The 144,179-nt window shown below is 40.2% G+C and overlaps 3 protein-coding genes and 1 long non-coding RNA gene across 8 annotated transcripts; 3 read left to right on the top strand and 1 right to left on the bottom strand.

Annotated features, from left to right (window-relative positions):
* Positions 1–7,999: 7,999 nt before the first annotated feature.
* LOC309849468 (zinc finger BED domain-containing protein 6) lies at positions 8,000–22,887 on the top strand (the record flags this gene model as incomplete). Of its 4 annotated transcripts, none has more annotated exons than XM_082702083.1 (3): positions 8,000–13,064; positions 14,448–14,507; positions 22,689–22,887. In XM_082702083.1, the coding sequence occupies one exon, from the start codon at positions 8,909–8,911 to the stop codon at positions 11,849–11,851; it is 2,943 nt and encodes a 980-aa protein (XP_082558209.1). In that variant the 3' UTR covers positions 11,852–13,064; positions 14,448–14,507; positions 22,689–22,887. The 4 variants fall into 4 exon arrangements, with proteins under 4 accessions (XP_082558209.1, XP_082558207.1, XP_082558208.1 ...); XM_082702081.1 differs by having other exon boundaries at positions 8,000–13,053; positions 14,041–14,507; XM_082702082.1 differs by having other exon boundaries at positions 8,000–13,053.
* On the top strand, positions 22,689–49,578 carry ZC3H11A (zinc finger CCCH-type containing 11A). 2 transcript variants are annotated; one of them, XM_082702085.1, is made up of 16 exons: positions 22,689–22,887; positions 24,216–24,335; positions 30,806–30,929; positions 32,021–32,224; positions 32,346–32,462; positions 32,919–32,999; positions 33,794–33,904; positions 34,631–34,693; positions 36,027–36,125; positions 37,797–37,865; positions 42,814–43,317; positions 43,657–43,736; positions 45,032–45,362; positions 46,575–46,741; positions 47,113–47,180; positions 47,593–49,578. In XM_082702085.1, the coding sequence occupies exons 1-16, from the start codon at positions 22,834–22,836 to the stop codon at positions 47,849–47,851; spliced, it is 2,451 nt and encodes an 816-aa protein (XP_082558211.1). In that variant the 5' UTR covers positions 22,689–22,833; the 3' UTR covers positions 47,852–49,578. The 2 variants fall into 2 exon arrangements, with proteins under 2 accessions (XP_082558211.1, XP_082558212.1); XM_082702086.1 differs by lacking the exon at positions 33,794–33,904.
* Positions 49,579–53,538: 3,960 nt separating this feature from the next.
* On the bottom strand, positions 53,539–58,688 carry LOC309849471. The gene is made up of 2 exons (XR_014303711.1): positions 58,347–58,688; positions 53,539–54,051 (listed from the first exon to the last, which is right to left on the bottom strand). It is a non-coding gene; the product is annotated as an uncharacterized lncRNA (long non-coding RNA).
* Positions 58,689–58,848: 160 nt separating this feature from the next.
* On the top strand, positions 58,849–63,991 carry SNRPE (small nuclear ribonucleoprotein polypeptide E). Its single transcript, XM_082702087.1, has 5 exons — positions 58,849–59,007; positions 59,519–59,545; positions 61,046–61,108; positions 62,285–62,363; positions 63,768–63,991. Exons 1-5 carry the CDS (start codon positions 58,954–58,956, stop codon positions 63,821–63,823), a joined length of 279 nt encoding a protein of 92 aa, XP_082558213.1. The 5' UTR covers positions 58,849–58,953; the 3' UTR covers positions 63,824–63,991.
* Positions 63,992–144,179: the final 80,188 nt, after the last annotated feature.

The raw sequence follows: 144,179 nt of genomic DNA on the forward strand, positions 1-144,179 counted from the left end.
GGGCCTGGGTGGCTCCGTCATCAATTAAGTGTCTACTTTCATCTCAGGTCATGATACCCAGGTCCTGGGATTGAGTCCCAGGCGGGGCTTCCTGTCCAGAGGGGAGTCTACTTCTCCCTTTCCGTCTGATGCTCCCCCTGCTTGTCCTTTCTCTTGCTCGCTCTCTCTTTCAAATAAGTAAATAAATATTTTAAAAAACTAAAATAAAATTGTTTTAAGGATCTTACAATACAGAGAGATTGGTATTTGTGAACACAGAAGGAACGCTAAGAGGAGTGACCAGTATAGTTTTCATTATACCGCATGAATCAGAGTTTGTCCTATAAAAACAGTAATTAGGCAGTCCATCAGGGAATGCAAAATTAGTCATTACTGGCATAATCGCCCTTCATTTTGCATAATACTGTGTATCTGCCAAGAATCAGTATTAATTCATTCATCACAGTGATAGGCAAGTTTGAAGAAGCAGCTTCCAAATAGTGTAGGACAATACAAGAGATCTCTGCCTCCTCTCATGGGATGGATTAGATTACCTATTCAAATTATATGCATTGAAAAAATGTGAGTAGATGGATGGATTAGATTACCTATTCAAATTATATGCATTCAAAAAATGTGAGTAGATTAATACATAAACACAGTGTAAAACTCAAACACCAAAAGCCAGTGAAAAGTAAGCTTCACCCCATGCCACCTAGTAAGTTCCTCGCCCCCTTGATCTTCCCCAGAGGCAACTACTCTTGTAAATTCTTCTGAAGATCATTCTATAACACGCAAATAGTAAAACTTTATAATGGTCCTTTGCGTATTTATACACATTAATACAGGTGCACAGCTCAAAGCACATCCTTGCTCTTCATGACAGCATAGAACTTCATTGTACAGCTGCACTACTTTGAATCTAGTCATTATCATATTTATAGGTTAAATCACAGCCATGTACGTATGTCATTTCTGCTTGTGTGTGAGTTCAAGTACAGGACAAACTTCTAGATGTAGAATTGCTGGGTCAAAGTATAGAGATATCCATTTTTTAACTAGTTTTAATAACAAAAGTAACACATATATAGTAAAACAAGATTCAAACCAGTACCAAAAAGTACAGTGAGAAGTTTCCTTTCTACCTCCCATATCCAGCTCCACTTTCCTCCGCTTTTAATAGATTCTCCAGAAAGTATTCCTTGCACAAGCGTGTGGGTGTGTGAGTGAGTGTGAGTGTGTGATGTTTAGATTATACTTGCATTTTATTTTTTACTTTTTGAATTTTATTTATTTGAAGATATTGCCACACCCAGTGTGGGCCTTGAACTCAAGCCCGAGATCAAGAGTTGCGTGCTCTTCCAACCGAGCCCGCCGGGCGCCCTTGTACTTGCATTTTGGAAGAGAAATTCTGTGGTTCTTTGCAAGATGAGACAGGGCAAGGTGGAGAGGCAGCAAAACCAATGAAAAGGTATGGCAGCAATCCCGAAAAATGAGCAAAGAATGTTATCATTCTACAAGCAGAAGTAATGGGGATGGAAAAGGAAAATGCAGATTCAAGAGATATTTAGGAGGCCAAGTCCATAAGGTTCTTAAGCATTTGGACAGGGGAGGTGAGGAAAAGGGAGGCATTCTGGTTCACTCCCAGATTTCTAACCTCAGTAACTGGGTGGAGGGTGGGTGGTGCCCTCCACTAAGACAAAGACGTCAGGAAGAGGAGGAGATGTAGGAGACATGAGGTGATGATTTCGTTTGGGTAAGCTGAATTTAAAATGACTCTGAAACATGCAAATGAAGATTCCTGTAGGCAGCTGGACGGCGATCTGGGTCAGAGATACAGGTCTGAGTCACCATAAAATTAATTCATAGTTGAAACCAAAGAAAGGGATGGATAACCCAGAGACAGAATGCAGTGTGAGAAAAGATGAGGGCTGAGGACTGAATCCTGGAAAACACCAACGATTAAGTGAGAGACAGAGAGAGAGGAACATGCAAAAAGACTAGAGAACAGGCAGCCAGAGAATCTGGAAGGAAACCAAGGTCCAATTTTGTTCTTTAAACTATGGGAGGGGGAGTTTAAAGAAAGAAAAAAGAGCGGTGCCTGGGTGGCACAGTCCATTAAGCATCCGACTCCTGATTTTGGCTCTGGTCATGATCTCAGGGTCTTGAGATCAGTTCTACTATCAGTGTGCTTGGGATTCTCTCCCTCTCTCCCCCTCTTCCCCTCCCCTGACCTCCTGGCATTGGCATGCGTACACTCTCTGTCTAAAAAAAAAAAAAAAAGAAAAGAAAAGAAAAATGGTGACTGAGTGTCAAATGATTGTATAATGATTTGGAGTTGGACAGACGTGGGTGTGAAGCCTGACTTTGCTATTCACTAGCAATGACCCTTGGAGTCATCGCTAGAACTTTGTGTTTGTAAAAGAAGGTTAATGATAATTACTTATCCAATAGTAATAGATAATAGTAGTCATCTAACAGTAATTTTGAGGATTCAATTGAATGATGTATATAAAGAAACTGTGACACATGATAAACTGTCAGTATAAGCTGGTTACTAAGAAGAAGAAGAAAAACAGGCCCTGAGAAGGAGCCATTCAATATAAAACTTGACCCCACTGTAGTAATTTCAGAGAAGCCATGAGACTGTAAATCTGAATGAAATACACTGAATAGTGTCTGTGGAGGTGAAAAAGTAGCCAAGAATGTTGGCAATTAAAATAAGATGAGAGGGGGCGCCTGGGTGGCTCAGTGGGTTAAGCCTCTGCCTTCAGCTCAGGTCATGATCCCAGGATCCTGGGATCGAGCCCCACATCGGGCTCTCAGCTCAGCGGGAAGCCTGCTTCCTCCTCTCTCTCTCTGCCTGCCTCTCTGCCTACTGCCTACTTGTGATCTCTCTCTCTGTCAAATAAATAAATAAAATCTTAAAAAAAAATAAAAAATAAAATAAAATAAGATGAGAGGGGTGCCTGGGTGACTCAGTGGGTTGGGCCTCTTCCTTCGGCTCAGGTCATGATCTCGGGGTCCTGGGATCGAGCCCTGCGTCAGGCTCTCTGCTTGGCAGGGAGCCTGCTTCCTACTACCCCCTCTCTGCTTACCTCTTTGTCTACTTGTGATCTCTCTCTCTCTGTGTCAAATAAATAAATAAAATCTTTTAAAAAAAAGATATGATGAGAAATTAGGTGTGCCAGTGAAATATAAGGAATTGAGCATGAGACTTCCTCACCATCCAATTTCTCTTTTTATTTACTTATTTTTTAAACATTTTGTTTATTGGGGTGCCAGTGGGTTAAGCCTCTACCTTCAGCTCAGGTCATGATCTCAGGGTCCTGGGATCGAGCCCCGCATCGGGCTCTCTGCTCAGCAGGGAGCCTGCTTCCCTGCCCTCTCTCTCTGCCTGCCTCTCTGCCTGCTTATGATCTCTGTCTGTCAAATAAATAAATAAAATCTTTTTTAAAAAATAAACATTTTGTTTATTCATTCATCTGACAGAGAGAGAGATAGATCACAAGCAGGCAGAGAGAGAGGGGGAAGAAGGCTCCCTGATGAGCAGAGAGCCTGATGGGGGCTTGATCCCAGGACCCTGAGATCATGACCAGAACCAAAGGCGGAGGCATAACCCACTGAGCCAGCCAGGTGCCCCCAATTTTTCTTTTTAAATAGAAGGGGGGGTCTTGTATGTTTCTAGGCTTTGGGGAATAATTATAGAGAGACAAGTTTAAAATACAAGGGACTGAACATCACTATTTCAGTCTTCCTGAGACACAGCTTTGCACACTTTCTACCTTTCTACAAACTTTCTACCATTTTGTTCCTGTTCCAAACCTTTGAAGAACCCCTATTGTCTAAAGAATATTATTCAAATGCCTTCCCAACATTCAAGGTCTTCCAAATTCTTACTCCCACCTACTTTTACAACATTCTCTCTTTCTCTAACCTGGGGACACCTCCAGTTGAATTACTTTTTTTTTTTTAAGATTTTTTAATTTATTTGACAAACAGAGATCACAAAAAGGCAGAAAGGCAGGCAGAGAGGGAGAGCATGGGAAGCAGGCTGCCTGTGGAGCAGAGAGCCCGATGCAGAGCTTGATCCCAGGACTCTGGGATCATGACCTGAGCCGAAGGCAGAGGCTTTAACCCACTGAGCCACCCAGGCGCCCCTCCAGTTGAATTTCCTTCCTCACCCCTTCAAGGCGTTTCCTTACATAGCTTCTTTCCTTGTCTTCACCTACCTCTCACTTCTGGTCTATGTTCAGGCAACTCAAGTCTTACTCCCTCCAGAAAGCATGTCCTGAAACACTGTACTTTTCCATGGCCACCTTCTCCTTTCTCAGACCAGCCCACAAAGTGATTTCTGTTGTTGCTGTTTTGTTTGGATTAGCTCCCAAGTTGAAGAAATTTTCACATAAAACTCTGAATTTCCAGTTTCTCTTTAAAAGCATGAAGATGTGGTGACAGTGAGTCTGCATCCCCCCTGGCAAGAATGGGCTGTAGTTCATGGTAACAGCTGGCCCTTTGGCTAGGGCACGGACTCCAAGTTTTTCCTTGCAGCTGCTCACCATACCCATATACAGATGTGCCTGGCTCGTCTAAGTATTTGAGTTTACAACGCCAAGTCTAAACCATGGCTGGACACTTGGTCTGTTATACTTGGTGGTTATTTAGCTTTATATTTATCACATCTTCCAGAAACTTCCAGATGGACATTTCCACACCTTAGGCCCATTTGCGATCCCCCACAAAGCCTACCACAGCAACCTAAACATAGGAGTATAGTTAGTGTAAGGTAATTGAGGATGATGAGGATGAATACTGGTCTGTCTTTTCTTAAATAACCCATCACCCAGTAAAACCAGTTACCCCATTCCAAAATTAAATACCAAGGAAAAAAGTTCCATATAAGTAAATAAAACCACCTAAGAACACACTGGGGGTGAAGGGGGGAAGGCAGTCTACGACGGTTGATTTCAGTGAAACCAGTTGTGGTCTTGTAGCTAGAGCAAGATGCTGAAATTTATGTGTTTAAGGTTTCTTGCTACAAGGCTCTGTTGGTCCCTATTTTCTCCCTCATGACAGACAGCCGAGCCCCAAAGGCAGGAAGGAGAAGAGGAGGAATGATGGATACTGGTAATCTACACTGAGTTGGAGACATGTAGGTGTAGAACTGGCTTTCAAGAATACTCCTGTTATCCACTGTGTGGACTCATCTGGCATTATGACCCAAAGTCATAGGGCCAGAGGTCAGATCTTGATGTAAGGGCATATAGATTATGGAGGAGAGACAAGGTTTGAAATGTATGGAGGCAGAAGCTAGTCTGTGGAAAATTCTTTCAATCACCACACTTATAAAGTTGTCAGTGGAAGACTCAGTTATCACTAATACCCGCTATGGTAGCAAGCATCCAAGATAGGCCCCAGTGATCACTACCTCACATTATTCATACCTTGCTGAAACAAACTCAGAACAGCCTTACAGTGGAATGAGAACTGTTAAAAATAATAAGGTAGGCCTCTAACCCCTGATGACCACTAAAAGATATTCAAGATACACTGTACAGTGGGGGAAAAAAAGCAAACTGCAAAACAATATGGATAGTATGGATAGTTTAACTCGTTCATATCTTTAAAATACTGTATTTCCTTCATTCTAAAGCATGTAACCTTTCAACTTTTAATACCTCTGATTAATGAATGTCCCATCAGAGTTTAATTGGCTGGGGGTGTTTTTTGTTTTTGTTTTGTCTTAGAGTTCTATAAAATAAGATGTGTCTTACTGCTTTAGATTTGATGAAATATGATGAACTATAGTATGTCTATCAGAACAGAACTGCAGCTCCCAAAGCCCTGGGCTGAAAAACCCTTCAGCTGTTTGGCTAGCCTTCTGCTAAACTGAAAAACCCTAGGTTTTGTGGCACAGACAGAAACTGGTTATCAGGAACCTGTTTGTTAGGCCTGGTTGACATGGCAATCACAGAGTATTGTCCTATAAGTCAGAGACTGGGGCTAGGATTCTAATGTGTCCTCTCACTTTGAAAGAAGGTAAAAGCCCACCTGTGAGGAGACCCCAGACTGCTCTGAGTGGTACTGGCTGAGGCTCCCACACCGAGCTGGTATCTGGCAGAACAAGCCTTGGGAGGAAATAAAAGGTGCCTGGAGTCCCACCTGCTTTACTGTCAACTGTATGCTTTCTTAGTGACAGAACTGTATCCTTTATCCATGTTGGGTACCATGTTGTCACACAAGCAAGTTTTTTTGAGCCACTAACCCAGCAGGGATCTTAGGCTCCTACTGGATCAGAGTAGTAGATTTAGGCATATTTGCATACAAAAACGTTAGAAAGAATATATGCTAAATTAGTGAGAGATCATTTTGCAGGAATGAAATCAATGGAGAGTTAAATGTTCTATGGTTGCGTATTAAAAAATTTAAAAAACACATGTATTACTTTTATAAGCAGAGGAAAAAAAGGTAAACACATTCAAATTGTAAAGTACAGAACAATGTTAATAATGAAGGAGGCAGGCGACGACTGGTTTTTTTCCCTTTTCCTACTCCAACACCCACGAACCTTGTAATGAGCATGAATTATTTTTTCAATACAAAAATTTGTTTTAGTAAATAAAAGAAATTCCCCCAAGCCCAATTTTGCCTCTTCAAATAAAAATAAAGGCACAAATCCTTCAACATTGCATGGGAAAAGTAGTTTATATCTAAATGAAAATTATATATGATTCAAGTGATTTATTCATGAACCAAATTCTACAGGGGCTTACTGTCTGGTAGACACTGTTCCCGCGGCTTTCTTGCTTATCGCCTCATTTGATTAAAAAACTTTTAAAACCAAAGACAGTTACAAGAAACCCGTAAATTTCTAAAAACGCGTTCTCCCCAAAACGAAGACACCCTACGTCGTAACGCCTCCCCTCTCACGTGACCCTATGACCCAGGGAAGCCATCTTAAGCATCGCCTCATAGAGGAAACTACAATTCCCAGAATCCTCTCGCATTGCGTCGTGCTGGCACTTTTACTGGCCGGGTCTTAGAGCTGAGCCCGTAGCCAGGCGCCATCTTTGACGCTGGCAGTCTTGGATTTCTGCTGGTGTTGCTGCTGTGAGGACGGCGGGCGGCAGCGGCTAAGAAAGAAGAAAGACGTGGCAGCAAGCGGGAGTCGGGGACAGTGTCGGCGGTTCGGTAAAGTTTCTGTTCTCTGGTAACTAGACCCGTTTTTTGATTCCCGGTGGCTCGGGGCAAGGGAGGTGGGGGAGAGGGCGAGGGGAGTGGCCGCGGCCTCCCCTCGCCCCTGGGTTGCGGCCTAGCCCGGGAAGTCTGAGCGGGTCCTTAGGCCCAGCGGTAACGACCCTCCTCCCCCACCTCCCGCCCGCAGCCCTCGCCGGGGCGAGCTGGGAGCCCGGGGCTCCCGCTCCCACTTCTATCCACCCCACCCCCACCCCCTGCACCCCACCCCCACGGCGCCTGCTCCTTTCCCAACAACCTTCTTCCCCTCCCCCACATCCGGTGTTGGCGAAACCGTAGGAGCCGGGAGCAGCCCCGGAAAGCCGACTTGTTCCCCGTCTCCCGGAGAGAGAACTGACACTAGATTGCTTTCTTCGCGACACTTTCCCTAGTTTAGCGGACCCCCACTGCCTAAATCAAACTGAGTGCCAGGAGCTGAATTTACCTACTCTCATTCCTCTCCAGGGTCCCACTACTTGGGAGATACTCTCAAACTCCACATACTGAAAGCCACCGACCTAAATCCGGTATCCTACACCCCTTCCCTACCTTAATTAACTCCCACCCCAGCCCTCCGCTTCGGAGTCAAGAACAACAGGGACACTTCCGTTCTCCTTGTAGGATTGATGAAATCGTAATGAAGAACACCCCCTAAAGTCCCATAATCGGTGCGGATTCCTATGGGGAAGGCCCATGTTGTTGACATCTTGCAGGCCTTGGTTCTGGACCTTGAGAAGGAGGCTGTGGAACTAGTGATAGCGATGCTTTTTAGGGTAAATGTATGTAGGTATTGGGGGAAGGGGAGGGATAACCGAAAAGGAATGAAAGTGGTTTAAAGCTCAAATTTCAGTTTTTGCTGTTTATATAGAGTTCAACTCATAAGTTACTCATTTACAGGCAGTAAAGGTTCTCCAGTTTAAAAATGTCTGAAAACTAAATTTGGATTAACTCTTGATACAAACAGTAAATTGAAAATGCAGCTTGTGACCCAAATTTTTATTCTCAAAACACTTTTTTTTTAGCCATCCACATTTTTAAAAATTGTGTTATTTTTATTTAGAGCTGAAAGGGCTCAACTAGCATTTGCTGTTAATGACCAGTATGTGGAGTCTGCTTTATATTCCCAGAATTGATTTTTTGGGTTGTATTGTCAAATCACAGTCCTAAATGATGAATGTTGAATGATGCACTATGTTTTTGTTTAAGTGAAATTTCCTGAAAATAATTTCAGAATTAAGGGAAATTGATGTTGCTACCATGACGCATCATTAAAATATATATTTTTAAAGCTGAAGGCATTTCAAGGAGATGTAGTTCTTGATGAAGCAGAAAGAACGTGGGCCTGGGATTTGGAAGACCTGGCTTCTAGCTGCTACTAACTCTGACTCTGGGAAAGTGCACCTCAAGTTGTTGTTTTCTATAACATGAAGAGATTGGACTATTTGAAATCAGATTCAGAACTCAGAAGTTGGAAGGGATCATAAAGCCCTCTAAGAAAAAAGTTTGGGAATGTTCTCCATTGCTGTCACTTTTCCTCCAAAAATAACCTGGCTTGGAAGTCATTGTTTCAAAGGGAATTTGATTCCCCATAGAAATTGGAGACGAGGTAATGCAATTAGAGAGGAACAGCTGTATTTCTACTTGAGTAATAAACCCACTAACAGATTCTGGTACGAATTTTGGAGACACAAAGAGAATGAGTGTATGTACCTTAAGTGTACCAGTTTCCTCACTCTCTTCTGGAAGACGATGCAGCACTTTTAGTGGTGCTGGGATTCTGGGATGTGTTCCTATTAATTCTAATACAGATGAAGAAGATGTGTTAGAGGGAAAGATGGTGGCAGAAGGAATGGATAAAGAGGCAAAATTGCCTGCTAAAAAGAAAAGAAAGAAGGGCTTACGGATTAAGGGGAAAAGGCGAAGAAAAAAACTGCTTCTCGCGAAAAAGTTCAGTAAAGATTTGGGATCTGGGAGGCCTGTTGCAGATGCCCCTGCTTTATTAACTTCCAGTGCCCATGAGCAGGATGAAGAAAGTCTTTTTGAGAACAATATAGAAAAACAGATCTATCTACCTAGTACCAGAGCCAAGACCTCCATTGTATGGCACTTCTTTCATGTCGACCCCCAGTATACCTGGAGGGCTATTTGTAACCTCTGTGAAAAAAGTGTTAGCAGGGGTAAACCAGGCAGCCATCTGGGGACATCTACGCTACAACGACATCTGCAGGCAAGGCATTCACCTCACTGGACCAGGGCCAACAAATATGGAGTCACTAGTGGGGAAGAGGATTTTACTTTGGATGTGCCTTTATCTCCCTCTTCTGCTGGAAGCAATGGAAGCTTTGAATATATGTCTACTGATCCATTAGATGAAAACAGAATGGGTAAGAAACGTGATAAATCAGTGTCTGATGCCCTGAGGGCAGAAAGAGGGAGATTTCTCATCAAAAGTAATATTGTCAAGCATGCCTTAATTCCTGGAACAAGAGCCAAGACATCTGCAGTTTGGAATTTTTTTTATACTGATCCTCAGCACATCTCAAGAGCTGTGTGTAATATATGTAAAAGAAGTGTGAGCCGGGGTAGGCCAGGTTCTCACTTAGGAACTTCAACACTTCAACGTCACCTGCAGGCCACACATCCCATCCATTGGGCTGTTGCCAACAAAGACAGTGGTGCAGTTGGAAATGGATTAGATGAGGGAGAGACTGAGAGAAATGATCTCTTAAGAGATCCCCTGCATGGAGAGAAGTCTACAGGCAGCCACGATTTAACAGCTGAGGACCTTAGTGACTCAGATTCAGATGAACCTCCTGTGTTAGAGGTTGAAAATAGTAGAAGATCTGAGAGTCCTATTCCTGTTGCAGAGCAAGATACTCTGACACATGCACAGGAGAGAGAAACGACATATTCTGAAAATTCAGTCTCAAGTCAAATAAGTCAGGCAATTATTCAGATGATCGTGGAGGATATGCATCCTTACAACTACTTCTCAACCCCAGCCTTTCAGAGGTTCATGCAGATTGTGGCCCCAGACTATAGGTTACCATCTGAGACTTACTTTTTCACAAAGGCTGTACCTCAATTATACGATTGGGTCAGAGAAAAAATTTTCTTAACTTTGGAGAATGTTCAAAGCCAAAAGATCCACCTGACTGTGGACATATGGACCCATGACCCATCCACTGACTATTTCATCGTGACTGTGCACTGGGTCTCTTTGGAAACTGCACCTTCCAGTAATGGCAGGATCCCTAATTTCAGAAAGTGGGCAGTACTTTGTGTAACAGGGTTGGCCAAAGACTGCTTGATAACCAACATTTTACAAGAACTAAATGACCAGATTGGTTTGTGGCTTTCTCCTAATTTCCTCATTCCTAGCTTTATTGTTTCCGATAATTCCTCTAACGTGGTACATGCAATCAAAGATGGAGGTTTTACCCATGTGCCGTGCTTCCTGCATTGTTTAAATATAGTCATTCAGGACTTTTTTTGTGAGCACAAAAGCATTGAGAATATGTTAGTAGCTGCTAGGAAAACCTGTCATCATTTTAGTCATTCAGTCAAGGCCCGTCAGATTCTGCAGGAGTTTCAAAATGATCATCAGCTTCCGTGGAAGAATTTGAAGCAGGATGAAACTGGCCATTGGATTTCTACCTTTTATATGTTAAAATGGCTCTTGGAGCATTGCTACTCAGTTCATCATAGTCTGGGTAGAGCTAGTGGGGTTGTGCTCACCTCACTTCAGTGGACTTTAATGACTTATGTTTGTGATATTCTTAAACCATTTGAGGAAGCCACCCAGAAAGTGAGTGTCAAGACCACAGGATTGAACCAGGTGCTCCCCCTAATCCATCATCTGCTCCTTTCTCTGCAGAAACTCAGAGAAGATTTTCAAATAAGAGGTATTACCCAGGCACTCAATCTGGTGGACAGTTTATCTCTGAAACTTGAAACTGATACCCTACTGAGTGCCATGCTTAAATCCAAGCCCTGTATCTTGGCTGCTTTGTTAGATCCTTGCTTTAAAAACAGTTTGGAAGACTTTTTCCCTCAAGGTGCTGATTTAGAAACTTATAAGCAGATCCTTGCAGAAGAAGTTTGCAATTACATGGAATCTTCAGAGGTGTGCCATATTGCAACGTCAGATGCTTCTGGTCCCCCAGCCATTGTAGGAGCTGATTCGTTTACCTCATCTATAAGAGAAGGCACCTCCAGTTCAGGGTCTTTTGATAGCTCAGCTGTAGATAATGTTGCCATTGGAAGCAAAAGCTTCATGTTTCCTTCCGCCATAGCAGTAGTGGATGAATACTTCAAAGAGAAGTATTCAGATATCTCAGGAGGTGGTGACCCTTTGATTTACTGGCAGAGGAAGGTGAGCATATGGCCAGCTTTGACCCAAGTTGCCATTCAATATCTAAGCTGCCCCATGTGTAGTTGGCAGTCCGAATGTATCTTTACTGCAAATAGCCAGTTTCATCCAAAACAGATCGTGAGCCTGGACTTTGACAATATAGAACAGCTGATGTTTTTGAAAATGAACTTGAAAAATGTTAACTATGATTATTCTACATTGGTTCTGAGCTGGGATCCTGGGAATGAAGTTATTCAAAGCAATGAAAAAGAAATATTACCTTAATTTCTTTTTCCGTTTTCCATTTGAAATGGGCAACTTGTTCCTATGTTACTGTATCTGAATTGCTATAGTTGTTATATATAGTTATACTAATTATTCTTCATACACAAATCTGGGGAAACCTGAAAACACAAAACGTGCTGAAAATTCCTCAGTGGTAATAGTAATGCTGGCAAAGTGAAGATTAAAAATTCCACAGTTGTAACTCAGTGTAGCTGTCTCTTGAAATTTTGTTTATACCAATTAAGAGAGAAAAGATATTTTTTGACCTAAAAAAATATAGTGCAGCATTGAAAGGCTTTAGGCTATTTCTGGCTGGTAGATTAAACTTGTAATTGGTTTTAAGTAAAAATTTCTCCCATCATGAGAAGTTTGATTGCTCTGAAACCAATGAAATTGAGGGAAAAAAGTATCCTAAGCTGTTTATTCCTCCCCCTTACTCCCATTTTTCTGTTTCTTTAAAATCCCTGATCCATACTTACAGCTTGGCAAAAACAAAGTGAAATTTGGAAATTTCTGATTGCCTCCTCATACTGGTCAGCTTTATCATTTCAACTTACTGAGTGTGATAGAGTTACCCTTTATATTTAGGATTGGATCTGTGCAAAAGGAAAACATTAGAAAACAGTAAAAAAAAATTACTTTTAGTTTTTGAATTGCCTTTTTTAACCTTTAGAAAATAGTATAAAAACAACAAAAGATTGTATGGGAACTTTTTACAAATGTATGGGCAAATAACATTAAAAAAGTTTACAAAAATTGAAATTGGAGTAAAAGCCCCAGGAGCATACTTTTGACAAATACCATGTCCATTTCCCAAAGAATGTTTCTCTAATTTTAAGTGATCTTAAATGTCTTTAAATATATATGCTGAATAATCCATAATGCTGTATTCTTAACTGTGAGATTGTTTTTTGGCTTTTAATCTTAGCTAAACATAAGCACTCAATATTTTCAGATTTTAGGATTTACCTCACTGGTAAAATGAGAGAATTGATCTCAGTGATCTTTAAAGTCCCTTTCCACTCTTAAAGTATGTTTCTGTGGTTGAGTGGGAGGCCAGAAAATGATGACTTTTAGTAAAAGTCTATTACAAGTTTCAGACTGAATAACTAATGTGAGATCCCAATTTTTCCTTTTTTTCATTTTAGATTTGGGGATATTCCCTGCCCAAAAATTTCCTGGAAAATTGACTAGTATTAAGTGTGAGTAAAAGGTGTCCACTTTTTTTTAAGTTTCGATTTTAGTTTTGTCTTGGATAGTATTTGGCAAGATTTAGCCTAGAAATTATGTAGTATTTATTACATGAGAATCAAAATTGCTTTGTTACGGGGCTGGTTTCAAAATTTAGAACTCATTTCTATGTATCAAAATCGTTTTTTTGTTTTTGTTTTTTGGGTTTTTTGTTTTTTGGTTTTTTTTTTTTTTTTTTAATTCTTAAATGGTAAATGTACCATTGTGAAATGAAATTTCAACTCCAAAAGTTTACCCTTTTACTAACTGGAGTAAATGAATAATTACAAAGTCTTTAGTTGAGCCATCACTTGTGGGGAAAAAAAAAAAAGAAAAAAAGAAAAAGAAACCAGGCTGCATAAGCAAGCCATTTGCAGGGCCAATATTGAATGTCATGCCAGTGACACTGGAAGAAAAAGTCTTCCCTTAGATAGAAGCTTTCTGTATTTTGACAGCGCCAGTTCAGGATGGCTATAATGCTGCTCTGCCTTCTACAGCTTGCTGCACCACTCTGTAGTTACTCGATAACTATACGTTTCTATCTTTTTTGGTTAAACACTCCCTGAGATGATAAATATGATAATGATGTACATACATCCGTATTATACACATTGATTCATGTGTAAGGCTTTCCCTTCATGTTTCTTCTATGGGCTGGGCAAAATTTAGTGTAACCTACCGATACACGTCATGATACTTTGGTATAAGAGTAAGTTCACTATTTTTATAATGAACCCAAATCTGAAGGCTTTTGTAGTGTGTTTTAAAAGGGAAAACTTACCCAGATGTTTTATTTCTACACATTTGTGTATATGTGTGTGTGTGTGTATAAGCCAGTTAGTATATATGTATATGTATATTATATACATAAAACACTTTATATTTTTTCATACAAGTATGTATGCTTTTATTATACAGATAATAAAGATGGGGGAAGGTTTCTGTTTTTTTCTTAATAGGTGAAGAAATCTTGAAGACCAGAAATTGGATCTTATTGAATTTTGGTGTTCTTTTTCTTTTTTCTTTTTCTTCTTTCTTTTTAAATTCTATTGTTCGGCTATGGAAGATGGATTTTTTTTTTTTTTTTCCCAATAATCCTTTGACTCTGAAGTTCATCTTTAAATGAACTCTGTTTTTGTTGGTTTTTATTTTTGTTTTTGTTTTTGAGGAGATAACTAAGCCTAGCTGTCTCCAGTCTGACAAAGGTTATTCGAATGGACTTAATCTCCCAGTAGTTGGGAGATGTTTTAAAAACACGCCCTGTGTTTGAATTGTGGCTGAGAGGTTTCCTTGGCAATGTGAGGAGGAAAATTCTTTCTGCCCCATTATTATTAATTCATGGATTGAGTGTTGGTTCGACCTACAGGCGTAATAGATTGGAACTCAGTGAAGACACAGAGGTTCCTGTTGAGAGCAACCAGCTAATGTAAGTGCGGGAATGGGTTTTTTTCTCATTAAAGGAGTGAATATTTTTGTAATTTTAAGGTATAATTTTCCTGAATCAAGGAAAGGAATCATTGTCAAGCTCTTTTTTTCTTGTAATTACTTACAAGCTTTTGGTTTAGGGATGGAAGCATTTCCTTCCCCTCCCCCTTTTTTTGATAGTACATGCACAAAAAAGGGAAAAGCAGTATACCAAGATGGAATCTCCCTGTGATTGCATTTCTTCCTAGGAGAGCAGTGTCTGTGTCATGGCATAGTTCCATATCCGTGCACAGAGTTGTGCCTCATTTGTTTTGTTTAATGACAAGATGTTACTGCTTTGTATGGAAGTGCTATCGTTTAATATATCTCTCATTGATAGACATTTGGGGTTTGCCATTAAAAATAAAAATAGCACATATTCAGTAACAGCCCTTTGTGAGCGGTTTCCCTAGAACCAGTTCTCAGATGTAAATTTGTAGAATTACAGTTCTGTAAAGAGGTGTACCAGTTTACTAATTGATGATGTCTTTTTTGATTTGTAAAAGTCCTTGATATATCCTTTTTAGTAAAAATACTAATATTTGGTCATGTTGCTTATCCTTTGCTATATAACTTTTTCGTTTTATGTCAGAATCTATTATTACGATTCTTAACTATGGTTTCATGATAGGAAAAGTTTTTTTTCAATCTGAGCTTATTAAAAAAAAACCTATATAATGTTTTTTGCAGTACTTGGATGGTTATATTTTTTATATTAAAAATGCAGGCTAGGACTACCCTATGACCCATCATTCATGCTACTATCCAAAGAACACACATATACTAATTCAAAGGGTTACGGGCACCCGATGTTCATTGCAGTATTGTCTATAATCGCCAAATTATGGAAACAGCCCAAGTGTTTTATATATGTGTGTGTGTGTGTGTGTGTGTGTGTGTGTGTGTATACACACACACAAACAGTATACAATTAGCTGTAAGAAAGAATTAAATCTTGCCATTTGCAATGACATGGATGGAGCTAGAGTATAATACTAAGCAAAGAGTCAGAGAAAGATACCATATGATTTCACTCATAACATGGAATTTAAGAAGCAGAACAAGCAAAGGGGAAAACGAGAGAGAGAGAAGCAAACCAAGAAACAGACTAAACTCTAGAGAACAAGCTGATGGTTACCAGAGGGGAGGTGGGTGGGATGATGAATGAAATAAGTGATGGGGATTAAGGAGTGGGGGAGTGCACTTGTGTTGAGCACTTGGTGTGGTATGGAAATGTGGAATCACTCTTGTACACCTGAAACTTAATACTAAACTGTTTGTTAACTAACTGGAATTTAAATAAAAACTTTAAAAGGTAATCTAGGTATTGTAGTTAGATGGCATTGCCTGTTGCCTCTCCTTCCCATGAGTATGTATGGTAATAAAGGTGTCAGATACTGCTTTCCTTTTTGCTGAGCACAGTTATTCAGAATCTTTTTTTTTTTTTTTTTTAAGAAAGAGAGAGAGAGAAAACATGAGTGGGGTGGAGGGAAGGGAGAAGCAGACTCCCCGCTGAGCAGGACTTGATTCCAAAACCCTGGGATCATGACCTGAGACGAAGGCAGATGCTTAACCTACTGAGCCACCTTATGTACTCCCAGAATCTTAGTATAGTGCTTTGGTTAGTGAGCTAAAAAGCCTCTTTGCCATCTTTGCTTTTATTCCCTTGGAACCTCTTTGTATGAAGTAAAAAAATTTTTTTTTCAAATGGGAGGCCAGTTTTTTGGTGTTAATTTCAGATGCTACTTTTTTCACAAATCACATTTGTGGGCTTGCTTAAATTCTGTGGCTCTTACACTCATTTGAAAATACTACACTTAAATGATATATTTCACATCCCTTATAATATCAAGGAGAGTGAGGTCCTTCTAAATTTTTTTTTTTAAGATTTTGTTTATTTATTTGGCAGATCACTAATAGGCAGAAAGGCAGGTAGAGGCTTGGGGTGGGGAGCAGGCTCCCTGCTGAGGCTCGATCCCAGGGCCCTGAGACTATGACCTGAGCTGAAGGCATAGGCTTAACACATTGAGCCATCCAGGTGCCTCACTTATAAAATTTTTCCTTATCTTTCTTGGTTATTCAAGATGATTTTACAGTTTATCTGGTTCCAATAATAACCTGTTATCACTTGATGTGATTATTTGGAGAAGTAAACTGCTTTAAGCCTCTGCTCCATTCTTTCTTCATTATCCAGATCTTCAGTGCCTTAGTAGTGTCATTGTTTTTCAGTTTGTTTTTTAGTATAGGTTTGTATACTTCGTTTTCTTCCTATATATTTTATAGCTTTATTGTGAATGGGACTTTGTTACCAAGCTAGCACATAGGAAATTTACCAATTTTTAAAAATACCTTATTTTATTTTATTTTTTAGATTTTATTTACTTGATAGACAGAGATCACAAGTGGGCAGAGAGAGAAGGAGCAGGCTCCCCACAGAGCAGAGAGCCCGATGCAGAGCTCAATCCCAGGACCCCAGGACCATGACCTGAGCTGAAGGCAGAGGTTTTAACCCACTGAGCCACCCAGGCGCCCCCAAAATGCCTTATTTTAATTATGTTTTGTTGATTGCTGGATTTGCTAGTTTGCAAGCATATAATCTGCAGATACTAAATTTTTTTTGCCGCCTTCTTTCTAGTCTTTATACATTTCCTTAACTCATGTACTAGACTCTGAATGTTGGGTAATGGAGACAACAAGGGCTCCTTTTTTGTCCAGAATGAGGTCACTTCCATTGTTTACCATATTGCTTGTGCTCATGTTTTCTTTCTTTCTTTCTTTCTTTTTTTTTCCTGTGTGTGTGTGTGTGTGCGCTCATGTTTTCTGATGATTGAGTGCATGTATGCCAGGGAGGTCACTTGTAATTTACTGAGTTTTTATCAGAACTGTATGCTGCATTTTTACCTTTTTTAAATGCTATTTTTAAATCCTTTTTTAAAATCATGTCTTTTTGGCTCCATAGCTCAGGGGTGAGAGCACTGGTTTTGTAAAACCATGTTTTCTTTTTTGGAACTTTAAGATACCTGGGGAATCTGGGTTGCTCAGTTGGTTAACATCTGCCTTCGACTTAGGTCATGATCTTGAGGTCCTGGGATGGAGCCCCATGTCACGTTCAATGTGGAGTCTGTTTCTCCATCTCCCTATACCCCTCCCCCTGCTCATGCTTGCTGTCTCTGTCTCTATCACATAAATAAAATCCTTAAAAAAAAAAGAAATTTTAAGATACCAGAGTTTTTTTTTTTATCCCCCTTTACTCATTACATTTATGAATAATGAATTTTTTTTTAATGTTAAATCCCTCTTAGTCCTGGAATAAATGTTTTTTGATTATGTGATCTGATTTTTTTTTTTTAAATATAGTGTGGTTTGATTTATCAGCTGTGTCCCAAATAAGATATCCAAAGCAGTGGTTTTAAAACTTTTTAAAAAGCAGTGAAATAGTGGAAGTGAAGTTCTTTTTCTCAACCTAGTATACTCCCTTAAGTAGTTTTTATGTGAAGTATATATGGAGTATAGATGATAGACTTTTTGAGACTTTATGTCTAAAACTTCTTGCAAATCCTGAGATACTGAAATGTAATTTGAAAGGCCAAATCTAAGGGCATAATCTTCCCTTTAAATTCTGGTATGTAGCATTTTGTCTTTTGGCATGTAGAGAGTCAGGTGATGTTAGATGTCAAGTCCGATTTTCTGTTAGTCTACTTTTTCCTAGAAATCTGTATGATTCTTTCTTTATGCATTAGAATTCAAAATTCTCAGCATATCTCTGGTATAGTAAAGATGTCTTTATTTTATTTTTTAAAGCAATCTGTACACCCAACATGGGACTTGAACTGACAACCCTGAAATCAGGAGTTGCATGCTCGACTGACTAAGCCAGCCAGGCACCCCAGCAGAGATGTCTTACAAGAGATTTCCTGCCTGGCATTTAATGAACTCCTTTTGTTTTTGTATTTTAAGATTTTATTTATTTATTTGTCTGAGACAACAGGCAGAGGGAGAAAGAGTCTCCCTGCTGAGCAAGGAGCCGGATGCAGGACTCCGTCCCAGGACTCTGGGATCATGACCCAAATGAAGGCAGGTGCTTAACCCACTGAGCCACCCAAGCGTCCCTGATGAACCCCCTTTTAATTTAATGACTAAAGTTTATTCAGTTTAGGGAAATTCTGTTATTTTATTATTATCTCTATCAATTTCATTCCTTTTAGAATTTCCATTGTATAGAAATTAAGTCTCCTGAAATCATTTCCATCTTCTATACCTTTTCTTTGTGTTGGTATCTTTCAGCATTCTGAGAGATATCCTGACAGTATCTTAAAATTCAGTTTTAGTGTTTTCCATCAGTTTATTGTGCTTTTACTTGTATTGAAATCTCTCTTGGGTGGCTTAGTCAGTTAAGCAACTGACTCTTGATTTCAGCTCAGGTCATGATCTCAGAATCCTGGGATCCAGCCCTGCGTTGGGCTTACCGCCCAGCAGGGCATCTGCTTTTTTTCTCTCCCCATCTTCCTCTGCCCCTCCCACTGCACACACACGCATGCTCTATCTCTCAAGTAATTTAAAAAAAAAAAAAAAATCTCTTGGGGGAAGCAAGAAATTTGAGTTTTCTTGTTTTTTGAACTTTCTTTTGTTTCCAGTCTTTTTCGTAATGATATATTCATTTGTATCAAGCTGTATTCTTTTGGGGTGGGGAAGGGCAGAGGAAGAGGGAGAGAAAATCTTAAGCAGGCTCCACACCCGGTGTGGTACCCAATATCGAGCTTGATCTCACAACCCTGAGATCCTGACCTGAACTGAAATTGAGTCATAGGCTTAACCAACTGAACCACTCAGGACCCCTCAAGCTGTATCCTTTAAAGCTTACTGAGAACATGACAGTTTAAAGGAATTTCTCCTTTTTCCTACATTAATTTAGGGGTGGGATTGGAGAGGGCCAGTTGCTCATCTTGGCTTCCCTACTTTTGCTATTGAAAAGTATTCATATTTTCTTGGCATCATGAATACTTTTGTTTTAACTTTTAAAGCTTAAGAAATTTATCAGTATGGGGTGCACCTGGGTGGCTCAGTCAGTTAAGCAGCTAGCTGCCATTGGCTCAGACTGTGATCTCGGCGTCCTGGGATCAAGCTCTGCATTGGGCTCCCTGCTCAGCTGTGAGCCGGCTTCTCCCTCTTCTCCTCCTTCTCTCTCTGTCTCAAATAAAGTCCTTTAAAAAACATCTATCAGGGGTCACCTGGGTGGCTCAGTGGGTTAAAGCCTCTGCCTTCAGCTCAGGTCGTGATCCCAGGGTCCTGGGATCAAGCCCCGCATTGGGCTCTCTGCTCAGCAGGGAGTCTGCTTTCTCCTCTCTCTGCTTGCCTCTCTGCCTACTTGTGATCTCTGTCTGTCAAATAAATAAATAAAATCTTAAAAAAAAAAATCTATCAGTATGCATCTAGTTTTGAGTTGTAAACTTAAGGTAGTAGTATTACTGTCAACTTTTTTCCTTTTTTAAAAAATCTCAGGAAAGGTATTTTGGCCATTTTCATGAATAGCAGTTACATTCTCTCCCCCACCCCAAAAGAAAGATAACAGAAGTTCAGTGTTTAAAACAGATACATGAAGTAACTTCTGTTGAAACATTAGTAAGGCAGTGTCCATCTGCTCAGCATTCAGTTTTCATGTTCTACTTCTGAGGGATTTTTTCAGAGCCTAATTTTTTTTAAGGCAAAACAACAACAAACCCTAATATGCAATTCATACTGTTTTATTGCTGTTTCATAAGTAACATTTTGATTAGTAGGTTGGGGGTGCCTGAAACAGCGAGGATTTGATAGTCTTTGGGATATTGTTTTCAAGGTTGAAATTGATCAGGCCACCTGAGTGACTCAGTTGGTTATACAACTGCCTTTGGCCCAGTCTTGATCCCGGGGTCCTGGGATCAATCCCTACATAGGGCTCCCTGCTAGCAGGGGGCCTGCTTCTCCCTCTCCCTCTGCTGCTCCTGCTTGCTCTCTGTCAAATAAATAAATAAAAGAAACTGATCCCTAACCTTTTTTTTGTATGTCTTTTCTAAAATATTTTTCTATTTTAAAACTTTTTCATTCTCCTCTCAATAATACTTTTACTTTTTTGCGTATGTGTCATTGTAATTATTTGAATATCCTTTAGAGACTTGAGGCAATTTTTACATTTGGGGGGGCATTTTGGGTCTTTTTTTGTTTTTTGTTTTTTTGAGGCAGTTTATTTAATTACCTTTTGGTGTACCCACCATTACAGAACACATTCCTTGTGTTTGGGGTCAGAGAAATCCTATTTGTGGATCAGTGGCGTGCTATTAAAGGTCCAGTCATTGTCCCATTCTGTAGTGGATCAGTGATTGGCAAGCCAGTTAAGGCAGACTTAAATTCTTTATTATATATATGTTGCCTTGTATTAGAAAATCAAATGCTTAGCCAAGCATAAAACAAAATAATAAATAGCCACCTACAATCCTACCAACCACTCAATTAGTAACTGTTGCTAACATTTTGGTCTTATTCTTCCACACCCTCTTGCTTCATTTTTACCAGCATTTAGTGGTGCCATTGGTCAGGATTTTGGCTATTCTAAAAGGAATTTGCAATTCCCTAATGACATAAGATGTTGAGTATCTTTTAATACGTTCATTTACCATCTGTGTGTCATCTTAGATGAGATGTCTATGTCTATCTTCTGCCTATTCTTTGAGTTGTTTTCTTGTTGAGTTTTAAGTGTTCTTTGTATATTTTGGATACCAGTCCTTTATGAATTATGTATTTTGCAAAGATTTTCCCCCAGTCTGTGACTTGTCTTTTAATTCTCTTAATAATGCTTCCACAGAAACCTTACCAGAAGCTCCTTTAGTGTCAGATTTTCTGGTAGTAGTTTTTTTTAGGCTTTTTCTGTTGAGTGCCTCAGAAGTCTTCTAGCCTCTACTGGTGACCTGATTTCAAAGCTGCTTCCACATTTTTAGATATTTTTTTCAGCCACACCTCATTTCCTGGTACCAAAATTTGTAAGACGCTGCATATTATCACATCGCTTGGGTGTACTATAATTTTTTAAAACATACCCCAGTTTCTGAACGTTTAGATGTCTAGATGTGCTTTCATTATTAGAAGCGAAGTGGTAGTGAACTTTATGTGTATTACTACCTTGCATATTGGTTGAGTATTTACCTCAAAATAAGTTCTAGAAATAAAATTGTATGTCAGAGGGTATTGCAGATTTTAAAGGTTGTAGTATGTGTTTAATGGCAGACTCTTAATTCCTAACCTAGGTTGCTGACTTCAAGGCTGGTTTTTATTGTGGCCGCCTTTTCTTGGATTCAGATTATTAATTCGTGGGAGATATGTTTGACTTTGATTTAATTGATTTCAAGTTGTAGATCAGGGTTTCTGAAACCTGGTCTTCTGATCTATGAGTCTGCAGAAACCCTTTCCACATTCTGATACGGGCTCTTATCTTGTGTTTTTACTTTCCTAGAAGCTTTCTGGAATGCTTCAGTGTGGGGCCTGGGTGTGGCAAGGGCTGAGGGTGGGGTCAGTTTGTTTTTTGTAAGCACTGCCTTACTGGAAGAATCCAGTGACCACTTCTCCTTGTTGTGATTGGTGTGCAATTACATACCTTGGCCATCTTCATTACATAGGCTAATTCTAGGGTAATTGTTTCAGTTACTCTAGTGAGGCCGTTTTTCCCACCTACTTGTAATTACATACTTTCGGAATAAAAATGCTTGTGAAAATATTGGGACTTCTGTCAGATGAAAAATATCTAAGTTTGTGTGGATTGTAGATTTAGCAAATACCCTTTGTAAAACAATGCTTAAGTCCCATTCGTGATCTAAAATGTAGATCGTTTATGGAATTAGGGCTTATTTAATCTTATGCTGAAGCCATGTAACAAGCTCCATAGAGAATACAAAAGAAGGGCATAGGTGTCCTTAACAAAAGTTTTACATTATAAATGAGAATGTGTAATGTTCACATAAGAATAAAATGTTAATCAGGGTTCATAAAAGCTCTAAGTAGGCAAGCATAATACAATTAAAATTTGGTTTTAACAGTGTGCTCTTAAGTTGAGATGATTTAGAGGAAGAAGTTGAAAGAATTTATCTGAAATACTTTAATTCGTGTCTCCTTATTTTAGGATTGCATTTTAAAGACGATTTCTCTGATTGAGTTGTCTTTTGGAAGACTAAACCCATTTCAAGAGGACTTGGAGCTGGTCCTCGCCTTGAGGAAGCAGTGGCTTGTTTTCAAGAAGCCATTTCTTATATAAGGATCTACTCAGCATGCCTAATCAAGGAGAAGACTGCTATTTTTTTTTCTATTCTACATGTACCAAAGTAAGAATTGGCATCTTTAAAATCAGTTCTTTCCAGGGGCGCCTGGGTGACTCAGTGGGTTAAAGCCTCTGCCTTCGGCTCAGGTCATGATCCCAGGGCCCTGGGATCAAGCCCCGCATCGGGCTCTCTGCTCGGCGGGGAGCCTGCTTCCTCCTCTCTCTGCCTGCCTCTCTCTCTACCTGTGATCTCTGTCTGTCAAATAAATAAATAAAATCTTAAAAAAAAAAAAAATCAGTTCTTTCTGTAATTTCTCTAATAAGATCTGATAATATTTTCCCAGTATACTAAGTGTTCATGTTTTGTTTTGTTCAGCCATTTATTATCTGCTGCAGTTTTCTTAGTAGAGAATAGTACTCCTAGGAGAATTCATTATTCATCTTTTTTTCCTCTTCATTTATGTTCTTCATGTTCTATAAAAGTGAGAAAGTCCACAGTATATAGTCATCATTCACTGTTCTCTTACTGGTAATAATCATCTATTCATAATTAATAATTACCTATTAATAATTGCCCCTGTTCAGGGTGCATTTGATTTGAATTAGGAGTACTTTGGCCTGGCTTGTAAACTTTGGTTTTATTTACTTGTATTAAATGAATGGGTGGGTTGTATTGTACTTCTAGAAACTGTCGTGGGTTGAATTTGACTTTTTTCTTCAGATTTCCTGCTAAATGATAAAGCCATTCTTCTAAATATGCTTTTGTAGCATTTTTGCTTTTTCTGTCAAAACTTCCTGTTTTTCTGCTTGATTCTTTTGCAGCTCCATTCAGATCTATCCACTCTTCTGTTCCTTTGTGACTAATTCTACATGTTTATATATTGTTAGAAAAACTTCAGAAATAACTCAGGGCTGTGTTTAAAATGATCAGTTTTGAGCAAAGCTTTGAACATATATAGCATTGTGTTTCAGATACTGCTGTTGTAGAAGTACATAATGAAGCATGGAATTATTCTTAAAGCCTCATCTCTTTGTGATTTTCCATCAAAAGCTAGTTACACAAGTCAAGATGTATGAAATGGTTTTGAACTATAAATACATTTTTAAAGAGTACCACTTAAAATACTCCCACTTATCTTTTTCAGCCCCATTTCTGCTCATGTCACTTTATGTTGTGAAATCAAATAAAGGAAACTGTCAAGGAATAGATCATAGGAAATTATAAATTTGTTGACCTCAGATTGTTCTTGTCTTCCATCTCTGTTTTCTACCTTGCCTGTCTTTCCTTACTCCTTTTTGTTTGTCTGGATTCCAGGACACTGTTAGGGTGCACACTTTACCTAGGATCTGTTTTGGTACCACATTTCTTTTCTGTATTCTTTCCATTTACAGGGTGACAGCTGTCCCTTCCGTCACTGTGAAGCTGCGCTAGGAAATGAAACTGTTTGCACATTATGGCAAGAGGGGCGCTGTTTTCGACAGGTGTGCAGGTTCCGGCACATGGAGATTGACGTAAGTTTTCAGTTTGTGTTATAATAAGCAGCCTGGTATTGTGATGGGCCAATAAAAAATATAGGGAGAAAGGGGCACCTGGGTGGCTCAGTCGGTTAAGATCTGGCTCTTGATTTTGGCTTAGGTCATGATCTCAGGGTTGTGAGATCAGTCCCCATGTCGTGCTCTGCACTGGGCATGGAGCCTGCTTAAGGAATGACACCTCATATATAATGTACAGATTAAAATTTTTTAATGATGTAATGAAATTTTTGTTATGCTCACTTAATATCTTGATATTTTGGAATATGAGTTGGTATCATTCTGGGAGCCAGTTCGGTAATATATCTGAAGTGTAAAAATGATATGTGTGTCTTTGGGGAATATTTCTGTTTCTCCATTTATTTTATTTTTTTTTAAGATTTTACTTATTTATATGATAGAGATCACAAGTAGGCAGAGAGGCAGGGAGAGAGACAGGGGGGTGGGAAGCAGGCTCCCTGCTGAGCAGAGAGCTGGATGTAGGGCTCAATCCCAGGACCCTGGGATCATGACCTGAGCCGAAGGCAGAGGCTTTAACCCACTGAGCCACCCACGCGCCCCTCTCCATTTATTTTAAACATTCTCAGAGAAAACCTGCAAGTACATTATAAAACATTTTTCTAAGCCACTTGGGAGTAAACTGACATTCCCTGTCACTCCCAAATATGTTCATGAGTATTTCCTACAAGCAAGGACATTCTCCTGGATAACTGTAATATAGCCATCAAAATTAGGAAGTTAACACGGATAGTTTCCCTTCATGTAAACCTCAGAACCCGTTCAAGTTTTGCCACTGTACCAGTTAAGTCCTTTACTGCAGATGGAGCAGGTCCGGAATGGAGTGTCAAATACAGTTGGCATTGCTCTCTCATTCTCCTTCATTCTTAAACAGTTGCTTTTCATTCGCCTTGACACTTCTGGTAGTTCTAGGCCAGTTATTTTGTAGGCTGTCCTTCAATTTGGGTTTCTCTGGTATTTCCTTATTACTCAGCTCAAGTTATGTACCACTGGAAGGAATAGCATAATTCCTCTCAGTGCACACTATTAGGTTGCACAGACATACAATTTCATTATCCCATTACTGGTGGTGGTAACTTGGATCACTTTTTTAAGGTGGTTTGTACCAAATTAGTTGTCTGTAAAGGTTTTTTCTTTGTAACTAATATGTATTTTGTGGAGAGGTACTTTGAGACCTTACTCTCTCATTTCTCACCAGATTTTCAGTTTTTTGCCCACTTATTTGTGTTTGTGAACTCATGGTTTCCTCTTTTATTCAGTGTGTTGTACTCCGTTACTATCATTTTTAATCCATATTTGCCCACATTTGCCCAGTAACAGCTGTTCAAGCTGATTTTGTGTCTTTCTGATGTTTTCTTCATTTCTTGAACACCTTAGTGCATTCTGGCCTGACAAGATTTTTCAGGCTCATCCTATATTTTTCCTCCTCCTGTCCTGGGATTAGTCATTTCTCTAAGGAGCCCTGGATCCTTTTAGTAAAGAATGGTACATATAGAAATAAGATTTGGGCAGCTCCTGGAGTCTCATTGCTTCCAGGCCTGCGGTGGACAGAACAAGAATGTATAAATGGATTTACATACACATATTTCCATCAGCATTTATTCTTTATGTCTGTGTATTGAAAGTCATGAGTTCATATAGATGGCACTGCAGGTTTTAGTCTAGGCTTCTCTTTTTTCTATGCTTGTACCTTTCTTCTCCAAAAGTGAGAAACTTGTCCTTAAGAACACTGGTTTTATTGGTCCCCTTGTTGGGTAAGCCAGTACCGTTCCCAGCCTCTTCCTTCCCCTCAGGCTTGACATCACACACGAGGCTGCTGTCCTACAGGGACATCTTTCTCACCTTGTTTTGGTCCAGTGACCCTGTACTAGGCCTCTGTCCTTGCTCCACCGTAAGCACCTCGTCCTCACCATGTGAGGACAAACATCCTTCTTGACTCCTCTCCACATGAATGCCCTTTTCACACCTTTGGATGCCGTTACTGTGTGCGTGGCAGCCCTCCCACATGAGATGCTTACTTTCCTCACCCTGCTTTATGTTCCAGCTCTGTGCCAGGTCCCCACTTGGGAAGACCCTGCCTGCCTTAACGCCGCTTAGTCATTGTTGTCCATTCTAGGCTCACCCTCCATAAATACACACTCCTCATCCTAAATGGGGATTTCTTCTGCACAGAAGCCTTCCTCGCCCTGCTCAGGCTCCAGCACACTCCTACGCAGGTGCCTTCCCAAGCCCTCCTTAATTCTGATGCTCTAGGCCACCTCAGCCTTGTCACATGGTGCCTTCCTCATTCAGTCAGGCTCTAACACTCTGGTCTGGGCCATGTGCCCTTCCCTCTCCCAGCAAGAGCCTACCTCTCATTCTCAGCCTCACCTAATGCCCTCGGACTAAATTGAGGGAAGCGGGGAAGGAAGGAAGAGACTCACTCTGTAGTTTTAGGCTTGGGCTCGTAGAGCTACTCCATGTGGGCTCCAGATTTATGGCCTTTTAGCTGCATTCTGTGCTGCCTGTCTTCCAAAGAGCAGGGAATTCACTGAATAAATTCAGAGAAATACTGTGCAGCTTTTTTTTTTTTTTTTAAGAAATTTTAGATGTTTTAGCAGCTTTTTTTTTTTTTTAAAGATTTTATTTATTTATTTGACAGAGAGAAATCACAAGTAGATGGAGAGGCAGGCAGAGTGAGAGAGAGGGAAGCAGGCTCCCTGCTGAGCAGAGAGCCTGATGCGGGACTCGATCCCAGGACCCCTAGATCATGACCCGAGCCGAAGGCAGCAGCTTAACCCACTGAGCCACCCAGGCACCCTACTGTGCAGCTTTTGAAAATGCACACTGTTATACTGCCAGCAGAATCTAAATTAATAGCTCCCTAAAGGGTATGTCAGAGTCTTTGAGAACATCCACATTGAGAGATTCCTTGGAATCTCCTGGGACTCAGCATATAGTTACGTTCATGGCTAAGCTTTATTACAGTGAGGGGCTCCCGGGTGGCACAGTTGGTTGAGCATCTGACTCTTGATTTTGGGTCATGTCGTGATCTCAGGGTCAGTCTGGCTCCAAGCTCAGCAGGGAGTCTGCTTGAAATTCTCTCTCCCTCTCCCACTTGTACTCTCTCTCTCCCTCTCTCTAAAATAAATCTTCAAAAATTTTATTACAGTGATGAGGAGATAACACTGATCATAAGAGAGAAAAAGACGTAGAGTCTGAAGGAATCCATGTGTGCATTGCTTTTGTGATCTCCCTCCCATGAACAGAGCACAAACACTTCCCCCAGGGATAAAAATGCAGCACTATGTGTGGGATGTTTCTGCCTAAGGAAGCCCAGTAGAGACTCAGACATCCAAGGTTTTTAATGGGGCTTGTCACGTAAGCACCCTCTACCTATCACATAGTGAAACTAGACTCGCAGAAGGATGGCACGTGTTCAGCATAAGACATCTTCTTTGCACAGTCTAGGCACTGTAATCAGCTGACTGACTAGGAACATCTTAAGGGTCGACTTTGCAAGCAAGGTATCTAAGGGAGCAGTCTTAGGGCTGCTGGGTTCACTCTTTTTTGCAGACTTACTTGGCTACATTTTTCAAAATACTGTATGCTTTCCCTACCTTTGTCTCATCTCTGTTCCTGTGTGCAGAAGGAGATATATACAGAATTACTCATTAGAGCATAATTTGTAATAATAAAATATGCAAAATACATTCATTTAAAACAAATTTGCTACATTCATAAGGGAAGTGCTGGGCAGCTATTAAACATTTTTTAAAGGGAAACTTAATTGGTATGGAAAGATAAGGATATATTGTCAGTGAAAAAGTGAGGGGCAGAATAAGGTGCATAATATGCTGTCATTTGTGTAAATAAGGGAGAAGAAAGTGTTTTTGATTCACATGTGTATTTTTAAATCTCTGTGAGCATAAAGGAGAAATTTGACAACAGTAGCTGTCAGGGAGTGGGGACAGGAATGGGAAAGAGCTTTTTTACTGTAACCCATCCCTATGCAGTTGATTTTCATTATTCATGAGTTCCATGTTTGCAAATTTGCCTACTTGCTAAAATTTACTTGTAACCCCCCAAATCAGTACTTGCTGTGCTTTCATGGGCCATCTGCAAACATGTACAGAGCACTGAGAAATTGGAGTCACCTGACTTACACACTGCCGGCTGAGATAGATAGATAAATATTCTTTTAAGTGTACATGTAAACATTTAAATCAGTCTTCTTTCCTTCCTTCCTCTCTCTCTCTCTCTTTCTCTTTCTTTCAGTAGTAAGTTCTATGCCCAATGTGAAGCTTGATCTCATGACCCCGAGATCAAGAGTCACATGCTCTGCCAATCGAGCCAGCCAGGCGCACCTATAATTTCTTTTTTATGTCTGAGAATTCTATACTCAAGTGGTTCTCTTTGGGTAATAGCATGGCAGGCATTTACTAATCATTTTCCAAGTGGTTTTCATTATTTGTATGTTACTTTTCATTTAGAACCAAAATCCAGTAAGTACATTTTTAAAAGGGAAACTATTGATACGGAAGGATTAGGAGATTTTGTCAGTTGAAATACGACACTGACAATAAATGTCAGGTGACCTGTATAAAGAGGGTACATTACAGAAGTCCTTCAGTAATTTGAAAACTGCTTCCAGGAAAGAAAAACTTAAGCAAAGACAGACCCAGGAGCAAGAAAGATTGGCATTAGGTTCTGCCTTGAGGAGGGAGTAATTGAGTAATTGAAGTTTCTATTTAAAAAACAGTGGTAGCTGTTGTATTTAACTTTTTGGGTGTGCCAGGAGAATGATAAATCCTGTCCAAATTTTTGAAAGGTAAAGGAATTTGCTGTACTTTTTAAAAATGGGCAGTCCACATGTGGCATTAATTTAGGACATAAATCTTGTGAATACTTTTTTTTAGCAAACTGCATTTCAGAGATGTTGAGCTAATTTATGTTTGTATTAGCAGTACCGTTGGACTGTGTGGTTCTGCATCCCCACTGACACGGTGTACTGTCAAATTTTCAGTCTCTCCCTATAATAGATTTTCATCTTTGCTCTTTCCTGGTACATTTGAGGATCTCTTTGTGATGGTCATTATTTCTGTTTCTCTTGTTATATTTTCAGCTTCTGAAGTAATGCTGCTGTGCTTTCCTAGAATTTTAAACCTTAGCTTGCTTATGATGAGAGCTCCATCATAATCCAACAGATTCAAATCTGTCTTCGTCCTTTGTCCCTTGGTTGTCACTAACCACTTCCTCTAAGCTTATCACTATCTTGAATACTCTACCATAGAGAAATTTTGCCTGCTTTGATATCCCCATCAGTGGAATCACAGAGTGTGCACTGTTGTGCCTGGCTTCTTCCTTCTGCACTGTCCTGTGTTCAATGTAGGGACGGTTTATTCCTTCTCAGTACTGGGTAGCATGCTATTGTGCGAATAAACTACAGTGTATTTATCTGTGCTGGTAATAGTGTACATTTGAGTTTCCATTTTGGAGCTATTATAAATAGTATTATTCTGAACCATTCTTTATACATGTCTTTTTTTTTTTTTTTTTTTTTTTAGTTTATTTATTTATTTATTTATTTGAGAGAGGGATAGATCGATCACAAGTACGCAGAGAGGCAGGCAGAGAGAGGGGGAAGCAGACTCCCCACTGAGCAGAGAGCCTGATGTGGGGCTTGATCCCAGGACCCTGGGATCATGACCTGAGCAGAAGGCAGAGGCTTAACCCACTGAGCCACCCAGGCCCCCCTCTTCGTACACATCTAATGTATATCTGAGAATTAATGTATCTATTTTGGCTGGACATATGCCCTATGATCCAACAGTTTATTCTAGGTATGAAGGTGTCTTTTTCCTCATTCCCCTTCATAAGAGTGAGGTAACTTAGGAAGGAAAAGTACCATCCTTAGTGTGTTATTTGTACCTTACTTTGAGAAGTCACGAAAGTGAAAATTTTTCTCAAAGCTGTGAGCTCTCAGTTTTAAATAAACTCCAGTGTATTGGGTCCTTTCTCTGTGCTAAGTGTTTCCTATACATTATTTCATTTTATCCTCCTAAGAAGCCAAGTAGATAGCTCTTGTTTACTGCCATTTTTATGACTGAGGAAACTAAGGCTGAGAGGCATTAAATTATTTGTCCAACATCACACGGCCAGTATGTAGCATAATGTTATCTTTGGTTCCATAATCTTAACTAATATATTGTCCCTCTTCTCTAAATTAAACATAGGCACCTTAGGGGTTCCACCAGCAGGAGATGAGCTACTTTCCTACTCCCTTCATCTCTCCCTCGAGCATGGAGGGCCCCTTTCAGCAACCCCTCTTCTTCTGCTCACCATCTGTTCACATGCCTCAGAGTTTTGAAGCCTGAATGAACTTTATTCAGAAAATAAATGACCACACACCTCATTTTTTATTTGAAAACAATGTATTTTTCTTCCTATAGAAAAAACGTAGTGAGATTCCTTGTTACTGGGAAAATCAGCCAATGGGATGTCAAAAACTAAACTGCGCTTTCCATCACAACAGAGGACGTTATGTTGATGGCCTTTTCCTACCTCCAAGCAAAAGTAAGATGTGTTTTTAATTTTTAAAAGAATAATTACTATTTAATGAACACCTGCTTATGTACATTGGACAGAGTATTTTACAACATTGCCTTTTAGTCTTGGTAGAGAACAGTTTTATTTCCACTTTACAGATGAAGGAACTGAACTTTTAATTGAGGTTAAATGACTTGTATATAGCCATAGTCATAAACAAATTAAGTATCACAGTTAGGATTAAAACTTCATTACCAAAAGTCATGCTGCCTCCCAAATGTTTCTTGGCATGACAGTTTAGGTTACTATACCTTCATTTCCCATTTTCTTATAAGACCCAGTGTGTTTTCCAAAAGAAACCGGATTCTCCAGGCCAGGGTTTGGCAAATCTGGTCCTTCACCCATTTTATAAAATAAAGGTTTATTGGAAGGAAGCCATGCCTGTTCATTCACATATTTTCTATGGCCAGATTTTGTGCTCCTTCTCCACAGAGTTGAGACACAGAGGTCTACAAAGCCTAAAATACTTAATATCTAGCTCTTCACAGGAAAAGTTTGCCAGCCCAACTCTAGGCTATAATCTAAAATAAAACTTATATTCCCCCCAAAACTAGTTTTTACTTGCCGTATCTCCTTTAACATTTCCTACTGGAATGATCAGCCATTTAAAAGCCACATCTTATGCGATTAAAATTTGATGGCTACATGTTGTTCCTTCTATTTAAGAGAAAAAAGTGGGCTTGCTCCTCTTTGGTTTAGTTCAGAAGTATTATCTACCATGTCTTTTAACAGCTCCTTTTTTGCTGAGCAGAAAGCTTCGAATTTCAATATTAAAATTAAATGTCTAGAATTTGTAAAGTTTTATGCACCTGGTGTCCAGATTATTCTGTCTTTTGAACACATACTTTGAACATTGTGTACAGTGAAGAGTTACTAGCTAAAAGCCATTTTTTCCCTCCCTGGGAGTTGAGAACCTAATTGTGAGAATGGAGAAATCAGGTAAAAAGACTTAAGTGGTTGAGGGAAAAGCACCAAACTTAGCATATGTGGTTGGAGATTTTTGATGAATTGGGACTTTATCTTCTATTTTTAATTTATGACTGATGTTGTATGTTCAGCTGTGTTGCCTACTGTGCCTGAGTCACCCGAAGAGGAAGTGAAGGCTAACCAGCTCACAGTTCAGCAGAACAAATTGTCTGTCCAGTCTAATCCCTCCCCTCAGCTGCGAAGTGTTATGAAAGTAGAAAGTTCAGAAAATGTTCCTAGCCCCACCCATCCACCAGTTGTAATCAATGCTGCTGATGATGACGAAGATGATGATGGTAAGTTTTAGCTCTTTCTTTAAGGCAAATAACTGATCAGGGTCACTCAGTGAATTGGAATCAAGATTAAAACTTGAGGCCCTCTGTTAATTGTAAATTTGCCTCACCTGTCGATATATAGATCAGTTTTCCGAGGAAGGTGATGAAACCAAAACACCCATCCTGCAACCGCCTCCTGAAGCTCATAATGGATTACGGACAGCCTCTGCCCGGAAACCTGGAGTCAATTTGAAGCAAGGTAAGAAGAGGCTGCTTTGATCTGCTTCCTGCTCATAAATCTAAAAGCACTGTTGAATGTGCCCAAACTACTTTAAATACATTTGAAATTTAGATCATGGGGGCACCTAGCTGGCTTAGTCGGTTAAGCTGCTGCCTTCAGCTCAGGTCAAGATCCCAGCGTTCTGCGATCGAGCCCTGCATGGGGCTCACTGCTCGATGGAGGGCCTGCTTCTCCTCCTCCCTCTGCTGTTCTCCTGCTTGTGTGCTTTTTCTGTCAAATAAATAAATAAAATCTTAAAAAAAAAAATTTAGATCATGATCACTACCACCTCTCTGTCCCTGACTCCACAGTACACACACCCATACTGACACTTGCTTTCTCTTACTCATTCAGAAAACATTTGCTTGTGCACAAATACAATGCAAAGGGCATGAGATGTTAGTTCCTCATGTGATTTCTGTTTGGGTTTCTCAGGTGAATGTTTGAATTTTGGAATCAAAACTCTTGAGGAGATTAAGTCAAAGAAAATGAAGGAAAAATCCAAGAAGCAAGGTGGTAAGTCATCAGTTATGACACAGACAGTTGAATTTTGCTGGAGAAGAGTAATAAGGAGACTTCTGATAACAAGGACACTGGCAAGAGCCAAAATGATCACATAGATTTTGACTTCTGTGGCTTGTTTGAAGTAAAACACAGACTTATTTAAATCAGGGCTGCTTTTTTAGTACTTGAAAGAACTGCTCTATCTTCAGAAATACAACTCCAAAGAACTACATATAAAAATCATATTGAGAGGAAGACCTTTATTTTGTAGTAGATGAATTCTTCTTAGGGGCTGCTGGAATTTACTAAGGTTGACTTAGCCTGGTCAGTCTATATTTCCAACCCTAAAAATTATAGATAGAGTGTGAAATGTAGAGTTAAAAAGGATCACATGGTTGGTTTTAAGTATTGGCTTGCCAAAGCTTGTTCTGTAGGAACCTTGGAGTTGTGTTTTGCAGGTGATTGAATATAGATTTTAAAAGGTCAAATTGGCTTGGTGGCGGTGTGCTTCAGGTTAACCTTACAATGTTAGCCTTTTCGGTAAATAAAAGTAGATTGAGGGCCTAAGTCACTGAAAATTTTGTATTTTATTTTTACCTTGTGCCCAAAGTAGATAAGAGATAGGGATGATCTCCTTTCCCCCACCCTACCCCAATTCACTGTAGGCAAATAGGAACAGAAAAACTGGCTTATAGTCATCCAGTGGTCAGTATTGAACTTAACTGATCACAGAAGCAAAATTTCTTGGCTTATAATAGCTTTATTTTCCATAAATTATTTGCTGTTCTTTGACTTGCTTTATTCAGAAGGTTCTTCCGGAGTTCCCAGTCTTTTACTCCAACCTCAGCCCATTCCAGGTCCTGAAAAAGAGAATGTCCGGACTGTAGTGAGGACAGTAACTCTTTCCAGCAAACAAGGTGAGGTATAGGTAGGTCTAGGTTGAGAGTTGTCAGGCTGCCACTTTTTAATTGAGCGAGCCAAGTCCTTGAGTGTAGTGTGCCTTTGATGGGTTTGCAGGAAGACCTTAGTTCTGTTGGTCAGATAGAAGAAAAATCAGTGCATTTGACTCTTTAAAGGTTGAAATTCTTGCTCAAGCAGCTCTCATATTTAGGTATATTTAATTTTAAATACTCTGTATCTGTTCAGCAAATTTATTGACTGCCCATTATGGGTAAAGAACTATAGTAAACTTTATAAATTCTAGAAAAATGTAGGACTTTTCCCTTAAGAGTTTTAAACCTGGTAAGAAATATGACACAAGTAATTGTAGTATACAGATATATTTAAATGTGCTGTTCAAACAACAAAGAACTAGAGGAAAGAGAGCTCACTTGCAAAAGTATAGCTTAGGTTTGGTAAGCAATTCAATTGATTATAACACACCTGTTTTCATGTACTTGGCTGCTGTTAATAATTAGGACTGTATTACCGATTCCCTTTGGGCTGTGCATTTGGCTATTTAAATTACTATTTAATAGATTAAATCTTTTTTTACACCATATGACAGTCTTAATACTGAGATCTGACTTTCAAGAGACTTTCTGGGTGGGCTTAAGACATCAGAACATATTTTGTACCCATTATTATTACTGAATACAGAAAAATTAGCTAATTTAGAGAAATTCTGTTTTTTGCCATTTCAGGAGAAGAACCCTTGGTAAGATTGAGTCTCACTGAAAGACTGGGAAAACGAAAATTTTCAGTAGGTGAGATGAATTTTGTGCAGATCCTTTGTTTTCTTCTGTTCATGCATTAACATGATAATGTTCCCCCAAACTGCCTTTATACAATGTCCTGTCGATATTAATTTATTTGCTGGTCCCTCTGAATGCTTGGCTGAAAGAACTTAGAAAATTCTTTGTTTTTCACACGTGCATTATACCTATTACTGATTTACAGAAATTTAGAGTGTTAGAATTTAAGTAGATTATAACCAGCTTTTTAGAAGGTACTCTGTTGAAAAAACAGTAAAGAAGATACCTCTTTGTTTCTTTGGACAAATGAAATTTGAGTTTTTTAGAGGGGAAAAAAGTGTCCCTTTAATATAATTTGGTCCCTGAGTTTACTGATGCTATTTTATGTTTAGGGAAGTGTTTTATCATATTATTGAATTGTTATGTATATACTCTAATGTATCTGTCTCAAAAGAATTTTGAAAATTTTGTCTGATTTAAGCTATTTCTTCATATTTTCCTTAAAGTATGGTTACAAACATGAAATATTACCTATTTTGTGTTATCTTTGATACCATTTTCACTGCCTAAGAAGTTTTAGGTAAAAAATAACAGCTTTTTAAATTCCACATACATATAAACTTTGTTATTTTTTGGTCTCACATTTAAATTATAAATAGAGTAGAGAGAAAATCATACCCTGTGTAGGGTCTTTCGAATTTTTAATGGGATGCCGCAAAGATTATCTTCAGTTGAGCAATGTGAAAAACAATTTTTAACTTGTGACATTTAATCAACTCATATTGAACAGTATAATATAATAAACCACGAGTCAGGAAACTTGGTAAGGTCTTGGCTCTGTCACTAACTGGTGACGAGTTTTTTATAACCTTAGATGTCTTATCTATAAGTGAAGAATGGGGGCTATTTGGTCTTCCCATTTATCATGTCATGGAAAAATACAAAAATTCCTTTGCTGTCTACCAGGAACATCCGAGGTGCATTTAAGCACAGATATGTCTGGAATTGAGCCAAGTGGCCATTTAAGATGGTTTTTGTATGTGAAGTTTTTCTCACATATTACTAATGCTGAATTTTTGCCTTAATCAGGGCTTATCATTCTCCATTTGTAGTTTTAGTCCATTATTTGATAGATGTTGATATGTGCTTCTACTCTTTGTCCCTTTACTCATTTCTTCCTACTGGTACATTTTTATTCTCTAACATTGAGTTTTCTGAGCACACTAGTGAATGAACACACCATATCAATGCAGAAAACTGACAGACTTATTCTGCATTGTCTCTTTTGCTTGTATTTCTTGACCTTGTTGAAGATTGATTTGAACTAAGTTCTCTCCGTTTGTAGGGGGTGACAGCGATCCTCCGTTAAAGCGTAGCCTTGCACAGAGGTTAGGGAAGAAAGTGGAAGCTACAGAAACGAACACTGACAAAGCACCAAAGAAAGGTACCTTTGTTCTAATACACTGTGTGTGTGTGTTCATGATGCTTGTTCTTTGTAATGTTAACAGACGTTGTTCATCATTCTTTTTTGCTCAGGTAAATTAGATTATCTTGTGTCTGCATTATTCTGCAAACATTTGAGTATTTACTCTGCTGGATTCTAGGGAGATGCCACTGGATAGAATAAATACCATCACAGTCTTCAGGAACTTACAGTATAATGGCAGATAGGAATATTTATATATATTGTGATAAATTTCGTGATGGAAAAAGTACACAGTGTTATGGGAGCACACAGGAAGGGCATCTCTTACCATCTGTCAGGAAAGGGTCCCCAAGGCAAATTATATTGAAACCTAGACCAGAAACATGAGTTAGGAATAGGCAGGTAATGTTGAAGGACCAGAGCCTATGCTGAGGCAGAGAGAAAAATATATGCAAAGGCACAGAGCTAAGAAAGCAGGTTGTACTCAAGGGACTGAGTGTGGTTGAAACATAGAACTGGGGTAAAGAGCATGTTGACTGGAGAGGAGAAGGACATAGATCATTTGGAGCCTTTTAAACCAGGGTAGAGAGTTTGGGCTTAGTAGCAAACCATGGATGGGAAGGTTATGAACAAAATCAGAAGCTCAGATTTGCCTTTTAGAACCATTGGCCTGCCTAAAATATGGAGAAAGGTTAGAAGGACAAAAATCCTATCTAGGATATGAGTTAGCAGCCTGTTATAAAATAATGTAGACAAGAGGAGTTAGTGGCATAGAATTTAGTGTTCTTAAAAGTTGGTATGGAGAGATGTGGACTAAATTGAGAGATATTTGGGAGTTAGAATGATTACGTGGTTGAAGTTCTATTTATAGAAAGAAGTCAAGGTTGGAATTTGTTTTCCTTTTATGACTTGGCAGTGAAACATGGTGTTAATTACTAAAAGAATAGGTGGTGTTTTTCCCCTTTTATTGTGTTTAGTTTTAACTTGTCTTGAAACTTTTTTCCACTGTTCCTATAGCCCAAGAGGCTTTGATGAGTAGATGTTTTCATCTAGGGCCTTTCTTTGGATTCTCAGAGAACAACTTTTTCTTTGCAGTCATAACCTTTTCCTCCTTGCCTATTGATTATACTAAAAATTTTCATAACTAAAAATTACATTTTAAATAGATTGAGGGAGCCTTTTGATGCCATTAAGAGTATAAAAGTTTGTATAGTAATAAAAAAATTATTTCCCTGAGGGGTGCCTGGGTGGCTCAGTCGTTAAGCATCTGCCTTCTGCTCAGGTCATGATCCCAGCGTCCTGGGATTGAGCCCCGCATTCTGCTCCCTGCTCAGCGGGGAGCCTACTTCTCCCCCTCCCACTTCCCCTGCTTGTGTTCCCTCTCTCACTGGGTCTGTCTCTCTCAAATAAATAAGGAAAATCTTAAAAAAAAAAAATTTTTTTCCCTGAATTCAATAGTTTTTGCTTTTCAAATCTAAAAAAAGATTTTATTTTTTTAAGCCTTCCCAAGTGCTCTAGGGAATCCATGATTCACAGAGGTCTTGTTCTGTGGAAAAGAAAAATTTTAAGACCTTAAGAGATTTTTTTTTTAAGTATTTGCATTAGAAAACAAACATAAGCCTAATTTGTGAACTTTGAAAAAAAGGTCTCTGTTCAACTTTTGGTTTTTTTAAATGTGTTTTTTTACAGTTCACGTTTCCAAGTCTCTGAAGGAGCGATTAGGCATGTCAGCTGGTCCCAACAGTGAGGAGGCAGCAGGTAAGTAAACCCTAAGACCAGCTTCTGATATTTTTTTCCTTCCTGTAACAATATTTACTTTTTCTCCGATTTATTTTCTTGTTAGGTTAGGACTTGTGGTTAGGTTAAGGCTTGTGATTTTTGTGGTTTTATATATACGTTTTTTTTAAGTAATTGACAACTCACTAGTATTAATTCTTTTTTTAAGATCTTATTTATTGGCGAGAGAGAGAGAGAGAGAGAGAATGAGTAGTGGTGAGGGGTGGGGGGTGGGGAGGAAGAGAAAGAGAGAAGCAGACTCCCTGCTGAGCAGGAAGTCTGCCCAGGGACTCGATCCTAGGATCTGGAAATCATGACCTGCACCAAAGGTAGATGTTTGACTGAGCCACCGAGGTGCCCCATGAATCCTCTTCTTTAAAGATGGTGAAATGATGACTTCACCACAGCATTAGTAGCTAGAAACTAGAAACCACCTAAACACCCAACAAAAATTCAACTAAGGTGCTTATGTACAAAAATAATTATTGTCACAAGTCATATTTTGAACAATAATGATTTGAAAAACTTCTCACCTCGTATTGAATGAAGAAAGGTTACAAAAGAACACATACTGCTTTTGACCTTTGGATTTAGAGTAAGAATCTTATTTTGTGGGGGTGATGAAGCTTATTTTCTCATTGTAAAAACTTATTCTCAGAAATAACATCCTTATGTATGAGATGATTCCAGTTTTGTAAAGATAAAAATACATGCCTGGGGAAAACACTGCAAAAATACACCAAAATAATTTTCTTCTCTATATTCTATACTCTTCCTGTACTCTTGATTTTTAATGCTTTTAAATCATAAGATCTAACCACTTAGTGTTTATATGTATATAGTTTAAAGAACAGTAAAATGAACCTGTACCCCAGCCATCCTGTTCTTTTGTACCTCACTCTTCTGATTGAGCCAGGCTGGCGCCCCTCAGTTTGCTGCTTTTTCATTTTTATTTCTATGTTTATGAATGGTGTTAGCCTGTGTTTCTGTTTTTTCATCCTATCCTTATCTGGTTTATATATTAAGATTTTTACCAGCATCATAAAAGGAGAATCTGATGTCAGACATTCCTACCCCCTTTTTTTTTTTTAAGATTTTTATTTATTCATTTGACAGAGATCACAAGCAAGCAGAGAGGGAGAAGCAGGCTCCTCGCTGAGCAGAGAGCCCGATGTGGGGCTCGATCCCAGGACCCTGAGATCATGACCTGAGCTGAAGGCAGAGGCCCAACCCTCTGAACCACCCAGGCGCCCAGACATTCCTACCTTTTTGTAAAGAACCTGGGTTTATTCTTCAGAAACTTTTAGAATTTTCTCTGTATTCTTCCCTACTGTGTTGGAATTTTAGTACAGTAGGTCTAAACATGGCACTTTTGGTTTATTCAGCCCAGTGTTCAGTAGGCCTTCCAGATCTGAGGACTTAGTTCTAGAAAACATTGCTCTCATTTCTGAGTATGTCTTCCCACACTTCCTTTGGTTTTTCTGTGCATTCTTACCAAACAGAAGCTGAAATGGCAGGACATAGGCTTCATGTCTCTTTTAACTTTGCCGTCATGCTCTCCACTCCTTGGCTTTTTGTTTGTCTCTTTGTTTGGTTTTGATTTTTGCCTCACCTCTGGTCTTTGCTTGGCTTTATTATCTAGGTCAGGAATTGACAGACTTTTTCTATGGAAGGTCAGATAGCAAATGTTTTCGGTTTTGGTGTTGCAATCTCCTCACAGCTACTGCACCATGCCATCGTCATGCAAAAGCAGTCCTGTGCAGTATGTCTGTCCATCCGTTTGTCCGCGCGGCTGCGTCCTAATCAAGCTGTGTTACACAATGGAGGCAGAAGCCCATCTGCTGTAGTCTGCCAGGCCTCTTCTAGATGGCTGATTTTTGACCAGCCTTGTCTCTTTGATGCTTTTCAGTTCCTTTGGTAGGGTTTATTTGTGCATCTGTGTCTTGTTTGTTTTTGAAGACTTACTGGTTTGACAGAGAGATAGCAAGAAGAAACACAAGCAGGGGGAGTGAGAGAGGGAGAAGCAGGCTCCCTACTGAGCAGGGAGCCCAATGCTGGTATTGATCCCAGGGTCCTGAGCCAAAGGCAGACACTTAACAACCGAGCCACCCAGGTACCCCAAGTGCTCCTGTGCATTTATCTTCCAAAGACCTTTTTTTTCTTGTCTCTGTTTTTCTCCTGGTTTTATAGCCTGATTTCGGGCTCCCCTAGAGTTTCTACTTGGAATCATTTAAAAAGAGGGAAAAAAAAGTGTGTATTATTTTGTCGTCTTCATCACTTCTTTGTTTTGATCCACTTTTAATGTTGTTGTTTCATAGCACTTGGGTTTCCTGTGGCGGTTCTAAAGGTCTTACTCCCAAGTGGTCCTCTCTCCTAACTGGGAGGCACAAGTGAGGGCTGCCTGCATTGGGGAGGGCATGCTAAAAGGCAGCTTGCGGGGGCACCTGGGTGGCTTATTCGGTTAAGTGTCTGCCTTCTGCTCAGGTCATGATCCCAGAGCTCTGGGATCGAGGCCCGCATCAGGCTCTCTGCTCAGTGGGGAGTCTGCTTCTACTTCTCCCTCTGCCTGCCTCTCTGCCTACTTGTGCTATGTCTGTCAAATAAATAAAATCTTAAAAAAACTAAAAATAAATAAAAGGCAGCTTGTGTGGGTTGCAGGCTAGAAGTTTGGGGGCCCATACCATTGCCACAGTAAGAAAGATTCTTTCCTTCCCTGGCTTTCCTTTTGCCTCTTCTCCCCTGTTGTTTTTCTGCTTGGCATTTGTTCATCTTCTCCAGCCCCACCTCCTAACTCGCTCCCCTTCCCAGCAGATTCTCCTCTTTTCCAGGAGCAGTTCCCAGAAGGTGGTCATGACTGGTCCACGTGTGCTGTACGGCATCCTTATATTTCTACCCACGGTCGCTTTTCTTACTAGTTAGGCGGTTTTCTTTGACTACTGGGAAGAACAGATCTCAATCCTACAGTTTCATTTGTTCTTTTTCTCTTTTTCTGTAAATTCATATAGCTGCTGTCTTCTCTCAGAAATCCCTCAAGATTTATGCTGTCAATGGCAGCTTATTCTCCACTGCTATTGTGGATTTATTCTATTTTTAATGTCTTCTCTGTTGTTTTGATAAAATTTTGGTAGAGTGGGGAAATAAAATCTTCAACCATTCACACAATTCCTTGGAGTGGTAATTTTGAGATCAATCCACCATCTTTAAGTGGGGAAAAAAAATTTTTTTAAAGCCTAACGAAATAATTCAGTATCTGTTTGAGTGCTTCCTATGTACCATTATACTAAAATATTTCCAGTAATTACATTTAGTCAGTTTTCATGAAGTATCTAGTATGGCTGGAAATGCAGGACATTGCAGTACTGTGGGAGCAGTGCTGTGATCACAGAAATAAACTAGATTGAAATAAACTACATAGAAATAAACAGAGATTGGTGGGTGGTTCTAAATCGAACTTAGTTAAAACTAGGCAGCAAGAGAATGAGACCAATAGGGCACATTCTCTGTAGAAGGCACAGCATGTTCAAAAGATCAGAAGGTGAAACCAAACATGATATGTTTAAGGTTGTTAAAGGATATTTTTTGTTTTGGATCTTTCACTAAAAGCTATTAATCAGGGGCGCCTGGGTGGCTCAGTTGGTTAAGTCTGCCTTTCAGCTCAGGTCACGATCTCATGGTCCTGGGATCAAGCCCTTGGACAGGCTCCCTGCTCAGTAGGGAGTTTGCTTCTCCTTCTCCCTCTGCCCCTTTCCCCTCCTCGTGCTCTCTCCCTCTCAAAAAATAAAAAAATAAAATCTTTAAAAAAAAAAAAAAAAAGCTGTCCTTTAGTTAACAAATGCGTGTGTACGAACGATCTCCATTATTTTTCTGGTTTTTCCCACATCACTTCATTATTTCTTTGAGCCCTCAGTAAAGATGAGCATATCTGTCAAGTGTGAAAGTTGCTCTTTAAACAGATGTAGCATGACTAACATATCATTAAAAATAGCTCTTCAGTAGCATGCCTGTGTCTCGGCCTTCCCCATTTTTCTTCTGTCTTGTTACCTGTTTTACTTCTATTCATCCTTCAAATGTCACTTAAACATTACTTCCTCTGAAAAGATTGCCTCGACTAATTCTTAGACAAAGGCTGGGGTTCTTGCTTTTATAGTATTCTACTTCTTGTATGAAAGTTGTCATTATTGGGGTTCCTGGCTGGCTCAGGCCATAGTGCATGCAGTGCAGCTCTTGATGGCAGGATCATGAGTTCAAGCCCCATTGGGCTTAGAGCTTACTTTAAAAAAAAAAAAACCCACAAATTTAGTATTATCATATTGTAAACTACATTTGGTCAGAGACTGTGTCTTATCGTTGTATTTCTAGCACAGTGTCCCGCACATGTTTATAATGAATGGAAGAATTAATTCATTGCCATTTTGTTAAGATTTACAATGACGAGGTGCCTGGGTGGCTCAGTGGGTTTGGGGCCTCTGCCTTCAGCTTAGGTCATGATCCCAGGGTCCTGGGATCGAGCCCTGCCTCCATCAGGCTCTCTGCTCTGCAGGGAGTCTGCTTCCTTCTCTCTGCCTGCCTCTTTGCCTACTTGTGATTTCTGTCTGTCAAATAAATAAATAAAATCTTTTAAAAAAACCAAAAGATTTACAATGACAACCATCTCCAACTAATACATGGCTTTGAGATTCTTCAGGGATAAGCTTTTGTCTAGAACCCCAACAAATTTTTGCCACCTAAGAGTTTTCTTTGAGGTCCACTACCTGAAATGTGCAGTATTTTAAAACTGAAATTGAAACTAATATGCTTTGATCATTTTAATTACCTGTCTACAAGATAGCGCTCTATTAGGACTCTGCCCTGTTCTAAGAATAGACAGCATAAGTTGTTAAGCGGTGAGCTCTAAATACAGTGACTTGTTTCTCCCTCCCCGTAAAAACAGAGCGAGGCACTAAAGTTGGTGAAATCCATGTGAAGACATTAGAAGAAATTCTTCTTGAAAAAGCTAGTCAGAAACGTGGAGAATTGCAACCTAAACTGAAGACCGAAGGACCTTCAAAAGTTGATGATACTACTTTAGGAACAAGAAGCCCCTCCACCATCAGAATCAAAACCTTCTCTGAGGTCCTGGCTGAAAAGAAACATCGGCAGCAGGAAGCAGAGAGACAAAAAAGCAAAAAGGATGTAACTTGCATCAAGCTAAAGACAGATAGTGAAATTAAAAAAACAGTGGTTTTGCCACCTGTAGTTACCAGCAAAGGACAATCAGAGGAGCCAGCAGGTAGAGCGAAGTCCATGCAGGAGGTGCACATCAAGACGCTGGAGGAAATTAAACAGGAGAAGGCACTGCGGGTACAGCAGAGCTCTGAGGGCAGCACCAGCTCCCAGCCTCAGCCTGAGGCCACCCCAGGGGCAAGGCGGCTTCTCCGAATCACAAAAAAAACAGGTAACACCACAGTTGGTCTGTAGTACCATTTCCCCAGATCATATTTCAAAGTGCAGTATTGCTCAGGATTTTCCTAGGCGTTCTGTGAGAACTTGACTCAGATAACTTTGAAGACCACTGGGTCAAATGCAGTTAAGCTCTTTCTTTGCAGGAGCGCTATTATATACACCTTTGATATTTTAAGGTGTTTTTTGAAACTTTATGAGGACGAATGGGCTTCATCTACAATTTTATTTGTTCTATCTTACCTTTATTTTCATTAAGAAAAGTTTTGCTTTCATCTGTTCTGAAGTTGCAACCTAAATGAAATAATTAATGGTGGTTTTAATGTGAATATAGGTATAAAAGAAGAGAAGAAACTACAAGAAGGGAGTGAAGTTGCTTCCCAGAGCGGGGTTAATAGAACAGAAGCTAAAGAGGTGAGTTTATTTAAGATCATTTCATGGTTTTGTTCATGGCGGGCAAAGGCCAGGTGGATGATAAAATGTGCCTTTTAGTTTTAGCTAATAAATTTCTTTTTAATGCTTTAATAATAAACTAGGTAAACAGTTATACTTTTTTTAATAAAAATTTCATCTTTTTTTTTTTTTTAAGATTTTATTTATTTGACAGAGAGCACGCACAAGTAGGGGGAACAGCAGGCAGAGGGAGAGGGAGAAACAGGCTCCCTGCAATGTGGGCTCGATCCCAGGACTGTAGGATCATGACCTGGGCCAAAAGCAGATGGCCAATGATTGAGCCACCCAGGCACCCCTATGCTTACACTTTTCTATGAGAATTTTGTGTACTTGTGTTTTTATTTGTTGTCTGCCCCTTAAAATTGTTGTTGTTGTTTTTTAACTAAGCATAATGGCACTTAACTGTACAAAAATTGGGAACTTTTATCTTTTAAAAGAATTAAAACCCCATAATTCCGCAACCCAGATACAACACCCTATAGCTTTTTTTTTTTTCAGGTATTTTTCTCAAGTCTTTTATTTATGTACATATGTATGTGAACTTGTTCATTGTCTAACTCATGTTTAGAAAGTAATTGATACCTTCATAGTGTAACACTTAGCAGCCTGCTTTGTTTTTGCTGTATTCATAGTTCTTTGGGATGTCCATTTTTACTGACCACATAATGTTCTATTATGTCAGTGTAGTCTGCTTCTGGACATTAAGATTTTGCTTTACACAATTAATGAACATCATTGTATATAAATCTTGGTGCAAGTGTCTGATTATTTGGGAGGCATTTGTATCTGACTTAGGGTCATGATTGTCTGTGCCTACAAAATCAGGGTTTTCATTGTTTCATACATCTTTAACTTTCATCTTCAGCTAGGTATTTTCTATTTAATATCAAAGAGCAAAAGCTCTTGTGTTTTAGATCATGTTAAACTTTGCTTGACATGGATGTCAGCTCAGTAAATTATAAACAAGATTTTCTTAATTGAGATAAAATTGACATATTTTTTCTTTTAAACAAATTTTTGTTTTGTTTTGTTTTGTTTTTAAGATTTTATTTTTTAAGTAACCTGTACACCCAGCGTGGCGCTCGAACTCACAACCTCGAGATCAAGAGTCACTTGCTCTGCCGAGTCAGCCAGGGACCCCAAGTTTTTTTTCGGTTGTTTTAATTGAGCTATAAAGCCTGGTAACTTACAAATAATTATCATACAGATTGTTAGAAGTATCGAATTTTAAATCTTTCATATAAATTTACGCTCAGGTTTCAGAAGAGGCCACAGGAGTTGGCATTACTAAAATTCAAGTCAAGAGATGTGAGACCATGAGAGAGAAGCACATGCAGAAACAGCTGGAGAGGGGAACCTCACAGAAGGAGAAATCAGTTCTGACACCTCTCCGGGGAGACGTAGACTCTTGCAATACTCAGATAGGAGAGAAGCCGGTGCTCACTCCTGTGCCGGGCCTCACACGGCACCTGGCAAAGCGGCCTTCCACAAAGTCATCCCCAAAAGCAGAGGTGGAAACCTCAGGGAGTGGGGACTCGATATTGAATGTGAAGTGTGCAGCACAGAGCTTGGAAAAACGGAGTAAAGGTAAGTCGTTTTTCTAGTGTGTCTTGCTTTAGGATTTGAAAATTACCAAGTTTCTAATAACTCCCTAGCAGTAAGTTAAATTCCATTTGTGTTGTATACTTGTCACATAGGTGAAAAGTAGTATTTCTGATAATTGTACTTAAAAGGACAAATCTTCTTTCTCAGAATTTAAAATTGCTGTTTAAAAAGCTTTGTCGGGGCGCCTGGGTGGCTCAGTGGGTTAAGCTTCTACCTTCGGCTCAGGTCATGATCCCAGGGGCCTGGGATCGAGTCCCGCATTGGGCTCTCTGCTCAGCAGGGAGCCTGCTTCTCCTCATCTCTCTCTCTGTCTGTCTCTCTGCCTATTTGTGATCTCTCTCTCTGTCAAATAAATAAATAAAATCTTTAAAAAAAAAAAGCTTTGTCTAAGGGCACCTGGTGGCTTGGTCTATTAAGCCTTGGGCTCATGTCATGATCCCAAGGTCCAGCGATTGAGTCCCGCATCGGGCTCCGTGTTTAGTGGGGAGTCTATGCCTGCCCCCCCTTCCCCTGCTCGCCCACTCTCTAAAATTAAAATATTTTTAAAAAAATAAAAGCTTTGTTTAAAGCTCACTTTGGCAGCACATATACTAAAATTGGAATGCCCCAGAGAAGATTAGGATGGCCCCCTTTGCAAGAATGATACACAAATTCATGAAGCATTCCATATTTTTAAGTAAGTCATGGGGACGTAACATAGCATGGTGACTATAGTTAAGAATACTGTATTGCATATTCAAAAGTTGCTAGGAGAGTAGATCTTAAAAGTGCTCACACAAAAAAATTGTAACTGTATGGTTATGGATTAACTAGACTTATTGTGACGATCATGTAGTCATGATATATACAAATATTAAATCATGATGTTGTATTCCCAAAACTAATACCATGTTATATGTCAACTATACCTCAGTGGGGGGATAAAAACTCTCTGTGGTGCATCTTTCCTCTGGTTTTGAAGAAGAAAAACACCAGGGAACAGAAGAACAGTAGCGAAGTCAAGAGCCAGTGAAAAGAATTATTTGAGTATACACTTTATGGCCACATTGTAGTGCACGTTGTTTATGGATTATTTTCAGTTTAGGGGTGTGTGTGGTATTTCTAGTATTGCGAAGGAATTTAGCTATTCTTAAGTTATTCTCCGTGTGAAAGAAATTATTTTAGCTATTAATCAGATATTTTTCTCCCTTGCAGCTAAACCCAAAGTCAATGTGAAGCCATCTGTGGTTAAAGTTGTCTCATCCCCCAAATTGGCCCCCAAACGCAAGGCAGTGGAGGCGCACCCTGCTGTCATTGCAGCTGTGAAGCCGCTCAGCTCCAGCAGCGTCCTGCAGGAAAGCCCCACCAAAAAAGCAGCTGTGGTAAGTAGTAGGTCTGGCTGGGTGGTATTTTGCACAGTGTGGTAGGAAAGCAGGGAGCAGTCACTGTGCTAGCTCTCTCTGTCCGTGTGCTACTTCTGCCATTTCCAAAGCATCTTAGTTATTTAGGTTGCTACTGTATTTTATATTCACAGACATTTGTGGAGTGGCAGAATGGAATTTTTTTTTTAACTAATTCTTAAGGGGGGCAAGATACTTGGCTTATTTCTATACTCAACCTTTAGATGACTTATTCTTGGATTTCCGAGCTTACGGAATGATAACCATGATTCTAAGAAAGTGCCAAAGTAAATGAATATGCTCAAATAAGAAAAGCCCGACTCCCACTGAATTACCTTCCTTTTACTTTTTAGGCAGTTGTCCCACTCCTTTCTGAGGACAAATCAGTCACTGTGCCTGAGATGGAAAAACCTAGAGACAGGTAATACCTTGCAGTTCTTCTTAACCAAACTTTAGGTTACTATATGCACTAGAGAATGACAGTGCTTAAATAAATCTTCAAACATGTCCAGCTTAGCCACTCACACCAACTTAATAGCCAACTTAAATAAATCTGCTAAACTTCCAATTAATTACAAGAAAACATGCACGCAGGGTTGCCGTTCTCCTTAGGTGCTGCTGTTTATATATTGACTGTATTATTTTTACAGTGTTTTAAATATCTGTTTGAATGGATCTTTAAAAAGTTGAAAGTGCCTTATCTCAAATCAGTATCTGTATTTTATTATCAGAGATGACTCTTTGCTAACTGTTCCTGAGACCACGCAGGACCATTCAGTCAATCATCAACAAAGGGCAGGTTTCTAATAATCTTTTGGGTTTTTCCCTTGCAGTCTTATGTTGCCTCCAACCCAGTCCTCTTCAGATTCCTCCCCACCAGAAGTATCTGGCCCTTCTTCTTCTCAGATGGCCACGAAAACTCGCCGACTCAGTTCCACCTCAACAGGAAAGCCCCCGCTTTCTGTGGAGGATGATTTTGAGAAACTAATATGGGAGATTTCAGGAGGCAAATTAGAAGCTGAGATCGACTTGGATCCTGGGAAAGATGAAGACGACCTTCTGCTTGAGCTGTCAGAGATGATTGATAGCTGAAGGCGGTAGAACATTTTTTAAAAAAAAAAAACTGGACTTAGTTTCATCTATTATAACATTTACCCAAGATGATCGTTTCTTTAGTCTAGCATTTACCCCAAATCAGAAGTATACCTCTGAATTACCTGTATGTGTCCTGAATTCCTTGGGGTCAGATTTTTAAAGTCCCCTCGATAACCCATTTTGTCCATTCGATGCCATGGTTTAGCATCTGTGAGAAAAATGTTCTGTCTTATACCTCTCCACAAAAAAACTGAGAGGGAGATCCAAGTCGAAGGGTGCAAGAGAACTTAGTGACTCCTTGAGGTGTTTGTCAGTTTGGGCCCCCCCCCCTTTGCTGTAGTATTTCTTTTATGTATTGTCTTAATGTACTTATTAATGTAACCTGAGTTTGAAAAGGATGAAGACCAGCTGCTGCCAGTAAGGACCAAATTTCACTCTATCACTAAACAAAAGATCCACTCCGTCTGCGTTAAATTGTATGTCTTTTTAAAAGTATTTGGAGATTCAACTAAGCTTTAGAGAAGGCTGAGCAACTCTGGAAGCTCATAATCTGGACATAACTTTTTCGACCTGATTTCCATGCTTCTGCTGCTCTGTAAGCCTCTGAAGAGCAATAGCTAATTTTATTATTACTGTAATTTTTTTAAGGCTTTAAAGTGCCTCAGGGGTCCTCTGAAACTAATTTTCTATTTCTGGGATTCCCTGGATTCTTAATAAGAGATGGTGACATAATGATTAGAGGAATTCTTTTTTTTAGCATGAAAGTTGTCCCTTCTCTTCTTCAGTACTTGCCTCCAACTGGCATTGAATTATCACAGGGATTAAAATCAGTTTAATTTTTTATTCTAACTCTCCCAGCTAACTCCTCTTGCCCAGTATTTATTTGGTGCCCGTTAACCACCAGAGGGAAAAAAAAAAAATGAACTCCTCCAAGCTGCCAGTATTTGTCTCTGGACTGTAGCAGTACACTGAACTGTACTGAAGCGGGGGTGATTGAGATGCTCTGGGGGTGTATTGTATACCTTCCAGTTTTCTTCATTTCTGAATTGAATTTTCTTTTCTTGATGTCAGTCTCCTTCATACCACCTCAAGGTTTAGACTTGTGAAGGAACAAGTATGATGGGGATAAGAGTCTTGAAAGGAGACATATTGTACATAATCAGAAGGAAGAGGAAAGAAGGACTTGTCTGACTTGCAATTTTGCTGTAGGTGGCCAGTTCTGTTTCTCATAGGGAAATCTGGTCCACCTGTCGCGTTGGCTCCTAAGGAACTGCTGTTGTAAGCGGCTCATCAAGAGTTGCACCTCACGTAGCCTTGTTGGGAACATGGAAACGGAAGAAAGCCACAGGACTGCCCGTTCAGTCTTGGGAAGATCTGGATGATTCTGCACAAGCAAAAATGACTTGAAATTTATGTATAGACACCTCTCCACCAATCCATCTTCAGCTGACTGAATGTTGTATAATAGCCCTTCTCCAAAGCAGGGGTGGAATGTTCTGGTTTCACCACAGATTTTCTACTCATTTCATTTTTGGAATCCACTTAAAGATTCCAGGTCCCTTTTGTATATAACCTTTATCCTTTTGCTTTTTTAAAAATAATTTTGTTTCATATTTAAAGTCCTTGTATTAGTCGATGATTCATGTTCAGCATTATTTGAACCATTTGCCATTACAAGAAAGAGAAATACTTATTTGTGTTTTAAATAAAACTGGTGTAGGAAAGTCTGGACGTTGTGAGTTAAATGGTCATACATCCCTTCAGCCTAGGATCTGCCTCGATGGGGGTCCAGTCACAATGTTGTTGGTCTCTTGCATAAATGCTCGAATTTCACAGATAACTGTGTGGCTTTAGAAACTTCTCACAAGGATGTATTGCCAAACTTAAAGTGTGCTGTTTTAACCGCATATACTTCAGGCAAGAATATTATTAAATGGGAGGATTTTCTTACCCAGCACTAATATAGAATCAGTATCCTTGTAGTTCAGGTAATGCCACTAATCTTTTTTAAAGATTTATGGGACACCTGGGTGGCTCAGTCGTTAAGTGTCTGCCTTTGAGTCAGGTCATGATTCCAGAGTCCTGGGATAGAGCCCTGCGTTGGGCTGCTCCCCGGGGAGCCTGTTCTCCCTCTCCCACGCCCCTGCTTGTGTTCCCTCTCTTGTGTCTGTGTCAAATAAATAAAATCTTTTAAGAAAAAAATGATTTTAGAAAAAGGGCGTGTGCATGCCAGCAGGAAGTTAGGCAGAGGGAGAGAAAGAATCCCAAGCAGACCCTGATGCAAGGTTTCATCTCATGACCCTGAGATCAAGACCTGTACCAAAATCAAGAGTAGACATTTACTGAGCCACCCAAGGACCCCAATGATTTTTTTTTAAAGGAGAGAGGATTTAGAAGTGATCTTAGATGGATTCAACTAAGAGCTTTGAAGCATGAAGTTATATTTAAAAATTTTCAGAAAAGTCCCAAGTGTTAGTGTGCCAATTTTTTAAGGAAATACAAATATTTTAGCTACCAAAGAACACAGATTTTTTCTAATAGTCTGAACAAGTACAACTTTTAACAAAAAGCAAACAGACTGAGGCTCTTAAGTGACTGGTTCCCCCATTAGCAGGGAGTCTTTTGAGATTCTTTGCCTCTAACCCTAAGCCCCTTCATGCACAGCCTCTCTAAAATAATCTTTTTTTAAAAAATGTATTTTTTTAAGGTTTTTGGTTTTTTGTTTTTTGTTTTAATTTATTTGACACAGAGAGAGTACAAGTAGACAGAGCAGCAGGCAGAGGAAGAGGGAGAAGCAGGCTCACCGCTGAGCAGGGAGATTGATGCGGGGCTCGATCCCAGAACCCTGGGATCATGACCTGAGCCGATGGCAGATGTTTAACCAACTGAGCCACCCAGGCGCCCTAGTATATTGGGTTTTAAATGATTTTCAATTTTAACAGAAGAGGGCCCAAATGAGGATGCTGGGTGGCTCAGTCGGTTAAGCATCTGCCTTCAGCTCAGGTCATGATCCCAGATTGCTGGGATCAAGTCCCACATCCGGCTCCTTCTTCAACAGGGAGCCCGCTTCTCCCTCTCGGGTTTCTCTCTTGCTCTCTGAAAAATAAGTAATCTTTAAAAAAAGAAAAAGAAAAGAAAAGAGAAAAGGCCAAATGTTGCAGACCGGCCCCAGCCAGAAGCCTCAAGATAGTTTGTGACGCATGTATTTGTCTTAAGATAAATAATCCCTGAAGTTCTGACCTTAACTTCAAATTCTGACAGGTCCTCTCAGAACAGTTTATTTTCACCTTTCCAATCTTTGAAACCACCACAGAGCTAAGATTGATAATACAATTTCAGAAATCAAATTTGAGGGGCATGTGGGTGGCTCAGTCATTAAGCATCTGCCTTTGGCTCAGGTCATGATCCCAGGGTCCTGGGATGGAGCCCCACATTGGGCTCCCCGCTCAATGGGGAGTCTACTTCTCCCTCTCCCTCAGCTGCTGCCCTTGCTTGTGCTCACTCTCTCTGTCAAATGAAATCTATAAAAACAAACAAAACACTTTGATCTATGTTTATCAAAGTACAGTGTTACTTTTTTAGAACTGTGGCCTCATTTTGCCGGAATTATTTCTGCAATTCTTTAAAACGGATTGCTTTTGATTTGTTAGTTTAGCAGTAGGAAATGGGAGTTCTCCAGTTGCTAATACTTAAAATTTACTGAGTGTTTATTACGCACCTCTTAATTCACATATTCATTGTGATACAACATGCTCTGCGGCCCTGGAAGACCGCTGCTTGTATCCCCACTGTAGTGTCAGTGTGGTCAGGTTTCACAATAGGAAGGTATATTCCTATGTGCAATTGGGTTTGATTCACTGACTTTCAAGAGCTCTTTATTTCTTAAATCTAATTTTAGGAAGTTGCTTGATAAATCTTTGCAAGTTCCCACAACCCATTAATATCTTATTCTCCAAACTGTGCATCAACTTACTTGAATTTGCAAAATGACGTTAAGGGCGTGAGCATAAAGAAAACACTTGATCCTGACCATTTTCTTAACATTGTACAATAAATAAAATGAGCAAAGAATCAGCAAAAGTTAATTAAGGAGTCAAGATTTCCTGGGAGCCTAAGGAGAAAGTACTTAGGTTGTATTTAGGTGTTACAGAGGCTGAATCTATGGTGATGAGCAAGAAGTCATGGAGTCAAACTTGGCATTGTCTGTTCCTGGGTTTTCTGATCTTTGACTCTGTGACTGGTTTGTCCTCAGGAGTAAGACAACAGTCTGTAGAGTTAAGAGTAAGGGTAAGCAGAGCCAGTCAGACTCTGTAAAAAGAGAAAAGATATTCAAACAGCCTCTTGTCTGTTTAATAATAATTCATAATAATGATGAATAAATAAGTGAAATAGGCAATTGGCTGGATCAGGAAGACTCGAAACAAAGGAGAAATTTCAAGGGAAGGGTGAAGCAGAATGGAAGGAATCGCTCAACCTGACAGGTGCATCTGGTGAAGGAGGTCCCTTCTTTGGGATGGGAACTCAAGGAGGGTGGCCTAGCTTAGAAAAACTGTGGAAATTTGAAATTAATACGTCAGCAGAACTCCCGTAGAGTATTTTGGACTCCCATCCCTTGAAGAGGGTTAGAAGTTCTAACCATCACTTAGCACTACTGCCGCCAGGGAGAGCAGGAGAATGCGAACCCCTGCCCAAGAAATACTGGCCGAGGAAGTGCAAAAGTATGTCAAAAGGCATCAGGAGGGGCGCCTGGGTGGCTCAGTGGGTTAAAGCCTCTGCCTTCAGCTCGGGTCATGATCTCAGGGTCTTGGGATCGAGCCCTGCATCGGGCTCTCTGCTCAGCAGGGAGCCTGCTTCCTCCTCTCTCTCTCTGCCTGCCTCTCTGCCTACTTGTGATCTCTGTTCGTCAAATAAATAAAATCTTAAAAATTTAAAAAAAAAAAAGTCATCAGGAATGAAGTAGGTGCAAGTGTTAAGTAGATGATGCTACAGAGGGAATGACACGTCAGTCTGAAACTGGTAAGGGAAGGCTTCCTTGAGGTGTGAGAGCTGGAGTTCTGCGTGGCTTGCTCAGCAAGGGAGATGGTGTGAGCTGCTAAGAAGGCCAACACAGCAGGCAAGGTTTGTTTTCACTGACCTCTGACTATCCCATTGGTACTTTCTCAGACTCTGCTCTGTCTTATTCTGGCTGTTTGCTGTCAACCATTCCTGGCTTTAGTGTAAACTGAACAAAGATTATTTTAACTGAAAATCTGAGTCACTGCTTTGAAAAGTCTTCCAATCCTTCCCTCTCCCACCACAATTACAGTCCCTCAGCATGGCTGGTACCTCCTGTATCACCCGTGATGCTCTCCACTCCAGCAAAACTACAAGCTGTCCACCTCCCTGGAACCCTGATCTTTCTCCAGCCTTTTGCCTTTGTTAGTGCTGTCTTTCTCCCTAAAAGTCTCTTCTTTTGGCTAACTCGACACATCCTACAGCCTCTAGGCTACTGTGCCAACACCTTGTTCTCCCTCGCCCCAGACCGGGGTTTGGTGCCATCCACCAGACACACACTGTTTACCTCCACCGTTTTAAAATTGTTTACCTGTCCATCCTCCTCAGCAGACTATAAACTTGGGACAGAGATTCTTACTAACCTTTATATTCTCAGTACCTAGTAACATAACAAAATACCACAGACTGGATGGTTTCAACAACAGAAATTTATTTCCTCACAGTTCTAGAGACTAGAAGTCCAAGATCAAGGTGTTTGAAAAAAATTTTTTTTTCTGAGGCTTCTCTCTGGTTTGCAGGTGCCACCTTCTCACTATGTCTCCATGCAGTCTTTCCTCTCCACGCACGTGTCTGTGTTTTAATGTGTCTATAAGGACACCAGTCATCTTGGATTAGGGCCCACGCATATGACTTCATTTAACCTTAATTACCTCTTTAAGGGCCAGTCTCCAAATACAGTCATATTCTGACGTCCTAGGGGGTTAGAGCTTCCACATATACATTTCAGGGAGCAAGCTTCAGCCCATAACAAAAGGCATTCAATAGGGCACCTGGGTGGCTCAGTGGGTTAAGCCTCTGCCTTCAGCTCAGGTCATGATCTCAGGGTCCTGGGATCGAGTCCCGTATCGGGCTCTCTGCTCAGCGGGAGGCCTGCTTCCCTCTCTCTCTCTCTGCTTGCCTGTCTTCCTACTTGTGATTTTGCTCTGTCAAATAAATAAATAAATTTTTTTAAAAAAGGCATTCAATAAACTTGTGCTGAATGAATGAAAAAGCTCTTGACCCAAGTACCCATGTCAGGGGCTGCTGATCTTTGCTCGACTGCCCCTGTCTTTGCAACCCCATTCTTTGGGGTTGTATCCATCACAGCCATTCAGCAAGCTGTGAGATGGACCAGTGATTCTTAGCCCATTTTGCAGACACCTTGGGAGTATCATGAAAATCTCAAATTTTGCAAGAACTTTATGATCAGTTGTAATTTTTTTTAAAGATTTAATTTATTTGATAGAGATTACAAGTAGTCAGGCAAGCAGGGAGAGAGGAGGAAGCAGCTCCCTGCTGAGCAGAGAGCCTGATGCGGGGGTCAATTCCAGGACACTGAGACCATGACCTGAGCAGAAAGCAGAGGCTTTAACCCACTGAGCCACCCAGGCGCCCCTGATTAGTTGTAATTTTTTTTTAAAGATTTTATTTATTTATTTGACACAGAGAGATCACAAGTAGAGAGAGGCAGGCAGAGAGAGAGATAGAGGGAAGCAGGCTCCCTGCTGAGCAGAGAGCCCAATGCGGGACCCTGAGATCATGACCTGAGCCGAAGACAGTGGCTTAACCCACTGAGCCACCCAAGCGCCCCTAGTTGTAATTTAAAAGGGAAACTGGTTTCGTAGTACCTTCCACTACCTAATGAATTTATGGAAATGATGGTACATTTGAACCTTGAATAACACTGGTTTGAACTACACAGATCCACTCATAGATGGACTTTTTTTTTTTTTTTAAAGAATTGACAGCAAGATCCACAAGGCATTTATTTACCAATCCGCCCCCCCCCAGTCTTCATGGGACCCAACAGAAGGCAACTGATGGAGGCGTCAAGGCTGCAGCCTTGAGTTCCCTCGGGAGGCCTCTGAGGCCATCAGCAGCCCCTGGAAGCCCCAGGACGGGGCAGAGCAGTAGGCTGCCCTATGTGCCTATGGGGTGCTCAAGTTGAGTGCAGAGGGCTGGCAGGCAAGGGGGTGAGCTGAGGCAAAAGTGCAAAGGGCAGAGACGGTACTGCCTAGGGAGCCTTGATCCCTGAGTCCTCCGTGCCTTTTCTCCCCAAAGTTCCCAGAGGCCAGTGAACTCACATGTGGCTGAAGCTGTCGATAGCCATGGGCCTGTGGTACTCCTCCAGGTCACTGGGGCAGATATACTAGACTTCCTGGCCCTTGTCACAACCCACAGGCCCACCTGGAGGCTGCCCTGCTAAACCAAGGCCTCCACCATCATACCCAGGCCAGGCCTGCCACAACTCTGTCCACTCCTGGCCTGGTCAGTCTATACTCAAGTTTTTTTCAATGAATATATGTACAGTACACTGTAAATTTTATTTTCTCTTATGATTTTCTAAGATTTTATTTGTTTGAGAGTGAGAGAGAACATGAGCAGGGGTGGGGGGGACAGAGGGAGAATCAGACTCCCCGCTGAGCAGGGATCACAGGATCTTGGGATCATGACCTGAGCTGAAGGCAGAGGCTTCAACCCACTGAGCCACCCAGGTGCCCTTGTATTTCCTTTTCTATAAACAGAATGTTCACCTCTATTGCCAATTTTTGTTTTGGATCTATGTGTCAGTTTGTTGCTGCAAATGCTTTAATATTTAACAGGGATGGGCTCTATTTTTCCAGCCCTTGAATCTGGCTTGAGGTGTGAACTGTATGTATACTAGTACCAAGCCTGGCCTTTAAAAGGTACTGTTGGCTTCAGCCTTGGGTTTTGGAGGCCTGGGTCACCATTTAAGAAAGTATTCGGGGCGGGGGGGGGCGCCTGGGTGGCTCCATGGGTTAAAGCCTCTGCCTTCAGCTCAGGTCATGATCCCAGGTCCTGGGATCGAGCCCCACATGGGGGGCGGGGGGGTCTCTGTTCAGCAGGGGGCCTGCTTCCCTCTCTCTCTGCCTGCCTCTCTGCCTATCTCTGTGAAACAAATAAATAAAACCTTTTAAAAAAAGAAAAAAAAAAGTATTCTAGGGGCACCTGGGTGTCTCAGTTGGTTAATCATTCAACTCTGGATTTCTACTCAGGTCATGATCTCAAGGTCATGAGGTTGAGGCTCCATACTGGGTGTGAAGCCTGCTTAAGGTTCTCTCTCCCTTTCCCTCTGGTCCTGCGGCAACAGGCATGTGCTCGTGCTCTCTCTTAAAATGAAAAAAGAAACCAGGGCGCCTGGGTGGCTCAGTGGGTTGAAGCCTCTGCCTTCAGCTCAGGTCATGATTCTGGGGTCCTGGGATCGAGCCCTACATCGGGCTCTCTGCTCAGTGGGGAGCCTGCTTCCTCCTCTCTCTCTGCCTGCCTCTCTGCCTGCTTGTGATGTCTGTCAAATAAATAAATAAAATCTTTAAAAACAAAAACAAAAAAAGAAACCATCCTACTCTGCAAGAGAGATGAAGTGTGAGGCCCTAGGGTTGCACAGACATGGAGTCTGGAGCTGGCCCCAGTGAGGCCAGCTTTCCATACACACGCCCCAAGCCCTTAAATAGGCCTTCTGGAGCAAAAAAAAAAAAAAAAAAAAAAAGTCCATCTAAGTGCTGGCCAAATTGTTGACTCACAAAATCATAAATTATAACAAAAGTTACTGTTTTAAGCTACCAAGTTTTGAATTATTTCTTTCACAGCAATAGAGAACCAGAAAAGCGTTTTTTAAAAAGCTCTTTATATACTAGTAAAATTACCCATTTGTCTTTGATGTGGTACAAACATACTTCTCCCCGATCTTTTGACTTTGTTTACTGTGGTGGTGTTTTAGTCACCCAAAACTATATGTGATTTTTACGTAATTGAATTTGTCACTTTGTCTTCTAAAAACCAGCGAGAGCATGCAACTGAGGAAAAGATAAGAAGAAGAAAGAGGCAATATCTATGATTAAACTAGATAAGCTTGCAAGAGGAAGCTGAAAACTAAAGAAAACTGAAAAATTCCCAAAGACTCAAAGGAAAATTTGAACAAATAGACATAAGGTAGTTAGTTTTAAAAAACTGATTCTAAGTCGTTCTCAAGTTTAATGTAATCACAGTAAAAATACCAAAAGGGGTCTTTTAATTAGATAGGATAATTTTAAAGTTTGTAAGAAAAATAAATAAGAACAGCTAAGAAAGTTCTATCGACTTCTAGTCCTGCCAAATAAGGAAATATTATACAGTACTTGTAACAGTGACACTGATCCATACACACAAAGATCAATTGAGCAAAACAGAAACTATACATATTTACATACACTTGGTATATTATAAATGTGGCATTTTAAATTAAATGGGGAAACAACAGATTTTTTGTAATGGTAAAAGAAAAACTAGGTAGCCATCTAGATATTATAAAGTTGTTATCAGTTCTTGGATATACTGGGATAACATTTTAGATGGATCAAAGATTTAAATATAAGAAAGCAAAATCACTTAGAAAAAATAGGGGCGCCTCTGTGGCTCAGCCAGTTAAGCATCCCACTCTTGACTTCCACTCAGGTCATGTTCTCGGCTCAGGTCATGATCTCAGGGTCATGAGACAGACCCCTGCATCAGGCTCTGCGCTCAGTCAGGAGTCTGCTTGAGATTCTCTCCCTCCTCCTCTCTCTCTTTCTAAAATAAATAAATCTATAAAAAATAAAGGATAAAACAAATCTCATGAGTTGTATAATCAGATGGCTGGTTATAGGGATCAAGCCCCAAAAGTTTAGGAATCGTGACTTCAGAGACAGGAAAGTGCAAGAGTAGCTGAGCATCTCTGCATCTGAGATGAAACAAGTCAGAGTTTCTTCCAGCCATACCACCTTTGAATTCAACCAATGCCCTATGTTTACTCTCTGGACAACATAACCCTTTATTGGGATTGGGGGAAGGGGGAGGGCTTTTTTTTTTTAAACCAATAATTATTCCATGCGTTTTCTAGCTCAGCCTTAATATCATCCTCAACAGAAGACCTCAGTTAAGCAACTTAGGATTCTGCCACTTGCCTACGCGGGGTCCCCTTGGAGAAATCCCTTCAACTCTGTCAGTTTCTCCATCTGTAAAATGGGTTTTCCGGTCAAATACCATTTCTGCCAGGCCACAAGTCACTGATAAAACCTAACAGATTTCGGCTCCTCCCCTTCCAGCTGTGTTACCCTGGAAACGATGTGCTCCCACACGGAGGCCCTGCTGAGTCTACACACACGCTACTCCTTCACCGACTCTCCAGCTCCGCGACGAAAGACAGGGTCATCTCCATCTTGGTGACAACGAAGCCGATGCACAGCAAGGATGAGGAACTTACCCTTTGGTCACACAGCGTCAGCGACCTTGATCTTGATCTTGATCGGGCCCAGCCATCAGACATCAGGGCTTCCCCGCTAGCCTTGCCCTGTCGCCACCTTACAGTAAAGCCCCACAAAGGAGACGAGAGGGGAATTGATTACATGGCGAACAGCGCCTGGCTTTTGAATTCGGATTGTTTGTGGCTTCGAGGACCAGGTGTGGAGGCCCCCGGAACTGGGGCTTCTCGCCGCCATACCCTCTAGACGGCGATGCGGCCCGTTCTGCCTAAATTCCAGGGAAACAGGCCTTGGGAAAAGCTCTAAACCAACCCATCTCACACAACCGAGGTACAACTCTTAAGGCCGACACGGGAAACCGAGCCGCGGGAGCCTCCTCAGGCTCCCTCCAGGTGGCGCTGTAGGACTGACTCACGTTCCAAAGTGCACAGCCCTCTTCTGGCTTGCCCCAGGGGATATAGAGCACAGAGAAAAGCAACACTCAAGCCTAGAGAGGCATTTCCCAGGAACCGCCCAGGTCGCCTCGCGGGCGCCATGCACTTCCGCTTCCGGTTCTTTATTCCGGAAGTTGCTTTCTGAAATAGCGTGCGGTCTTTGTCGGCTTCCACCATGGCGTACCGTGGCCAGGGCCAAAAAGTGCAGAAGGTGATGGTTCAGCCCATCGTATCCTACGCAACATGTCAGGACTAGCAGGTTCGGGCCAGAAAGCGGGGGGGCGAAGGAGCCGACCGAGAGCGGGCCGGGGGGAACGGAGTGCGGCCCACATCCCATGAGCCCCCGGGGCGACCGTGGCCGGGAGAAAGCGCGGGTAGTTGAGACCGGGTGGGAGGTGGGCTTGGGCAGAGCCCTGTGGTGGGAAGTGCAGGAGTGGCGCGGACGAGCGAAAGGAAGGCAGCCTTAATTAGGAACTGAGTGAAGTGGGAGTTAGCGGTCTCGGAGACGGGGAAGATGCGGGCGCCAAGAAATGGCTGGGGAGTAAGAGAGTGGGCGGGAATTCCGTCAGAACCTTTCGGGAACCCGAAACCAGTGCCCGGCTGGACGCTGTTCGTGTCATGCACACCCGGTCTCATGTTCAGAAAACAAAGGCGAGGTGAGGGTAGGTAGGTAAGATCGACCGGTATTGGGGAGCACCGTCTGCTCTATGCGTGTGTTTTTTCCTTAACCACTGGTGCAGAACCTCATCTTCAGATACTTGCAGAATGTACGTAAGTTCTATGTTCTTTGTTGTTTTGTAATTACCTCTTTAAAAGGTGAATTTATTTGCCTGTGTGTGTCATCCTGTCTGCTCGGTGTGTTTTCGAGTTAAAATTAGTCGGTGAAACTGGGGAGCTTGGCTGGCTTGCAAGTCGGTAGAGCTTGCGACTCGTGGATCTTGGAGCCGTGAGTTCAAGACCCACGCTGAGTGTGGAGATGGTACTTTAAAAAATCAATATTAAGTGAAACTTGAGATTGGAGTGGTGCTTGAGGGGAAGGGGCTCAGGCAAAGCTCTAATGTGATGAAATGCCAGCCCAAGCGTTGGAAGAATTGTGTCATCATTACTTTGCAAGACCAAAATCACTAATTTCAAAAAGTAGTTACTGGCAAACATGACTGGTGTTTGGGTACTTTTGTTGGTAGTCATTATGGCTAGAATATTGGAACCTCTCCCCTTTCTTTCCCCTGGGATGAAACATTGGAAGAAGACTCCTGTGAACTTTAAACCACATAGTAAGGTGGGGTGGGGGGCGGGTGGTATACTTAAATATAGAAAAGATGCCCAAAAAGGAAGAGAGGAGGGATAGGCTTGGAGGATATTGTGACAGCTTCCTTTCCTTTGGGAGAATTTCTAGCATCCCAAACTGCGAGGTGGTAGGGCAAAGTACTGAAATTATTTTGGAAATAAGATGTAATTTCTGTTACTCTTGATAAATTTTAGTATGTGATAACATAGTTGGAAGCAGATTAATTTCAAACTATTGTATTTTTTTTTTTTTTAAGATTTTATTTATTTGTCAGAGAGAGAGAGCGAGCACAGGCAGACAGAGTGGAAGGCAGAATCAGAGGGAGAAGCAGGCTCCCTGCAGAGCAAGGAGCCCGATGTGGGACTCGATCCCAGGACGCTGGGATCATGACCTGAGCCGAAGGCAACTGCCCAACCAACTGAGCCACCCAGGCGTCCCAAGCTATTGTATTTTTTAAATAATCTCTACACCCAACATGGGGCTCCAGCCCACAACCTCAAGATCAAGAGTCACAGGCTTCACCAACCAAGCCAGCCAGTTGCCCCAGGCCATTATGTTTAATCACACCAGATCTGAGGGCCTTTCCCCAGATTGTTAAATGTGAGGGAAGCTAGGAATCTAGCTTCTGGATTTTGCCAAAGCAGATAAGAAAGCCCTTGATCATTGGAAATTACCACATTGTGCTACACTGTCAGTTTGCACTCTAAATGCATTGAGATGAGAAGCAGTAAGAAATATGACTGAGTCCCAAGATGACAGGAAAATTATTAACTTAGTCCTAGTATAGCATTTATTGAGAATGTTTCTTGGCAAGTAACTAGTCTTGGTTTTCAGTTCTTGGATATGAATCAAGTAGTTAAAATTCTTGACTTTTACTTTTTAAGGTTTTCTTTAGAAGTCATATTTCTCTGTTGTTTTACCCGAGTGATTGGGTTCTATGTACTTGTTTTTTAAACATAGCTATTTTCATTTTTTTCAGAGATCTCGAATTCAGGTGTGGCTTTATGAGCAAGTGAACATGCGGATAGAGGGCTGTATCATTGTGAGTACCCAGGATGTTTTCTTGCAGAGCAGTGTGTTCACAGAAAATGATTTCACAAAAAAATGCCCAGCCAGAGCAGGGTACAAAACGTCAAAGACGCAACCCAAGCAGAGTTCTTCAGGGCCACTATTCTTGTCTCATTGTTCTATTTGATGGGAAAGAGTGAAAATTAATAATAATTAAATAACAATGTTAGTATTTGAAGGAGGGAACAAAAGAAATAAAATTAGAGTCGGGTGAAAACTAATGGTATGTTAGTTCTATATTAGGTGATACCTGAATATAGCTGGGTGGGGTTAGTTAAGATTTTCAGGATAACAGAATATCCTAAATAATGTGGGGGGTGATTTATTTTAGAGAGAGGTGGGGGGGGCAGAGGGAGAGGTACAGAGAATCTCAAACAGACTTCCTGTTGAGTGCGGACTCCGGGCCTGATCCCAGGAAAGAATCAGATGCCAACCAACTGCACTTCCCACACATCCCATCCCTAAATAATGTGTTGTTGTTTTAAGATTTTGTTTACTACTTTGAGAGAGCCACAGAATATGAGTGCGCAAGTGGGAGGAGGTGCAGAGAGAGGGGAAGAGGTAGACTCTGCTCTGAGTAGGGAGCCTGATATAGGACTTGATCCCAGGACATCGAGATCATGACCTGAGCCAAAGCCAGACACTTAACTGACTGAGCCACCTGGGTGCCCCTAAATAAGGTTTTAAAGAAAAATAAAATATGTCTGAAAAGTTTTAGGATACTTTGATACCTTTAGATATTGTAGGTTCTATTAGTAATCTCCCCTGTTTACGGGGAAAAAACATGTTATGGGTAATAGCAAGAGTTGTTTTGTAAGGAGCATGGGAAGACTGGTGACAGTGGAAGTTAATCTGCATGTATACACACATACTCTGTATTAGCTAAGTTATAAAAGATAGGGACAGTGGGTCTTAGCATAGCTAATCAAATCTTAAATCCACAAGGTTCCAGAGGTAATTTGGAGTACATTTGGCTTTCTTGTTATTTAAAAAGGCTTTAGGAGGGAGATGGTATTTTAGCTAAAAGATTGGTGGAAGATGAGTTTCTGAAGTTAGTTGGCATTTCTGTATCTAGGTTGGTGTATTCGTCTGGAGTGGTTTGGGTAGGATTTTACTTGAAAAATGACATTCAGTTGGCTTATTTTTCTAGGGTTTCGATGAGTACATGAACCTCGTATTAGATGATGCCGAAGAGATTCATTCTAAAACAAAGTTAAGAAAACAACTGGGTAAGAATACAGATGGCCGGCCTTTGGGAACTGTGGCAAGTTTTATTCAGTTGCAGAATTGAATGAGTTGCACCTCAGTCCATGTTTAAATTTAGTTTGCATTTGAAAATTTACTGTGTGGGAGAGTAGTTCACTCTTGAAATTCTCTGCCACTTACCGCTAACCCCACTCCCATTTCTGCTTTTGTTTTTCCACTGAACTCTCACCAAGGTCACCGAAGACAAATGATGTTAAATCTACTAATGGTCAATATTAGTCTTCCTCAAACTCTGAACAGCATGGCACTGTTGGTCACTCCTACCTTAAAACACTTTGTTCCTTTGGTTCTAGACCTCTCTGAGCCTATTCAACATTTCTACCTGAATGTTTCAAAGACTCCTCAAAGTTAGTGTGTGAGATTTCAAACTCACTTCCCTCCCCTTAACACACTCTTGGAGCTATTTTAGTGTTCCCTGTCTTTCTGAATGGCACCAGCCGCCATTCACTTCACTGATTGATTTTCTTATAACTACCTCATCCCCCTCCAGTTCGCTCTTCAAGCTGCAGTTATCTTTTAAAAGCACCAGTCTGACCTGGTCGTCCTTTTACTTGAAATCCTTCAGTGACTTCCTGTTGCTAGGAGGATAAGAAAATCTTTAATGTGTTCTGCAAGGTTCTTCATGATCTGGCCTTTTGCCCCCTGCTCATTTTGTATCACTCTGCTTCATTTTTCCAAGTTTCATCCAGCTTGTGTTCTTTCAGTTCTCTGAATGTGCACATTTGCCCACTGTAAATCTTTGTGCTGTTGCCTGTGTCTTTAGATGTCAAATGTCAAATATCAAGAGTTTGGTTTTGTTTAACTGGGGTAGGGCTGGGGGAGGCAAGATGTGTTGTGCTCTCTGAATTTGTAGTAGAACACTCATTAGTCGGGTTATTTTATTAATGTCTCTGTCACTGGGCCAGATGTAAGTTTTAAAAAGTGAAACCATTTAATCTTTGGGATTGATTGAGCATTTTTCAGACTGATTTTACTCAACACCAATGTTCCCTAAAAATTTTTATAGACATTCTCAGGAAAAAACTATTCTTTGGTCAAGTAAGATTAAGAAATGGTGGATAAAGTTCAAACAGGTTTATTAATTGCAGAAATATATTAAGAACTCTAAAAATGGTGCTACTTTTCATAAAATCACATTTCTCTACCTTCATTAGGTTATTACTAGAGAAGTTCATAGGCTCTAATATGAATAGCCTTTCAATATATGGATATTTGAAATTTTTCACATACCTGCTCAAGAGAGAAAGCATTTTCAAAATTGTTTAAATATGATCCAGAATTCTGAGGCTAAATGGTGGTTACATGCTTGCTGAGTCACTATTAATAGCTTTTTCTTTCTTTCTTTTTTTTTAAATTTTGTGTTGCAGGTCGGATCATGCTAAAAGGAGATAATATTACCCTGCTCCAAAGTGTCTCCAACTAGAAATGATCAATGAAGTGAGAAATGCTTGAGAAGGCCATGTAGTTTTGGGTTTTTTGAGATGTTCTTTGTTGGGGTGTATTTCTAAAACATTTTGTTTGTATTGTTTTGATTATCTTCATGTTACTACCAGAAGACAATAAATGCTGTGGTATTGTTTTTATTTAAAAATTTACATTGTTTTCTTCTGTCCAGTGATAGAGACTTTTCACTCAGTGGGAGCTAAGTATTCTGGAGGGTGGCCTTTGCTCTGGGCATTTGTTTTTTTCCAGAGCTTGGATGTATAGATTCTTAAGGCAGAGAGTGGGAGTTCTACCTGACAGGTAAGCCCCTGACCCTGCGTGGTAGGGAAGAGGAGGTTACACACTAATGTGTGTCTTCAGCAGCAGGCCTCATTCCGGCTGCTGGGAAACAAGAGCTCCTGACGACAGTAGGCTGGGCATGCTGGAACAGCTTCCGTATCTGCGTAGCACTGTCGTGGTCACTCTGTGAGGTCTCTGTGTCTTCTTTTACCACTAAGATCACAATGTGAGAAGTTTTTGGGTATAATAAAAGAATAGAGTGCCCTAAAAGTACATGTACAATGAGTCTGTTAACAGTTACCAGGACAGAGACTTGGCAAGATCAGTAACCTGAAAAAGACCACAAGCAGTGCTGCTGAGTTGTTGGGCAGAATGATGGTGTGTTAGTTGGAGCAACACCTGCCTCTTACTCTTCTCTCTAAAGATGTTAGTGCCTCCCCCTGGTAATTGCTTAAGTCCAAATTGAATTATGTGGACAAATCTTTTACTCCCCCAGTACCTTAGGATGGTTCTAGTTTGGGGCGCCTGGCTGGCTCAGTCAGTAGAACGTGTGACTCTTGATCGTGGGGTCATGAGTTTGAGCCCCATGTTGGGTGTAAGGATTACTTAAATAAACTTAAAGATCTCAGGGGATTTCTAGTTTGAATTCTGATAAGTGATTATGGAGCTTCTGCTGTTACACAGGTACCAAATCTAATGCAGTGAAACAGACTGCCAAACAAATAGCTTCAGTTCCCGTGGGCTAAGTGTTATTTAAATTAGAACTTGGAAGGCGAATAAGGCCTGCCTTAGATTTTGGTGATGAGCGTTTTGGTTTTTTTTAAGATTTTATTTATTTATTTGTAAGAGAGAGAAAGAGCCCAGGCAGGCAGAGTGGCAGCAGAGGCAGAAGCAGGCTCCCTGCTGAGCAAGGAGCCTGATGTGGGACTCAATCCCAGGACGCTGGGATCATGACCTGAGCTGAAGGCAGCCGCTTAACCAACTGAGCCACCGAGGCGTCCCAGTGATGGGTATTCTTAAGGGTGGGTGAAGAGGGAACAAGAAGTCTGTTCTAGTTCCTGCTTTTCCAAGGGCCTGTGAAGGAGATGGAGAACTTTCATTTAAACTAAGTAAAAGGGGCACCTGGGTAGCTCAGTGGGTTAAAGTCTCTGCCTTCAGCCTAGGTCATGAGCCCAGGGTCCTGGGATCGAGCCCCGCTCCCTGCTGAGCAGGGACCGTGCTTCCCACTCTCTCTCTGCCTGCCTCTCTGCCTACTTGTGATCTCTGTCAAATAAATAAAATCTTAAAAAAAAAATTTAAATTTAAACTAAGTAAAAGAAACCCTTCAAGAGATAGAGCAGGTTTGTAGGTAAGTGTAGAAATTAATGCAGCTCAGAAGTTGGCATTCTAGCGGTTCCTCTACTATTTGAACCTGTGCCTTTTTGGGCACATTTTGAAATAAAGGGCTACTTTAGCTCTTTTAACATAGTTGAGTTTGAAATGCATTGAACCTGCGACAGCATGCAAAGAAAACCTTGGGCAGCAGAGGGAGTTGCAGCCCTGGGACTGCTTTAGTCTTTCTAGTAAAAGATTTTTCAGAGCAAAGACCTCCCTGCAGTTTTCTTGGCACCAAAATAGCTGGGAAGAAGGATAAAAGCCGGAGCAGTATAATCCCTAAGAAAACCTGCTGGCTGCTTTTCCATTTCCCTGTGTGGCCTTTCTGACCTGGCTGCCCTGTGTAAGCAAAGCTGTGCCTGCTGTGGCTTATTCTGAATGGATCAAGACATGGAAGGTTCTATTTTTGACAGAGCAAACGATGATAGAAATAAGGTACCACTGAACTCTTACAATTGAGCTCTGTATTTAGAAATCTCTGCTTGCTTTCCTGCCTTACTGGAGCCTGTGGTGTTTGCTTTTTAAGTTGTACTTTTCCACAATCTGTAGATCTTTTTTCCAACCAGAATTTGTATTATAGGAGGCGTTGCTCTCTGCTTCATTAAGGTTATTAAAACATGCTGCTGGGAAGCTGCTCTTGTTGGCAGCCCTTGGTATGTGAGCAATTATTTTTCTGGAATGGCTGTTGGTTTCTGAGGGGGTCTTGCTAACCACCCACTAACTCTTGTAACATTCTTGAAGTGGGGGTGGAAGGAGAATGAGGCTCTGGAAAAGTACTGTTGCAGGCCTTGTGTTTTAGTAGTAGTGGGTAGGGGAGAAGAAGGGTAAAAATAGTTTGAAAACCCTGGGATTTTTGTATTTGCAGGCGCTAGCTATTGTCATTGTATCAGGTTTGTCAGTTCCAGGATTAGAGAGTGGATCTTTGTCTAATTTGGATTTAGGCATTATTGGTTAGTAAGTATCATGGGCAGTTACTGGGGTAAGCCTGATGGCAGCATCTCCTGTTAACTGCGTGACTCCAGGAGTTTCTCCTTAATTAATCACTCTTTTTAGAACGAATCATAACCTACTCCTGGTGTGCTTTCGTGAGGCGATATGGGTGGTGACTTTTTTAAAGTGGCATTAGAACTTGTCTATTGTACCTAGAGTTTAATTTAAATTTTATCCACTAAATTTTTTAAAAATTGACTTTAAAAATCCTAGCTTGGTATATGCTTTCTTTCCCTTTTTTTTTATTAAGATTTATTTAAAGAGAGAGAATAAAAATGGGAAGAGAGGGGAGGGAGAGAGAATCTCAAACAGAATCCCCACTGAGTGTGGAGCCAACCCATGAGTCCTGACCTGAGCCAAAATCTTGAGTCACACACTTTAACTGTCTGAGCCACCCAGGCGCCCCACTTAGAGCATATTTATAATTAAATGCTAGTAGTACAGAAAGATACGAAGTAAAAAAAAAAAGTCCTTCCCTTTCCCATTAGTATTCTCCATACATAACTACTATTAGGAGTTAGGTGGTTATTTCTAAGCTCTTTACAGGTACATATAATTTGGTTTGTTTATCAATTTGATATTTTTATTTAAAATTTCAGCTTTTGGTAAAATCGACCAGCTCAGTAATGTTAAGTACATTCACATTGTTGTGTGAACATTCGCGTTGTTGTGCTAGTGTCTCTTGCACTTTTTTATCTTGCAAAATTGAAACTGCCCATTCGACAACTTCCATCCCTCCCCCTCCCCAACCCTTTGCAAACATTCTGTTATCTGTTCCTGTGAATTTGACTGATCCAGATACCTCATAGAAATGGAGCCTGGTAGTATTTGTCTTTGTGATGGGCTTTTTTCACTTCGCATAATGTTCTCGTGGTCCATCCATGTAGTAGACTGATATAATTTCCTTCCTCTCTTTTTAACACCACATTTTGTTTTAGCATTGAACTGTCAGTAAATATTTGGGTTACTTTCACCTTTTGGCTGTCATGAGTAATGCTACACTTGAAGAGCCTGTTGGCAGTTCTTTTGAATATATCCCCAAATGGTTTTCATTTTGTTTTGTTTTTAAGAGGTCGGGGACGGGTAGAGAGGGGAAGAGAGAGAATCTGAAGCAGGTTCTAGGCCCAGTGCGGAGCCAGACATGGCGCTCAGTCTCACCCCTGAGACCACGACCTGAGCAGAAATAACTCGGATGCTTAACTGGAGCCACCAGGCACCTGACCCAAAACGGTTTTTCTTGAGGAACGGTCTTAGCGTTACTATTAACCCGACTTTTTAATTTTTTTTTTGAGAGCATATACCTGAAGTCTTTTTGAAGAACCGTCATAGAGTTTGCACAGCAGCTACACCATTTTATGTTCTCATCAGTAGTGCGCAAGGCTTCCAGTTTCTCTCTGTCCTTGGAAAAACTTGGTTTCTACTTTTGATAGCCACTATCTCAGTAGTTGTGAGGTGATCCCTTGTTGTGGTTTTAATTTGCATTTCCATAATGATTGCTGGTGCTAGCCTCTTGATGTTTATTGGTCATTTATCTTCTTTGAAGAAATGTCTTTTGTAAGTCCTTTGTGCATTTTTAAACAGGTTACTTTTTGGTTGTGGAGTTGAAGGAGTTCTTTACATAGTCTGGATATTAACTCCTTATCAGATAAACAATTCATAAATATCTTCTCCCATTCTGTAGGTTGTTTTATTTGCTCTGTTGATTATTTTGATGGACATCCATTTTTAATTTTGATGTAACCTAGCTATCTGTTTTTACTTTTGTTGCATGTGCTTTTGGTGTCATAGGTAAGTTTTACTTATTTTTGTATGTATACTCCCTGAAGCTTGACTCTTACCAACAAAACTTGGACATATTTCTGTGTTAAGCAGCTGTGGTGTATTCCATTGATGGGCCTCTCAATTTAAGTAATCACCTGTGTTAGTGGATATTTTAGGCTGTTCCAGATTTTTGCTGTTAATAAGAATTTTCTAAGAACATCTTCCTTACTGTTCTTGTCCACTCGTATATTTCTATGAGTTGAATTCTTAGAAGTGTAAGTGCAGGATCAAAAGATACAGTACACAGTAAAAATAATTCTATAGGAAAAAAGTAATTCTGTATGTACTTCTAAAGTGCCCTCCATAGTAACATGAGAAAATTGTTTTCCTCATGCCAGCCAACCATCAAGCAGCAGTCTGAATGAAACTCACCAGCTTACTATGAGACTACTGTGAAGTCATAACTGCCAGCATCCTAAGGATGTCAGAGTAGGAAAATGGAAAAAAATTGGTTTTTGATGATTTTTGAGCCACCGAATTAATCACCTGGAACTTGCCTAGGACCAAACTTGTTATGTGAGAGAATAAATCCTGGTTGGTTTTCTGTTCATTAAAACAAACAAACAAAAAACATTATAAATGAGAAGAATGTCAGAACAGGGCCACCAGTTTTTGGAAGGGGATCAGTTGTTCCAGAATTATTAAATGCCATGGTTGAGAAAATTGGCAACTGAAGTGATGTTCTTGGACCACATAGGGGAATACAAATGAAGTGATGTGACTGGTTTTATTCTATAAATCAGTAATCTTTACCTCCCTAGTTATGAAAATAATTCCTGAGAAAGATGATCTTGGATCATCATTCCATGTCCATAGAAACTGCTGTCCCTTGAGTATTAACAGATTAGCCCCATCCCCAGGGCCACCCTGAGTTAGAGATGTTTTGCTGGACTAGGAAATTGCAGAGGAGACTTGGGGAAAATAAACAAATGAGTGCCTCTTCCTGGTGGACTATGTTGCTTAACCAGAGAGAAGGTAGATGGTGTGAATAGAGTGGGAGAGGGAGTATTTTGCCCAAAAAAGCAGCCTTTAGATCCTGCCTGATAAGATACTCTGTGTTTCTTACCTTCCAACAGTGTCTGCATTTATTGAATATATATGCTAAACAGTGAAGAATGTAAAATTTAGTCCTTGTCTTTGGAGATTTGGGGAGGCAGTAAAGTATAGAAGGAAAGATGGTCTTGGGAGTTCACATACCTGGGTTTAAATCCCAACTTTAGAATTAACCAAACCTCTCAACCTCAGTTTCATAGTGTTGTTGGAATGATTTAATGAGATAATACATAAAAAGTGCTGTTTCAGGCCTCAGGAATGCACAAGAATTATTACTCATGCACAAGAAGTTCCAAATTAGGATAATTTATAGTTTAAAAGCTCTGTTTAGGAGTATGTGTGGAGGGGTGCCTGGGTGGCCCAGTTGGTTAATCTGCATTCGGCTCACATGATGATCCTGGAGTCCTGGGATTGAGTCTGGCATCAGGCTCCCTGTTGCTTATGCGGTCTCTCTCATGCTATCTTACTCGTACTCTCTCTCAAATAAATAAAATCTTTTTATTAATAAAAGGAATATGTGGAGAAGAGGTAAACTCGTTTGACATTAAGCAAAACATTACAAATTTGGGGAATCTCTTGTGCGCTTTTCTAGTCAAGCTTATTGAGGTATAATTTACAGGTACTAAAATTCACACTTTACACCTGTATACTTAGATGACATCTGACAAATATATTCAGTCATATAGCCACTAACATAAACTCAATCCACATTTCCATCACAGGTTCTTTCATAGTCAATCCACTTCACTAACCCTAGCTCCTGGCAAGTGCAGATCTGATTTCTGACCTTACAGTTAAGCCTTTTTCAGAATGTCCTGTAAATGGAATCTTACAATATGTACTTACTTGTGCCTGACATTTTTCATGTACTATGATGCTTTGGAGGCACCTGGGTGGCTCAGTTGGCTAAGCATCTAGCTTTCGATTTTGGCTAAGGTAATAGATGGTGGTGAGATGGAGCCCTGTGTTGGACGTTGAGTCTACCTAAGATTCTCTTTCTGTTCCTCCTGCTGTCTGTCTTGCTCTCTCTTAAAAAAAAAAAAAAAGTGAGGGCGCCTGGGTGGCTCAGTGGGTTAGGCCGCTGCCTTCTGCTCAGGTCATGATCTTGGGGTCCTGGGATCGAGTCCCGCATCGGGCTCTCTGCTCAGTGGGGAGCCTGCTTCCCTTCCTCTCTCTCTGCCTGCCTTTCTGCCTACTTGTGATGTCTTTCTGTCAAATAAATAAATAAAATCTTTAAAAAAAAAAAGTGAGATTCATGTTCCATGTATCAGTATTTTGTTCTTTTTTATTACTGAGTAGTATTCTATTGTATGGATATACCACAGTTTATCTGTGAACTAGTTAATGGACTTTTGGGTTATTTCCAATTTTTGTCACTTATGCACTAATATAAAACTCATGTGCAGGCCCATTTTAAAAATTGGGATTACCAGGGCACCTGGGTGGCTCAGTTGATTGAGCATCTGCCTTTGGCTCAGGTCATGATCTCAGGGTCCTAGGATCGAGCCTTACATCAGGCTGTCTGCTCAGCAAAGAGTTTGCCTTGCCCTCTCTGTGCTCTCCCTCTTCCTCTCCAATAAATAAAATCTATTTTTAAAAATAGAGTTGTCTTTTTTTTTCTTTTTTTGGGAGAGCTTGTATTCTGCATTTTTAAAAAATCCTTATTAGGGGTTTTGTGAATATTTTCTACCACTCTGTGCCTTGTCTTTTCACTTCTGTACAGTGGTTTTTTGTTTTGGTTTTTGGTTTTTGGGTATTTTTGCTTTGCAAAAATCTTATATTCTTGTTTTTTTTGTTTTTTAAAGATTTTACTTGACAGATCACAAGCAGGCAGAGAGAGGAAGGGAAGCAGGCTCCCTGCTGAGCAGAGAGCCCAACTCGGGGCTTGATCCCAGGACCCTGGGATCATGACCTGACCTGAAGGCAGAGGCTTTAACCCACTGAGCCACCCAGGTGCCCCAATCTTGTATTCTTGTGACATGCTATGTGGGGCCAGATGTTGAGCAAAAATTTAAGTTCCTGCCAGTAAAGAGCTTAAATTTTCCAGTCCGAAAGATGCTGAAGTAGGAGAAGGGGATTAAGTGGTACAAACTTCCAGTTAAAAATAAGTAAGTCACGGGGATGTAATCTCTACAGTGTTTTTAAAAAAAAAAAAAAACATTTCATTTTTTTAATTTTTTTTTTAATTTTTCAAAAAGATTTTATTTATTTAAATTAGGGAGAGAGAGAGTGAGCACACTTGAGTGGCAGAGGTGTAGAAGGGGAGGGAGAGGGATAAACTGACTCTGTACTGAGCCCCAAGCCCTGGAGGCTAGTTCTCATAACCCTGAGAACATGACCTGAACCAAAATTGAGAGTTGGGTGCCCAACCGACTGCACCACCCAGACGCCCCTCAAAGTTCTCATTTTTCTTTCTTTTTTTTTTTTTTAAGATTTTATTTATTTATTTGACACACAGAGATCACAAGTAGACAGAGAGGCAGGCACAGAGAGAGGAGGAAGCAGGTTCCCCGAGGAGCAGAGGAGCAGGGAGCCTGACGTGGGGCTTGATCCCAGGACCCTGAGACCATGACCCGAGCCGAAGGCAGAGGCTTTAACCCACTGAGCCACCCAGGCACCCCTATCCCATTGTGGTTTGATGACTCATGCTTTTTGTGTCTTAAGAATTCTTTGTCAAACCAAAGATCGCAAAGCTTTCTTTCTTTCTTTTTTTTTTTTTTAGATTTTTATTTATTTATTTGACACGGAGATCACAAGTAGGCAGAGAGGCAGGCAGAGAGAGAAGGGAAGCAGGCTCGCTGCTGAGCAGGGAGCCCTATGCGGGGCTCGATCCCATGACCTGAGCCGAGGGCAGAGACTTTAACCCACTGAGCCACCCAGGCGCCCACAAAGCTTTTTTTCTGATGCCTCTAGAATTCATAGATAATTACATCCAGAGTTAATTTTATGTATGATGTAAGATACAGATTTTGAGGGGGGGGTTGTTTTTGCTGAGGGATGACCAGTATTCCCATATAGTTTGAGCACTTAACCAACTGTGTGGGTTGCTTTTTCTGGGATCCTACTTTATCCCATTGTTCATTAGGTCTATCATTTCACTAGTACCACATTGTCTCCGTTACTGTAGCTTTATAGTAAGCTTTGAAATAAGCTGTATTCTTCCTTTTCAAACTAGTTTATATATTTTACGGCCTTTGTTTTTTCATATAGATTGTATTTTTTTTCCCAAAGACTTTTATTTATTTATTTGACAGAGATCACAAGTAGGCAGAGCAGCAGGCAGAGAGAGAGGGGGGAAGCAGGCTTTCCGCTGAGCAGAGAGCCCGACTGGGGGCTCGATCCCAGGACCCTGAGATCTTAACCTGAGCTGAAGGCAGAGGCCCAACCCACTGAGCCAGCCAGGTGCCCTGTATTTATTTATTTTCATACAGATTTTAGAATCAGCTTGTCAACTTCCACCAAAAAGACGCTGGGGTTTTGGTTGAGCTTGCTTGACTCTTGTTTATTGTATGAAGAACTGACATCTCTATCTTCAATTGATGAACATGGGATATCTGTTCATCAGACTAGTTTTCCTTTTACTTCTCTCATCAGTGTTTTCAGTTTTTCTTAGCATATAATTTCTAACACATTTTGTTAGATTTATCCCTTTCTGAGTATGTCGTGTTTTTTTGATGCTATTGTAAATGGTACTGTTTTTTTTTCTATTTGATTTCCAGTTGTTTATATTTAGTATATAGAAATACAGCAGAGTTTTATAAATTGATCCTCTGTCATGTGACCTTGCTAAACTCAATTATTCTTGTAGTGTGTTTTGTGGATTGCACGGAATCTTTTATATAGCTGTGATCATTTTGTCTGAAAAAAAGTGAGGAAGCAAGAAATTTTTAAAATGCAAATGAAAATAGTTTTATTTCTTCCTTTCCAGACTAAGCCTTTTATTTCTTTTTCTTACCTTACTGTAGTGGCTAGGAATACTCTAGTATGAGTGGTGGGAGACAGTCTGTTGTTCCTGATATTGGGGGATCTTAGGGAGAAAGGATACTATTAAGTATGATATAGATATAACGTTTTGTACATATATCTTTACTGGATTAAGTTCCCTTCAAGTCTAATTTGCTTTGAGTTTTTATCTTGAGTGGATGTTGAATTTTGTTACCCCCTTTTCTCTATTAAGATCATACAATTTTTCTGTTCAAGTCTGATAAGATAAATTGCATCAACTGCTTCCAATAAACTGACATTGCATTTCTGAAATAAATACTTTGGTCATAGTTTATTATCTGTTTTTTATATTGTTAAATCACTTGTTTAATGTGTTCATTAGGATGTTGTTCTGTAGTTTTCTTGCAGTGTTTTTGTCTGGTTTTAATATCAATGTAAGTAGTTTCCTAAGAGTTGAGAAGTCTTTCCACATCTTTTATTTTTTAGAAGAGTTTTATAGGATTGATGTAGTTCCCTCCTTAAATGTTTAGTATGTTTCACCTATGAAGCCATCTGATCTGGAAGGTTCCTATACATCTCCCCCACAGTTTGGAAATCTTTTTCATATGACCTTAAGGAATCTACAGACTTGCTTAGGGCACTGTGTTACAAATAAATACAACAAGAGAAAATAGTATAGGCATATATAAATACTAATGAATAAGTGTTATAAAAAAATGCAGAGGGTGTGGGGCACTTGGCTGCCTCAGTCAGTAGAACAAGCAACTCTTTATCTCAGGTCATGAGTTTGAGCCCCATGTTGGGAGCAGTTTACTTCAAAAATGCAGCAGTGCCGGGGTGTCTCAGTCGAGCATCTGACTCTTGATGTCAGCCCAGATCTTAGTCTCAGAGTGATGAATTTGGACCCCACATTGGGCACCATGCTGGGCATGGAGTCTACCTTTAAAAAAAATGCAGAGGGGTGACTGGAGCACAATGTGAAAAAGACATTGTATCATAGAAGTTGATGACTTCAGCATTTCAGTGTTTGTTTCTTTTAGACCAGACTTAACCTCCCAGGATTCCCTCCTAAGAATACTTCTCTGTCTTCAAAACAGTTAGCTCTCCATTCCTTATGTCCAGCTACCTCTCTAGAGCTTGTTTGTGTGGCAGAATGTTTTTACTCCTAACTCTTAATTCAATTACTGAAACCGATCAAAGACTATTCAGGTTAACTATACTTACTGACCTTTGGGAGTTCTGGGGTTTTTTTCTTAAGGAATTTTTCCATTTCATCTAAGCTATCAAATTTTTTGACATAAAGTTGTACGTATTTCCTTTTTCTTCTAATGCCTATAGGATCCATAGAGATGCCGTCTCTCTCATTCTTAATATTAGTAATTCGCATCTTCTCTATTTTTTCCTTGATCAGTCTGATTAGAAATATATTTATTGAACTTCTCAAAGAACCAGCCTTTTATTTCATTAATCTCTCATTTTACTATTTTCAATTTCATCAATTTCTGCTTTATTACTTTCTCCTGTCTGCTTGCTTCGAGTTTACTTTGATCTCTTCATAGTTTTTTATGAATCTATGATTATAGAATCATAGATTATTGGTACAAAACATTTATTTGTTAATGTAAGCATCTTACCATGTCTCACAAATTTCAGTAATGTATTTTCATTTAGCTCAAAATATTTTCAGTTTCTTTTTAATTTCTCTTTCATATATGAATTATTTAGAAGTGTGTTCATTTCCAAATATTTAAGGATTGTTCACCTGTCCTCCTGTTACTGTTTTCTAGTGTAATTCTGTTGTGTTTAGATAATTTACTGTATCTTATTTCAGTTACCCTAAAGTTGTTAGGTTTCTTTGGTAACCTACAACATGATCTATCTTGGTGACTATTCCACATACACTTAAAAAGGATGTGTATTGCTGGGGTGCTTGGCTGGCTCAGTGAGTAGGGTGTGCCACTCTTGATCTCAGGGTTGTGAGTTCAAGCCCCATGTTAGGCATAGAGCTCACAAAAAAAAAAAAAAAAAAAAAGTATGTGTACTGCTGTTGGGGAAAATGAAAATGTTCTATAAATATTAGGTCATATTGGTTAATAGTATTGTTCATGTCCTCACTGTCATAATTAATTATCTGCCTAGTCATTCCCTCCATTACTGATGAGCAAAGCAGGTTTATTATAGATATACAGTTGAGGTCCAATCTGACAGTCTCTGTTTTTTAATTTGGGTGTTTAAATCATTTACCTTTATAATAATTATTCATATGGTTGGTTGAAATCTGCCATCGGATGAGAGACTGTTCTTCATAAGTCTCTTGCATTTCTATATGTGATGCAAGCAGGGTACCGACTATCCTTTGTTTCTATCTTGACACGGATGTTTATTTAGCAAACTGCCTTGGAAGATAGATCATATCTTCCTCTAGAGTAAGGAACAGGCGTGCTTATTGCCCACATAAAAAAAAAAAATTATTTCCCCAGATACCAGGTTTTTCTGCAGTAACACAGCGCATTACATGTGTCAGTATCATATGGCCCTAGCTGCATTGCTCTTTGGGAATTGCAGTTTGGGGAATTAGTGCAGAATGCTGGTATTCTGGATACTGCTGTTGATGTGAGTGATCACCTGCCCTCTGTGATTCAAATGTCTCTTGTGTCCTACCAAAATCCATGAAGTTGTGTCAGTCTAACTTGTTAGCTTGCAAGTAGGGTGAAATTTCAGATACTTCGCAATTCTTAAATTTATCTTATTTGTTTTCTGTTTGTCCTATCTCTTTTCTTTTTGTCTATGTTTCTATCTTTTGGATTCCTTTTATGATCTATTTTATTTCTACTATTGGCATATTGGCCATACCCTGTTAAAAAAATTTACATAGGGGTACCGGGGTGGTGCAGTGTAAGTGTCCATCTCCTCGTTTCAGCTCAGATTGTGATCTCAGGGTTGTGAGATTGAACCCCCCATCTGGCTTCACACTCGGTGCAGAGTCTGCTTGGGATTCTCTCACCCTTTTCCTCTGCCCCTCCCACTCGAGCACGCATGTGCAGGCACTCTTTTTCTCTCGCTATAAAATAAATCCCCCCCCTTTTTAAAAATTTTATTTATTTATTTGACAGAGACAGGAAGAGCAGGAACAGAAGCAGAAGTGGGAGAGGGAGAAGCAGGCTTCCCACTGAGCAGGGAGCCTAATGGGGCTCCATCCCAGGACCCTGAGATCATGACCTGAGCCGAAGGCAAATGCTTAATGACTTGAGCTACCCAGGCACCCCCTCTATAAAATAAATCTTAAAACATTTTTTTACATTATTTCCTAGGGATTGCAATATATATCTTTAACTTACTATAGTTAATCATCAATAGTCTTTTATTGTTTCACGTATGATGTAAGAAGCTTATACCTCCAATTCCTTCCTCTTCTGTGCACTTTGTTCATACTTTTAGATGTGTTGCAAACACTTAGCACATTGTTGTTTTTGTTTTTAAAGATTTTATTTATTTTTGTGAGAGAAAGCAGGAGCAGAGGGAGGGCAGAGGTAGAGGAAGAAGCTGATTCTCCACTGAGCAGGGAGCCCATCGAGGGACTCTGTCTCAGGAACCTGGAATCATGACCTGAGCCCAAGGCAGATGCTTAACCAACTGAACCACCCAGGCGTCCCTGGAGTACATTGTCAATGTCACTCACCAGGGCTCACGTTGTATGACTGTTAGGAAGTTCCATCTTATCTCTCTCAGGAATTTTTAAAAATTTAATGTAAACTATTGGGTTAGAAATAATTTTTCAGGTTATTCTTTTTGAAAGAGGTGTGAGTTTTTTACTGAATAGAGCCTTTCTTGACTTTTACTTAATATCATTCCATACATAACCTTCCTATGTCCTCTTAGAGGAAACCCGAGTGCTGATTCCGTTTCTGTAATAGACTGCCTTTTAAATTGTTGGCTAGGGTTCAATGTCAGGGAATTAGCAGGAAAGGCTGGAGGGAAGGTCAATAAGGGCATTTCCTTTTCTCCTCTTATTGTTAATTTCCTTCAGACAGCTAAAGAAGAAAAAATACTTTTCTGCTGTGGTCTTTATACCTTGATTCAATTCTAGGGTGTTCCTTTTTTCCAGATTCTATTTTAAAAACCATTTATTATGACATTTGGAGGTTTTAAAATATCACCCACAATCTTGCTTCCCATAGTAGCCATTTCCTGCTGTCCTTTAGGCTTTGTACATAATATTCCATTGATTTAATAAATATAATTTATGAAATATTTCCTTATATAGTTTCAACTTTTTTACTGTTATAAGTTATGCCACAGTGAACACCTTTCTTTATCTCTTCTGTCTCTCATAAAGATATATTTCTGGGTGGGCTTCTATATAAAAACTATTAGCATTTTTCTAGTTCTCATTGTATATTGTAAAAGAAAGAGTAGGAATATATTTGTAATAGAGTAAAGTAAGTAAGAGAGGAATATATTTAGAACATATATTCTGAGGGGAAGAACTTACAACTTCACGTAAGGAAAAGTTGAGTCAAATTGATTATAGACTTGTTGAGAGACCAGCTAATTGAGAGAGAGTAAAAGCGCATGCGCAAGCTCAAGGGTGGGGAATGAGGGTCAGAGGAAGAGGGAGGGATTTTTTTTCTTTTTAAGATTTTTATGTATTTGAGAGAGAGTGTGTGAGAGCACAAGCAGGGGGGTGGCAAGAGAGGAAGCAGGCTCCCGCTAAGCTGGGAGCCCTATGCAGGGCTCAATCCCAGAACCCTGGTATCATGAACTGAACCGAAGGCAAACACTTAACTAGCTGAGCCACCCTGTTGCCTCAGAGAGAGAATATTAAGCAGGCTCTGTGCCCAGCATGGAGCCCTACATGGAACTGCATTTAACGACCCCGAGATCAAGACCTGAGCCAAAATCAAGAGTTGCACACCCAACCAACTGAGCCACCCTGGTGCCCCCATATTAACCATTTCTAAGTGAACGGTTTGATGATGTTAAATGCATTCACAATGTACAATCATCCTAATCATATATAACTCTTCATCATATTAAAGTAAAACTATATCCATTAAGCAATAACACTCACAATCCTCTTCCCACCCCCCACCCCCACCTCTGGCAGTTCTGCTTCTTGTCTGTATGATTTTGACTAGTTTAAGTACCTCAGATAAGTGGTATCCTACAATAGTTGTCTTCTGACTGGCTTATTTCACTTAGTGGAACATCTTCAAAGTTGGTTCATGTTCTCCTGTGTTAAAACTTAATTCCTTTTTGTGGCTGAATATATTATTGTATGTATATACCACATTTTGCTTATTCATAAGAGACACTTGGGTGTTCTAGCTGATTTTGAATAATATTCTGAACATGGTTGAACAAATATGTCTTCAAGACCCTAGATTCAGTTCTTTTGAGTATATACCCAGAGGTGGAATTGCTTGGTCATATGTAATTCTATTTTTGATTTTTTAAGTGGGGTTTTTTGTTTGTTTGGCTGGTTGCTCCAACTCCTGATGCTACGATCAAGAGTCACACATCGCTTCTTGGCCTTTTGGCTAAGATAAGTGTAGATCAGGAGTCACATGTTCTTCCAACTGAGCCAGCCAAGTGCCCCTCTATTTTTAATTTTTTGAGGAACCACCATACTGTTTTCCACAGCAGCTGTACCATTTTACATTCTGTGTACATTCTTTGTACACAAGTGTACAAAGATTTCACTTTTTCCATGTCCTCACCAATATCTATTATTTTGGTTTTTTGTAGTAGCCATCCTAATGGTATGAGGTAGTATCTCCTTGTAGTTTTGATTTGCATTTCCCAGCATCTTTTCATGTGCTTGTTGGTCATTTGTGTATCTTCAGGGAAATGTCTGTTCAGGTCCTTTGCCCATTTTTTAATCAAGTTGTTTAGTTTTTATTGTTGACTTCTAGGAGTTCTATGTATATTCTGGATATTATTCCCTTACCACATACATAATTTACAAATATTTTCTCCCATTCTGTGAACTCTTTTCACTCTGGATAGTGTCTTTCGATGCCTAAAATTTTAAAATTTTCATCAAGTCAGGTTTATCTATTATTTTCTTTTCTTGCCTATGCCTTTGGTGTCATACCCAAGATAATTTTGCCAAATGCAATGGTACACAGCTTTTGTCCCATGTTTTCTTTTAAGAGTTTTATAGTTTGGGGCACCTGGGTGGCTCAGTGGGTTAAGCATCTGCCTTCAGCTCAGGCATTGTCCCAGGGTCCTGAGATTGACCCTAGCATCAGCCTCCCTACTCAGTGGACAGCCTGCTTCTCCCTCTCCAGAGGATAGGATAGGTGTTTTTCTATTTCTGCTGTTCGCCCTACTTGTGCTCTCTCTGTGTGTCAAATAAAGAAACAAAATCTTTAAAAATAAATAAAAGAGGGACACCTGGGTGGCTCAGTCAGTTAAGCGGCTGCCTTTAGCTCAGGTCATGATCCCAGGGTCCTAGGATCGAGTCCTGCATTGGGCTCCTTCCTCAGCGGGGAGCCTGCTTCTCCCTCTGCTCTGCTTGCTGCTCCCCCTGCTTGTGCATCCTCTCTCTCTCTCTCTCTGACAAATAAATAAAATCTATAAATAAATAAATAATAATCTTATAGTTTTAGGGTCACCTGGGTGGCTCACAGGTTAAGTGTCTGCCTTTGGCTCAGGAATTAAATTGAGTCTTCAAGGTTTTTTTTTTGTTTTTTTAAAGATTCCACCTATTTGACAGAGAGAGCTCACAAATAGGCAGAGAGGCAAGCAGAGAGAGAGGGAGGAAGCAGGCTCTCCACTGAGCAGAGCCTGACATGGGGCTTGATCCCAGGACCCTGAGACCATGACCCGAGCCGAAGGCAGAGGCTTAACCCACTGAGCCACTCAGGCGCCCCAAGTTTTGTTTTTCTTTTCAGTACTCTTTGGCCATTCAGAGTCCTTTAAGATTCCATACGAACTTTAGGATAGGTGTTTTTCTATTTCTGTGAAAAAAATCAGGTTATTGCAGGAATTACATTGAATCTGTAGATCACTTTGCATAGTTTTTTTTAAAATATGTTATTTATTTATTTGACAAAGAGAGAGAGCACAAGCAGGGGGAGTGGCAGAGGGAGAGGGAGAAACAGGCTCCCTGCTGAGCAAGGAACCTGATGTGGGGCTCCATCCCAGGACCCTGGAATCATGACCTGAGCCAGAGGCAGACGCTTAACCAACTGAGCCACCCAGGTACCCTGATCACTTTGCATAGTATTGACACCATAACAATATTGTCTTCCAATCAATGAACATAGGATATGTTTCCATTCATTTAATGTCTTCTTTAATTTTTTTAATCAATGATTTGTAGTTTTCTTTTCTTTTTCTTTCTTTCTTTTTTTTTTTTTTAGAGATTTTATTTATTTGTTTGACAGACAGAGATCACAAGTAGGCAGAGAGGCAGGCAGAGAGAGGGGGAGAAGCAAGCTCCCTGCCCAGCAGAGAGCCTGACGCAGGGCTCAATCCTAGGACCCTGAGATCATGACCTGAGCTGAAGGCAGAGGCTTAACCCACTGAACCACCCAGGCGCCCCTGTAGCTTTCATTGTACTTAAGTGTTTCACCTCCTTGGCTAGATTGATTTCTAAGTATTTTATACTTTTTTTTTTTTTTTTTTTAGTATTTTATACTTTTTGATTCTGTTGTAAATGCAATTGTTCTTATGATTTTCTTCCCCACATTATTATTAGTATATGGAAATACAACTGATTTTTGTGTGTTTACTGTGTATCCTGCTACTTTGCAGAATTAAAGTATTGGTAAAAAAATTTTTGTAGATTCTTTAGGGTTTCCTACATGATATATCTGTAAAGATACATCTGTAAAGTGAGATAATTTTTCTTCTTTCCAATTTGGATACCTTTTATACCTTTCTTGCCTAATTTCTCTAATTAGAACTGCCCACTGGGAGTCTGAGTGGCTCAGTTAAGTGTCTGACTCTTGGGGTACATGTGTGGCTTAGTGGGTTAGGCCTCTGCCTTCAGCTAGGCCATGATCTCAGGGTCCTGGGATCAAACCCCACATTGGGCTCTCTGCTCAGTAGGGAGTCTGCTCCCCCCCCCTTTCTATCTGCCTCTCTGCCTACTTGTGATCTCCCTCTCTGTCAAATAAATAAATAAATAATCTTTTTTTTTTTAAATCTTTAAGTGTCTGACTCTTAATTCTGGCATAGGTAGGATTTCAAGGTTATTAAATCAAGCCCCCTATCAGCTCCATGCTGGATGTAGAGTCTTCTTAAGATTCTTTCTCTCTCTGCCCCACCTCACCCCCCAAAAAGAACAGCCTAATACTATGTAGAATAAAAGGGAAGAAGGTGGATGTCATTGCCTTGTGCCTGACATTAGACAAAAAATTTTCAGTCTTTTGCTGTTGAATATGGTTCCCTGTGGGTTTTTTTTTTTTAAATATGGCTTTTATTGCATTGAGGTCATTTTCTTCTATTCCTGATTGAGTGTTATAAGGAAGGGTGTTGTATTTTGTCAAATGCTTATTCTGTATGAATTGAAATGATCATGTGGATGGGGTTTTTTCACTTCATTTTGTAATGTGGTGTATTACATTGATTACATTTGTATATTGAACCATCCTTGCTTTCCAGGAATAAATCCCACTTGGTGTTAGTGAGTAATGCTTTTAATATGCTGCTGAATTTGATTTGCTGGTATTTGTTTAGGATTTTTGCATTGGTGTTCATATGGAATATTGGTCTATAGTCTTTTTCTAGTGTCTTTGTCAGGCTTTGGTATCAGGATAATGCTGGTCTCATAGAATGATATAAGAGATATTATTTATATATATTATATAATATATGTATATAATGTTTTATTTTTTGCTGGAGGGGGAGTGTTTGAGCAGGATTGGTATTAGTTTTCTAAATATCTTATAGAATTTACCAATGAAACCATCAGTTCCAGGAGTTTTCTTTGTTGGGGGAGTTTTGATTACTGATTCAATCTCTTTACCAGTTATAGTCTGTTCAGATTTTCTATTTCTTTATGATTTAGTCTTGGTAGGTTTTGTGTTTCTAAGAATGTGTCCATTTTATCTGGTTTATCTAATTTGTTGTCATATAGTGATTCATAGTACTCTATTATAATTATTTTCATTTCTGTTAAATCAGTAGTAATGTCTCCATTTCTCTTTTTAGTAATTTGAGTCTTTTCTTTTTTTCATAGTCCATCTAACTAAAAGTTTATCAATTTTGTTGATATTTTTTCAAGGAAACAGCTTTCAGTTTTTATTGATTTTTTTTCTCTGTTTTTTTCTGTTCTCTTTTCATTCATCTCTTCTCTAATCTTTATTATTTTCTTCCTTCTGCTAACTCTGGGTTTAGTTTCTTCTTTTCTTGTTCCTTAATTATACAGTTAAGTTGCTGATTGGAGATCTTTTTTATTGTAAGCCTTTATGCTGTAAATTTCCCTCTTTTTTTTTTTTTTTAAATACTTTATTTCTTTATTTGAGGTGGGGTGGGGAGAGCATGAGCCAGAGGGAGAGGGAGATATAGATTCCTCACAGAGCAGGGAGCCTGATACAGGGCTCAGTCCCAGGACCTAGAGATCATGACCCAAGCCAAAGGCAGATGCTTAACAAACTGAGGCACCCAGGTGCTCCTATAAATTTCCCTCTTAGTACTGCTTTCACGTCATCCCATAGGTTTTAGCATGCTATTGGTTTTTTTTTTTTTTCATTCATCTCTAAGTATTATCTATTTCCCTTGTCCTTTTGTCTTTTATCCATTGTTGTTTAAGATTTTGTTGTTTAATTTCTACGGGTTTGTGGATTTTCCAGTTTAACTTCTGTGTTATTTCTGACTTTATCTTGTGGTGGGAGAAGATACATTGTGTACCTAAGTAGAATATGTATGCTCTGCTCTTGTTGGGTAGCATGTTCTGTATGTCTGTTAGATTTACTTGGTTTATTGTGTTAAGTCCTGTGTTACCTTAGTTGTCTGCCATCTGGTGGTTCTGTACACTATTGAGAGTATTAAAGTCTTCAACTAATATTGTAGAGCTCTCTGCTTTTCCCTTCACTTCAGTCTGGTTTTGCTTCATATGTTTTGCTAGTATGTTATTAGGTGCCTATATATTTCTAATTGTTATATCTTGCTATGTAGTACTTTTTATTAATATGTATGTATAATACCCTTTATTGTCTCTTGTAACATTTTTTTTTTAAGATTTTATTTATTTATTTGACAGAGATCACAGCAGGCAGAGAGGCAGGCAGAGAGAGGGGAAGGGAAGGAAGCAGGCCCCTGCTGAGCAGAGAGCCCGATGCGGGACTTGATCCCAGGACCCTGAGACCATGACCTGAGCCGAAGGCAGCGGCTTAACCCACTGAGCCACCCAGGCGCCCCTCTTGTAACGTTTTTGATTTAATGTTTATTTGTCTGATAGTAGTATATCTACCCCTTCTCTTTTTTTGTTATTACTTGCATAAGAATATCTTAAATCCTTTTACATTTAGTCTGTTTGTGTTTTGGGATCTAAAGTGAGTCTCTGGTAGACACATATTTTGGGTCATGTGTTTTTAATCTGTTCTGCCAATCTTTGTTTTTTAAATTGGAGATTTTAATCTGTTTACATTTAATTACTGATAAGAAGGGACTTCTGTCATTTTGCTATTAGTTTTCTGTAGGCATTATAGCTTTTTTGTCCTGTGTTGCCCTCATTACTGCCATTTATATTTTGTTGATTTTTTTTGGTAGTGAAATGTTTAAACTCCTTTCTCATTTTCTTTTGTATGTTTTGTGTTGGGTTTTCTGTGTGTGTGTGGTTACTTGGTGATTAAATCGAACATCCTGTTGTTGCAACATTCTAATTTGAATTTATACTAGCTTAATTTCCGTAGCCTACAAAAACTCTGCTCCTTTACAACTTTGTCCCCACCCATTTCAATTGTTAATATCACAAAATTGAATCTTTATACATTGTGTGCACCCAAATGTAAACTAATATTTATTTATTTATTTATTTATTTATTTTAAAGATTTTATTTATTTCACAGAGAGAGAGAGAGATCACCAGTAGGCAGAGAGGCAGGCAGAGAGAAAGAGAGGGGAGGGGAAGCAGGCTCCCCACTGAGCAGAGAGCCCAATGTGGGGCTCGATTCCAGGACCCTGAGATCATGACCTGAGCCAAAAGCAGAGGCTTAACCCACTGAGCCCCCAGGTGCCCCCTAATAATTATTTTAAATGTATTAGTCTCTTTAATGTAGAAAACAACATGTGGATTTATAAGCCAAAGTTACAATAGTAGTGTTTAGACTAATAATTTTTAAAATATATTAGTCTCAGATCATGTAGAAAACAAAAAGTGGAGTTACATACTTGTCAGGATAATACTAGTTTTTTGTTTTTGTTTTTGTTTTTTAAGATTTCTTTATTTATGGGGCATCTTGGGTGGCTCAGGCAATAAGCTTCTGCCTTTGGCTCAGGTCATGATCCCCGGGGTCCTCAGACCAAGCCCCATGTCAGATTCCCTGCTCAGTGGGGCACCTGCTTCTCCCTCTCCTACTTCCCTTACTTGTGTTCCCTCTCTCACTGTCTCTCTCTCTCTCTGTCAGAAAAATAAAAATTTTAAAAAGATTTATTTACCTGAGAGAGAGTGTGCATGGTGGGAGGAGTAGGGGGAAGACTCCCTGCTGATCACAGAGACCAAAGTGGGGTTTAATCTCACTACCCTGAGATCATGACCTGAGCCAAAACCAAGAGTCAAACATTTAGGGGTACCTGGGTGACTCTGTCTTTCAAGCATCTGCCTTTGACTCAGATCATGATCTTAGGGTCCTAGGATCAAGCCCTATGTGGAGCTCCCTCCTCAGTGGGGAGTCTGCTTCCCCATCTCCCAATACCCCTACTCCCCACATTCACGCTCTCTCTCTCTCTCTCTCAAACAAATAAGTAAAATCTTTAAAGAAAAACAAGGGGGCACCTAGGTGGCTCAGTCATTAAGCATCTGCCTTCTGCTCAGGTCCTGGTCCCAGAATCCTGGGATTGAGCCCCATATTGAGCTCCCTGCTCAGTGGGAAGCCTGCTTCTTCTTCTCCTACTCCCACTGCTCATGTTCCCTCTCTCGCTGTGTCTCTGTCAAATAAATAAATAAAATCTTTAAAAAAACAGTGTCTGACATTTAACCAACTGAGCCACTGAGGCACCCCAATCCTAGCTTTCATAGTTTTCCATGCATTAATTTTTGTCGAGATCTTTATTTCTTCATATGGATTTCAGTTACTGCCTAGTATCCTTTCATAGGAACCTTGATCATATCTTTCAGAGCAAACCTAGTGATAAGAACTCTCTCAACTTCTTTTCTTTTTTTTTTTTTTCAGCTTTTCTTTATATAGGAGTGTCTGAATTTCTCCCACACTTTTGAAGGATAGTTTTGTTAGACACAGGAATTTTCATTGATAGTTTTTTCTTCTTTGAACACTGAATATGTCAGCCCACTACCTTCTAACTTCCAAAGTTCCTTAGAGATCTGCTCCTTTCTTATTTCTACATGACAAGTCAATTTCCTCTGTTCCTTTCAAGATTCTCTTTTTATCTTTGGCTTTCAAACATTTGATTATAATGCATCTCAGGGTTGATCTCTGTAAGTTCAACTTTATTGGAGATCATTGAGTTTCTGAGATGTTTATTTTCATTTCTTTCATCAAATTTGGTGAGCTTTCAGACATTATTTTTTTTCTTAAAGAATTTTTTTTTCTTAAAGAATGTATATATTTATTTGCCAGAGAGACAGAGTGAGCACAAGCAGGGGGACAAGTGAGTACAAGTCAGAGAGACGGAGAAGCAGGGTCCCTGAGCAGGGAGGCCAACTTGGTGCTTGATCCCTAGGACCCCAGGATCATGACCTGAGCTGAAGGCAGATAATTAACTGACTGAGACACACCCATCATTTCTTCAGATATTATTTCTGCCCCTTTCTCTCATCTCCCACAGTTTATATGTTGGTCCCCTTGGTATGTCCCACAGGTCCGTCAGGCTCTGCTTTTATTCTTTTTTCTTGTTGTTCCTCAGTAATTTCCATTGTCCTGTCCTCAAATTAGCTAGTTTTTTGTTTGTTTGTTTTTGTTTTCTGCTGATTCAAATCTGCCTTTGAATCCCTCTGGCAAATTTTTCCTTTCAAGTATACCTTTTAGCTCCATAAGTTTTTTTTTTATTTCTTTTTAGGTTTCCTGTTGCTTTGTTCATACTTCATCATTTTCTTGACTTTGTTAAATCTCCCTTTGGTTTTTTGAACATTAAGAACAGTGTTCTAGGGGTACCTGGGTGGCTCAGTGGTTAAAGCCTCTGCCTTCGGCTCAGGTCATGATCCCAGAGTCCTGGGATCGAGCCCCGCATCGGGCTCTCTGCTCAGTGGGGAGCCTGCCTCCTCCTCTCTCTCTTTCTCTTTATACCTGCCTCTCTGCCTACTTGTGATCTGTCTGTCAGATAAAAATAAATAAAAATCTTAAAAAAAAAAAAGAACAGTGTTCTTAACATCTGGCTAGTAGATCTGTTGTTAGGTCTTTTTCTAGGACTGTTTATTGATGTAGTTTTTTCCTTTGAATGGGTGACACTTTCTTGTTTCTTTGTTTGCCTCATGATTTTTTGTTGTTTTTGAAAATGACATTTAAATCTAATGATGTTATCTTGAGAAATCAAGTTCTCTCCTTCCCCAGGGTTTGCTGTCTTTAGAAATTATTTGAGTGGTTTGGGAGTTTTTTGGTTGGTTTGGTTTTCATTGTTATGGGCTGTCTCTGTGTCAAGGATCAGCCTGAGGTATAAACTTGAAGTCTACTCAAGTCAAGAAAAAATGACTGAAAATTTCCCAAATTTGATAACAACTATAAGCCCACAGATCCAAGAATCTCAATGTGTGCCAAACACAAAAAACATGAAGGGTACTAAACCAAAGCACATTTATTCAGTTTCCTCAAGCCAGAGATTAAGAGAAAATACTAAAAGTAGTCAATGAAAAGATATATTATTTAAAAAAAAAAAAAAAAAGAAAGATATATTACATATAGAGAAACAACTATAAGGATGACAGCATATTTCTCATCAGATACAATGGAAGTATGAGGACTGTGGAATAACATCTTTAAAAGGGTGAAATAGAGGTACCTGAATGACTTGTTCTTTTAAGCATCTGACTTGAGGAGCGCCTGGGTGGCTCAGTGGGTTAAAGCCTCTGCCTTCAGCTCGGGTTGTGATCCCAGAGTCCTGGAATCAAGCCCTACATGGGGCTCTTTGCTCGGCAGGGAGCCTGCTTCCTCCTCTCTCTCTGTGCCTGCCTCTCTGCCTACTTGTGATCTCTGTATGTCAAATAAATAAATAAAATCTTTAAAAAATATATTATAAAAAGCATCTGACTTGAGCTCAGGTCCTGGGATCGAGCCCCACATCCAGCTGCACACTCAGTGGTGATTCGGCTTCTCCCTATCCCTCTGCTTGTCACCACACTTGTGTTTACTCATTCTCTGTCTCTCATGTAAATAGTCTTTTTAAAATAAATAAAGTGCCAAAAGGGGAAAAAAAAAAAAAAAGCTCGAATTCTGTATGCAGCAAAAATATCGTTCAAAAACAATGGTGAAACAAAGACTATTTCATACATAGAAAAGTTCAAAGTATTCCTCACCAATAGACTCATGCTATAAGAAGTGTTAAAGAAGGTCCTTCAGGGATAAAGGGAAAGACAGCAAATGGAATTATTCTGGAGCTATACAAAGGAATGAACAGTAGAAGTTTCTTTACAAGATAGTTACTGCTTAAAGGAAAAACTAATAAAATTAAGCATGAGGTTTTTAATATATGTAGAATTAAAAACAACAATAGGACAAAGGCCAGGAAGGGAGGTAAAGGGAGTCTTACTATTGTAAGATTCTCACTCTCTATATATTAGTTGAATATAGAATGTAGTAATTTAAAGATTGGTGTATATGAAAGGCCTAAAGCAGTTACAAAAATTTTAAAACTGCTAAGACAACAGAGAAGGTATAATAGAATCATGAAACATTCTCAGTCTAAAAGAAGAGGAAGAAGGTAACAGAGGAGCTGAGACGAACTGAAGACATAGCAAGATGGTACATTCAAAGCCAATCATATCAATAATTAACACTTCATGAAAATTGTACAAACAGCCCAATTAATGTCAGAGTGGATAAAAAAGCAAGATCAGCTACATGCTGCTTACAAGAAAATGACTTTAATAAAAGCCACATGGGTTAAGTGTAGAAGAAAAAAGAAGCCCTGTTGCCTCTATTATAAAGAAGGCTGGAGAGGCTGTATAAATAACAAGGTTGATTTTAGAACAAAGCCATTACCAGGGAAAAGATGATCATTTCATGAAGATCACAGGGTCAATTTTTTTAAAATTTTAATATTTAAAACATGGAGCTTGCTCTCACAACCCTGAAGCCATGACCTAAAATCTAGAGTCAGATGCTTAACCAACTGAGCCACCCAGGCACCCCCAGAGGGTAAATTCTATAAGAGGTCGTAACAAGGCACCTGGGGAGCTCAGTTGGTTAAGCGACTGCCTTTGGCTCAGGTCATGATTCTGGAGTCCTGGGATCAAGTCCTGCATTGGGCTTCCTGCTTAGTAGGGAGTCGGCTACACCCTCTGACCTTCCCCCTTCTCATGTTTGCTCTCTCATTCTCTCTCAAGTAAGTAAAAGTCTTAATAAAGAAAGAGGTCATAACACTCTTATATGTTTAACAGAGGTTCAAAATACATAAAGCAAAAACTGACAAAACTAAGGAGAAATGGATAATTTTCACAATTGTAGTTGAAATATCAGTACTTCTAAATAATTGATAAAATGTAGAAAACTAATACACCTGAAACTAATATGTTATATTTCAATTACATCTTAGCTTATTTAAAAAGGCAATAAAAATTTTGAGCTACACTATCAACCAATTTAATGCAATTGATATTTATATAGTACTTGACAGCAGCAGAAAATGTTTTTTCAAGTGCACAAGGGACCTTTATTATATTTTGGTCAGCAAGGCAAGTATCAATACATTTAAAAGGATTCAAAATCATACAAAGTATGTTCTTTGACAACAAATTAAATTAGGAATTGTTAGCAGGGGTGCCTAGGTGGCTCAGTGGGTTAAGCCTCTGCCTTCAGCTCAGGTCATAATCTCAGGGTCCTGGGAGCCCCACATCAGGCTCTCTGCTCACCAGGAAGTCTACTTCCCCCTCTCTCTCGTTGCCTGCCTCTCTGCCTACTTGTGATCTCTGTCAAATAAACAAAATCTTAAAAAAAAAAAAAAAGGAATTGTTAACAGAACAGTTTCTGGGAAATCTCCAAATAATGGGAACTAAATAACACATTTCAACATAGCTCATCAACAAAGCAACCAAAAGGGAAATTAGGACTTATTTTTAAAATGAAAAGTGAAAACAGTATATCTGAATTTGAAGGATACAGCTAAAAGAAAAAATTTGTAGTGTAAATGCCTGTATTTGAAAAAAAGAAAGTTCTCAGGCCAATGACCTGAACTTCTACCTTTAACTAGAAAATAGAAAATAAATGAAACTCAAACAGAAAAAAGGAAATATAGAGACACACGGACATGAATGAAATTGGGAAACCTCTAACTGGACTGATAGAAAAAAAAGAGAGTTGGCAAAATTAATACCAGAAATTACAGGTGATACAATTACAGATATATATATTAAAGAGATACTGTTACAAATAAATTTAATAATTTAGATGAAATGGACAAATACCTTTATAGAGAAACCTGCCAAACTCACTCAAGAAGAAATAGGATGGGTTACTTGTTATAGTAATTACTTCCCAGTATATACAAATATCAAATCATGTTGTACTCCTATATCAATTATATTTCAATTTGTTTTATTGATTAAAAGAGGAAAAACTAGGTAACTTCATTATCTCTATAAATTAAAGAGTTTGGAGTTGTAATTAGACAACCCACAAAGAAAATACCAGGCCCAGATGGCATTTCTAGTGCTTTCTACCATATATTTAAGAAAGGAAAAAATTCCAATTCCTTACAAAGTCCTCCAGAAAACCAGAGATTGAAACACTCCCTTACTCTAGGAAGCCAATTAGTATAATTCTCCACATTAACAGACTATAAAAGAAAAAGCATTATCTTCTCAGTATTTGCACACACACACACACACACACAAATGACAAAATTGTAACGTCCATTCCTGAATAACTCTCAATGAATTAGCAAACGTCGCTTATGAAAAGCCTACACCAAACATGTTTAATGTTGAAAGACCGTACTTGCCCTGTACCGTCAGGAAGAAGGCCGTACTCTCAACTCTGTTCTCACCTAAGTTCAACATTATACTGAATGTTCTTCCAGTACAGTGAGGCAAGAAAAAGAAATAACCAGCCAAGATAGAGTAATAGGAAATGGATTTTCCCTCCTACCTGTAACTGAAAAACAAGACTAAATATATAAAACAATGGTTTTCAAGACATCGGACATCAGACAACTAAGTATAGCAATGCTTGGTTAACAGGAAACAAATACAGCCCTACAGTTGGCCTTGCTTACTGCCTGAATTTGGTTGCCAGGGTGTAGGAAGGTGGAACCCAGGTGTGATCTAGTCATCTCCCTGTATTAAAGAGAGGAAGTTGGGGACACCTGGGTGACTCAGTCAGTTAAGCAACTGCCTTCGATTCAGGTCATGATCCCAGGGTGTGGGATTGAGGCCCACATCAGGCTCTCTGCTCAGCAGGGAGCCTGCTTCTCCTTCTGCCTACTGCTCCCCCTGCTTGGGCACTTGATCTCTCTCTCTCTCTCTCTCTCTGGAAAATAAATAAAAGTTTTTTTTAAAAAAATAGAAAAAGGGGAAATTGGGTTATTGGCAGGCCAAGGCAACTGGTCTTCTCAGGGTAAAGTATCCTATAGGAGAAAGATACATAGAGAGTCCTCAAGTTGGCAGTTTTCCTCAACCAAGCACATGCATCTAAAGAAAAGAAAAGAAAAGAAAAAATTTCTAAGAGTTGGAAATAAGCAAAAGAAAGTACAGCTTGTCTTTTTAGCGTCTTACTGGAGCAGAGTTTTAACAGGCCCATCCAAGGTTTAGAACTTCTTTAATTACTGTTCCTGTGTCTAATTTACCATCTGTAGAGTCCAAACTCTGTGAAGTTACACATTAACTTGTAGATTTCTGTTCAGTAGAAAAAGGTTATAGTTTTATTGTCCTGAAACTCATTTACTAGTTTTGTATCTAATCTAGCATTCTTTTTAAAAAAAATAATATACCTATAAATGCAGAGTTCCTCCAATACTTTTGGAACCAGCTTTGTTACCTTTGTATCTTTGGTTCTGTCATTAATGAGTTAATATGTTTCTGACATGGCTTTATTCTTTCTTTCTCCCAAAGATTTTATTTGTTAGAGAGAGAGGGAGCAGGAGAAAAGCATAGGCAGAGGGACAAGCAGACTCCTTGCTGAGGATAGAGCCAAACATGAGACTCAGTCTTACAACCCTGAGATCACCCCCTGAGCCGAAATCAAGAGTCAGAAGCTTAATGGACAGAGCCACCCAGGTGTCCCGGCATGGCTTTATTCTAACATTTGTACGAAAGCCGTATTTTCAACTTTTTGAATATTTTACTATGGTATGATTCCACTGAGATGTCCAAGTGAACACTTCTACCAGAGCCAACTAAAGACTGCTAGAAGCGTACCTTATGGAATATTTAAGCCCATACATACCTTTTTTTCCCCCCTTTCTTTCCCTTTTTCCTTTTTCATGTGTATATGTGTGTGTGTGTCTATGTGTGTGCCCACAGATGCCCTTGGAGTGAATCCCAAGAGGAAATAAAACTGTATTTTTTTATCTCTGTTTTTATTCCTGGCCCTGTATTTTTACTTTTGTTTCTGGTTCTTCGCCAAAGTTGGTTCTAGTTCTGATTTGCACATAGTTGATAAATTATTCTCAGTTGGTGATAGCAACCAATGGGGATCTGACTTTTTGGCCTGAACTTTTGGTTATCAATATCAGCTTGATGTCGGTTTATACTCTTGTTAGCCAATAGATGACAAAATATGATTTGTTACTTTTTGTCTTTTTGAATGTGTTCCTATTAATGAGTTCAAATCAATGAAGAAGATGTTTAGTGTACATTGGAAGAGATGTCTTTGAGAACAGGATTGCTGATATTTTGTGTTGTGTGTTTACTTTGACCCATAGCTACAGTTGTAGAACTGAAGCTTCCTGTGTGTCTGTGTGTCTGTATGAGAAAATTCATTGCCTCTCATTATATAAATATGTAACATTATCTTGTCTCTGACTACTTTAATAAATTATACTCTTCATTGATACAATACAAAGCCACCACACCTAATTCCTTTTTATCCTGTCATCTCTTTGTTGTTGTTAAAAAGGTTATGTGTGTAGATGAGTGTATGTCTGTATATGAATATATTTGTGTGTGTACAACACTTGGGGTCGATTTTAGTGGAAGAGATTGGGGTTGCCAAATAAAGGGCAGCACATTAATTTTGATTTCAGATAAACAATTTTTTTTTTTTTCAGTATAAATATATCTGAAATTTAAATTTAACCGAGCATCTTGTTTCTCTGTTTGCTGAATCTGGCAACCCTGGGGGAGTGTGGGGGTGGGGGGGTCAATCCAAATAATCTAGACTACCAATACTAGAAACAAACATGATTTCTTTTTTTCAAATTCTCAATCTTTGGCTAGAAATTTCAAAGACATTTAAATAATTACTTTTTAAAAAGATTTTAGTTATTATTTATTATTTGACAGACAGATCACAAGTAGGCAGAGAGGCAGGCAGACAGAGAGGGGAAAGCAGGCTCCCGGCTGAGCAGAGCCCAATATGGGGCTTGATCTTAGGACCCTGAGACCATGACCTGAGCCGAAGGCAGAGGCTTTAACCCACTAAGCCTCCCCTGTGCATTTCTTCTCTTGGCTGATTTTGATTTGAATCTTTACTCTGTATAGTTACAAACTGTAACTGTGAGTATGAAAGCTTTCAGGGACTTCTGTGAGTTCTTTTGAGAAATTACCAAGCCAGAAGATGGTTTTCAGAACCCCCCAAATTTGCAGTTAGTGTGATTAGTGACGTTAGTCTTGTGGGCAGTGTTCCCTCAAACTACAGTTTGATTACACTGGGTAGGATATAGCTATACTGTTAATGAGAATATTGTTGAATTTTATTATGCTGCCTTTTCAAACCTTTATTGAAAAGATTACTAAGTTTACATTATTTGGAGTGGTTTTGTTTTGTTTTGTTTTTTAATTAAACTCTATGCTCAATGTGGGGCTCAAACTCATGACCTGAGATCAAGAATCAACTGAGCCAGTCCGGTACGCCTAGAGTTTCGGAGTTTTTTGTTTTCCTTTGTTTTGGGTGTTTTTTGTTTTTTGTTTTTTAAAGATTTATTTATTTATTTGATAGAGAGAGAGTGCAAGCTGAAGCAAGAGCAGAGGGAGAGAATCTTCAAGCAGTCTCCCCACCGGGTGGGAAGGCTGATAGCGGGACTGGATCTCACAACCCATGAGATCATGAGCTGAACCAAAACTAAGAGTCAGGTGCTTCACTGATTGAGCCTCCAGGTGCCCCAACTTTTAAAAATTTTTTAAATTTTTATTTATTTATTTATTTTGTAAAGATTTCATTTATCTGAGAGAGAGAGTGAAAGAGAGAGAGTGAGCACAATCTGGGGAGGAGTAGAGACAGAGGGAGAAGCAGACTCCCCGCTGAGCAGGGAGCTGGCCATGGGACACATCTCAGGACTCAGGGATAGTGACCTAAGCTGAAGGCAGACCCTTAACCAACTGAGTCACCCAGGCACCCCCAAACTTCTTTTTAAGTACAGAATTATAGAGACAGAAATGAGCATTTAGTCTGAGAAAAGAAATCCTTTTTTTCTCTTAAAGTTTTTATTTATTTGTCAGAGAGAGAGCACAAGCAGGGAGAGCAGCAGGCAGAGGGAGAAAGAGGCTCCCTTCTGAGCAAGGAGCCCGGTGCGGGACTCACTTCTAGGACCTTGGGATCATGACTTGAGCTGAAGGGAGACACCTAACTGACTGAGATACTAAGGTGTCCCAAGAAAAGAAATCCTAATAAATTACAAATTGTTGCACTTGATGACAGAAAATTATAAAATCCCTAAAACAACATAGTATTTTTATTTATAAATGACCTAAATCGCTTCTGTAATGCTTTTTATCCTGTAACTTTTTAAAAAAATATTTTATTTATTTATTTGACAGACAGAGATCACAAGTAGGCAGAGAGGCAGGCAGAGAGAGAGGAGGAAGCAGGCTCCTCTTGGAGCAGAGAGCCCGATGCGGGGCTCGATCCCAGGACCCTGGGATCATGACCTGAGCTGAAGGCAGAGGCTTTACCCCACTGAGCCACCCAGGCACCCCTTCCTATAACTTTTTGATTGCTTCTTAATATAACGAGAGTTTGTAATAGTTTTTCTTTTTTTTTAAAAGATGTTATTTATTAATTAGAGAGAGGGTGAGAAGTGGAGGTGGAAGAGGGAGAAGCAGACTCCCTTAGCAGGGAGGCTGATGTAGGACTCAGTTCCAGGACCCTGAAATTATGACCTGAGCCAAAGACAGATGCTTAACTGATTTAGCCACCCAGTCACTCCTGTAATATTTTCTATTAAGTAAAGAGAGAGATAAATCATAAACCTCCTGCATGGTTGTTTACAACTTAATTTTGATTGTTTAGAAAAGTTTTGGGGCGCCTGGGTGGCTCAGTCATTCAGCACCTGCCTTCAGCTCAGGTTAGGTTCCTGGGATAGAGCAGTGCATCAGGCTCCTTGCTCATCTGGGAACCTGCTTCACCCTCTGCCTGCCACTGCCCCTGCTTGTGTACACGCTCTCTCTCTGACAAATAAATAAATAAAATCTTTTTAAAAAGGATTTATTTATTTGAGAAGGAGACAGGGAGAGCACAAGCTGTTGGGGGGGGTGGACAGAGAGAGAAGGAAAATCAGGTTCCCTGCTCAGTAGGGAGCCAGCCATGACCTGAGCCAAAGGCAGATGCTTAACCGGCTGAGCCATTCAGGTGCCCCTATAATTCACTTTTTAATTAAAAAAATATAATTTTGCTGATTTCATAGCTCTTCTCTATTGCTTTGGTTTCCTAATCTGAATTTTCCTTTGGTTCTTTAATAAATATAAATATGACAAAATTCATTTTCATACAATTCCAAATTAGGAGGCTAACATTTCTCACTTTATTAAAACATTCAAAAATATCTTCTCAGGGGCTTCCTGGCTGGCTCAGTTGTTTGAGTGACTACCTTTGGCTCAGGTCATGATCCTGGAGTCCAATGTCGGGCTCCCAGCTCAGCGGAGAATCTGCTTCTCCCTCTGACTCTCCCCCATCTCATGCTCTCTCTCTCTCATTCTCTCACTCTCAAATAAACAAAATCTTTAAAAACATATATATATCCTCAAATTACAGTGGAAATGGTGTATTAAACTTTATACCACAAGCCATTCCCATCAGAAAAGAGGGGGGAAAATGCATGATACATTTAAAATGGATATGTTACATTACCAATATGTTTCTGACAGGAATATCTTTGGTTTTAATTAGATCTTTATGAAACTGGAATTCTCTATTTACAATTTTACATGACCTTTAACTTGTACCTTCCTGTGCCTATGCCAGGTACATTGGCTTAATAGGTTTTTGAAGTGTTTCTGGATTGGGGTGCCTTGGTGGTTTGGTTGATTAAGTGTCCAACTCTTGATCTCGGCTCTGGTCCTGATCAGATCATAGTTGAAGACTGGTGTTGGGGTCCATGCTGGGTTTGGAGCCTACTTAAAAAAAAAAGTGTTCCTGGATGCCGGTCCCTCACTATGAGGGGGTTGGGGGGTTTAGGGCCATAATTTGTGCACAGAGTAACTGAACTGCATAAAATATTCCACCTAACTAGAATTAAATATATCTCCAGCTCAGTTTCTTAGCCAGAATTCAAAAATACCTGTGGCCACTGTCACATTCCCTAATTCAAGAGGAAATGTGGTAAAGGAGAAATCTAAGTGGAAAGAGACAATTGTCTTCATCTATTACGGTTAAAATGCCTTGATTTTGCAAATTAAAAATATATTTGATCATGTAAAAGATTGCTAGGGTCCCTCCTAGGGCCTTGCAAAAGTCTATATGAAAGGGGTGCCTGGGTGGCTCAGTGGGTTAAAGCCTCTGCCTTCAGCTCAGGTCATGATCTCAGGGTCCTGGGATCGAGCCCCGCATCGGGCTCTCTGCTCAGCGGGGAGCCTGCTTCCTCCCTTTCTCTCTTTCTGCTTCTCTGCCTACTTGTGATCTCTGTCTGTCAAATAAATAAATTTTTAAAAAATCTTAAAAAAAATAAAAAGTCTATATGAGTGAGAAGGCATGAAACTTAAGCTTTATCTTCATGGTTTTTTAAGTGTTAATTTTTTTTTTTAAGTAGTCTCCATGCCCAATATGGGGCACAACCCTAAGATCAAGAGTCACATGCTAGATGAACTGAGCCAGCTGGACACCCCTTTAAATATTTTAAGAATTCATGTGAATTTTGCTTATATTATATTCCTTTTATTTTCATCAATATTTAACATATAAACAATGTTTTTAAAAACTTAACTTACCAGGGCGCCTGGGTGGCTCAGTGGGTTAAAGCCTATGCCTTCAGCTTAGGTCATGATCTCAGGGTCCTGGGATCGAGCCCCACATTGGGCTCTCTGCTCAGCGGGGAGCCTGCTTCCTTCTCTCTCTCTGCCTACTTGTGATCTCTGTCTGTCAAATAAATAAATAAAATCTTGAAAAAAAAAAAAGAAAGAAAGAAAAAAGAAACCTTAACTTTCCTTCCATGCCCTTTGTTTGAAGGAGAAGGAAACAGAGTAAAGTCAATGCTTCAGTTGTGCTGTGACGTCACATGCTTCATAACTTATTCCATCTCTTCTCCTTGGGTTTATCATTTGAGAATTATATTATCTGGAAACTTGCAAATAACACAAAAGCCCAGTAGCAGTAGCTTAAATATAAATTTATTTAGCTCACAATAAGAAATCTGGAATTAGGGGGCACCTGGGTAGCTCAGCCGTTAAGCGTCTGCTTTCAGCTCAGGGCATGTATGATCCCGGGATCCTGGGATCGAGCCCTGCATCAGGCTCCATGCTTGGCAGGAGGCCTGCTTCTCCCTCTCTCACTCCCCCTGCTTGTGTTCCCTCTCTCACTGTGTCTCTCTCTCTGTCAAATAAATAAATAAAATATTTTTTTAAAAAAGAAAAAGGGATCTAAAATAAGCAATTTGTTAGACATTGTATATAGAGCACTTAACCAGTATTGTATGGTAATCCGATGATGCCACCAGATACCCAGGCTACTTTCATTTTTCCCTGCTGCTTTCTTTGTCACATAGGGCGTTATACTTATGACTGTGATCAAAAGAAAAGAAATGCTGCCTTACTAGGAAAATGGAGGGAGCCTATAGGAGCATGCTTTCTGGGTCTGCACATTCTACTTTTTTTTTTTTTTTTAAGATTTCAATATTTATTTGAGAGAGAGCACGAGTGAGCACAAGTGGGAATAGGTAGGGGCAGAGGGAGAGAATCTCAGGCAGATTCCATGCTGAGTGCAAAGCCTGATGTGGGGCTCAATCCCACAACCCTGAGATCATGACCTGAGCAAGATCGAAGAGTCAGATATTCAACAGACTGAGCCAACCAGGTGCCCCTAAGTGTCTGCCCTTTTAAAAAAAGCAGTTTCAGAGTTCATACCAAATGATTTCTTTATATATTGTTAACCATAACTGCTTGTTATTGTTCACCCCTAGATACAAGGATGTCTGAGAAATTAAGAGTATTCGTCCGACCTGCAGTTCCAGAGGCTAGACATCCCAGATCAAGGTGCTAGCAGCTCTATTTCTGGTGCTAGTCTCCTCCTGGCTTGTAGGAGGCTGCCTTCTTAGGGCCTCACATGCTCTTTTTTCTGTGTACAAGGAAAGAGAAATGTCTGGTGTCTCATCCTTTTTTTTATAAGGATTCAGTTCTGTTGGATTAGAGCCTCATCCTTATGATCCCACCCTAATTCCTTAAAGGCCCTATCTTGTTTTTCTTAATTTCCTACAGTATTGTTATATTTTCATATGGCAGTGTTTGTTTGGATTAACCGATGTATTTGCCATTTTGTTCTTCCATTATTTTCTTTCTTTCATCTTAAACCATCTGTGATCACTTTCTGCCTAACGGATGCACTCTAGAATTTCCTTTAATGAAGACCTGTGGTGGCAAATTCTGTCTGAAAAGTGTCTTTATTTAGCCTTTGTTTTTAAAGATATTTCCACAGGGCATAGAATTTCAGTAACAGTTGCTTTTTTCAGTGCATTAAACATGTCAGAAATAATACTTCATTAACTTCTAGCTTCCATTGTTACTGTTGATAAGTCATCTGTCATTCTCATTGTGACACAGGAAGCTGATTTTTTTGTTTTGTTTTTTTGAAGATTTTATTTATTTATTTGCCAGAGAGAGAGAGAGTGAAAGTGCACAGGCAGGCAGAGTGGCAGCAGAGGCAGAGGGAGAAGCAGGCTCCCCACAGAGCAAGGAGCCCGATGTGGGACTCGATCTCAGGTTACTGGGATCATGACCTGAGCTGAAGGCAGCAGCTTAACCAACTGAGCCACCCAGGCGTCCCAGGAAGCTGATCTTTTTTAATGGCTGCCTCAAACATAGTTTTGTATATTTGGTTTTGCTTTTTACTTTTATTCTGCAGTTTCCCTGTTGTAGTTCTGGGTGTAGCTTTCTTTTTTACTTATTTTACTTGGAATTCATTGGATTTCTTGCATCTGTTAATTGAATTCTTTTTTAGTTCTAAAACATTGTTAGCCACTATTTCTTCAGTTGTTTTCTGTACCCCATTTTATTAATCCCCTCCTTGAGGAATTTTGAATAGTCATTTGTTAGATCCTTGCACTATGTCCTTCATTATCTTCTTCATATTTATCATCAGTTTTCCTTTGTTCTGTACAGTTTTATTCAGATTTGTCTTCTAGTCTGCTATTTTTGGCTGTGTCTAAAGAGCTATTAAACCCATTGAGAAAATTTAAAATTTTAATTATTACTTTTTTTAGTTCTTTTTGGTTTTTTTTCAGATATGTTGGCTTTTCATCACGTTTTCAACCCTCTCTTATTTTTAGAAATGTATTAAATATACTTTCTCCCCCTACTTGGTGCCTGGTAATTCCAACATCTGATGTCTTTGCAGTTCTGATTTTGCTGTCATTTCTGCTGGCTCTTGCTCATGGTGCTTTGTTTCCTGATGTTTTGTGATTTGTTTTTGTTTCATGATGTTGTTGTTTTACTGTGAACTGATTAAAAAAATTTTTTTTCCCTTTGGGAAATACTTAAGGCCTGGGATGAAGATGAGTTCCTTCAAAAGGATTTGCTTTTGCTTTTTTGGGGCACCTGAGGGCATCAGGTGCTACTTTAAACCTAATTCTTGCCTTAAGACTTTTTCAAATATCTAGGTTGAGTGTGTTTCGTCTGTAAACCTGTATTGGAGTAGTTTGTGGTTACAGATTCTTGGGTGAGATAATCTCCTCCTCTTCCTGCCTCAGCACCAAGTTTTGAGATGAGCAGTTTTTGTTGTAGACCCCTGGTGGTGATAGTTGTGGTGACAAAATAGCTGAATTCTGATTCGCTTCACACTGACAGTTTAACCCTTTGGGGACTCACTCCCACTCAAGGTGGGAGGAGAATCTCCTTTTAAATTCCCAATTTTGGTGGCCCTGGGCTTTTGTTTTTAACTCACAGGCTACGTAATTGTCAAAATTGAACCTTACGCGCTCCAGTCTTTGTAGATTTCTTCCATATCTCTATACCTATTTTATCTTATTTTGTTAATCAAAATTCACATCCCCCCCACACACATTTTAACATCTCTGAAATCAGTAAAGATCTTTAAACTGATAGCATCCTGGATTGACTATAAACCAAGGTCAGACACAACATAGGTGTATTTTTTTATGTGCATATGTGTATCAAATTGAAGCATCAAAACTCAGAGAATGAACATCAGTGGCTTGGAAGAAAATCTTGAGGCTGATAATGGAGCATTCTTTTAACCCCTAGGAGTCAAGTGTCTATGGAAAGGAGCTGTTCTTATACTGAATCAGACATATGCAGATTCCTGAAATATGAGTCAAAAATTGGTTGGTACTACATAACTGCAAAGTCAAGCCTAAGAGGCCAGTGCCAATTATTTTTCATTTATTTAAGGATTATTTTATGAAATAATAAATCACCAATGTTCTTGATGGCACAGCACATTATATGGAAGACTAAGATCAAATGTGAGGATTAAAAAAATAATAAAAAGGGCGCCTGGGTGGCTCAGTCATTAAGTGTCTGCTTTCAGCTCAGGTCATGATCCTGGGGTTCCGGGATAGAGTCCTGCATCAGGCTTCCTGCTCAGTGGTGAGCCTGCTTCTCCTACTCCTACTTGCACTGCTTCTGTTCTCTCTCTCTCTCTCTGTGTCAAATAAATAAAAATCTTTAAAATAATAATAATAATAATAATAATAACAAAGGTTAAATATGAGGAAGTTTTAAGCATACCTTAAATGGTTTTTTCAGTTTTATTATTTACATATGCTAAAGAGAATTGATATTAAAAAATAGATGACTAAGTCTAAATATTTCTTTTAATAAGTACAAAATAAAAGTTCTAAATTATAAGCAAGCACTATGTTATAGTTTGACAACATTTTTCCCTTTTTTTAGTAGTGAATAAAATAGTGGTATCTCTTTCAACCAAAATGCCTTAGAATATATATAACATCATTTAATAATCTTTAGTTTCTTGACAGCTTCTGAGTACATTTGAGACATTTTTTTAAAATATCCAGTAATTTTACAGATGGTGGCTATACTTGTGCTTAGCATAGCACAGTATATGGGCTTGTTAAATCACTATGTTGTATACCAGAAACTAATGTAACATTGTGTGTCAACTATACTTCAATTTTTTAAGTCCACTAATTTTAGTTGATTTTAGCAGGTGGTACAGTCCTCTTGTGCCTAGTCTGCTACAGTAACAGAAATGTAAGTCTTGTTTTACTTTTTACCATCAGAAAACATACATTAGGGGCGCCTGGGTGGCTCAGTGGGTTAAAGCCTCTGCCTTCAGCTCAGGTCATGGTCCCAGGGTCTTGGGATTAGCCCCGGGTCAGCTCTCTGCTGGGCGGGGAGCCTGCTTCCTCCTCTCTGCCTGCCTCTCTGCCTGCTTGTGATCTCTGTCTGTCAAATAAATAAATAAAAATCCAAAAAAACCCACAAAAAGCCACACATTATTTCCAAAATATCATTGGATTTGAGAGGGTCTTTCAAATGTAGAAAGAGGGGCGCCTGGGTGGCTCAGTGGGTTAAAGCCTCTGCCTTCGGCTCAGGTCATGATCCCAGGGTCCTGGGATCGAGCCCAACATGGGACTCTCTGCTCTGCAGGGAGCCTGCTTCCTCCTCTCTCTCTCTCTCCCTGCCTGTCTCTCTGCCTACTTGTGATCTCTGTCTCTCAAATAAATAAATAAATAAAAATCTTAAAAAAAAAAAATGTAGAGAGAGAACTGTAGTAAAAGAAAGGGTTTTTTCTTTCTTTAAAAGATTTTATTTCTTTATTTGACAGAGAGAGAGAGAGACAGCCAGAGAGTGAACCCAAGCAGGGAGAGAGGGAGAAGCATACCTCCTGCAGAGCACAGAGCCAGATGTGGGGCTCTATCCCAGGACCCTGGGATCATGACCCAAGCCAAAGGCAGACACTTAACAACTGAGCCACCAGGTGCCCTAAAAGAAAGGTTTTACTTTAGGATCAGAAAATTTTAGCTTTTCCACACATTATTTACCTCTTTGTTTCTAATAATTTGTGTCTATTTTTGTTCTTGATTAGATTTGCTAGGGACTTGTCTATTTTATAATGTTTATAAAATCAAATTGTTTTTATTTCTAATTAATTTTGTTCTGGTCTTGATTGGTCCCATTCTTCTATTTACTTTTGGGGATTTTGTTGTTGCTTTTATATATAATATTTTTGCTCTCTTAAAAAACAATATATTTCAGGGATGTCTTGGTGGCCCCGTGGGTTAAGCCTTTGCCTTCAGCTCAGGTCCTGATCTCAGGGTCTTGGGATCGAGCCCCACATCGGGCTCTCAGCTCGGAGGGGAGCCTGCTTCCCCCTCTCTCTCTCTGCCTTTTTCTCTGCCTACTCGTGATCTCTTTCTTTGTCAAATAAATTTTAAAAATCTTTACAGATAGGGGCGCCTGGGTGGCTCAGTGGGTTAAGCCGCTGCCTTCGGCTCAGGTCATGATCTCAGGGTCCTGGGATCGAGTCCCGCATCGGGCTCTCTGCTCAGCGGGGAGCCTGCTTCCTCCTCTCTCTCTCCCTGTCTCTCTGCCTACTTGTGATCTCTCTCTGTCAAATAAATAAATTAAAAAAAAATATTTACAGATAAAAATGACATATTTCAAATTTTACATTTTCCTCCAAATCCTGCTTTGACTTTACCACAAAGATTTAGCTAGGTTGATATTTTCAGTATTATTTTTAAAGTAAGTAACTAATCATAATTGCTAACATTTGCCATATACATTTTTCCTGCAAAGCCCTCTCTTTACATTTTCTCTTGCTTTTTGTCCAAATCCTTATTTGTGGAAACTTTATTTTACAGATGACTGGGGACTCTTTATAAGAAAACATTTATGTAGTTAATGTTAAATTGCTGATAAAAAAAAAAATATAGCCCATGAAATGTTTTCCATTATTGTTTTTAATGAGATTTTTCTCTCTAAACTGATATGTTCAATTTCTACATATGTAGAATATGTGTAGAATAGAAAAATCTGCAATAATGTTCTTCATTATGAATTCTCATGTTTAGATCCTTTACAACTTTATATATTACATGCTTAATCTGTCATCAATATTAAAGAATTAAAATCTTCCATTATAATTGTGTTTTTATCATTTTCTCGTTACAAGGGTATTAATCTACATGATGGATTTAGCTGCCATGTTGGTCCATATAAATTCTGTATTATTATATTTTCGCTCACTACCTTTTATCATATTCAGTAATCACCTGCCTTAAGTGCTTTTTTGCCCTAAATTCTGTTTCATCAGATATTAATATCGTTGCTTTCCTTTTTATCAGTTGTTTGTTTTTGCCCATTCTCTGCTGTTTGGCTTTCTAGGCCTCCTGGTTTCTAAGTATCTGTATTAATAACATTATCTAATTTTAACATAATTTATGCTTTTTTGCCTTCTGATAGCAGGACTTTGACTATTTAGAATGATTTTAATTATTATTCTTTTTTTTTAAAGACTTATTTACTTATTTGAGAGAGTGAGCAAGAGAGAGAGCATGGAGGGGTGGGAGAGGAGCAGAGGGAGAGGGAGAAGCAGACTCCCCGCTGAGCAGGGAGCCTGATGTGGGACTCGATCCTAGGACCCTGGGATCATGACCTGAGCAGAAGGCAGATGCTTGACCAACTGAGCCACCCAGGTGCCCTTAATTGTTATTCTTGTTTTACTTTACTTTCTATTTATGGTTCCTACCTTTTATTCTTGCTTCTTCAGTTCCACCCTTTCTATGAGTTTTACTTTGTTTCCTTTCACCTTTTTTTTTTTTAAAGATTTACTTATTTATTTTAGAGGGGGGGGCGCACAAAAGGAGGGGGGCAGAGGGAGAGTGAGAAGGAGAGAAGCAGACTCCCCCCACTGAAGGCCGACTCTGATGTGGGACTCCATCCCACCACCCTAAGATCATGACCTGAGCCAAAATCAAGAAGTCCAAGATTTAACTGACTGAGCCACCCATACCCCTCTCCTTTTACATTTCAAATCAGTCTGAAAAGGAAACTTAGTAGCTTAAACAAACATTTATTATCTAACTCAGTTTCCAGAAGTTGGAAATCCAGGAGTGGGTTTTGCTGGGCAGTTCTGATATCGGGTGTGCTTAAGATTACAGTCACAAGGGGCACCTGCGTGGCTCAGTCCATTAAACATCTGCCTTCATCTCCGGTCCTGAGACTGAGCCCTGCATCAGGTTCCCTGCTCAACGGGGAGTCTGCTGCTCCCTCTCCTCTCCTTCTGCCCTTTTCCCACCGCATCCCCACTTCTGCACTTCTGCTCTCCCTCTCTCAAATAAATAAATAAAAATCGTTTTTAAAAAAATGGAAACAATAAAGCTTTTTGCAGAATAAAAAATCTTAAAAAAAAAAAAAAGTGGGGCACCTGTGTGACTCCGGTCAGGATTCTGGGATTCTGCCCCACATGGCGCTTTTCCCTCTGCCTGCCACTCCCCTGCTTGTGCTCTCTCTGTCTGTCGAATAAGATAAATAAATAAACAAATAAATAAAAATATGCCTCTTACTTTGCCAAACTAATGTTGCTTTCCTGGTCCATTTGTTTACTAATGAAACTTAACATTTGAATTAAAAGTCTTTTTTCATGTTTCCTTTGGTTCTGTTTTAATGGGAAAATATAAAGCTGCGTGGCATAGTCAGTTAAGCATCTGACTCTTGGTTTCAGCTCTGGTCATGATCTCAGGGTTGGAAGATGGAGCCCCACATAGGTCTCCCTGGTGCATGGAGCCTGCTTAAGATTCTCTCTCTCCAAAAAAAAAAAAAAGATTCTCTCTCTCCTTCACCCTCTGCCCCTCCTACCCCACTTGTGTGTGTATGTGTGCACATGTGACCACACTCTCTCTCTATATATAAATTTTTAATTTGCATATAGCCTGCTTTTTTTGAAGTTGGAAAACAATTATTTTATTTTTACCAGTAATTTAATTTTTTTTCCCCCAAAGCAATGGTCTTGGACTCAGCCAGTTAATATTGATTTCCTCTCTGAGCTCTCTTTGTGTCCAATCTCAGTTCTTTATTCAGGTGAAAAATATTCTTTTAAACCTTATTGATCACATATATGCCTGTTTTTCTGTGTTCTTTGAGACTTCTATTTTTTAAAGATTTTATTAATTTATTTGACAGATCGAGAGAGATCACAAGTAGGCAGGGCAGCAGGGGATGCAGGGCTCTATCCCAGGACCCTGAGATCATGACCTGAGCCGAAAGCAGAGGCTTAACCCACTGAACCACCCAGGTGCCCTGAGACTTCTATTTTTTAAAGATTGGTTCTGCCTTTCCTCTTTCGTGTTCTTTTAAAAGGAGAAGAATAAATGAAACAAGATGGGATTGGGAGGGAGACAAACCATAAGTGACTCTAAATCTCACAAAACAAACTGCGGGTTGCTGGGGGGAGGGGGGTTGGAAGAGGGGGGTGGGGTTATGGACACTGGGGAGGGTATGTGCTATGGTGAGTGCTATGAAGTGTGTGAACCTGGCGATTCACAGACCTGTCCCCCCGGGGATAAAAATACATTATATGTTTATTTAAAAATAAATAAATTTTTAAAATATATGTTTTTTATTTCCTAATATATTTCTCTAAATTACTTTTCATTTCACTGATTCTGCTTTATCCTGCTGGGTCCATTTTGCTTTTCAGTGTTCTACACAATGATCTTACTTGATAATGGGATAATCCTGACCAGGTGTTGCTTAGTAAATACCTACAAACATTCTCTACACTAGATGTTCTCTTGCATTTTTCTTCTTTAGGAATTAATTTTCAGCTCCACTCTCATATATTTTTGTGTTTCTTATGGTTCATCCATTTGAGTGGTTAACTGTGAATGAATACAGTTTCGGTATTTCTAAAGGCCCTGTATTACTTCCTTGAATTTGATTCCTTGAATCTTACTGTTGACACTGAAGTTTCTCTTTATTTCAATTATTTGTTTTTTAGAAATTTGGAGAGCAGGGAAAGCTTGAAGTCGGGGGCACAGTTATTATTATTTTTTTTTCTTTAAGATCTTATTTATTTATTTGATTGAGAGATAGCACAAGTAGGCAGAGCAGCAGGCAGAGGGAGAGGGAGAAGCAGACTCCCCGCAGAGCAGGGAGCACAATGAGGGGCTCAATCCCAGGACTCTGGGACCATGACCTGAGCCAAAGGCAGCAGTTTAACTGACTGAGCCACCCAGATGCACCCCCCCACCTTTTTTTTTTTTTTTAATTTAAAAAATATTTGGCTTCATTCTCTTTTACTGAGATTCCAACCACATGTTTGAGACTACTTGATAATGTTCCACAGCTTTTGGACGATCTGTCCTCTTTTGCAGGGGGTCAGGGAGGCTCTAAGATTTCTTTATTTATTTGAGAGAGAGAAAGCACATGCATGCCCGAGAGTGAGAGGGGCAGAGGGAGAGAATCCTTAAGTAGACTTTCGCAAGTGTGAAGCCTGATGTGGCGCTGGTTCCCAGGACCCTGAGATCATGACCTGACCCGAAATCAAGAGCTGGATGCTTAATTGACTAAGCCACCCAGGTGCCTGGCCCTTTTTATATTCTTTTCTCTTCATGTTTCATTTTGGGTAATTTATATTGACCTATCTTCAAGGTCACCGATCCTTGGCTCAGATGTGTTGAGTCGGCTGATGCACTTGGAAGCATTCTTCATCTCTATTAGGGTGTGCATGCTTGACCTTTGAGATTTACTGTTGCTATGGTTATGCTTAGGGCACCTTTGCTTCACATTCTTGTATCATTAGCTTATGTTTAGGGTGGAGCTGGTTTGCCAGAGAGTGTTTCTTAAGGTCTGCTTCACCTTTAGGTCTTTCTGCCATATTCTGTTCAATAGAAGAGTCATTAAATCCAGTCTTACCTAAAAGGAGAGGGCAATAAGGGTACATCTTTTGGACAGAAGGGGTATTGATTGATCAATTAATAAATTTGGGGGGTCAAGAGAGGGTACTTCTTTGTTTGTTTGTTTGTTTTAATTCAATTAGTTAACATAATGTTCTATTGGTTTCAGAGGTACAGGTCTGTGATTTGTCAGTCTTATATAACACCCAGGGCTCATGACATCACAAGCCCTCCTTAACGTCCATCACCCAGTTATCCTGTCCCTCCATCCATCTCCAGCAACCCTCAGTTTGTTTCCTATGATTGAGTCTCTTTTAGTTTATCTCCCTTTCTGGTTTTGTGGTGTTTTATTTTTTTCATCTCTCTCCTATGATCCTCTGTTTTGCTTCTTAAATTCCACATATCAGTGAGATCATATGATAACTGTTGTTCTCTAATTAACTTATTTTGCTTAGCATAATACCCTCTAGTTCCATCTACGTGATTGCAAATGGCAAAATTTTTTTTTGATGGCTGCAAAATATTCCATTGTGTATGTATATATGTATATATGCCACATCTTCTTTATCCATTCATCTGTTGATGGACATCTGGACTTTCTCCATAGTCTGGCTATTACGGACACGGCAGCTATAAACATTGGGGACAAGTGGGGCACAGTTATTCTTCGCCATCTTTCAGGAGATCCTGCGGTGTGTACTTTTTAATTCACCTTGTTTGTTTACTTTTGTTGTTTTGGTTTGTTTTTGTTAATATTATGACAGTGTTTGGAATATCTGGTCAAGAATCAGAAGAATTCTGGGGTGCCTGGGTAGCCCAGTTCTTAAGTGTCTACCTTTGGCTCAGGTCATGATCCCAGGGTCCTGGGATCGAGCCCCATGTCAGACTCCCTGCTCAGTGGGGCACTTGCTTCTCCCTCTGCCACTCCCCCTGCTTGTGTTCCCACTCTCACTCTCTCTCTCTCTGTCTGTCAAATAAATAAATAAATAAATTTTTAAGAAAAAAAAGAATCAGAAGAATTCTATTTCAGTTCCAACTATTTTCCTAAATGCCCTATGTAACTGGCTAATTTCTTCATTGTTATGGGCTTTAATCTCCGCATTGACAAAATGTGGGAAAGGAAATTGTCCTTACCTTTTAGGAATGCCAGGAAGAGTGTAAAAGTTTATGAGAAAACCAGAAAATTCAGGCCTTTTAGCAAAATATAGTATGAGGACTGGGCAATGAGAGAGGAATGGAAAGGTAAGAACTTAGAAATAAGTGAAGGAAACAGGGGCACTGGCAGACTCCATGGGTAGAGCAGTGATCCTTTATCTGTCTTGATCTTGGGGTTTCAAGTTCAAGTCCCAAGTTGGGTGTAGAGGTTATTTAAAAATAAAATCCTTTAAAAAAATTTATTTATTTATTTTTTAATTATTATTTTTTAAAGATTTTATTTATTTATTTGACAGACAGAGATCACAAGTAGGCAGAGAGGCAGGCAGAGAGAGGGGAGGAAGCAGGCTCCCTACTGAGCAGAGAGCCCGATGCGGGGCTCTATCCCAGGACACTGGGATCATGACCTGAACCGAAGGCTGCGGCTTAATCCAATGAGCCACCCAGGCGCCCCTATTTATTTATTTATTTAACAGAGGTAGAGAGACAGTGAGAGAGGGAACACAGCAGGGGGAGTGGGAGAGGGAGAAGCAGGCTTCCCACCAAGCAGAGAGCTTGATGTGGGGCTCAATCCCAGGACCCTGGGATTACGACCTGAGCCAAACACAGACACTTAACAACTGCTACCCATGTGCCCTTAAAATTAAAATCTTAAAGGGGCGCCTTGGTGACTCAGTCAGTTAGGAGTTTGTTGTAGGCTCAGGTCATGATCCCCGGGTCCTGGGATCAAGTCCCACATCAGGCTCCTTGCTCAGCAGGGAGTCTGCTTCTCCCTCTGCCTGCTGTTCCTCCTGCTTGTACTCTCTCTCTCTCTATCAAATAAATAAATAAAGTGTTTTAAAAAATAAAATGAAATCTTAAAAAAGGAAGAAGTGAAGGATATTATTCATTTTGCATTTGTTTATCATGTGCTTATATGACTGGCATATTTAGTTATTTTATATGAGCTGTTACTGGTAATATTCATAATCACTTTGTGAGCTGGGTTTCTCATTTTACAGTAAAGAAATCAACTCAGTACTAGTTCACATCCTAGCTCTGCACTTTTGGAATTGTGTAACTTCTGCAAATTCACACAACTCAAAGGGACCAAGTTAGGATCAGAACTCAAACTTTGAAAACTAAGACCTTTTCTTCACACTACCACATTGCTTGACTGTGAAGAAGGAACAGCAGGAACATTATGTTATTGAGTAGGAAACGGGCACAGATATTGCAATTGCTTCCTCCTCCCTTCCTTCCTTCCACTTAAATTACAAACTATGTCAGGCAAAGAGGAAAAGTATAGTGACTAATTTAAAAACAATGTATCAATAACATAACATTTTAACATCCGGCCATATTTGCTTCAGATTTTTTTTTTAATTGAACATTATAGGGTTGCTGAGTGGCTCAGTGGGTTAGGCCTCTGACTTCCGCTCAGGTCATGATCTCAGGGTCCTGGGATCAAGTCCCTGCATTGGGCTCTCTGCTCAGCAGGGAGCCTGCTTCCTCCTCTTTCTCTGCCTGCCTCTCTGCCTACTTGTGATCTCTCTCTCTCTCTGTCCAATAAATAAAAAAATAAAATCTTTTAAAAAAATTGAACATTTTATATATATAGTTGAACCCACTTTGTACTCTTTACAATAAAATCTCTTTCTCTTTCTCCATAGTGGTGTTCATTATGTTAATGTATATTATTTTTGTGCAGGCCTTTATATATTTACTACGTACTATAACATGTTGCTAGTGTTTTGCCGGTTTCTAAGCTTTATTTAAATGGCATGACACTATAAATATTATTCTGCAAATTCTTTTTTCCCTTCAAGATTATTTCTTATATTTTCCATGTTGATATATGTAACTCTAGTATATTCATTTTTAAAAATTTTTAAAGAGATTTTATTTATTTGAGAGAGAGAGTGCAAGAGAGCACATGAGGGGGGGGAGGGGCAGAAGGAGAGGGAGAGAGGTAGAAACAGCTTCCATCCTAGGACCCTAAGATCATGACCTGAGCCACCCAGGCACCCCTTGAGTACATTCATTTTAACTACTGAACATTTTTCATTGAATGAATATGCCTCAATTTATATTTATTTAGCTACTTATTGATAGACATTTAGATGGTTGCCAATTTTCAATGTTATATCAATGCTGCAATGAATATTCTTGTATATTTCTCATTGTTCACACATGTATGAATTCTCTAGACTAGAGTGTTTCTACTCAACTAGAGTTTTGGGGTCATGTGTTGTGTGCATCTTCCACTTTAATAGTTATTGACAAATCATTCCCCAAAGTCGTTGTACCAATTTATCTTGTACTAGCAGTGTATATGTTCCCAGTTCTTCACATCCTCACCAATACTTGTTTCTGCAGAGTTCAAAATAGTTTTTGGTCTGATGAATATGAATGAAATCTGTATGTTTTTTAAGATTTTATTTATTTATTTAAGAGAGAAAGCACGAGTAGGTGGGGGTGGGGAGCAGAGGGAGAAGCAGGGGAGCCTGATGTGGGGCTTGACCTGAGCTGGATGCTGATGCTTAACCCACTGAGCCTCCCAGAAGCCCCTGAAATCTGTTTTAATTTGTGTTTCTTTTAGTGAGTTTTTTTTTTCTTGTGTTTATTGGCCACTTGAGTTTTCTGCAAATTGCTTGTTCATATCTTTTGCCCATTTTTCTTTTTTTAATTTATTTTTATTTTTTCAATGTTCCAGGATTCATTGTTTATGAACCATACCCAGTGCTCCATGCAATAGGTGCCCTCCTTAATAGCTACCACCAGGCTCACCCAACCCCTCACCCCTACCCCTCCAAAACCCTCAGTTTGTTTCTCAGAGTCTGCAGACTCTCATGGTTCATCTCCCCCAGCTCCCTTCTCTCCTTCTCCCAATGTCCTCTGTATTATTCGTTATGCTCCAAAAGTAAGCAAAACCATATGATAATTGACTCTCTCTGCTTGACTTATTTTATTCAGCAATCTTTTGCCCATTTTTCTATTAAGTTGTTTTTCATTTTCTTTTTTTTTTTTATAATTTTTTTTTTTAAGATTTATTTATTTGACAGAGAGAAATCACAAGTAGACAGAGAGGCAGCCAGAGAGAGAGAGAGAGAGGGAAGCAAGCTCCCTGCTGAGCAGAGAGCTTGATGCGGGACCCGATCCCAGGACCCTGAGATCATGACCCGAACCGAAGGCAGCGGCTTAATCCACTGAGCCACCCAGGCGCCCCTGTTTTTCATTTTCTTATTGTGGTATATGTTCTAAATATTATATGTTCTTTATATGTTCTAAATATTAACTCCTTATAGGTAGTATTTATTGTATCATCTTCTCTTAGCCTGTGGCTAATAGTACCAACAAGTACAGTAGTAGGGGACATGGGAATGAATACTTAAAAGGCTCTAAAGAATAAGGGAGGAAATGTCTATAAGGGCTATCCAGTTGTGTATTGATTCTGAGGATGGCTTTGTACTGGGTCAGCAGTAGCTGAGGTAGAACTCTATTTTCCATTATATTCTTCCCTGTATGCTTCTTTTTAAAAAATATTTTATTCATTGATTTGACAGAGAGAGACACAATGAGAGAGGGAACACAAACCAAGGGAATGGGAGTGGGAGAAGCAGGCTTCCCGCTGAGCAGGGAGCCCAATGCGGGGCTCGATCCCAGGACCCTGGAATCATGACCTGAGCTGAAGGCAGATGCTTAAAGACTGAGCCATCCAGGTGCCTCTTCCCTGTATGCTTCTTCTTCTTTTATTTTATTTTATTTTATTTATTTATCAGAGAGAGGGGAAGAGAGTGAGCACAGGGAGAGGCAGAGGGAGAAGCAGGCTCTCTGCTGAGCAAGGAGCCCGATGTGGGACTCGAACCCAGGACGCTGAGATCATGACCTGAGCCGAAGGCAGCTGCTTAACCAACTGAGCCACCCAGGTGTCCCTTCCCTGTATGCTTCTTAATTAGAATTGTCACACGAGAGATTTGCATGAGATGTTGAAGGTAGAAGTAAGATTGTAGCTAATTTTGTGCTCTGAAAGTCAGTGTAGGGCAGGTATAGTCAAGTCATGTAGCTCATGTGTCATCAGGTATCAGTTGGTACATTTTGTTGATTTGAGGCAGGAGTCATCTCCCACTGGACCTACTCCTTCATCTTCTCCAAATTCTGGGCCATGTTCATGCCCTCCATGCTGAGGAATACCAACTTATCTTATAGATCACCTATAGCATTTAGAGTAGAAGAAGTGAGAAAGAGACATACACAGCTCCTATGTGTCCTCATGGGTTAAGGTTAGGGTCAGGGTTAGGTCCTCTCTGTATCTCCCACAATGTGTCTATCTTGCCTTTCTAATTGCTGGCCTTGCTGAATTCAGGCCCAGCACCAGACATAGAAGCAACAGACTATATTATATAGACTGCCTAACTAGCTCCCATGATTGCAAAAGACCTAATCTCTTTAATAAATCATTTATTCAGGCACCTGAGTGGCTCAGTGGGTTAAGCCTCTGCCTTCGGCTCAGGTCCTGATCTCAGGGTCCTGGGATTGAGGCCCACATTGGGCTCTCTGCTCAGTGGGGAGCCTGCGTCCCCCCACCCCTGCCTGCCTCTCTGCCTACTTGTGACCCCTCTCTCTCTCAAATAAATAAATAAGATCTTTTTAAAAAATAAATAAATCCTTTATTCTACGATCACTCATAGAGGTCTTCTTCCTTGATCAACTTAATTGATATAACACATGCTTTCTTAAAGTTTCTACAGCAAACACTGGAAAAATAGAATGAAGAAAATGATTACTTGTATATGGCCTCAGAAGGAATGAGAGAATATCTAAGAGAATTCAGGGACAGGACATTGTCCTTTTTTTTTTTTTTTTTTTTTTAATTTATTTATTTGACAGACAGAGATCACAAGCAGCCAGAGAGGCAGGCAGAGAGAGAGGAAGAAGCAGACTCCCCACTGAGCAAAGAACCCGATGCAGGGCTCGATCCCAGGACACTGGGACCATGACCCGAGCCAAAGGCAGAGGCTTTAACCCACTGAGCCACCCAGGCACCCTAGGACATTGTCCTTTAATGAAATGCATAAACACTGATGTTGTGGCAACTGTAATGGCTAGTGTCCATGGAAAAGAGGCTGAGACATGCTTCCCTAGTGCTGCACCGGTCCAAAGTCTGGGAATGCAGGATTTATTCCTAATTAACTTTGTTTTTTATCGTTGGTGATTTATTTTAGAAACTCTTTAGTGTAATGCTTAACATAGTATGAACTCAACAGATATTTGTGGACTGAATTGAAATTAGACTTAGTCTATTCTTGAGCATGTTGTAAGACTCACCTCTTCTGAAATAGTTATTAATTAGGCCAAAGAGAAATGTCATTGCCCTGCCTCAGAGACACAAAATGGGTAAAGAGATACACAATATTGTCTCTTTTTTGTGGGGAAGTATGAACTGGATGATAAGATCTTTGAATTCTGGAATGGAACTCTCTCATTTTCCAAATAAGTTCAAGAGAATTTTGTTATCTTGACAAAATCAGTGGCAAAGTTTGTTTCAGAATCACATTCGTAGGAATCTCAGTCCATTGGTCTATTTACTAAACCACAATCTCTTCCCTGCAAAATAGTTGAGTAGATCTATTTATTGTGGATTCAAAAGTTAAACCCAAGTACTGATAAGATCAGTTTCAGCTTGGAGAGAAATCAGAGAAGTTCCCTGCTTTTATCTCATTCTACATTTTCTTCAACATCTTAGATAAAGACCCATGAAAAATACTTTTGAAATTTTCAGGTGTCATAAACTGTAGCACCTATAACCTACCCCACTGACCTAGAGAGTTAGGATTCCAAATTCTAAACAATAGGCTAAAAAACAAAAATTTATAGGAATTATCAGAAAGTCCAGTATATACATTAAAATATATAGTAAGTACATGAAGGGAAAAATCTGGTTTTGTAGAAGTTCATGAGAAAAAGCCCTGTAATTTTATAGAAGTCATTGAATGTTCAAAGGAGCTTTAAAAACATGTTTCTATAATTTTCGGATGCAAGAAGATAGAGGAAGCAGGCTGGACTGTGGATGAAGACACGAGGACAATTTGGAGAAAGTCCTAAGACAAAACTTTAGGCTGTGGTGTCTGCATCCTTTCCTAGAAATCAAGAGAAGCCAGTGCATGGCCTGTGGGTATCCCTAATGAACTGGACTTTACTTACTCTCTTGGCTATTCTACCTCTCCATCATATACCTGTAGTGCTCTGCTTCTACCTGTATAAAGCATCTGCAGGCCACCTTTCCCCTCTACTCACCTTAAATCTGTCTTTCATTCAGAGGTGCCTGACTGGCTCCAACAGTGGATCATGTGACTCTTGGTCTCCGGGTTGTGGGTTCAAGCCCCACGTTGGGTGTAGTAGAGGTCACTTAAACAAACATTTTTTAAAAACCAACACCCATTTCTCAACATGGTGCGTGATGAGCTTTGGCCTTCTCTGAAATTCTCTTTTACTTCATTACTTTTACTTAATGATGATTATAGGGGCAATCAATACTGATGGCAGTGGTGAAAATAACATTGGTGATATGTAAAAATTATCTCAGTATAAGAAAACTTTGAGGGGAGGTGACTCATTTCTTTTTTCTTTTCTTTTCTTTCTTTCTATTTTTTTTTTTGATTAAGATTTTATTTATTTGAGAGAGTGAGAGAGAGAGAGCATGAGCAGGGCGAGGGACCGAGAGTTCAGGGAGTCCCATGCGGGAGGAATGCCATCCCAGGACTGCATGGCAGATGTTTAACTGACTGAGCCACCCCAGTGCCCCAGGTGACTCATTTCTTTTTCTTTTTTTCAAGATTTTATTTATTTATTCATGAGAAAGAGAGAGAGAGGCTGAGGCAGAGGGGGACACAGTCTCCCCACTGAGCAGAGAGTCAGATGCAGGACTCAGTCTGAGCACCCTGGCATCATGACCTGAACCAAAGGCAGATCAGATGCTTAACCGACTGAGCCACTCAGGCATCCCTCAGGTGACTCATTTCTAAGAAGGCATAAATACTAACTGTAAAAGCTAAAGAATGATGCAGTTTGGTAAAATAGCTATTCTGTTGCTGCTCTGAAATTTGGCTTTTTAAAAAAATTGTAAGATTATTTTAAAGCAAAGAGAGGCAACATATAAACTGAGTTTCCAGGTGTTAAGTGACTTGGCTCAAGATCACTAAAGGAGATTCCCAGTGTCCTGGGGCCTACACTGTCTATCAAAGAAGGTTCTTAGGAGTTTATGCTGTAAGAAAACTCTGGCTGATTTAAGCAGGCATGGACTTTATTTGGTAGACACATCTACTTAATACATTTATCGAATGCTCAGTGTATGCTAAACACTCTTGTAGACCCTGGGGAGGACGTTAGGGGGTAGTAGGGAAGAGAGACAATAAACAAGTGCATTATGTTTCGGAAGCTAAAGAAGAAAAATAAGGAGGAATGAGTCAGATGTTAGAAAAGAAAAAGGAAAAAGAGAGGAGTGCTTAAACAGGATGAGGTCAGGGTAGCCCATCTCATAAAGGAACATTTAAGCAGAGACCTGACTGGAGTGGGGAAGCGAGTTGCATAGGCACCTTAGGGAAGAGCCTACCAGGCAGTGGAACAGCAGGTCGGAATGGGGAGTGTGCTCAGCATTCGGAATAGCAGGGAGGCGGGTGTGGCCAGAGCAGAGAGCAAATGAGGAAGTGATAGGAAATGTGATTAGAAAAGTAGCAAGCAAAAAAAAAAAAAAAAAAATTGATAAGATGTAATAATCACACTCACTAGAATACGGTCCTGAAAAATTTACTACTGGGTGGCACTAAAACATTTAATTTTAATTAAAAAAAAAAAAAAGAAAGAAAGAAAAGAAAAAGAAAAAGAAAAGTAGCAAGCAAGGGGCCAGTCCTGTAGATCTCGGTGAGTATTTTGGATTTTGAGTACAATGAAAATCTATGGGATGGTTTTGAGTAGAGGAGTGACAGGATCTGGCATGATTTTTTTTTTTTTTTAGATTTTATTTATTTATTTGACAGACAGAGATCACAAGTAGGCAGAGAGACAGGCAGAGAGAGTGAGGGGGAAGCAGGCTCCGCACAGAGCAGAAAGCCCGATGCGGGGCTCGATCGCAGGACCCTGAGATCGTGACCGGAGCTGAAGGCAGAGAATTTAACCCACTGAGCCACCCAGGCACCCCGACATGATTTTTAAGATCCTGACTACTCTGTAGAGACAGGAAGGACCATATGGGCACAAAGGTGAGAGCAGGGAGACCAGTTAAGAGGCGACTGTAGCAATCCAGTGGGAGTCATGGTGGCTTGCATCAGGGGGACTAGCAGACGAAATGGGACACTTCCAGAATTTCCCCAATCATAGATTGGATATAGGGTTACAAAAAAGACTCAGAAAGTCCCCAAGGCTTGGGCCTGAGCAACCAGAAAAAGGAACTGGAGATCCACGGGACTTCCTGGAGACCGAAGCTCTGAAAGTGGGCATGAGCAAAGAGGGAGGGAGGGAGCTGTAACCACCATCATCATCGACCACAAAGCCAGATTGATGAATGCTTTCTCACTACCAGCACAGGACACGGCATGCTGCCCCCCGCATGGAAAGTAGAAATTGCTGTTGCTGGAATAAACTCTGCTTCCCGGCCTCATTCTCTGCATTACCATCTCCTGAGTCCAGATTCCGGGTGGGCATGGTCCGCTGACCAAGGTCAGATTACGTGACTACTCCGTAATGGCAAGAGGTGCAAGGAATTCCTTTCTCACATTGAGGTCCTTCATCCATTTTGAGTCTATTTTTGTGTGTGCTGTAAGGAAATGGTCCAATTTCATTTTTCTGCATGTGGCTGTCCAATTTTCCCAACACCATTATTGAAAAGGCTGTCCTTTTTCCATTGGACATTCTCTCCTGCTTTGTTGAAGATTAGTTGACTGTAGAGTTGAGGGTCTATTTCTGGGCTCTCTATTCTGTTCCATTGATTTATGTGTCTGTTTTTGTGCCAGTACCATGCTGTCTTGACGATGACAGCTTTGTAATAGAGCTTGAAGTCCGGAATTGTGATGCCACCAACTTTGGCTTTCTTTTTCAATATTCCTTTGGCTATTCGAGGTCTTTTCTGGTTCCATATAAATTTTAGGATTATTTGTTCCATTTCTTTGAAGAAAATGGATGGTACTTTGATAAGAATTGCATTAAATGTGTAGATTGCTTTAGGTAGCATAGACATTTTCACAATATTTATTCTTCCAATCCAGGAGCATGGAACATTTTTCCATTTCTTTGTGTCTTCCTCAATTTCTTTCATGAGTACTTTATAGTTTTCTGAGTATAGATTCTTAGCCTCTTTGGTTAGGTTTATTCCTAGGTATCTTATAGTTTTGGGTGCAATTGTAAATTGGATTGACTCCTTAATTTCTCTTTCTTCTGTCTTGTTGTTGGTGTAGAGGAATGCAACTGATTTCTGTGCATTGATTTTATATCCTCCTACACTATTGGTGGGAGTGCAAGCTGGTGCAACCACTCTGGAAAACAGCATGGAGGTTCCTCAAAATGTTGAAAATAGAGCTACCCTATGACCCAGCAATTGCACTACTGGGTATTTACCCTAAAGATACAAATGTAATGATCCGAAGCGGCACGTGCACCCGAATGTTTATAGCAGCAATGTCTACAATAGCCAAACTATGGAAAGAACCTAGATGTCCATCAACAGATGAATAGATAAAGAAGATGTGGTATATATACAAAATGGGATACTATGCAGCCATCAAAAGAAATGAAATCTTGCCATTTGCGAGGACATGGATGGAACTAGAGGGCATCATGCTTAGCGAAATAAGTCAAGCAGAGAAAGACAACTATCATATGATCTCCCTGATATGAGGAAGTGGAGATGCAACATGAGAGGTTAAGGGTTAGGAGAAGAATAAATGAAACAAGATGGGATTGGGAGGGAGACAAATCATAAGTGACTCTTAATCTCACAAAACAAACTAAGGGTTGCTGGGGAGGGGGTTGGGAGAAGGGGGGTGGGCTTATGGACATTGGGGAGGGTATGTGCTGTGGTGAGTGCTGTGAAGTGTGTAAACCTGGCGATTCACAGACCTGTATCCCTGGGGATAAAAATATATTATATGTTTATTTAAAAAAATTTTTTTAAAAAAGAGGTGCAGGGAAAGCAAGTGTATGCTCCTTGGACTTTTAAAGTGGGGGTACTGGCCCTGCCTTTTACTAAAGCTCCATGGTAGGGGATGCCTTGAACCCAGGGAGAGAGTTCAGGTGGTTGGGCAGCCACAAAACCAAGGAGCATTCGTGACAGTCTGTCAGAGCAGTCACCGTGGAAATGTGGTCGACTACTGATGCAAGAAGCTACTGTAATGCATTTAAAAGCTCACTGTTTTAAGAGAATTTTAAAAAACCAATCTGAGAAAATTTCATTCATATCTGGGAAAGCACTTCAAAGTGTTCAACAGGAAGATGAACGTTGCATTATCACTCTATGGTGCGGAGCATCAGTAACAGACTTCCTCTCCCTCTGCCCACTTCTCCCACCCCTGCCCTATGAGGCCGGGCTGCTCACGGAAGTGAGGCTTGGTTTCAGGGCAAGGCACCCAGGCCCTATCTGCGAACTACTTACTGTCTTAATCATTGCGGCATCAGGGGAAAGTGAGGCCTACCCTTTGAGGGCTGCTGGGGGAACCAAATGTACTTCAAATCAAAGGGCAGTACCAAGGTCAGGCATTACTGAGCAGTGGTCTGAAAGGTTTTTTGACTTGCAGTACAAATGTCCACAAAATCCCATGAACATTTCCCATCCAAGTACTAACCAGGCCCGACCCTGCTTAGCTTCCGAGATCAGACGAGACCGGGCGCCTTCAGGGCGGTGTGGCCATAGACCCCCATGAACATTTCCATGGAATTGTTGAGAGCCTTAAAAAACAAAGTTTGAAAACCACTGACAAATACACAGGATACCAGATGGGGTATCTAAAGACCTGAGTGTGGGGCACCTGGGTGGTTCAGTGGGTTGAGCCTCTGCCTTCTGCTCGGGTCATGATATCAGGGTCCTAGGATGGAGCCCTGCACTGGGCTCTCTGCTTGGCAGGGAGCTTGCCTCCCCCCCTCTCTCTGCCTGCCTCTCTGCCTACTTGTGATCTCTGTCAAATAAATAAATAAAATCTTTAAAAAAAAAAATAAATAAAGACCAGAGTGTGTCCCTGGGGTTAATTACTTCTCTATAAGCTTTGCTTTCTGTAAGCCACAATTTCCTCTTCTGTAAAATGGGGGGATAAAAAAGCCATCTCATGGGGCGCCTGGGTGGCTCAGTGGGTTAAAGCCTCTGCTTTTGGCTCGGGTCATGATCCCAGGGTCCTGGGATCAAGCCCCACATCGGGCTCTCGGCTCAGCAGGGAGCCTGCTTCCTCCTCTCTCTCTGCCTGACTCTCTGCCTACTTGTGATCTCTGTCTATCAAATAAATAAATAAATCTTAAAAAAAAAAAAAGCCATCTCATGGGGTTATTATAAGGATTAAAGTAGAAGAGATACGTAATACCTAGCTGATTGGTAAAATGCTCTATGAAGTTAGAATATCTTACTTGTCATAGGGCCAAGAATATTAAATCTAGAACACTTAGGTCCTGTGTCTGTATTGCTTGGGAAATTTTGCCATCCTGGGATAGAGAGTCCCATAGAGGTTCATTGTGCCTTGCCTCAATAATGTTAAAACAGGGGACGCCTGGGTGGCTCAGTCTGTTAGGGGCTGCCTTTGGCTCAAGTCATGATCCCAGTGTCCTGGGATCGAGTCCCGCATTGGGCTCCTTGCTCTGCGGGAAGCCTGCTTCTCCCTCTGCCTCTGCCTGCCTGTGCTCTCTCTCTCACTCTAATAAATACATAAATAGAATCTTTTTTTAAAAAAAATGTTAAAACAGTACTGATAACAGAACCAGATTCCTGGCCTCTCCTGTCCCTATCATTTTAAACCCATCATCTGAGCTCTGGCTTGACTTACGGCCTTGATTTGTTATTGTGTTTGTGAACCAGTGTTCAGGTGTTAATTTATGCATCCCACTGTTGTGGGCAGTGCCTCTGGGCTCAACTCAGGGATGGCTTGCTTTTTCTTTCTGCATCTGGCTAACGGAGGTGCTGTGCTCCATTTTCCCCTAGTTGGTCCCAAAGCGTCCTCCTCAAAGACTTTTTCCCAGAGCCCTGGGGAAAGGCTAATTGGCAAGAAGATTCCCACTTCACACCAGCCACGTCTCTTCCAGCATAGGAGCCATTCCATGGGTTGTGATTGCGTCCCACTGGGAGACACTCCTCTGGGTAGCTGCCTTTGTTTAAGATGCAGGAACTTAAGCCCACAAGTTGCTCTGAAGGCTTTTCCAAACTTCTCTTCTGCACGTTGGGTAGGGACATTTTTCTAGGCTTCCGAAGGTACTTCCTACTTTCTGGAAATAGTCTCCCAGATCTGGCCACAGCTAGAAGGATGGAACTAACAAAGCATCTGAGCTGGAACAGAACTGGGGGAAAGAGGGACGCCTGGGTGGCTCAGTGGGTTAAGCATCTGTCTTTGGCTCAGGTCATGATCACAGGGTCCTGGGACGGAGCCTCGTTTCAGACGCCCTGCTCCTCGGGGAGTCTGCTTCTCCCTCTGCCTGCCGCTCCCCTGCTTATGTTCACTCACTCTCACTCTCTATGTGACAAACAAATAAAATAATAAAATAAAAATCAGCAGAATTTAGAGTTGAGGTTGAAGGAAAACTTGACCCCAAAAAGTTGAGAGTTTAGTGTCTAGGACAAATGTTCAGGTAGGAGTGTGCTAAAGCCAGTGACTAGCAGGAGCTATTTGAATAGAGTTAATTCTTCACACTCTCTAGCCTCTGCTTGTGGGAAAGAGACCCTTTGGATGGGGACAACTCGCGGGCTTTTACAGTCCTGGCAAGGTGAGTAAAGACAGTTACTTAAACAATTTTCTTCCACTTTGGCAAATCATGGTACCGGATTTGTGGGGTTCTAGTGGGCTCCCAAGATGCTAACCTTCCGGAGGTGGTTGTTGCCATGTACCCCATACCTGGGATCAGGCTACTTTGAAGGTTAATTGTCATGTCACCAATCTACAGCTCAGAGGGCCCTTGCAGATCTGGGAAAAGAGATATCATCAGCACTGGTTTCTGCAGAACATTGAGCCCCAGAACACTGAGTCAAGCTGGAGAGGAAGGCAAGCAGAGGGGGCTCCTGCAGGAAGCTGGGAGAGTATGTTTTTATACCCTTCAGAACCTACATCTTGGTGTAAAACAAGGAGCATAGGGGCACCTGGGTGGCTCAGGGGGTTAAAGCCACTGCCTTCGGCTCAGGTCATGATCCCAGGGTCCTGGGATCGAGCCCCACATCAGGCTCTCTGCTCAGCAGGGAGCCTGCCTCTTCCTCCTCTCTCTCTCTCTCTGCCTGCCTCTCTGCCTACTTGTGATCTGTCAAATAAATAAATATTAAAAAAAAAAAAAAAGAGGGAGCATAAGATTGATGCCAGTTACTCAACTGCACACCATGCCGTAGACAAAAGCAGGACCTCAATTATTCTGGATCCGCCCTTTACAAGGTGACCCCTCCCTCCCCAGTCTTTGCCCATAACAAGGGAAAGTCCTTGGGATCTGACCAGCTGTGGAACTAATAAGAACTTCCGGTCCTCCCTTTTGGCTTGCATGCCTTTCCACGCCTTTGAACAATTTATTTTATATTATGAATCATATGTAATAAATAAGAATAAACAAAAATTATTTATGAAACACCCCCAGCCATATGTAAATATTATACTAGGCCTTGTAGGAGAGGCAAAGAAAATTATGAAATGGGTACTTTAATAAATCTTAATACTTTCCAAAGTGCTTTCAGATCCTTGCAGGGTCTCACCCTTATAACCTCTGCTTAGCCTTCCCAAAACACTTTCTCCCACTAACTTTACTTTGCTATATTTATTCTAATAGCTGTGTGTATCAGTTGTTGCAGTAACGTGCATCCGTCCTTGTCAATCTTTCATTTACAGGTAGTCATGTGCACCTAACATTTGCCCGTTCCTTAGAGCGGGCACTTTTGTTTCACCAGTTGCACTAAAATTCCCCCGAGGGTTGGAACTCTGTTTCAGCCGAGAGATGGTAGAGACAGAACTTTTTTAAAAAAGTAATTGCTTTTTAAAATTTACATGTAATAAAACTCACTTTTGTAGGTGCCTATGAGTTTTGACACATGCATAGCTACGTCAACAGCACTGCAATTACGATATGGAACTTGATCTGCCCCTTCCCACAAATCCCTACCTGCTGCCCGTTCCTAGTCAGTCTGCCCTCTGCCCGCCCTCTCCCCCAGCTCTGGACAACCGCTGATCTGCCTTGTATCCCTATCATTTTGTCTGGTGAGTGGAATCACACATATGTAGGTTTGCACACGTGACTTCCCTCACTTACCGGAACGCCTTTGGGCTGCATCCGTATTGTTGCTCATATCCATGGCTTTTAATGCTTGGTGGTATCTCATTCCGCAGAGGTATCATCGTCTGTTTATGCTTCTACCCACTCAAGGATTCAGGCTGTTTCCAATTTTTTGTCATTATGAATAAAACTACCATAAACATCTATGTACAAGTGTTTTTTGTTTTTTGTTTTTTGTTTTTAAGATTTTATTTATTGGGATGCCTGGGTGGCTCAGTGGGTTAAAGCCTCTGCCTTTGGCTCAGGTCATGGTCTCAGGGTCCTGGGATCGAGCCCCACATTGGGCTCTCTGCTCAGCAGGGAGCCTGCTTCCTCCTCTCTCTCTCTGCGTGCCTCTCTGACTACTTGTGATCTGTTAAATAAATAAATAAAAATCTTAAAAAAAAAAGATTTTATTTATTCACAGAAAGTGAGAGCACAAGCAAGGGGAGTGACTGGCAGAGGGAGACATGGGCTCCCTGCTGAGCAGGAAGAGGGACATGAGGCTGGATCCCTGCACCCTTGATCCTGATCTGAGTCAAAGGCAAATGCCCGATCAGCTGAGCCACTCAGGTACCTCCATCTGAAAGGTTTTGTGTGAATATAAATTTTCATCTCTCTTGGATAAATACCTAAGAGTGGGATTGCTGGAACATATGGTAACTATGTTTAACTTTAAAAGAAGCTGTCTGTGAACCTAAAACATCTCCAAAAATATAGTCTTTAGTAAGAAAAAAAAAACCTGTCAAACTGTTCTCCAAAGTGGCTGTTCCGGTTTGGATTCCTGCCAGCATTGTGTGAGAATTCTAGTTGCTCTGCATCTTCGTCAACACTTGGTATTGTCGGTTTTTTAATTCTAGCCATTCTAATAGGTGTGCAATAGATTTTCACTGTGGTTTGAATTTGCTCCTGATAACTAATGGCGTTGATCCTCTTTTCTTGTGCTTATTTGTTATCTGTATATTTTCCCTTGTGAAGTGTCTGTCTTCAAGTCTTTTGCCCATTTTCTTAATTGGGTTATTAATTATTCTATTGTTGAGCCAATTATATATTATGCAATCAGGTCTCTTGTTGGATATGTGTTTTTTGAGACAAAGGAAAAACCTCAAAACAGGCTGAAATGATAAAGATGATTTATTGGGTCACATAATTGTAAGATGCAGAGGTATAATGCACAGTCTTTGAGACTGGTGGAATTTGGTTTCTCACTGTCTTCCCATATCTCCACCCTACATCCTGCTGTGCTAGCTGTATCTCGGACACAGCTTTTCCCCTAGCATCAGCATTGCTGCAGTAATTCCAAACTTCACCCATAAACCACACTGTCCAGAAAAAGAGATGGCTAGATTGCAATACACCTTTAAAATGAGACGTCTTCTCTTACAACAACCGTTGGAAATCTCTCCAACATCATCTTGGTGTGAAATGGGCCAGGGGCCTATTGTAAAACAATCTCAGTGACCAGGGAATGCCGCAGGGATGACCGGGTTAAGCCATGATGTGGAGACTATACTTTGAGGTTTCCAGCATCTTTGATCACTCTTCCCTTGTGGTTTTTTTTTTTTTTTTTTTCCCTCCTCTAACACTATGAGTCCTACCTTACTAAAACAGGCCACCTCCTCACTGTCTCAGTGACTCTTATAACTAAGGCACAGGCATGAAAGCAGACTCACCAATTAGATGCTCCTGTGTGATATTTTGATTAGGAAAGGAACAGGATGAAGAAGCAAGGGACATGCAGAATCACTTTCTTACCAGAGCGGCAACAGAGGTCCAATCATTTATTTGTTAAGTTAAGTTTGGGCCCTATTGAAGTCATCTCATGTAAAATTAAGTCAATGTGGTACTTTTTTTTTTTAAAAGATTTTATTTATTTATTTGCCAGAGAGATCACAAGTAGGCAGAGAAAGAGAGAGGAGGAAGCAGGCTCCCTGCCGAGGAGAGAGCCTGATGCAGGGCTTGATCCCAGGACCCTGAGATCATGACCTGAGCCGAAGGCAGAGGCTTAACCCACTGAGCCACGCAGGCACCCCACACATCATGTTTTACAATGCATGGACCGCATCCAAGTTTGAGACTTGGGCTCCAAATGTGAGTAGTGATGCCATTTACTGTGATGAGGAGCCCTGAAGGCAAAGGTTTAAGAGGAAAGACGATGACGATTTTGAGGTGTCTTTGAGATATCCTGTCAGGCAGTTGGATCTATGAATGTAGGTGCTCAGGAGATACAGAGTCACAGGCAACTTGTTAACATGAAAAGGTGCGTGCTGAGAGTTTCCGGGCCCTTTCCTTGGCTTGTTTCATATATACCTTATAGGAGTGCATAATAGGTTTTATTTTAGTTATTAATTTTCAGATAGGCTCCACACCCGATGTGTGGCTTGAACTGAGGACCCTGACATTGAGAGTCACATGCTGTACCGACAGCCAGCCAGGCAGGCCTCTTGGTTGCAAGAGACAGAAACCCTACTTTAACTAGCTTGGACAAAACCAAGAATTTATTGGTATAATTCTCTTGGTCAAGGAAGAATTGATGAACCAAACTTTATAAGAAATGCAAAAATGGGGGCACCTGGGTGGCTCAGTTGGTTGAACAGCTGCCTTGGGCTCAGGTCATGATCCCTGAGTCCCGGGATCAATCCTCACATCAGGCTCCCTGCTCAGAAGGGAGCCTGCTTCCCCCTTCGCTCCTCCCCCTGTTTATGCTGACTCTCTCTCTCTCTCTTTCTGTTGAATAAAGATTTAAAAAAAATTTTTTTTTAAGATTATATTTATTTGACAGAGAGAAACACAGCAAGAGAGGAAACACAAGCAGAGGGAATGGGAGAAGGAGAAGCAGGCCTCCCACCAAGGAGGCTGCCCAATGTGGGGCTCCAACTCAGAACCCCAGGATCATGACCTGAGCCAAACGCAGATGCCTAACGACTGAGGCACCCAGGTACCCCAATAAATGAAGAGCTTTAAAAAAAAGGGGAAGGCAAAAATGCAGTTGGGCTGCAGGAACAACCAAAAAGACAGAATTTCTATAGCACTCATCCTTTCTTCCCTCTTCCGTGTTCTTAGTGCATACTGACTTCTTTCCTATGGAAGTATGGAAACACAATTGTAAAGAGATACAATTGCCAGGAGATTCCATGCTTCACAGCTTAAAGTGCAGGTAACCAAGGAGACTGACTCTACAGTCCCAGTTCAAAGATCATGGGCGAGGAGTTATTGGTCTGGCCTGTGTCAGGCCTTCCCTGGGTCAGTTGACTCTGGTGGTGGTGGTCTTGTATGCCCATGGCAGAATAAAACTTCAACATTCTGTATCACTTCCCCCTCCCTGGCTTGGGTAGGATCTCAGGGTCCTAGGATGGAGTCCCGAGTCAGGCTCTCTGCTCAGCAGGGATCCTGCTTCCCTCTCTCCCTCTGCCTGCCTCTCTGCCTACTTGTGATCTCTCCCTCTATCTGTGTCAAATAAATAAATTTTTAAATTTTTAAAAATAAAATAAAATATTTAAAAAACTGTAGCTGCCACTCTGAGCTCAGATCCTTACTACTTAAAGAATTTTCTGATGAGATCAGTGGTAATGTAAATGAAAGAGATTTTTAAAAATATTGATTAATAATATATGTTAACAATTGGAAGACAGACATAACTCAGTAGACCAATAATTTCCAAATGACCAAATGCATGATGTTGCAAAATTATGCCTGGGTAAAAAATTCATTTCATGTGAAAGATAGATCAATAGATTCTAATTTAAAAGAGTATGAATGTTCATTGATATGGTTTTAGATTCCACACTGAAATTAAAATGACCATTTGCTGACTTCTGGTACAGTATTAAAGAAGAACATCCAAAATTATCTGAAAAGATTATTAAAATACTCTCCCTCCTCAAAATACTTTTCCCTTTTCCAATTGCACATTGGTGTGAGGCCAGATTTTCTTCCTATATTCTAACTAAAACAACATATTACAACAGGATGCAGAAATGTATGAGCTTCTATTAAGATAGACATTAAACATATTTGCAAAACAGTAGTTTATAACCAAGCAAACAAATGTTCCTGAGTAAAGACAAATGTATTCTTAGATATGTAAGGATTCAGTAAATAGACTTACCTGTCCTGCCCTTCTAAAGTAAGTTACTTGGTTTTTTTTTTTTTTTTTTAGATTTTATTCATGTTTATGTATTTATTTGAGACTGTCATCATGCTGCAGATGGGGGCTGGTGGCACCTGGGCAGAAGGGGAGGGAGAGAAGAATCCCACAACGACTCCTTCGGAGTGCAGAGTCCATTTGGGGCTAGATCCCAGGACTCTGAGATCATGACCTGCGCTGAAACCAAGAGTCGGATGCTCAAATGAGTCACCCAGGCGCCCCTTAAAAATCACTTGAGGTTTATTTCTGCCATTAAATATGTGAATAGTTATGACCACAAGAATGGAGAAGTTGGGTGATAAAGAGATTGCTTTCTGAATTATAAATTGCCTCCAAATTATATGTACTATGGTTGTAAAGGAGCAGTTCCTCAGAAGAGGGAAGATCCCCTTTGGGTAGACAAACCAAAAACTAGGAATCAGTGCATCACCTTATCGAAGCCCCTCCCTTTAGAATGTCCTCCTCCTTCTATGCTCATCTAATTCCCATTATACTTCAATATAAAGCTCAGACCCCAGGTAGAATTGTAGAAGGTCAGTATTGGAAAGGAGCAGGATAGAGGAAAATCATTTATACTGAGATCTATGATTATGTACTGATCTGGGAGTTCAAAATTCATTCACATTTGGTGTGCCTGGGTGCCTCAGTGGGTTAAAGCCTCTGCCTTCAGCTTGGGTCATGAACCCAGGGTCCTGGGATTGAGCCCCACATCTGGTTCTCTGCTCAGCAGGGAGCCTGCTTCCTCCTCTCTCCCCACCTGCCTGTCTTCGTACTTGTGATCTCTCTCTGTCAAATAAATAAATAAAATCTTTTTTAAAAAATTCATTCACATTTACTCTTTATAGAAAATCGGAGGACTAGGTTTTGCTATCCCCATTTTATAGACAAAGAAATTGAGGGTCAGAGTAAACCACTTGCCCATGGTCATCCTACCAGCTAGAGGTAGAATTTGGATGCAAACCCAAATCTTTTTACTTTGAAGTTCACGACCTTTGCATTTCAGTATACTATCTTAAGTTTCATCTAATCTAAGTAAGCCCTGCCCAATTTGGTATTTAAATCCTCATCAAGACATCCCCATGAATGGTTAACAGCCCAATCCCCTCCAACAGCAGAATTCCACACATTCTAATGCTGTCCATTATATCCATTGACTGCACTAAAAGTTTCTTCTCAATAATAAGCTGACATAGTTCTTCTGAAGCCCTTACCCATAAGTCTTAACAATACCCTTTGGGGTTATGCATAATGAGCTAGTGGGAGAGACCATTAATGGGATATTGATTCTCTTCTTCTTTCAAATGTTTTATTTCTTTATTATTATTTTTTAAAGTAGGCCCCACACGCAATGTGGGCCTTGACCTCACCACCCTGAGACCAAGAGCCACATGCTCTACCCACTGAGCTAGTCAGGTGCCCTTTTCTTTTACATAGGAATAGAATTTTTTGCCTCAGCGCAGAAGCAGATGTACCATGAAGCTAACAAAACTGAAGCTTTAGAGTCCCTCACCTGCCAGGGCTCTGACAGTTGCTGGGAGTTGTGGAGTGTTCTAGATGGAGAGGGGAACAGACTGAAAAATTTCTGATGAATTGGCTGAACAGATCGTAAAAGAAAGGCACCTGAAACTCCAATTATTTGTTGTAATTTCTTTCCTCATACTTAACAAATATTTTTGTACTTAATTTTATTATTTATTATAATTTCTTTCCTCATACTTAACAAATATATTTGTACTTAATTTTATGCTGGAAATCTTGAGAGGCAGGCAGAGAGAGAGAGAGGAAGCAAAGCAGGCTCCCTGCCGAGCAGAGAGCCAGACGTGGGGCTTGATCCCAGGACCCTGAGATCATGACCTGAGCCAAAGGCAGACCCAATCCACCGAGCCACCCAGGTGCCCCTCTAATATTTTAATTTTCACTTGAAATCTCAGATTTTGGGGGGCACCCAGGTGGCTCAGTCATTAAGCGTTCTCCTTCAGATCAGTGGTCCTGGGATCAAGCTCTGTGTTGGGCTCTCTATTGGGGGGGGACCCGCTTCTCCCTCTCCCACTCCCCCTGCTTGTGTTCCCTCTCTCACTGTGTCTCTCTCTGTCAAATAAATAAATAAAATCTTAGAAATAAAGAAAGAAAGAAAGAAAGAAAGAGAAATCTCAAATTTTTAATGGCAAAATATAGTCAATTGTTTTCCTTGAAGTGATAAGCTTGTTTTGTTCATTTTCAAGAAAATGTCTGCCAGAACCTAAGTCTCAATAGCAATGGTTTGTCTGTCAGCCTTTCTTTCAAGTAGCGAGGGTAGAACGCAGAAAGGTAGCTGGTTCAGCTTGTGACCCAGATGCACAAATGCTTTTCCTCAAGACAACCCTCAGACTTACCAAACAGCAGCAGTGCCTTATATGTACTTCCTCTGTGCTGCACAGAATATTTTAAAATGTGCATTTAATATTCAAAAGATTTAGGGGCACCTGGGTGGCTCCGTGGGTTAAAGCCTCTGCTTTTGGCTCAGGTCATGATCTCAGGGTCCTGAGATCCAGCCCCGCATCGGGCTCTCTGCTCAGTGGGAAGCCTGCTTCCCCCCTCTCTCTGCCTGCCTCTCTGCCTACTTTTGATCGCTCTCTGTCAAATAAATAAATAAAATCTTAAAAAAAAAAAACCACTTAAAAAAAGATTAAAAAGATTTAGTAAAATTAATATTTTTTATTGTTTCATCAAGGACACATGGGAGGATGGGGCAGTGAAGAATGCCGTTACTAGCACACTCGGTGCCATGACATTGATTTGTGCTGAGCTGCCTGCAATTTTACCCACTATTGTTTTTGCATCAACAATGCAAATTTTAACAAACTAGAAAGCCAAATAACGTCTTAGTATTATTACAAAAATAGCTTTGACCTCGTAGATACCCTGAAAAGATTTCTAAGACCCCAAGGAGTCGGGGCATCTGAGTGGCTTCATCCATTAAACATCTGCCTTCAGCTCAGGTCATGATCCCAGGGTATTAGGATCGAGCCCCGTGAGCGGGGAGCTTGCTACTCTCTCTCCTCTCCGTTTATGCTCTCTCTTACTATCTCTGTCTCTCTCTCTCAAATAAATAAATCTTTTTTTTTTTTAAGATTTATTTATTTATTTGACAGACAGAGATCACAAGTAGGCAGAGAGGCAGGCAGAGAAACAGGAGGAAGCAGGCTCCCTGCTGAGCAGAGAGCCCGATGTGGGGCTCGATCCCAGGACCCTGGAATCATGACCGGAGCCGAAGGCAGAGGCCCAACCCATTGAGCCACCCAGGAGCCCCTCAAATAAATAAATCTTAAAAAAAAAAAAAAAAAAGAAAGACCCCAAGGAGTCCATGGACTACACTTTAAAAATGTCTGTTTTTGTGCATGTATTTTAAGATTTATTTATTTATTTATTTGACAGACAGAGACCACAAGTAGGCAGAGAGGCAGAGAGAGGAAGGAAGCCGACTCCCCGCTGAGCAGAGAGCCCGATGCGGGGCTCGATCCCAGGACGCTGGAACCATGACCTGAGCCAAAGGCAGAGGCCTTAACCCACTGAGCCACCCAGGCGCCCCTGTACATGTATTTTGTAGACTCACGGCTATGTCAGATAATTTTCCCCTAAAAATTCTGTATCTTTTGTTCCACTGTACTTAGTATTCCAGAAAAAAATAAAATCAAACATAATTTTTTTCTTTATACCTAAACTATTTATTCTTTTTAGGTTGGAGCACTTATTTTTTTGTAATTAAAAAATTTTTGCCAGAGTATGTCTATGTAGGTCTGTTTGTTCATTTTTATTCAACACGGTGATCCCCTTTAGTCTTAGTACTTAGAGTTTTTTCTAGCTCCTAAAACTTTCAATTTTGACTTCTTTTTTCTTTTTCCTCCCTTAGGGCCAGCAGTAATTCTTTTCTTTTCTTTTTAAGATTTTATTTTAAGTAATCTCTATACCCAGTGTGGGGCTCGAACTCATACCCCCTGAGAACAAGAATCACATGCTCCACCAGCTGAGCCAGCCAGGCGCCCCAGAACAGCAGTAATCCTTGATTTAAATCTGTTCTTTGTTAGGTTGCCTGGCTGGCTCAGTCTGTATAGCATGTGACTCTTGACCTTAGGGTCATGAGTTGGAGCCCCATGTTGGGTGTAGAGATTACTTAAATAAATAAAACTTTTTTTTTTTTTAATCAGTCTGTTCTTTGTCCTCTATTGCTATCATCTTTTCTCTTATTATTTCATCCTTTCTCCTTTTCCTCCACATTTTAAGGTACTTTCTCATATTTATTATTGCATTGTCTATAATGTGAGTTCTTTGCCTCTTTTTGTTGTATATTAATGCATAGACTTCCTGTAGCTCTCCCATATCTTACACAACTACCTTTTCATCTCTCTTGTGGCTTCGTATTTCATGTTCTGTCCTTTCATCTCCTTTGTTTCCTCTTTATGACCTTTTGCTCCCTTTCTGTAAAGAACATGACTTCTTATATCCTAATAAAGACCCAGCTATTTTCAGACAGTAGGAAGCGTGGAATTTCCTTGCCTCCATTACCGCTTGCTTCTAGATTTTCTGAGTACCTTGTCAGAGCTCTAGCTTTTTGGCAAGTCAGGTGCGTAAGTCCTGACTCCCTTCCCTGGGTCTGGTACACATTCTCCTAGAGGAATTTTGTCCTGCTAAGATGAAATTGACTCCTCACTTCCAATGCATGGTTTTTTGTTTTTTGGTTTTTTTTAAGATTTTATTTTTTATTTATTTGACAGACAGAGATCAGAAGTAGGCAGAGGGGCAGGCAGAGAGAGAGGAAGGGAAGCAGGCTCTCTGCTAAGCAGAGAGCCCAATGAGGGGCTTGATCCCAGAACCCTGGGATCATGACCTGAGCTGAAGGCAGAGGCTTAACAACTGAGCCACCCAGGCACCCCAATACATGGTTTTCTGATACTTTGAACCAATTGTTTGGGGAGAGTACTTTTCTCCATCACTTGGTGTTCCTTCACTGTGAGGAGAGGTTCACTAGGATAATTTTCCTGGCCTCTCTCTTCTCCTTCACTCTTAGCTTCCGTGGAAGGAGGGTACCTAAGTGATAAGTTTGGGAAAATAGGCATAGATATCCCTTCATCTAGGAAGCTGCCTTGCTGGAAAAGAGTAGAATCTTCTGATTTTTATTGTGTTCCATACTATAAGAGATGCAGGGGCAGGCCTTGCCTCTGGAATAAACAGACTGACATTACTTCAAAAGACCCCAACATCTGAAATGCTGGGTGTGAACATTGGGAAATAAATAGGGATTTAATTTCTGGGTGACAAAATTTCTACAGAAGAGACATTTGTGAAGTGGAGTAAGTATCTTTGAGCTTTAGACTTTAGAGTGTACTTAGTAGGTTTTGACTGGGACAATTTAAGAGGTTATCTTAAAGCCAGGTAAGTTCTGAGTTGTGCAGATAAAACTTTTAACTTCTGTAAGAGTCTTGAAGTCATAAGGCGCCTCCTGTTCTGATCTTGCCAGGTGACTACAGCTTATGTCAGGATATTACAGCTTATACTTCTATAGAGCAAGGCTGCACACATGGGACCTTAAGCAAAGATGTGGTCCCTAGCAAGACCCTTCGGCAAAGCTGCTGCAGTGGCCTCAGTGGCCTCAGGGTGTAGGCGACTGCCGCATCCCCAGACTTCCACTGTGGCCCTGGTCTCAGTCCACACGCACAGACCTCCTGGGAACCTCCATGCACACTGGTGGATCTAGAGAACGCAGTTAGCAGGCATAGCTGAGGCCAGAATGTGAATTTTAGGGGCCAACGAACATTTCAGTTCGTACTTCTGTTAGGATTTGGCAGGGGCAGGAAAATGTGTGTGCTTTTAATATACAAGCCAGTGGCCCCTGGGTGGCTCAGTGGGTTAAAGCCTCCACTTTCGGCTCAGGTCATGATCCCAGAGTCCTGGGATCGAGGACTCTGCTTGGCAGGGAGCCTGCTTCCCTTCCTCTCTCTCTGCCTGCCTCTCTACCTACTTGTGATCTCTGTCAAATAAATAAATAAAATCTTAAAAAAAAAAATACAAGGCAGTTGAATCCACATGGACTGAAAGAACTTTTGAGGGTTAAATAATTACTGCCACAGGAGGCTTCTGTTTTATAGAAATGTCCCCTATTTTGATCTGGGTGATGGGTACTTGGATGTGTTCACTTTATGAAAAAACTATATTGAGATATATACTTGATCTGTGTACTTTTCTTTATATAATGTTTTACTAAAAAAAAAAAAAAAAAGTTGGGGCGCCTGGGTGGCTCAGATGGTTGAGCGTCTGCCTGCAGCTCAGGTCATGATCTCAGGGTTCTGGAATCAAGCCCTCCATCGGGCTCTCTGCTCGTCGGGGAGCCTGCTTCTCCCTCTCCCTCTGCCTCTCCACCTGTTTATGCCCTCTTTGTCTCTCTCTCTCTCTCAAATAAATGAATAAAATCTTAAAAAAAAAATAAAGTAAAAAAGAAAAAGTTGTATGAAAAATAATTAGTTCCAAACCTACATGAAAGCATTTGTCTGTCTGCCCAGATCTGTCTATATTTTAATTAAATGTCTTATTGCTCTGGGGCGCCTGGGTGGCCCAGTGGGTTAAGCCTCTGCCTTTAGCTCAGGTCATGGTCTCAGGTTCCTGGGATCAAGTCCTGCATTGGGCTCTCTGCTCAGCAGGGAGCCTGCTTCACCGCCCCCCCGCCCTGTCTGCCTGCCTCTCTGCCTACTTGTGATCTGTCAGTCAAACAAAAATAAATAAAATTTATTATAAATAAATAAATAAATAAATAAATGTCTTATTGCTCAAAAAACTATCAAACAGGTATTCTCTTACGTGAAGCCAAGTATATTCTATTACACTCCATTTCGCTTAAGTTTACTGATTTATTGACATAAAGTTCTTAATAGTTTCTATAATGTTTAAAGACTTTTTTTTAAAAGATTTTATTTATTTATTTGACAGACAGAAATCACAAGTAGGCAGAGAAGCAGGCAGAGAGAGAGAGAGAGAGGAGGAAGCAGGCTCCCTGCTGAGCAGAGAGACCGATATGGGGCTCGATCCCAGGACCCTGGAATCACGACCCTAGCCTAAGGCAGAGGCTTTAACCCACTGAGCCACCCAGGCGCCCTTATAATGTTTAAAGACTTTAAGAGAATTATGTTCCTCTTCCCATTCCTGGTATTATTCATATGTAATCTTTTTTTTTTTTTAAGATTTTATTTATTTATTTGACAGACAGATCACAAGTAGGCAGAGAGGCAGGCAGATAGAGAGAAGGAAGCAGGCTCCCTGCTGAGCAGAGAGCCGGATGTGGGGCTCGATTCTGGGACCCTAGGACCATGACCTGAGCCAAAGGCAGAGGCTTTAACCCACTGAGCTACCCAGGCACCCCAATCTTTTTTTTTTTTTAACAATTGATAATATATTTATTAAAAGGTTGATTGAAGCATCTACATTGGTGACTTCAACCTCAGCTTCTGACTCAATACTGATGGAAGTCATCTGCTTAACAATCTCAGAAGGGGGGGCGCCTGTGTGGCTCAGTCCTTAAGCATCCACCGGGTCATAATCTCAGGGTCCTTGGATAGAGCCCCACATTGGGCTCCGTGCTCTGCAGGAGGTCTGCTTCTCCCTCTCCCACTCCCCCTGCTTGTGTTCCCTCTCTCGCTGTCTCTCTTTCTCTCTGTCAAATAAATAAATAAAAATCTTTAAACACACACACCCCATCTCAGAACAACTGTGCAAATCAATGAGTCGCCTGTGGATCCTCATCTGAAAACAAACCTGAATCGTAAAACCTTCACCAACAGAAGCTTTTCTTATAGTGATTCTCAGTCTTGATAAGCATCCAAACTGGTCTTTCCCTTTGAGATTCTTTTCCTTTGAGCCTCTGACCAAGTCAGCACATACTTTCTCCCAAGATTTTACGTTGCAGCTGCTTAGAGTAATTCTAATTTGATGAATTACCATCTCTGAATCCACGAGTGTCTTTCCAGTGTGTTTCTTTCTTTGTCTCTTTTTTGAAGATTTTACTTATTTATTTATCTATTTATTTATTTAACAGAGAGGTCGAGTGAGTGCACAATTAGGCAGAGCAGCAGGTAAAGGGAGAAACAGGCTCTTTGCTGAGCAGGGAGCCAATGTGGGGCTCTATCCCAAGACCCTGGGATCACAGAGCAAGCGGATGGCAGATGCTTAACCAACTAAGCAGGCGTCTTTAGACGCCTTCCCAGAGTCTTTAAAGCAGCCTGGCTTCCTAACTGACTTGTTCCTCTGTGCAAGCGAGCTGCGGCGAGTCAGGAGCAGGATAGGCTGCGAGCTGCGGCGAGTCAGGAGCAGGATAGGCTGCTCTAAACCTCCACTTATGCTGCTATGGCATCTTCCTCAAAGAGCCCTATGTAGGGGCGCCTGGGTGGCTCAGTGGGTTAAGCCTCTGCTTTTGGCCCAGGTCATGATCTGGACCCCCCCAGAGACCTCCCATTGGCCTCTGCTCAGCAGGGAGCCTTCTTCCCCCTCTCTCTCTGCCTGCCTCTCTGCCTACTTATGATCATTGTCAAATAAATAAATAAAATCTTGAAGAAAGAACCATGTGTAGTCTTATTTATTTATTTATTATTTTAAAGATTTTATTTATTTCTTTGACAGAGAGAGAGAGAACCAGAGAGGGAACACAAGCAGGGGGAATGGCAGAGCAAGAAGCAGGCTTCCGGAGAAGCCGGGACCCAATGCTGCACTGAATCCCGGGACCCCGAGATGATGACCTGAGCTGAAGGCAGATGCTTAACAACTGAGCCACCCATGTGCCCCTGTATTCTTATTTATTATATATCTTGTTATAACTTTGTCTATTTTAACACCTGCTTTGTTTTTAGAGATCCCTCTGTGGCATCATTTTATCTCTATTTCATTAATTTTTTTCTTATTTGTATTATTTCCTCTCATATGCTTTCTTAACCTTATTCTACTTTTTAATTTTTTTTAAAGATTTTATATATTTATTTGCCAGAGAGAAAAGCACACAAGCAGGGCAGAGGAAGGTAGAGGGAGAAGCAGACTCCCCACTGAGCAAGGAGTCCAATGATGTAGGACTTGATCCCAAGACCCTGGGATCATGATCTGAGCTGAAGGCAGACGCTTAACCAACTGAGCCACCCAGGCATCCCTTACTCTACTTTTTAACATCATTTCTTGTTCTTTTTTGATTGTAGTTCAATTGTAATATGTTTCTGTTAAATTTCATCTTATTTATTCCTTTGAGACTTTGTTGGGCTTTCTGGATCTAAGGATTACAACAACCCTGAAAAATTCCTAGTCATTTTATCTCCAAATATTTCTTCATCCCCCAATCTCTCCCTTATCTTCTTCTGGAACTCCACTGAGCTATAGGTTTGACTTTTTCATTCTGTCTTCCATTTCTCTTAACCCTTCATTCATATTTTCTATCTTTGAATCCATGGATAGCAATTCTGGATAAATTCTTTGGATCTATTTTTATTGGCCTGGTCCTCTTTTCAATTGTGTCTAATCTAGTTAATCAGTCCTTGACTATTTAATAATATGATGTATTTTTTATTTATAGAAGTTCTACTCTGTTCTTTAAAAAATCTACTTGGTTGTTCATTATGGTTTCTTTTCCTGCTCATAGTTTCTTTTTCCTGCTGTTATTTCTTGAAGCATATTAAACGTAATCATTTAAGATTATTTCATTGATAAAAATTCAGTATATGGAGTCTTTGCATGTCTGCTTCTGCTGCTTATTGGTTTTCTGGCTCTCACTCATGATATCTTTTGCTTGTAGGTGTTTTGTGATTCTCAGTGTGAACTATTACTTACCTTGAAATTTACCCTCAGAAATTCTTTGAGACCTGGGTTAAAACTAAACACTTCCTTTTTTTTCCTTTCTTTATTTATTTATTTATTTTTTTTTTGGTTTATGAATATTTATTATTGGATGTTTTCACCATCAAAACTTACAATCTTGATCTTTCCTTCCTGCCCTTGTGTAAATGCCAAAGGAGAGAGAGTGGCTACTTTGACAACCTTAAAGCAAACTCCAGGAATGTCACCAACAGCATGACCTTTACAACCAAATCTAGCAACCAGAACCTCATTATTTTTCTCAATAAAATTCAAACAACCATCACTGGGTACAAAAACTGTGATTTGGGGGCACCTGGGTGGCTCAGTGGGTTCAAGACTCTGCCTTCAGCTCAGGTCATGATCCCAGGGTCCTGGGATCAAGCCCCGCATCAGGCTTTCTGCTCAATGGGGAGCCTGCTTCCTCTTCTCTGTCTTTCTGCCTGCCTCTCTGCCTACCTGTGATCTCTGTCTGTGAAATAAATAAATAAAATCTTTTTTTTTTTTTTTTTTTTAAAGATTTTATTAATTTATTTGACAGAGAGAAAGATCACAAGTAGGCGGAGAGTCAGGCAGAGAGAGAGGAGGAAGCAGGCTCCCGCTGAGCAAAGAGCCCGATGCGGGGCTCGATCTCAGGACACTGAGATCATGACCTGAGCCGAAGGCAGCGGCTTAATCCACTGAGCCACCCAGGCGCCCCTAAATAAATAAAATCTTAAAAAAAAAAAAAAAAAAAACTGTGATTTTTTTTTTTTTTTTTTCCATTCTTGATCAGCTGGACCATGACACACTTCCTGATGGCAGAATTTGGCTGCTTGGCTTCAACCCCTACTTTTTCCAGCATAATTTCTTTTGCCTGCGAAGTGCTTCCAAAAGGGTTGGCCTTCAGGACTGTGCCCAAATGGGCTTTCTTACACTCTTCATCATGTGCTTCTGATCTCATCAGTGGCTGCAGAACTTCCTATTAGTACAAGACGGTGACACTTGCCCATCCTGCCAGCACTACAGGCCTGAGCTAAAGAGCGAAGCAGGGCAGCGGAAATACGCTCTTCCTGAGAAAGTATTTGCTTCTTCAGTTGTCAAATTTCTACTTAAAACTTTTCTAACCACACAGGCAACAGAAATTCAACCAAAATCTTTGTGAGGACTAGCGTACTAGTTATTGTGTAACAAATTACTAACTTGACAGCCAAATGCTATAAACATTTATTATCTTTAAGTAGTCTCTGTAGAATCTGGGAGTAGCTTAGGTGAGTGGTTTTAGCTCAGGGTCTCACTTGGGGCTGCATTTAAAATGTCAGCAAGGACTGCAGTCATCTAAAGCCTTCACCGGAAATCAAAGATGAAACATGTGAAATGGTAGTCAGTGATGTTTCCATCCTACGACCTATCCCACCTACATGGTTTATATACTCCCCCAATACAAATGCCCAGTGTTAAATTTTAGAGGTATATTTCCAAATAATTTTTATATATACCTGCAAATACATACACACGAATGCAATATATGATTACATAATTATATACATTACATATATGATTACAATATGTGATTACATATGTATTAAACAATACTCACTATCTTGAATTATTAATTCCAGCTATGTACCTTGTTCTTTCCACAGAAATCTGTAGAGATGTGTTTTAAGTTCTCCAAATGTGTGCATTTAAAACTTATGCTTTTGGGACAACCAAGTGGCTCAGTCAGGCTTGGGTGGTGATCCAGGGTCCTGGGATTGAGCCCCACATCGGGGTCTCTGCTCAGTGGGGAGCCTGCTTCTCCCTCTTCCTCTGCCTACCACTCTGCCTACCCATGCTCCCTCTCTCTGTTGGGTAAATAAGTAAAATATTTTTTAAAATAATAATTATAGGGGGGCTCTGGGTGGCTCAGTGGGTTAAGCCTCTGCCTTCAGCTCAGGTCATGGTCTCAGGGTTCTGGGATAAAGCCCTACATTGGGCTGTCTGCTCAGCAGGGATCCTGCTTCCCCCCCCCCCCTCTGCCTGCCTCTCTGCCTACTTGTGATCTCTCCCTGTGTGTCAAATAAATGAATAAAATCTTAAAAAAAAAATAAAACTTCGTTAAAATCTTTATTTATTTATTTGAGAGAGAGAGAAAGAGTGGGGCAGGGCGAGGCGGCAGAGGGAGAAGGAAAGAGAACCTCAGGGAGACTCTTCACTGAGCACAGAGACCAAGGCAAGGCTCAATCCCATGACCCTTAGATCATGACCTGAGCCAAAATCAAGAGTCGGGTGCTTAACCAACTGAGCCACCCAGGCACCCCTAAAAGTTATATTTTTATTATTGATTTCTAATTGTATCTCATTATGATCAGAAAATGTGGCCAACACAATAGTAAGGTTTTTTTGGTATTTGTTGAGTCTTGCTTCCTAGCTTGGTATGTGCAAGGATGTTGATATCTAAAATATCCCCCATTCAAGTACCTCATTTAGCTTGTGATCCTGGAGAATGACTGTGGGTCATAAAATGTATCAGAAAATGATTTCAAACAGCTATTGTTCTAGAAATGGTATATTGCCTGGTATATATGCATGTATTGATCTTGCAAAAGATTTTTAAAAAATCAGTATCAGTTTGTTAGGATCATCCGATGTTATTTGCTTTGACCTAGAAGGGCATATAATACACCTTCACAGATTTACACATTTACTAGCTTTACAATCTAATATAATCCAAAGAAATTTTGCTGGTGCTGACATCTCAAGATCATCATACTAATCACACATTAATGCTATATTACTATTTTTTGCACCTGTTCAAATGGAAGGACAAAGTACTTAAGCACTTTTAGGGAGACTTCCACTTCTTAACTTGGAAATAGCAGGGACCAGATTAAATGACTAAAAACACACACAAGGGGCATGTGACTGGCTCAGTCAGTAGAGCACACAACTTTCAATATTGCGATTGTAAGTTCAAGTCCTACCATTGTGTGTAGAGATTAGTTAAAATCTTTTAAAAATTTTAAAAATGAAAAACATCCATAAATACAGAAAACAAACTGGACGTTGCCAGAGGGGAGACCCATAAATACAGAGAACAAAGTGGTGGATGTTAGAGGGGATGGGCAAAATGGGTGAAGGAGAGTGGGAGAAGAAAATTTTCAGTTATGGAGCACCTGGGTGGCTCAGTCAGTTAGAAGTCTGACTCCTGATTTTGATTTAGGTCATGATCACAGTGTTGTGAGATCAAGCCCCAGGTTGAGCTTCATGCTGAACATGGACACTGCTTAAGATTCTTTCTCCCTCCATTCCTTCCCCGTGTTCACACGCACTCTCTCTCTAAAAAGAAAAAAAAAACTCCAGTTGTGGAATGTGTAAGTTATGGGGATAAGAGGTACAGCATAGAAATATAGTTAATGATATCATAATAGTGTTGTATGTGACAGATGGTAGCTAAACTTGTGGTGAGCAGAGCATAACATATAGACTTCCTGAGTCATTATGTTGTACATCTGAAACCAATTAACATTGTGTGTCAATAATACTTCAATTAGAAAAAAAAGAAAAGAAAAGAAAGAAAGGATTTCCTAAACTGGACAAGAGACAATGCGGAAAAGTGGTCCTGGGAGAAGAAGACAAGAAAATGAATCATCTACCCACATAGCTGGAGATAGCTTCTAGATTTCAGCACAATGAATAGAAACACAGCCCAGGGTCTCCTTGAGTTGAGTGTAGATGAGAAATTGGACAGATCAAGGCATCTGTAATGTACACGGTAAAGTGTTAGAGAGGAAAGAGCTGCAGAGATATACTAAAGACTGAAGACTGAGACTGAAGGGATTTCCCTTCAGTCTTCAGCTGAATACTCATCAACACATGGTATGAGAAAACTGCCATAGACCAGTGAAAGAACCATTGGGTAGAAGATGCAGAGTAACTCCCAGAAAATATACAAGGTTTAAAATAGTTCATATTCCCAACAATCAGAATGGAACAACCTTGTAATACACAGGGTTATTGTAGAATTCTGAGAAGGACTGCCTCAGTAGTAAGGCCAATACAACTTACAGCTCTGATTTTACCTAACAAGGCTGAAAAGCAACACATTAAAGGACCAAACTGTTTCCAAGTGATTTAATAACAGCCCAGAATAAACACAATGTTTACATATTTAGACCACAAAAAAAAAAAAAAAAATCAGCTAAGAATGTAAGATTCACAATGTCTGTTGTCCAATAAAAAATTATTAGGCAGCAAGTACACAGGAAAATACAATCCATAATGAAGAGAAAAATCAAATAATAGGAATAGATTCAGAGGGGCGCCTGGGTGACTCAGTTGGTTAAGTGTCTACCTTCAGCTCAGTCATGAAATCATGGTCCTGGGATTGAGTCCCACATTGGGCTCCTTGCTCAGTAGGGAGACTGCTTCTCCTTCTGGCACTCCCCCTGTGTGCAAGCGTGGGTGCTCTCTTGTGCACTCTCTCTCTGACAAATAAATAAATAAAATCTTAAGGAAAGAAAGAAAAAGAAAGAAATAGATTCAGAAATGACACAAGGGGCGCCTGTGTGGCTCAGTCAGTTAAGTGGCAGCTTTGGCTCAGGTCATGATCTCAGGGTCCTGAGATAGAACCCTGCTTTGGGCCCTCTGCTCAGTGGAGAACCTACTTCTTCTCCCTCTGCCTGCCACTTTGCCTTTTTGTGCTATCTGTCTGTCACATAAATAAATAAAATATTTTTTTTTTAAATGACATGAATGGGGGGTGCCTGGTGGCTCAGTTGGTTGGGTGTCTGCCTTCAGCTTGGGTCACAGTGACAGGGTCCTTGGCTGCAGCCCTACATTGGTCTCTCTGCTCAGCAGGGAGCCTACTTCTCCTTCTCCCTCTACCTGCCTCTCCCTCTGCCTGTCACTCTCTCGGCCTTTTGCTCCCCCTGCTTGTGCTCTCTCCCTCTCTGTAAAATAAAGAAAAATCTTAAAAAAGAAAAAAAAAAAAAGAAATGACACAAATGATATGCATATATTCCATATATTTCAAAATAGTACATAATTTCAAAATAGTACAAGAAATTATGAGAATGTTGAAAGAAATGAAAGGTATTTTTTAAAATTCACATATATTTGGGGTACCTGGGAAGCTCAGTTAAGCATCCACCTTTTGATTTTGACTCAGGTCATGATCTCAGGATCATGAGATTGAGCCCTGTGTGGAGCTCTGTGCCCAGCACAGACTCTACTTGTCCCTCTTCCTGCCCCTCCCCAAGCTTGCACACTCTTTCTCTCAAATAAATTTTTTAGAAGTCTTTAAAATCCATATAAAATTCACATATAAAAAATTCACATATAACTATTTTATTTTTTTAAAAAGTTTCTTATTTTATTATTATTATCATTATTATTATTTTAAGTAAGCTTTACACCGAACGTGGGGCTTGGATTCATGACCCCGAGATTAAGGGTCTCATGCTTTACTGACTGAGCCAGATGCCCCCACATAGAACTTTTAGAGATGAAATATACACTGGATGGTATTTGTATTGATGTGTTAGGGCCTCCACAACAGAACCACAAGCAGGATGACTTAATCAATAGAAGTTTATTTTCTCAAAGTTCTGAAGGCTAATGCTTAAGATCAAGTTTCCATCAAAGTTTGCTTCTAACAAGGACTCTTCCTTTGGCTAACAGATGGCTACCTTCTTGCTCTGTCCTCACATGGGCTTTTCTCTGTAGGCAAACACTTCAAACTTCCCTTCCTTTTACAAGGATATCAGTCCTATTAGATAAGGGCCCCACCCTTATGGCCTCATTTTACCTTAATTACTTCTGCAAAGGCTCTATCACCAAATGAAGTAATATTGGGGGTTAGGGTTTCAACATATGAACTTTGAGGGGGACACAATTCAATTGATAACAAGATTAATAACATATTAGACACAACAGAAAAATGATTAGAGAACTTGAAGATGTTGCAATGGAAACCGTACAAAATGAAACAAACAAAAGGAAAAAGAACACCAAAAAAATATAAGCAAAACATGGTGAGATGTGGGACCACCTCAAGTGGCCCAACATACATAGTCCCTGAAAGTTAAGGAAGAGTTAGGCAGAAGAAGTATTTTAAAGCTTAATGGATAAAAAATTTTTCCAACTTGATGAAAATTTTTAATCCACAGATATGGGGCACCTGGCTGGCTCATTTGGTAGAGCATGCGAACTCTTGATCTCTGGGTAATGAGTTCAAGCTCCACACTGGGTGTGGAGCCTACTTAAAAAGAAAAAAAAATGTTTAACTGAAATCCACATTTCCACAAATATCAGCAAACCTGAAGCCCAAGATACAGGAATAAAAGTATATCACAATCAGATTGCTTAGAACTACTGATAAAGAGAAAATCTTAAATCTTAAAAACAGATTTAAGATTTAAAAAGACAACTTATTTATAGACTATAAAGATAATGCAGCAGATTTCTCTGTCAAATAAATAAAACCTAAACAAACAAACAAACAAGCAAACAAATAAAAACACAAGCAAACAAAAAACCAATGGCCAAATAAAGAAATTTTCAGCATTCAAAATCTGAAGAAATTCATACAAGCACACCTGAACTACAAGAATGTTAAAGGAAGCCTCCAGGAAGAGGAAAATATTATCAAATGGAAATCTGAATCTACACCAAAAAATGAGGAGCTCTAGAAATGATAAATATGTGGGTGAATGTATAAGACGTTTAAAGTTATTTAAATTTATGGAGTGCCTGAATGGCTCAGTCAGTTAAGTATCTGCCTTTAGCTCAGGTCATGATCCCAGGGTCCTGGGATCAAGCCCTGAAATGGGTTCCTTGCTCAGTGGGAACCCGCTTCTCCTTCTCCCTCTACCTGCCGATCCCCTTGCTTGTGCTCATGCTCTCGCTCTCTCTCAAATAAATAATAAAATCTTTTTAAAAAATAAATAAAATTATTTAAATTTAAATTTCTTTAATAGAAAACTTTAATAGAAACCAGCACATGGCTGGTTCAGTTGGTAAGGTACATGACTCTTGATCTTGGGGTTATGAGTTTGACCCCTGCATTAGATGTAGAGATTACTTGAAAATAAAATCTTAAAAAAAAAAAAGAAAACTGACTATTAAAGCAAAAATAACATCTGTGCCTGAGCGGCTCAGTCAGTTAAACATTTAACTCCTGATCTCAGCTCAGGTCTTGATCTCAAGGTTGTGAGATCAAGCCCCACATGGAGCCTACTTTTCAAGGAAAGGGTGGGGGAGAGAGAAAGAAGAAAGAAAGAAAGAAAGAAAGAAAGGGAGGGAGGGAGGGAGGAAGAAAGGTGAGATTTATTACATATATAGAAATAAATTATATGCAGCAATAGGACAAAGACCAGAAGTGGAGAAATGAAAGTATGTTGTTGTGGGTTCTGGCACTATTTGTGAAGCAGTATAATGTTACTTCAAAGTAAACAATGATAAGTTAAAGATGTATACTATAGGTGTGCCTGGGTGGCTCAGTCAGTTAAGCATCTGCCTTCCACTCCAGTCATGATCCCAGGGTCCTGGGATCATCTCAGTGTTGGGC

Source organism: Mustela nivalis (assembly GCF_964662115.1).
Source record: "Mustela nivalis genome assembly, chromosome: 16".
NCBI classification, from domain to species: Eukaryota; Metazoa; Chordata; class Mammalia; order Carnivora; family Mustelidae; genus Mustela; species Mustela nivalis.

What these genes read in the sequence shown, in the direction of transcription:
- SNRPE (XM_082702087.1), top strand. Translation starts at nt 58,954, where the DNA reads ATGGCGTACCGTGGCCAGGGCCAAAAAGTGCAGAAGGTGATGGTTCAG. An exon ending in AGGTGATGGTTCAGCCCATC is followed by an intron (nt 59,008 to 59,518) that starts GTATCCTACGCA and finishes CCACTGGTGCAG; the next exon opens with AACCTCATCTTCAGATACTT. An exon ending in AAAGTTAAGAAAACAACTGG is followed by an intron (nt 62,364 to 63,767) that starts GTAAGAATACAG and finishes TTTGTGTTGCAG; the next exon opens with GTCGGATCATGCTAAAAGGA.
- ZC3H11A (XM_082702085.1), top strand. Translation starts at nt 22,834, where the DNA reads ATGCCTAATCAAGGAGAAGACTGCTATTTTTTTTTCTATTCTACATGT. An exon ending in TGATGACGAAGATGATGATG is followed by an intron (nt 32,225 to 32,345) that starts GTAAGTTTTAGC and finishes GTCGATATATAG; the next exon opens with ATCAGTTTTCCGAGGAAGGT. An exon ending in TGACAAAGCACCAAAGAAAG is followed by an intron (nt 36,126 to 37,796) that starts GTACCTTTGTTC and finishes GTTTTTTTACAG; the next exon opens with TTCACGTTTCCAAGTCTCTG.